Source organism: Podarcis muralis, chromosome 18 (assembly GCF_964188315.1).
Source record: "Podarcis muralis chromosome 18, rPodMur119.hap1.1, whole genome shotgun sequence".
Taxonomy (NCBI): Eukaryota; Metazoa; Chordata; class Lepidosauria; order Squamata; family Lacertidae; genus Podarcis; species Podarcis muralis.
Window position 1 is genome coordinate 12,968,978 of NC_135672.1, and position 134,613 is coordinate 13,103,590.

Below are 134,613 nucleotides of genomic sequence, written 5' to 3' on the forward strand. Positions count from 1 at the left end.
CAAGGAGTCACAAACTCAGGGGTCCCAGGATCAAGAAGCAAGGAGCCACGAAGTCAGGGGTCCGAGGGTCAGGAAGCAAGGAGTCACGAAGTCAGGGGTCCGAGGGTCAGGAAGCAAGGAGTCACGAAGTCAGGGGTCCCAGGATCAAGAAGCAAGGAGTCACAAACTCAGGGGTCCGAGGGTCAGGAAGCAAGGAGTCATGAAGTCAGGGGTCTGAGGATCAAGAAGCCAGGAGTCATGAAGTCAGGGGTCCGAGGATCGAGAAGCAAGGAGTCATGAAGTCAGGGGTCCCAGGGTCAAGAAGCAAGGAGTCATGAAGTCAGGGGTCCGAGGATCAAGAAGCAAGAAGCCCAAGGCAGGAAGCGTGTTGCTGTGGCAAAGAGCTGAAGGGAAAATGCTGACCTTCTATCCCTTCCCGGCTCTTGCCACCAGGTGCAGTGAGTTACCAATCAGCCTCACCTGTGCAGCTGCACCTTGCCTCTCCAGAACAAACTTAGGAAGGCCCCAGTCCTGCAGAGTCCTATTGGTCACAGGGCCTGGCTCCTGCACTCACTCCTGACACCCCAGACTCTACAATTCTTTGGCATAACACCCCGATATCGGTTCGTGCAAAGCCTGCGGGAAGATTAAATGTGGCGCCAGGCCTGCCCCCCTTTTCCAATGCCCTGTTTTTGCTGCCAAAAAAAGGGGTGCGCTTTTTGGGGAGGGAGAAGCGGCAAAAGGGTCTTGGGAGATTTTCACTTCGCTGGACAGCTTTTGCTCCTCCTCCTCCTGACGCTCTTCCGTTTCTCGATGATGAAGTCGATCTGATAGATGAGCAGCACGGCGAGAAAGAAGACGACCGCCTGGAACGAGGAAAGGAGGACAGGCGCGCTTGTGACTGCATTTAAGGACCTCAGGAGAATCTTGTAGCGGCCATTGCAGCTGGATCAGGCCCCTTGGGGCCCGTATAAGTCCTGCCCCCTGTCCTCGCAAAGGGAAGAAGCCCACAAGCGGGACCTGAGAGAAACAGCACCCCCCTCTGCTCTTGTTCTCCACTGTTCTAAGGTAGACTGGCTCTACGCGTGGAGGCTCCACTTCGGAATCGTAAAAGGAGCCACACGGCGGCAGCTGGATTAGGCCAAAGGGGGCCCATATAAGCCCAGCCAACCGGTTGCCCACAAGGGGAAGCCCCCAAGCAGGACTTATGGGTTTATCCTTGCAGAAGCCACGCTGGTTCTTGTTCCAGCAGGGCTTGTCCTTCTCTAGACGTGGTCATTTACCTTCAACAACCTGGATAGGCCTGTAATTTCCTGGATACTTCCCCTCCCTTTTTTCAACTGCCTTTGCGCCAGCCTCCTCCTTCTCTATTAAATACAGCCCTTGACTTATCCTCGCAGAAGCCACGCTGTTTCTTGCTCCAGCAGGGCTTGTCCTTCTCTAGACTTCTGCCTTCGACAACCTGGATAGGCCTGTGATTTACTGGATACCTCCCCACCTACCTTTTAAACTGCCTTTGCGCAGGGCCCTCCTTCTTGATTTGAAATACAGACTTATCCTTGCAGAAGCCATGCTGGTTCTTGCACCAGCAGGGCTTGTCCTTCTCTAGACTTGGCCATTCTGCCTTCCACATCCTGCAGAGGCCTGTAATTTCCTGGATTCCTCCCTTTTTAAAACCGCCTCTTTCTTCTCCTTGAATGCTTTCGCTGGAAGGGAGGCACGTTGGCCTGCAGCCCTGATTTTGGGAAGAGGGACAAGATTGGAGCCCCCCCTCCCCCGGCAGCCCCCTTGCTCACCTCCAGGACCAGCAGCCCAAAGGCCAGCCCGGCCACCAAGAAGAGGTTGCTGCGGCCCCAGCGGACCGTCTTCTCCAAACACCCCTCGGTGTACACCAAAAATTCGGCCTTCCATGGCTTCAGTTTCTGCGTCCCGTAGCCGCACATCGTGTTCAGAATGGCCTGCAATTAGCGGGCGAGAGAACAGGGTGGCCCATTAGGAAGGCCCCTTTGCGACAGCCCAAAGACACCGCCTTCCGTTTGCCCTCCGGGATACTGTTGGCGATTGGAGGTAGACTGCCTTGGGACAAGGAGGCTCTACTCCCAATAAGATGATCTGGGGAGCCCCAAAGCAGCCAAACCAAAGGGGCCCCGTCTCGTCCAGCAGCAGACACGAAAGCCGACGGCCTCCAACTCTTTGCCAGTGTTCGGGGCAGGTTGCCTCCGAATCCGTGCCTTGGGTGTCCTTGCGGGCTTCCCAGAAGAAGCTTCCGGCTGGCCAATGTGGGGACAGCTGGACCAGGTGGGCTCTGGCTGCAGCGCTCTTCTGGGGCATATGTGCATGTAGGGAGTGCCTAGCTACACACACACTGGATCGGGGCAAGGCCTCCCCAAGCCAGCTGGGAGTAAAGGCTCCCAAAGCCAATTAAGAGTGAGGGCTTCCCAACTGTCCAAAAGAAACTAAATGTGGAAAAAATGGGGTACCTATAGAGATTTGCTATCTTTTGAAAAGGATGGAACAGTATTAAGTTTACTAAAAATCAGCAAGGTTTCCTTCAAGCCAGCTGGGAGTAAGGGCTCCCGAAGCCAATTAAGAGCGAGGGCTTCCCAACTGTCCAAAAGAAATTAAATATGGAAAAAATGGGGCAGCTATAGAGATTTGTTATCTTTTGAAAAGGATGGTATTAAGTTAAAATAAATCAGCAAGGCCTCCCCAAGCCAGCTGGGAGTAAGGGCTCCCGAAGCCAGTTATGAGTGAGGGACTCCAATGCCAGTTAAGAGTAAGGGCTTAAGGTTAGGTTTCTACCAGTCAATGTCTGGTTCCGCTTGAGCATGCCCTGTCGGGCTGCCTCCTCACCTCTTTGCCTCGCACGCAGCAAGAGAACGGGACAGCGCAACGCTCCAGGCTGGGGTTCGAATCCCGGCAGTCGAAGTAAACGTTCTGGGACCAGTCTTTGTAGGAGTGGACCCCGCAGCACTCAAACTGGGGAGAGAAATAAACAGGAGCGAAGGGCGTTGAAGAACAGAAGGCTTTCCCCCCGGATTATTTAAAGGGTATGACGAACGCTTGAGCGGGATTTGAACTCGGAGCAACAGGACGACTCTCTTGTTCGGACACTGGCGGGCGAAGGGACCGGCTCAGTCCACCAGGGGGCGAAACAGCCGCCCTGCCCCGGGGCACCGGCAACCCACGCTATGCCCCTGCGAGAAAAGGAAACTTCGGCGTCTCTCAACTTTTTACCTTTTTTTGGATATAGTCGATGAGGTTTTGCAGGTCCAGGTTGTCGCGGTAACGGGAGATGGCTCGTCCCATCAGCAGGGTGGCTTTCTCCATCACCTGGGACACGGTGGAGGGAGGGGAGAGGAGAGAAAGAGAGTACAGGAGCAGTGAGAAATCTCCCCTGCGCCCGTCAAGAGTGCATCTCCAGCCGACAGCGAAAAGTTTGGAGAATATGGCGGATTTAATAAGCTCCCCCCCTTTGCAGCAAACCGAACGGACTTCCGGAATGGGTTAAATTAAGGTTACCGGATTTTTTCCAATGGATCCGGGGACACTTTTCAACTCCAATGGATTTTGTAGGGGGGCTGATTTGTATATCCGGGGACTGTCCCCGGGAAACAGGGACGTCTGGTAACCTTAATTTGAGAACCAAGGTACCACTGTACTGGTGAAATCAAATAAAAATAATTTTAAAAGAGAAAAAGAGTGAATCTGTATGCCCAAAAAGCCGCTCTAATTCTCACGGGGATTGGACCCGGGAGAGCTTTGGGGTGCAGAGCGGGCGCCCCAACTGTGCCCCACCTTGCCCCAAATGCCAAGCTACGCAGGTGCCAGTTTTGTTTTGTTTTGTTCATTTTCCACCTCTACATTTTGATTCTCTGGCCCCATATCTGCACAAACCTATTATCCCAAAATACAGATGTGCTTTTACACTTGCAAGACTGGATGTTTTGCATCTGCGGTACTCAAGGGTGAATTCCAAAAGATCCCACCTGAGAAATGTCTTTGCCCCTGTGGAGATGGTAGCACCGAAACAGCGGCACACGTCCTCCTGTCTTGCGCTCTCTACAAAGACCTGAGGAACGGGGTCATCACCCCACTCGTACTAACCATCCCAGGGCGCTCAGCCACTGCCACAATGTCCTTTCTTCTATCAGATCAAAATGAGCAGATAACAGCAAAGGTTGCTAGGTTCATAGAAGGAAATCAGAATAAGGGCCACTAACTGACGGCTGATTCAGGACTTTAAATTGTGCTCTTATATCAAATTCCCTTTTCTGCGTACAGTGGTACCTCTGGTTACAGGTGCTTCAGGTTACAGACTCCGCTAACCCAGAAATAGTGCTTCAGGTTAAGAACTTTGCTTCAGGATGAGAACAGAAATCATGCGGCAGCAGCAGGAGGCCCCATTAGCTAAAGTGGTGCTTCAGGTTAAGAACAGTTTCAGGTTAAGAACGGACCTCCGGAACGAATTAAGTACTTAACCCGAGGTACTACTGTATACTGTAATGTTTTGCTGTTGCTATGGCCATTGGCTAATGTGGATATCTATCTATCTCTATCATCTATCTATCTATCTATCTATCTATCTATCTATCTATCTATCTATCTATCTATCTATCATCATCTATCTATCATCATCTATCTATCATCTATCTATCTTTGTTTTGTTTTGTTTTCCTTACCATGCCAGAGAAGAGGAAGCCCAGAACAGCGGCCACCACCTGAAGGACGAAGATGACCAGCAAGAGCCAGGCAAACTGGGGAGAGGTGAGCAGAGAATCAGGACCGTGGAGTTGCGACGGGACACCCAAGGGTCATCTAGCCCAACCCCTCTGAAACGCAGGAATCTCAGTGAAAGCATCCCGGACATCCATCCATCCATCCATCCATCCATCCATCCATCCATCTCTGCTTAAAAACCTCCACCACTTCCCGAGCGAGGAGACGCTGCCGGAACATCTAGCTAAGATATCCCTAGGGCAGCTGTTCCGGCAGCAATATCGTAAAAGCCTATTTTTGCCAGGTTGCGAATATACGCCTCACTTTTCATGGTCGGAATTTGGGGGGGGGGTGTTAACGGAGAAATCTGAGGCTCCCTTGGACCAAAAAACAAGGACACCAGCCAGGAATCCCAGAGCAAAACAGCAGCCAGTAGGCTTGGTCTTTATTGAAGACTGTCGCGACAGGACTCCCACCTGCCACCAGGTGGAACAAGATGGAAGCCAAACTTTTATTAGCTGCTAATCCCCATGTTAAAGGTAAAGGGACCCCTGACCATTAGGTCCAGTCGTGGCCGACTCTGGGGTTGCGGCGCTCATCCCGCTTTACTGGCCGAGAGAGCCGGCGTACAGCTTCCGGGTCATGTGGCCAGCAAGACTAAGCCGCTTCTGGCGAACCAGAGCAGCGCACGGAAATGCCGTTTACCTTCCTGCCAGAGCGGTACCTATTTATCTACTTGCTCTTTGAGGTGCTGTCGAACTGTAGGTTGGCAGGAGCAGGGACTGAGCAACGGGAGCTCACCCCATCATTGCGGGGATTCGAACCGCCGACCTTCTGATCGGCAAGTCCTAGACTCTGTGGTTTAACCCACAGCACCACCCGCGTCCCAATCCCCATGTTACCCCCCCAAACTACATCACTCATACATCATGGTTACATCATGAAAGGGGAGGTCTGGTGGCAGTAATCTGAGCATCCTGGACTCTGCCCCATGGTTCCCCTTGCTTGCATTGGGCAAGACACCTGGAGATGTTGCCATGAGGGGTTTGAAGATGAGACGTTTTGCGTGCCAAGGAGGGGCCCTGCCGCTGAGTTATGCCCCCTCCCAAACGGGCACCCTGTGTCCCTGGCATCGGGTGGCTGGGCCACCCCTAAAATGCTCACAGGCACCCTCAAATCAAAGGACTGAGCAGAAGGCTTTGCCCATTGTTGAGGGGGTAGTGGAGGAGGGCAGCCGTACGTACCACCTTCAGAAGCAGAGTGATGTCACGCAAGGCCCCCAGGCAGCCGACGAAGGTGACGCTGAACACCAGGACGCCCACCGCCAGCAGGACGACGGAGGGGTCTGCCAGCAGGGAGTCCACAGCGCCTGGAGGGAGGCAGAGAGGAGAGGAGAGGGTGCCTACCCACCCAAGGGTGCCCACCCACCCACCTGCCAGGTGAGAGACCAGCCCAGAGGAAATGCCCACAGCCTTTCTCCACCTGTGGGTCCCCAGATGTTGTTGTACTACAACTCCCATCATCCCTAGCTCGCAGGACCAGTGGTCTTGGTGGATGAGAATTGTAGCCCCAAAACAGCCAGAGACCCAAGTTTGGGAAACAGCTGTAGGCTAAAAACCACTGTAAGCAATCAAGGAAAGGCACTCCACACATGCTCAGGAGCTATGCAATATTAGCCTCACATGCAGTTTTTTTCCTTTAAGGGCCAGCAGGGCTGCCTAGGCTTTACCTCTAAACTGCCCTCCCCAATCTAATGTTCCTAGACCCCTGAACCCCACTTCAAGTGAAGCCCATTGCCCCACTGAAGATGGAACACAAAGGAAATATTGCGGAGTTTTAAAAATCTGGTGCAACTTTAAAAAACCAGGGGAGAATAATTGGAGATGAGCAATCCAGTTTCTTACAGGGCAGACAGATCCAAAATAATACATGGATGGTCATAGATATTATAGAATGTTTAGAAATGAAACCAGGCAAAAAGGCTGCCCTAATGTTGGCAGATGCCGAGAAGGCGTTCGACAATGTATCCTGGAGATTGAATTTTCTGTGGGTCACGAAACCCCGGCGCCAAGCAGGGTGCCCCTGCCCCACTCACCCCCTTCCTTTGAAAGCCTGGCGTAGATCCCGACGGCTACCATCAGCCCACCGGCCACCTGGAGAGGGCAGAAGAACAAGCCGTTCGTGGCATCCTGCTTTTGCAAAAAGGGCGCCACACACTCATGCCCTGTCGCTTGCGGTGGGCAGGGCAGGTCGGGGATGTGCCAAAGGAGAGGAGCCGGCCCCGAACTCCCCGTGGCCCCGAGGGAGGCCTTGGCAAAGGCAGCCCAGCCTCTGAGAGCTAGAGAAAGCAGCCTCTGGGTGAACTCCTAAGCCCTCGGAGGCCCGCTGCCAACACAGGAGCCGGCGCCAGGCGTGCCAAGGCTCTCGACTCACCCAGAAGAGGTAGCAGGAGGCAAACAAGGTGTACTTGATTACTTGGTTGGTGCGCATGGTTCATGCCTGGCCCTCTGAGCCGGGGGCCACCCTCGGGCAAGGCCTGGTGGCATGCGGGGCAGCGGTGGGCAGAGATCACCAGCCCCCTGGCTGGGTTTGCATGCCAGGGGAGGAAGCTGGAGGGCGTGGAATGCATAGAGCAGGAAGGGAGAGGCGAGACAGTGCGCTGCCTGCATGTCAGAGGCAAGTGCCAGCGTGATCCCCTGCCTAGCTCAAAACAGCAAAGACCTGGTGAAGAGAGCACAGCAGAGGTTATATTTCCCGAGAATCCTCTGGAAAAACAATCTCTCAAAGGACCTGCTGATGGCATTTTACCATTGCACTGTGGAGAGCGTATTAACTTATGGTCTGTGTGTGTGGTTTGGGAGCTGCATGGTCAGGGAAAAAACAATGCTGTCCAGGGTTGTAAAGACTGTGGAGAGAATAATTGGGTGCACTCTTCCCACCTTGGATCAAATCTATGCTTCCAGGTGCCATAAGAAAGCGGCAGAGATAGTGCGCACCCTGGAAATGATCTCTTTCAGCTTCTGCCTTCTGGGTTATAAAGACTAGGACTAGCCGCCTGAGAAACAGTTTCTACCCAAATGCGATTTTGGTTTTAAACACAGTGTAAGGTAGTCTCTGGGACGCGGGTGGCACTGTGGGTTAAACCACAGAGCCTAGGACTTGCCGATCAGAAGGTCGGCGGTTCGAATCCCCGCAATGACGGGGTGAGCTCCCGTTGCTCGGTCCCTGCTCCTGCCAACCTAGCAGTTCAAAAGCACCTCAAAGTGCAAGTAGATAAATAGGCACTGCTCCGGTGGGAAGGTAAACGGCGTTTCCGTGCGCTGCTCTGGTTCGCCAGAAGCGGCTTAGTTCTGCTGGCCACATGACCCAGAAGCTGTACGCCGGCTCCCTCAGCCAATAAAACGAGATGAGCGCTGCAACCCCAGAGTCGGCCACGACTGGACCTAACAGTCAGGGGTCCCTTTACCTTTTAAGGTAGTCTCTATGGGAGTATATTGTATTTAAAAATGGGGTATCAGAGTTTTTAGGGGGCTAACTTGGTTGGGATAGCTGGGATAGCAGGCTTGTTGGGTTTTGAATGTCTGATGTCGATTTTTCAATTTCTTTGTTCTGTATGGGGCAATGACATTAAAGATTCTCGTATCGTATGGCATTCAGAGGCCCTAGGCATCTCCTTCAAGAGAGGAGGGCGGAGGCTCCATCTGGCCCTCAAAAGCCTCTCTTAACACCGACGTAAAACAGAACAGAGGCTGGGAAGTCGGGAAGCCTTTGGGACTCTGGATTTGTGCAGGGATTCAGCCGGTCGAAGGCGTTCCCGGCATCGGGGCTGCCACCACCACAGGCTGGCAGCTTCATTGAGAGCTGAGGGCCGGGAGGGGACCAAAGTTGGGCAAGTGGCCCCCAAGCAGAGGTCGCACCCCATAAGTGATGTTAATATTTATCGTTTGTAAGATTTAATAATATTTTCTTTATATCCCGCCCTCCCCAGCCGAAGCCGGGCTCAGATTTGTCTCGAAGTGCGGTGGAAATGTGGCCGACTCAACCGAAAACCCACCCACCTGCCTGTCAGAAGATGCCCCATCGAGGGGGGGTCTTTTCCCCCTCCCCAAATTGCAAACAGGAGAGAAACACACAACACACCAGACGGAGAATCGTTTCTCAAAGGCCCTTTATTCCCGGGTCGGCTGTGTCCCCCCCCACCTCAAATCTTGCACGGTGCCCACCGGGCATTTATTTGGGTGAGTGAGGGGTGTCGGGAAAAAGGCACTTTCTTGCGGGGAGAGCGGGGGTGCCTCCTTTTCACGCCATGGTGGGGGCCGAGGAAGGGGTCGGGGTCTTCCCCCCCAGGTCTTCCGTTTGGGGCCGGGGCAGCCAGTTCTCTTGCCAGATCTGAACTCACACCACCCAAGCCCAGGAAAACCCGGTTGGCGTCTTCCTGGGACCCAGCCGGCCCTCAGCCCTGCTCTCTTAAGCCCAGGGATGCAGGAAGGAGAGAAAAAGCACCCTGCATGCGCTCAGAGGCCCCTCGGGCCCAGGGTTTTCCACAGAAAAACCAGTGGGTTAGAGCGCGGTGCCGGTAACGCCAAGGTTGAGTGTCCGAGCCCCGCATGGGACAGCGGCGTATTCCTACGTTGCAGCGGGTTGGACTAGATGACCGCCGGGGTCCCTTCACACTCTGCAACTCTATGAAATCCACTCCGCTGAACACCCAGTGGGTGAGGCTGCCAAAGAGCACAGGGCCTTTTCGGTGGTGGCGCCCGCCCTGCATCCCATCAAATGTCAAGGAAATAAACAACTGTCTGACTTTTAGAAGACGTCTGAATGGAAGTTTTATAATGTTTGGTGTTTTATTCTGTTTTTCATCTGTTGGGAGCCACCCGGAGTGGCTGGGGAAACCCAGCCAGATGGGCACGGTAAAAATATATTATTATTATTATTATTATTATTATTATTATTATTATTATTATTATTTATTATTTATACCCCACCCATCTGGCTGGGCTTCCCCAGCTGCTCTGGGAGGCTTCCAACAAAATATTGAAATACCGTAATGCATCAAACATTAAAAGCTTCCCCAAACTTTTATTTTATTTAGGGAATAATCATTCCCTAATAATAATAATAATAATAATAATTCCTACTGGCGGCAAGGAGGGGCAACCGAGAGACGTGGAAAGGGCAGCTCTGAAATTCCCCGAGCAGCAAAAAATGTCAATAAATAGATAATTTAGGTGGGGTTTTGGGCTCAGGGCCCCAGAACCTTGCACGCTCCCCGCTGCTGCAATTGCAGCTGGCTCTGGGGAGGGACACAAACACACAAATACACACAGGCACAGCAATGGCACATGAGTAGAACGGTGGAAGCGCTTTGCCCAGCGATTCTCGCAGGAACCAGTCAGGAGGGGGCTGGAGACGAGTCACTGCCCCACGTAATAATGGTGGGGGTCCGGCTGGATTCCAGAGGCCCCCCAAGTGCAGCCGAATCTCTGTGCCAGGACAGCAGCTCTTCCATGGGGTCAAGAAGGGGGGAAGCGCGAGGGTGGTCTGGCTGTTGCAAAAAGGGGTCCTTGTTTTTTCTCGAGGTGGGGGTCCTGGAGCAGCTTCTGTGTCTTGAGGAGCCCCCTCCCCAAGATGGGCGAGAAAAGGTCACACCGGGAGTCAGCCGTGGGGTCGGGCAGGGTCCCCCGTCCCCCAGTCTCCTTCCTCCTGGGGGGGGGCTCACTCAGCCTTCTTGGCCTTTCTCTTCCTCGTCCCCTCGTTCAGCTCCTCCCGCGACTTGGCCGGCAGCTGGGGGGGCTGCGGAGGGGGCATTTCGTGCCCCCCTCCGCCGTGGTGGTGGTGGTGGTCGTCGTGGTGGCCAGAGGGGACGGAGCCGAAAAGGATGGGGCAGACGACCCCTTCGAAGGGGGCGAAGGGGGAGCCGTGGGAGTGGGTCGCCGTCATGAAGACCTGGGGGGGGGGGGAGTCGCCGTTAGTGATTCCACACCATTCACATCCCCTCCAACGTTTCTCCCCTGAAAATAGGGACGTCCTATTCCATCCCCTCCAACGTTTCTCCCCTGAAAATAGGGACGTCCTAAGGAAAAGCAGGATGTTCTGGGATCAATTCAGAAACCAGGGCAGCTTCTGTAGATCTGGGGCTGTCCCTGGAAAATGGTGGCACTTGGGGGTCTGCCCTCCCTTCTCTGGGGGTCCAGGGGACAATGCAACCCCCCCTGAGCTCAGCTGTAGGTGGGGGTCTAATGGTCCCTTTATTCCACCAAGGCCTGTTTTTTACCAAGATGGCGAAACAAATAACTTCTGTATTACCTCCAAGATTCGCCAATTACAGCCTCGCTTTTGCTAAACCCGGGTTCCAACCCTTCTATCCAGCGGAAAGATTTAATTTTTTTCCTCTTGGCCCCCCCTGCCCTGCCCCACGGCCGGTGGCTCACCTTGCAGACGATCATGAAGAGGGTGAAGAAAAATATCAGGGTGGCTTTGGAGACAGGAAGCCAGTGAGCTTGTTGCAGCGTGAAAAGCAGAGCCCCGTACAAGCTGGCTTTGGAAGGGCTGCAAAGGCAACAGAAATTGAATTTATTTTATTTTTTATACAGTTCCGAAGCCTTTTCCCCCACCGCCGAGGGCTACATTGCCTTCCGGGGGCCGCCCAGTGGTGGTGAGCAGGGCCAGAGGCAAAGGAAGGTGGTCTCCAAAGACTTTGGAACTCCCCGCCTCTTGACGGTCTCCCTCCCTGTGCTTTGTTTCGTACAAAGGTGCCTGCATCGAATCCCTCTGAGGTCTTTGCTCCGTCCCTACCATCCCAGGCAGGCAGCAGCCGCGCCCAACAGGCAGCAGAGCGCTTTACTCACAAGGTCATGTGCAAGAGCTCGTTTGTTTCCGGTTTCCAAATGCCTCGCAGGAGCTGCTCAAAGTTGGACATGAGAGCGACTCCAGATCCTGAGGAAGGAAGGAAGGAAGGAAGGGAGGGAGGGAGGGAGGGAGGGAGGGAAACAGAAAAGATGGGGTGAGAGAGAAGGAAGGAAGGAAGGAAGGAAGGAAGGAAGGAGAGAGAGAGAGAGAGAGAGAGAGAGAGAGAGAGAAAGGAGGAAGGGAGGGAGGGAGGATAGATAGATAGAAAGAGAGAAAGGAGGAAGGGAGGAAAGAAAGAAGGAAGTAAAGAAGTGAGGGAGAGAGGGAGGGAGGAAAGAAGGAAAGAAGGGAGGGAGGGAGGAAAGAAGGAAGACAGAAAAGATGGGGTGAGAGAAGGAAGGAAGGAAGGAAGGGAGGGAAGGACGGAAAGGAAGGAAGGAAGGAGGGAGGGAGGAAGTAAGGAAGGAAGGAAGGAAGGAGGAAGGAAGGAAGGGAGAAAAGAAAGAAGGGAGGGAGGGAGGGAGGGAGGGAGGAAGGAAGGAAGGAAGGAAGGAAGGAAGGAAGGAAGGAAGGAAGGAAGGAAGGAAGGAAGGAAGGAAGGAAAGAAGGGAGAGAGAGAGACACTTATTGTTTCATTAAATGTTTTTAAGCTAGAGGTTGCATAACTCTCTGCCAGGGATGCTTTGGTTGTGCTCCTCAGGAGTCCCTCCCAAATCTACAATTCTGCAATTTATTTATAAAGCCCACCTTTCAGCGGTTTCGGCGGAGGGAAAGGGGACTCTGCGGGCCGGACATCCGGCTAGGGGTGGTCCCACCTGCCTCTCCCCACCCCCTTCATGAGGGAGCTGTTTGCAGAGGGGAACGGGACTCCAGAGTTTCAGACCCTGCCCGGAGACACCGCAGGTGGAATCTATAGCATTCTGCACGCCAAGCAGGTGTTCCAGCCGTGAAACTACAACCTGCCCCCTAAGGTCAAAGTTTCCAGACCTCATGATCTGATTTAAAAAGGAATTCGCGCAGGGCGTGGCGTCCCACCTTTGACGAACCCAACAATGACCATGATGAGCCAGCCGTTGTGGTATGCGTGGTGAGCGTGGTGGACACCGGCAGCGATCTTGCGGACCCTGACCACCTCCTTCATCGCCACGAAGACCAGCTTGACCGGCAGGAAGCTGACGCACTTGTAGAAGATGTTCAGAGGGCAGTAGAAAGTCAAGTACCTTGGGAGAGGAAAGAGCGGGAGGTGAAGCCTGCGGGACTCCCTGCCACAAGGCGAGCGGGTGAGGTCAAAGGAGGTCAGGCCAAAAGCTCCTGGACCAGTTTCTACACCTGAGCCTCCTTCGACCATTCCTCATCAGGCTTGATTTCCGCACCCTTTATCATCTAAGTCAGTGTTCCCAACCTTGGGCCTCCACCTGTTTTTGGACTACAACTCCCATCATCCCTCGCTAGCAAGAGCAGTGGTCAAGGATGATGGGAATTGTAGTCCAAAAACAGCTGGAGGCCCAAGGTTGGGGAACACTGATCTAAGTCACCCTCCTCTGCCCACCTTCCAGCTTGTCCACCTCCTCCTTCAACTGTGCTGCCCAGAACCTCCCAGCAAGGCAGGACAGAATGGGGCACAAAATTGTTAAGGGTGCCAAATTTCAACACCCGGTGGCGCCTCAAGGAAGCGGTGCACTTCCATCTGTCGAAAGCGGCTTGCGAACCAGGAAGTGACCTCTCTCCTGACAACGGAGCGGCTCTTTATTTTCTTATCTCTGTGGCCGTCATCTCCTGGGCACAGGCAACCCTACGCTATGCCACTGCCCCCCCACCCTTTGTGTTTTTATGCAAGAGGGATTTTCTGCTTGGGGATAGAGAACTGTAGGACTGTGCAGCTGGAAGGGACCCCAGGGGGTCATCTAGCCCAACCCCCCGCAATGAGGAGGGGGAAGGGAGGCAGAGACGTGGCCTCACCAGACGGCCGTGGCCAGGAGGACGCTGGCGTTGTTGCTGAAGTAGTCGACGGGGGCCTCTCCCAGGAGCAGGTCGGCCAGGATGTAGCTGCCGAAACAGTAGAGCATGGCGCAGACCCAGGAAGCGAAAGGGCTCTGGCGGGACAGTTCCACGGCACCTGCGGCGGGGGGGGGGGAGGGAGAAAGAAGCGCGACCCTTTAAACACCTTCCCCTCTCTGGGCATCTTCCGCAGCGAGGAGCTATCGACCCCGAGGGGACGTTTATTTTCCTCCTCCTCTCCTAACGCTAGGAGCCTTGGGCATCGGATGAAGCTGAGCGTCAGAAGATCGGGGACAGAGTTCACCTGGGGAACTCCTTGCCACAGGAGGCGGCTACGTCCCCCCCCCCCCCGACTTGGGTGGCTATACAACCAAGAATAAATAGTTTAAGGTTGAATTCTGGACGTAAGGATTACAGTTGCACCTCGGTTTTCAAATGTCTCCGTTGATAGACATTTCGGTTTTCGAATGCCGTAAACCCGGAAGCGAATGCTTCGGTTTTCGAATGCGCCTCTCAAGTTGGACATGCCACGCAGCTTCCGCTGGGTGCAATCGATCTGTATCTTTGCAACCATTTTTTTTAATTTTTATTTTAATTTTTTTTGTGGCTGTCTGCACCTCAGTTTTCGAACGTTTCAGAACACCGGGACGCATTACGTTCGAGAACCGAGGTACCGCCGTATCATAAAGGATGCGGGAGGAAAGGATTAATAATAGGACCCACAAAGGGGGGGAGTCCTTGGGAAATTGTTTTTATGATTTATATGTGATATATCTCTGTAAAATTTTAATTTGAAAAACCAAATAGATTGTGTGTGTATGTGTGTGTGTATATATCTGTCTGTCTATCTATCTATCTATCTATCTATCTATCTATCTATCTATCTATCCCTTCTCACATGCATAGGCCAACTCCGGCCCTCCAGATGTTTGGAACTACAACTCCCATCATCCCTGACCATTGGTCCTGTTAGCTAGGGATGATGGGAATTGTAGTCCCAAACATCTGGAGGGCCGGAGTTGGCCTATGCCTGCCTTATCACCTCTCTATTCTGCGCAACACCTCTCGGCTCTGTCTCTAGTTTGATGCAAAAAAGAGATTTTATTGTTACTCCTGTGGGCCATTTATTGTGGGTTCGAATCCATGAATCAGGGCGGCACTTAGCGCCCGCGACCAGCTGCAAGGGAAGGAAGAGGCCCCCTCTCTCTGTGAACCGGATACCCCATCCGCTGTCTAAAAATAAAGCAGGCAGGGACCTGTGCCTCTGCTCTCCTCCATGGACGCCAGACCACCAAAGCCTGAACTATCCTTTTCCTGCTTGCAGAGACGATCCCAGGGTCCCCCATTTTACAGGGTGGGGCGGGAAATGCAGGCCTAGATGATGATGATGATGAGGTTTGAACCCGGATACTGTTATGAGATACTGTTATGTTCGAATCCCTGCGGCGGGGTGCGCTCCCGTAGTTCGGTCCCAGCGCCTGCCAACCTAGCAGTTCGAAAGCACCCCCGGGCGCAATTAGATAAATAGGGACCGCTTACTAGCGGGAGGGTAAACAGCGTTTCCGTGTGCGGCTCTGGCTCGCCAGATGCAGCTTGTCACGCTGGCCACGTGACCCGGAAGTGTCTTCGGACAGCGCTGGCCCCCGGCCTCTTGAGTGAGATGAGCGCACAACCCTAGAGTCTGGCAAGACTGGCCCGTACGGGCAGGGGTACCTTTACCTTTTACTGTTATGAGAATTATAAGGTCTAATATATAAAATAAATGGTCATAAACGTACAAGGCAAACACATACATAAGTATATCAACCACGTGTCTGAAATAGTACAGGAGAGCAATCCTGAAGCCATATGGACTCTCCCAAATTGACCTCAAACATTTCTCTGCAAGGAGGAAGGAAATGGGGAAAGCTTTCCAATGGTCTTTGGACTGTAGGGGCTCACACCTCCCTTTGCAAATACAGTCTGGCAAGTATCTGTTCAGCTGAGCACCCTCTCAATATGCGTAAGAGATTCAGGAACTAAGTGTTTACCATCTCCAAGGAATGGCCAGGCGATCCAGAAAAGGCAATTGATAAGGCATGATCAGGTATCCTGGCAGACAGGAGAGACGCAACACCCTCCCATTTCTGCTGGGGACCACCTCTTTCTGTGATGTATGTGTGATGTTTTGGGGGGGTGGTCTTGAGCTACAGGGGAGTCAATTTCAAAAGTCTATATATAGGGGTTTGTGCACCATTGTTCTGGGTTCCTCCAGAATGTGGGGAGTGAGGACCCTGTTGCAACAGCTTCAATAAAGATCAAGCTTACTGGCTGCTTTGCTTCTCAATATTCTCTGGTTGGCCTCTGTTATTTTCTCCTACCGATAGAGAACCTGCTTAAGGACTCTATATGGGCTCTTGGGTACCCCATAAGGGAAAGAGTATTTTTCTTCTAGCAGTATATGTTTGCTCGAACAGAGCAGGCCGCATTCTGCGCCAAACCCAGGACCCTCCTGCCTCTCCAAAACCCTCCTGTTCATTCCAGGCCGTAAGAAGCAAGCCGTCCACTGTTTCTGGGGGGAAATGCTCCGCTGGTGAGGGTTGTGCCCTAGAGAATCCCATCCTTACCCCCCGCCAGCCTTGCTGGGTCCTCAGTGCCCAAGCTAAGCAGCTGCAGAGCCTGCTTCTAATTTGGGAAAGGAATGAGGACCCAGGGAAGGGAAGCCGGCAAGAAACTGGATATCCCACAACGGCCAAGAGGCAAGGGCTTATTTTGCCGCCGAGAGAAAACGTCGGCGGCCCTCGCAAAGCCGTCCCTGACCAGAAGCGATTCTGCGCTGTTATAAGGGGGGGGGGCTGCTCCTTTCCCCGGATTATTGCTTTCACTTTATGGATCAATGGTCTCGTTAGGGAGTAAAATCCATTTTAAATTGCTGTTTTAGGGGTTGTTTTTAAAAGTCTGGAACAGATTAATCCGTTCTGCCCGGACGCTGAGGTCCAGCGCCGAGGGCCTTCTGGCGGTTCCCTCATTGCGAGAAGCAAAGCTACAGGGAACCAGGCAGAGGGCCTTTTCGGTAGTGGCGCCTGCCCTGTGGAACGCCCTCCCATCAGATGTCAAAACGATAAACAACTACCTGACATTCAGAAGACATCTTAAGTTCAGGGAAGTTTTTAATGTATGATATTTTAGTGTTTTTTGGTTTCTATGGAAACCGCCCAGAGTGGCTGGGGAAACCTAGCCAGATGGGCGGGGTACAAATAATAAATTATTATTATTATTACTATTATTATTATTATTATTATTATTATTCGTTTTGCATTCCTTTCTATGGGAAAGAAGCGCGCCTTGCTTTTGGGTCATGTTTCCTCCTCAAGAGGAGCTGGGTGTTAGCTGGGGATCGCCTCTCCCGCTCCGTCCCTGGGGCGTGCCTACACACTGCTGCTGACCCACACCCAGGACCCCTCTGGACACCTGGCCTGTCCTTTCAAGGAGAAAGAGCCCAACTGCCTCCATCCATCACACCCGAGGTCTCAGCCCGGAGGGTCTCAGGTTTCCCCAAGCCAAGGTTGTCTCTGGCTCCTTGGCGCTGCTGACCGTGTTTCTGTGGGACATTCCCACCCCACACGTCTTTATTTAGAAAGTGCCGAGCTTGGGGACGTGAAACCCAGCACAGCATCGCCGCCGCCACCCTAAATACACACCAACAACCCCCCACCCCAATACAGCAGCCCCTCCCCCATGACTGAAATACAGGCTAGACCCTTGGGGTCCCGTTGTATGGGTCTTCCCCCCCCCCACGAAGTCTGCCCCCTCCCCAACTGGGAACACATACAGGAATCAGCACAAAGCCAGAGGGAGGTGGGCGATTCAGTCTCCAAAAAAATCCATGGCAGGGAAGGAAGTACTTACTCCAGATAAATTACCCTGGGGTAACAGTGCTTGGGTGTGGGGGGGGTGAGTTTCCCTCCCCTCTTTTTTCACAGCCCCTGGGATTTATGTTAGCGGGCGCAGACCCTCAGTTAGTTAAGTATTTTAATCGATTTTTTATTTATTTATTGGGGAGCTGTCCCCGCCCCCGCTACGCCCATGCCCCCCTCCTCTTCCTTAAGCCCCCTTAATCCAGTGCAGCTCTGGAGGTTGCGGGGAGGGAAGGCTTTGCAGGAGGGTAACTTTAAATCCGCTTTGGGGCGCGGGGATTTGGCACGGGGAAAGATGGAGACAGATCCTTAATAAATCCTTAATAAATCACGCGACCACCCCCCACCCCCCAAAAAAGGATGAATGGGGATGTTCTGAGCCTATTGTCGGTGCGGGGGTGGGGGTGGCACCGGGAGGGTGGCCTAACCCCGTGGGAGGAAGGGGGGCGCGGGAGGGGACGCGCAATGGAGGAAGTGGTCTTGCCTTTCTCGTATTTTAGGTAGAGGATGGAGACGACGAAGTAGCCCAGGTCGAAGACCGGGAAGACGGGCAGGCGGGCGAAGGCGGCGGCTAGGTCGCCCACGTCCAGGGCCCCCACCAGGTCCATGGCGGAGGCGGCGGCGGCGGCAGGTGCAAGCGGGGGAAGCGGGCGAGGCCGGGAGCGCACGGGAGCGCAGGCGGAGAGGCCGGGAGCGCACAAGAGCGCACAAGAGCGCACGGAGGAGGAGGGGGGGACGCAGCGCCGGGGGGGGAGGGGGAGGGGAGGGTGACGCCCCCGCCCCTCCCCCGCAGCGCCGCCCCCTCACGGCGGACCTCCCTCCCTCGGTGGGGCGGGGGGGGGCACATAGGAAGCTACCACCTTGGACAGTGCCAAACCGCTTGGCGACCATCCAGGAGAGGCGCGCTTACTCCGGGCTGACAGCCAGCAGGTGAATCGGAGGATGCTGCGAATTGGGGGGGGGGGGGATGAACTTGGGGACTTCTGCCCTGGGAGCCCCCCACCCCACCCCACCCCACCCCACCCTTGACAGCCAAGAAACCAGAGCCACCACTCTCGGAAAGAAAGGAAGAAAAAGGAAAGGCCGAAAAAGAGGGGGTCGCTAAGTTCTCCAAAGTGCGAAGCCACAAATGCGCCGCCCCTCACTCCCACGGGAATAAGTGGCTTTGATTTTGATTTTAAATTTATGCTTTTCAAATATGTGCATTTCACCAGTTCGCTCATTTTGCACATTGCAATAATTTCGCATTCATTCTGACGTTTCAAAACCGGACTTCCTTCTTGCCCCGCTTTCTGCGGCTCCTGAAATTTAATTTTCATATCTTCTGCATGTCCTGATTAGCCTAATTTGCTCGTTTGTTCTTTAAATATGCTATTAAGGGATACGTGGCTTTGGTGGAGACTGGAGGCGACCAGAGGCGGCGCTCTCGCTCGTCCGATGATAACAACAACAACAACAACAACAACAACAACAACAACAACAACAACAACAACAACAACAACAATAATAATAATATATTATTTGTATGGGTAGGAGCCCCCAGGAGAGGGGAAGAAGGGGGCGCCTGGGAAGTTGGGGCGGCTAAAACTCAAATCTTAACACTAGACGAACATAATAATAATAATAATAATAATAATAATAATAATAAACATCTTAAGGCAGCCCTGTTCAGGGAAGGTTTTAATATTTAATGCTGTACTGTTTTTAACACTTGATTGGGAGCCGCTCAGAGTGGCTGGGGAAACTCAGCCAGATGGGCGGGGTATAAATAATATATTATTATTATTATTATTATTATTATTATTATTATTATTATTATTAGCTGATAGGGAGAAGGGACGGGCGATGGCTTTGCTGCCACAGGAGAAGAAAGAACTCTTCGGATCGGGTCCTCCTTGTTTCCCATAAAGGGGCAACTGGTTTGCCACCGTGAGAAGAGGACGCTGCTGGACTCTTTGGGACCCTTCCTTGTGAAACCTCCAGGCGCAGCGGCAGTCTACCTGGTTTCCTAGGGGTATTTGGCTACCCAGGGGATGCTGGACAGGATGGGTCCATTTAGGCCTGATCCTGTAGGCGCATCTGATGCTTGGACTTGAAGAAGGGGAGGCGCTTCGTGAGCGCGCCCGGCTTCTGGGTTTCCTGGAAGAAGCGTGTCGTTGGCCACCGTGAGAAACAGTTTCCCTGCTTTGGCCTGACTCAAGTGCACGGCTCTTCGGTTCGCATTCTGCAGGGGGAGTCCAGATCTTCACTTTGCTTAGTTAATCCGGATTAACTTTACCCCACCTCGGATGGCTATTCCACAACTCCGCTTTCGACCCCTGTCGCCGGTCGCGCGAGCCAGGATCCGAATGAAAGCGAGCTCGGGGCTTTTGAACGCGGGCAGAGGCTCCTCCTCGCATACCGGATGAACTCCGGCTAGAATTGCAGAGTTGGAAGGGACCCCAAGAGTCATCTAGTCTGACCCCGCCTCGCAATGCAGGCAGGTGCTTAGAAAGTTGATGCGGATCTTAATCCGTTTAAAGTACTGTGATTTTTTTAAAAAACGGATTTTACTGTTCTGCTTTTTTGTAAACCGTTTGCAGTGTTTTTTTAACTACTGTATCCAGCGGCGCGTGAATTTGATGAAATAAGTAAATTGTGAAAAATGGGTGCCGCTGGACAGGACGGGGAGGAGACCGTTAGTCATCTCACGGCTACCCGACCCTGGTTTGAGCTTTTCTCGTTCGTAGAATCATCTAAACGCCCAGCCATTCAAAACCCCCGGCGTGCATTGGCCACCACCTGGTAGCAGGGAGTTCCACAGGTTAACAGGAATGAACACAGACACCCAGCGCGATGGGGCTCTTTGCTCTGAGCCAGCTGCCCTTCTCCCCAGATGTGACCTTCCCGTCCCCCAGTTCCCCCTGAAACAAACTCCCTTCCTGATTCCCCCGTTTGCTGTTTCTCATCAGCAAAATCTGAGTTTCAGAAAGGGCATGTGGCTTCACAAGCTGCTACTGAGCGTGCGCGGGTTGCGAGGAGGCGCATGCTCAGTGGCAGGGAAGGCTCCGGCGGGTGGGCGGGGCCAAGGAGGGGGCGTTGCCTGGCGCGTCATCGGGGCTCCTTCCCGGAATGGGCGAGCGCCACCTGGCGGCCGAGGCGGGGAAATTTAAAAACAAGGGAGGGGGGATGCCGCTCGCTGATTGGCTGCGGCGCTGATTGACGTCACTGAGGCTGGGGGAGCCCTTCTACTTCCGGGTGGAGCCTGGCAGCAGCAGGATGCTGGGCGATTTGCTGCTCTTCGGGTAAGTGGGGGAGGGGAAGGAAGCAGGGTTGCTAAGCAACGCCTGGCCCAAAAGGAGGGGGCAGGGCAGGAGAGGAGGAGCCCCCCCTTGAAATTTGGGGGGTTAATAGGGCGCCCCTGCAGCAGGAGCTGCACCTGACGGATTCCTGCCTGTCGCGCAGATAGGAGGCTGGTGGTGGCGGCAGGGGAGGCCAGGAGGAGAGGCGATCTTCTTTGGCTTCATTCCCTCCCGACATCTGGCCCTCCAGATGTTGCTGCGCCCTCCCAGAAGCCAGCAGGACCAGTGGTTAGGGCTGGTGTGGCGATGGGAGGTGCTAATAATAATAATAATTTATTTATACCCCGCCCATCCGGCTGGGTTTCCCCAGCCACTCTGGGCGGCTTCCAACGGAATATTAAAATACAGTAGTCCATCAAACATTAAAAGCTTCACTAAACAGGGCTGCCTTCAGATGTCTTCTAAAAGCCTGGTAGTTGTTGTTCTCTTTGACATCTGATGGGAGGGCGTTCCACAGGGCAGGCGCCACCACCAAGAAGGCCCTCTGCCTGGTTCCCTGTAACTTGGCTTCTCACAGCGAGGGAACCGCCAGAAGGCCCTCGGAGTTGGACCTCAGTGTCCAGGCTGGACGATGGGGGTGGAGATGCTCCTTCAGGTATACAGGACCAAAGCCGCTGAGAAAAACCCCATCCATTGAAAGCTGCTCAGTTTCTCTTTTTCCTTCTCTCTCTCTCTCCCCCCCCCCCCCATGCAGGACACTGTTGGTCAACGCCGGAGCAGTGTTAAACTTCAGGCTGTAAGTGCTCAGAGGTGGGGGGAGCAGCTGGGCTGGGGAGGGAGGTGGGGTTCAGCTTGGACCACAGTTCTGGCTTGGAAGAAGGGGTTCAGGATTTGGGTGCTCAGGAGAAACCACCTTCCGGCCACTTGTTCTCGCAGAAAGCGCCGCGTTCAAGTCTCCAGTGGTTTGCCGCCGGGGGCGCACTCCATTGTCTTCCGAGATGGACAGATGTTGGGACGTAGGTGTTCCATTAAGCCAGAACTCATCGGTGGGGCTCTCGTCTTCTGTTCATTTGTCCAGATCCCTTTCAAAACGCTTTCAAAACACTTCCGTTTCCATCAAAGACCTGGAAACGATGCCTTATGAGGAACGGCTAAGGGAGCTGGGCCCTTGTGGTCTATTCCAACTCTATGATTCTATGCCAGTTGTGAGATGCTTTGGCTTGCTGTAAATCTTCCTCTCTCTTGCCTCTTAGGAAGAAGAGAGAGAGCCAGGGCTTTGGTGAGGAAGTGAGGGAACCCACCACAGGTAAGACCCTCCAGGCAGGCGTGGGGTTGTAGCTGAGGCCTCCATACTGCGCCCACCTTGGCATGCATTGTGACCCTCTAAAACCCCCACTGAGGTCGTGTGATTTCATAGCTTTGGGATACCCCCATGCTAACCATGGAGAAGGGTTTTGGGTGACTGGCGGAACGTGCAATTAGGCGCTGAAGCCTCCAGGTTCTGTCATCTCCAGGAAGAACTGGCAGAGGCTCTCTGGCCTGAAGCCCCGGACAGCTGCTGCCGGTCAGTGTAGGCTGTTCTGAGATCAGTGGCTAATGATCCGACAGCTTCTTCTGCAAGAGGGTCCTTGCATGGGATAGCTTTGCCCTCCCTTGAGTCAACAGGAAACCCGTCGCGAAACCACACCGCTGCCTGGTATTCCAGACCGCTTGGTTCCACGCGGGTACTGCAATTGCTTTATCTAATTCCTCAAGGACGGCTGCGAGTTCCAGACACTTAAGGATCCCGATTTATTCTTACGCTAGAGCCTGGACATTCACCATTAGCAGTGTCTGGCCTCTCCCTTGAGCCTGGTTTCATGGAGATCGTTCTTAAGAACAATCTTGCAAGAATGAATCCGTATTCAAACAACAAAAGATCTTCCCAGCTTCCAGGGGCTTCCCATTTTTCAAACGCAATTTCCTCCTGCGTTAACTGCGCCTCGTGGCGTTTCAAAAAAGTGCCTAGAATTGAACTCAGAAAGTCAGAAAAATGTTCTAGTACTACTTATAAATTGCATCTTGTTTAATAAACTGGAGAGTCACCCCACATAATTTTCTCTTGTAACTTCCCCTTACAGGATTCATATGATTGAATTACTTCTAAGGATTCCCACCAACGCATTACATCTATCGCCCACTGTTTCTTTTTTAGAAAAAGAACGAATTGCAAAGTGCCTTGCTCACCGCTTTAGTACTTAAAATTTAATGATTGCAAGCAGCCTCAAAGCTGGGGCTCAGGGTTTCTTCAAAACTTAAAAACCACTGCAGTTTTTAAAGGTTCGGTCTCCCCATCTTGATTTGAAATGGCGCCCCGTTGTACCCCAACGTCGGCAATAATCTGCTCCTTGATCTTTGCAACCGTTGTGCAAAATCTGGTTATGATCTTTAACAAGCAGAGAAACAAACAGCTTTCCAAAATACTTGTTAGTAGATTAATTAGTTTCCGTTATTGTGCATGGAAGCTTGAGAGGACTGGGGCAGCAATAGGGACACCTGCCATTTTATTTTATTTCCACCTAGGTGATAACATCAGGGAGTTTCTGCTGAGCCTGAGATACTTCCGGATTTTCATCGCCCTGTGGAATATCTTCATGATGATCTGTATGATTGTGTAAGTCAGTGGGGAAAAGGGGTGTCATCTCCCTGGTTGTGCGCCTCTTAAACTTGGTTTTTGGGCATTTTACGTTCATATTTATTACTTGCAGCCTCGTACCCGACGCTGCTCAGGAACCGAAGGGCTATTGGGAAGCGGGATTTGAGCCAGTAAGAGGTCCAGATTTCACCTCAGCCATTGGCACACCATGGATCTTTCTTTTGCGAATGGGGGACAATAACCTTGGGCCTGTTTATAACCGAAATAATCCGTTGTCCATTTTCTTCCTGCTTTTGTCTTCTAGGTTATTTGGATCTTAAAGCATCTTTGGTGGACTTTGCTGCTGGCTATAACAACCTGGGGCGTGACTTTCAGCTGGAAGTAATGTCTTGCCCATGAAGTTTAAAAAAAAACCCCATGTTTTTAAGCACTGCAAGTGTCTCGGTGTCTTATTTCTTCGAAAAAGAGAAATCTCATGAAATTGTGGCTTATTTTTGTGTCCAAGCATATATAAAGATGATTTATTTCGCCTGTGATGGGGGTTATTTAGTCCAGTTGTTAATCTGGTTTATTTGAACCATGGTCAGGCCTTAAATGTGTGAAACCTGCGCAGCGGCTTAGCCGTGGTAATTTTGCGGCCAAGAAACTGCAATCTGAAGCCATGGTTTGCTGTTTGCTTGGTTTTAACCGCGGTTTGGTGTGATGGGATTCCTCGGCCGTGATCGGTTCGGCTAGGGTAGCTGGACACGCAAACCGAACTCTGGAGAAGCCAAGCCATGGTTTGCCTGTCTCTGGAATGACCATGTTCAGCAAACCATGGTTCTGTCTTCTTCTTCTTCTTCTTCGATACCTCGTAGCCGAATGAGATTGTCTTCCATAAACACGGTTTGAACAATGAGTCCGTAAGTGACTGTGGAGGCCAGTTCTGGATCCACACGTCCTTCCACAGTGGGGACATTGGTTTCCGGGTGGGAGTTGATCCCGGTGAGGGTTTGCCAAGCGTGCCTTCCTCTTAACACATTTCTCCCTTGGGTCCTGAGTTCGGGTGTCTCCAAAGCCCACGACACCTTTGGGAAAGGCTGTTCTCCAACTGGAGCGCTTGCAGGCCAGTGTTTCCCAGTTGTCGGTGTTTATATTATATTTTTTTTAGATCTGCCTTGAGAGAGTCTTTGAACCTCTCTTGTTGACATTACACTTTCCATTTTTAAGTTCGGAATAGAGTAGTTGCTTTGGAAGACGATCATCAGGCATCCGCACAACATGACTAGTCCAACGAAGTTGATGTTGAAGAATCATCGCTTTGACACTCGTGATATTTGCTTCTTCCAGTACACTGGCATTAGTTCGCCTGTCTTCCCAAGTGGTGTGTAAAATATTTCGGAGACACCGTTGATGGAATCTTTCGAGGAGTTGGAGAGGAGTTGTTCGGCAAACCATGGTTCTGTATACATCATTTTGAAAAGGTTCCTTGTGGCAAGGGGAGCTCGCTTGTCAGAGACTCATACAGAAAGGAGGCAGCCATGACGGGTTCAAGGGAGCTGTCCGTAGCAAAGGTTCCCCATTCCACTTCCTTTAACGGCGGAGGAATAGGAAGGCTCTCTTATTAACGGTGCACCAGGAGCGATGGTTCGGCCATGATGGAAAACCCGCAGCTGCCCCACCTGGATTATTCCTTTGCCAAGTGACAACAATAACCGTCATTTTTAAAAGCAAACATGCCTGTGCAAATCACATATAATTTAATGATCCCAGTGCTTTTGGGGGATTCACAGAAGGGTTTTCCCTTTTTATTTTCAGTTCTGCTTGACTGCTAAAACTGGCCTCTGCTGTTGCACACATTTTTATTTTTTATTTTGAAAAAGAAGCCAGGCCTGCCTTGGTTTACCTCAGCGGCAAGGCCAGCGGTGGGGGACGTACTTTAGACATGCCCAGGAACACTACGGCCCCTTCTGAATGCTTTTTTTACCTATCATTGATCAATGGGGCACATGTATTTTAGTATCGGTTCTGCAGGATCAAAAAGTTTAAGATGCACCTGCAACATAATGGATTCATAGGTCTGAGGGAACGTCCTGAGGGGAATCGTGGCCAGGGGGCCAAATTTTTCAAAAACGTGGTTTGGCTGGGCCAACAATTAGGTGGTGTGTTGGAAGTCTAGATTTCTGTACCGTATTCCCCCCCCCCACCCAATTGATTTTTGAATTCTGAATTTATTGAATATATATTAATATTAATATATTGAATATATATTTAAATTCTTATAACATATGTAAAGGTAAAGGGACCCCTGACCATTAGCTCACCCCGTCATTGCGGGGATTCGAACCGCCGACCTTCCGATTGGCAAGCCTAAGAGGCTTGGTGGTTTAACCCACAGCGCCACCCGCGTCCCATATAACATATATACTGCTATGTATTAAGATTGGCTGCAGTTCTCACTCAGGTCCACCAGTATGCAAATGAAGGATTGAGAACTGCCGCTCCCTGATTGGTTAGTTAGCTGGAAGTTGTGAGTGCTAGAAGTTACCTGGTAGTATATAAAGCGGCAGGCTGAGACTGCAGTCAGTCTGACTCCAGGAGCTGCTGCAATAAAGAGCTGTGAATCTAAAAGAGCTGAGATCTTTGTCCGTCTTATTTAACACACACACACACACATATATATTACAAACTATTGAATATATTTCATAAATTTTAAACAGGTAAATCTGAAGGATGGGACGAACTATTGAATACATATTTATTTTATACATATATTTTATATCACGTTTTAACTGACATAAATCTGAGGGACGGGCTATTCAACATATATATATATATATATATACCTGATATCTTTCATGTTTAAACAGGTAAATCTGAAGGACGGGACAAACTATTGAATACATATTGCTTTTATACATGTATTTTATATCTTTCACGTTTAAACTGACATAAATCTGAGGGACAGGCTATTGAATATATATATATATATATATATATGGAGAGGGGTTCCTGTAACTCACTCTCTCTCTCTCTCTCTATATATATATATATATGATATATCACGTTTAAATAGGTAAATCTGAGGGACAGGATGAACTATTGAATATATTAGTAATACACACACACACATACAGTATATATATATATATACACACACACACACACTTAATAGCTGTCAACGTTTCCCTTTTTTAAAGGAAAATTCCCTTATTCCGAATAGGATTCCTCGCAAGAAAAGGGAAAAGTTGACAGCTATTATATACATATATATATACTATGTTACATCCTTCACGTTTAAACTGAGGTAAATCTGAGGGACGGGATGAACTATTGAATACATAGTGCTTTTATACATTTTATATCGTTCACGTTTAAACTGACATAAATCCGAGGGACGGGTTTTGAATACATATTACAATAGTGGTATATACACACACACATATATAATATATACATATATAGTATATATTTATATATATGTGTGTGTGTACTGTATTACTATTGAAATACGTATTCAATAGTTCGTCCCGTCCTTCAGATTTAGCTGTTTAAACGGGACATATCGTAGTTTTTTATATAAATATAGTTACAGAGTTACAGGAACCCCTCTGCATTAACTATATATATATATATATATATATTCAATAGCCTGTCCCTCAGAATTTTAAACGTGAAAGATATATGTATAAAAACATTATGTATTCAATAGTTCATCCCGTGAACTATACATATATATATACATATACATATATATATATACTGTTATATCTTTCATGTTTAAACTGAGGTAAATCTGAGGGACGGACTATTGAATACATATTACAATAGTAATATATTTACACACACATATATATACATATTATATATATATATATATATATATATATATATATATATATATATATATATATACACTATGTTATATCTTTCACGTTTAAACTGAGGTAAATCTGCGAGGCGGCCCCTTCGCGCCAAACGCCTCCCTCTCCTTTTTTCCCGCCCTTTCTCCCCCTCCCCCCCCGCCCCCTTTCCCGCCGCACTGCGCATGCGTGCCCGGCCGGCCTGCCTGCCGCTATCACAAACCCAGAGAGCGAAGAGAGAGAGAGAACCGCGCCTCCGCTCCCCCCCCCCCGCCCGTGCGGTTTGCGCCCCGACGTCACAGACGCGACGTTCCTCCTCCCGCCCTCCCCCCTCCCCCGTGCGTGCGTCGGCCTGCGCGCGGCGTCACGGCGTCGGGCGTGTCCCAGGGTGCACCGCGCGCGGCTGCTGGCTCTTGCCCACAGTTGAGCAGCTCGGCCTCCTCCTCCGCCGCTGCCGCCGCCGCCGCCTGGACGGAGGAGCCCCGAGGAGGACGGGCGGCCCGGAGGCAGGGGGGGGGGCGAGGCCGAGGAGGAGGAGGAGCCCGGGCCAGGCCCAGCCCCGGGAGGCGCCCCCCGAGGAACATGCGGCTCCGGCTGCCCCGCGGCGCGGCCGGCGAGTGAGCTGAGGAGGCGGCCCAGCGGCGGGGCAGGAGGAGGAGGAGGGAGGCCGGCGAGCCCAGCAGGAGGAGGAGGAGGAGGAAGAGGCCCGGCAGGAAGCGGGGGGAGGAGGGCGGGGGGGGCTCCTCCTCCTCCCGCCGCCGCCACCGCAGGGCTCGGGGTCGCCGCCTCGACGGGGGGGCAATGACAGCGGCTCCGGGACCCTCCCCGCAGCAGATCAGGGACCGGCTGCTGCAGGCCGTCGACCCCAACAGCAACGTGAGTCTGGGGAGAGGGAGAGGGAAGGGTTAATGGGAGGGAGAGGGTTAATTTTAGGGAAGCTCTGAAGGTTTAATAGGTGTTTTAGTGTTTCGTTGGAAGCCACCCAGAGTGGCTGGGGGGGGGGGAACCCAGCCAGTTGGGTGGGGTATAAATAATAAATTATCATTATTATTATTATTAATGGGAGGGAGAGACAGGGGAGGGTTAATAGGGAGAGACTGGGGAGGGAAGGGTTAATGTGTTCGTGGGGAGGGGGGGTGTAGCGTTCTTGCACGTGGGGATGCGAAGAGGGGGGAGAAGAAGAAGTAGTTTGTCATATACCATATATATATCTATCTATCTATCTATCTATCTATCTATCTATCTACCAGCCCATAATAATTGCTGCTGCCATCCCTGGGGAGGGTCTCTCACCTGCCTTTCCTTCCTGGTTTCTGGGCTTGGGCTTTTAAAGGAAGAGTTGTTCCTGAGGGGAAAAACCCACCCCACTCATACAATGATAACGATGTCCTCCAAATCTGGGGACTCCCAACTAATAATAAAGATGATAACCGTGTCCTTCAAACCTGGGGTCTCCAACTAATAATATTGATCTTAATGTCCTCTAAATTTGGGGTCTCCAACTAATAATAATGACGCTGATAGCGCCCTCCAAATCTGAGGTCTCCCAGCTGGTGTTTTGTGCCCCTGGTCATGGCCTGCTGCAAGGTGGGTCGCCCTGCAGGTCTGTGGTGAGAGAGTTGAGAAGTGGGTACCTGGATGCATGGTTTGGTGAATAGCAGGCCCTGGGTGCAGAGAGGTGGAAGATCCCTGCTGTGAGCGGGCAAGTTGCAAGAGAGGGGAGGGCTGGGGGTGGGTGGGGAAGGGCTCACTGGTACTGTGGATCACTTGCTTTGCATGCAGAAGGTCTCCGGCGAAGGCTGGGGAATTATTTCCTGGTCAGCTGCTCTGCTGCCGGTCAGTCTAGAGACAGTGCTTAGCTCTAGGGGCCCAGTGGCTTGACTCGGGAGGAGGTGAAGGACTGCAGCTCAGAGGGCCTGACTCGTATGCAGAATGATCTCCAGGTAGGACCCGTGAGCCCTAGGCCCTGCAGTCATCATAGGCAACGTCGAGTTGGCTGGAGCAATGGCGTGACACAGTGTGAGGCAGCAGCTTCCAGCTGAAATGAGAGCCACGAGGTCAGGAATCTTTTATTTCTAAGGAAAGGGCCATTGCTTAGTGGCAGGGTATCCCCTTTGCTTGCAGAAGACCGCCAGTCTCAACCACCGGCATCTCCAGGTGCGGGTTTGGGAGACCCCTGGGTTGGCACCCTGGAGAGCTGCTGCCAGTCTGTGCAGGGAGTGCCGAGCTGGGAGCACAACCTGGTCTGCACCAGCGCAAGGCGTTGCTCTGGGGCGTTGGGCTCTCCTTCAACGGGTTTCCTGCCGCCTCTGCCAGCTCCTCCTCCTCCCTGGGCTTCTCACCTGCTAACATAATTTCCTCTTTTCTTTCTTCCCATCTCATCCTGCAAAAGTAAAAAATCTCCCTTCTGCTGCTGAAATGCCAAGTCCGGTTTGTTTTCCCTTGGGCCTCCTTTTTCCCTCTCCACCCACTCGGGTCTGCAAAGAAGGGGAGTCAGGATGATGTATCCTCTGGGCTTGACCTTCCGCTTGCAGTTGCCCCCCCCCCAAAGCCCATTCCCGTTTTATTAGGCCAGCATGTGCTTCCCCCCCATCTCCTTGCCAGTGGGTCCTTTCCTGTGCTCCTCCTTCAGGCCCCAACACATGCCAGTCTGACGCTCTCTCTCCTCCCCTGACCCCCCTTTCCATGTTACTTGGGAGCAGCAGTACCCCCAAGCCCCGGTGGCTTAGACCCCAGCTGTAGACTGTGGCTCCTCCTTGCCATGTAATGCTGCACCCCCTTTCCCACATGCCCCCCGCCACCTGTCCGTGGTGGCACTTGTTCCGTGCCCTGCATTTATGGCGTTTACTTTGTGGAGTCTTGCTATCAGGGAGCACTACCTTGGGCTTGTATAGGAGGCCCTGTTTTCTGTAGGGTCGGGTAGACATGTCTCCTAATAGTATAAGGGGGGGGGGTTGCGCTCGCCTGCTGGTCTCATCACCCCTCTGCTTGCGCCTTGACGGCTGCTGGTCATTTGGAATGGGCACCACCACACTGGCCGCACTTGGCGCAGAGGGGCTTAACCCGGCCACTCCCTGGGGCTTGCGTCTTTCTAAACGGCTGCTCCTCTTGCGCCTTCCCCCCCTCGCCCTGCAGTCTCCCCCCTTCACGCTTTCTGTGCCTGCTGCCTGCGCTTTAAACCCCCCCCCCCCAATTCTCCTCATATCTTTCGCACGGGATGAAATCGTGCAAGATGCCCAGGGACACAGGAAGATGCATCGTGCGAAGTTAGGCCCTTGGTCTCTCTGTCCGTCTGTCTCTCTCTCTCTTTCTATTGTGCCTTCTGACTGGTAGTGGTCCTCCAGGGTTTCGGCCTCGGGGGGGGGGGGTCTTTGCTCCATCCCTGCACTGCAGTTGTTCCTTCAGTGAGTTGGGCCTTAACCTGAGCCCTCCTGCATGCAAAGCCCTTTTTGATGTGTCTTCGCGTGGTGACGCCTAAAAGAGCCCTGAGCGAAAGGGGGAAAGTTTTTCTCCAGGTGAACCTTCCTGGGGAGGCACCATGGAAGAGAAGGCCCTTCCTCTTCGGTGACCTTTAAGGAGGTTAAGGGCCGCAGAGGTCAGTTTTCGTACCTGGATGGGCTACGGCAAGAAGAGATGTTGACTTTTAGGGACTGGCAGAGTGTCTTCAGGGCCGATTTCTGCAGTTCTCGCTGTGACTTTATGATGTGTGGGGTGCCACTGCGAGCCTCTTAAGGGCCCCGACCCCGGCCAGTGAACGCCACTGGTGATTGAGGCACAAGTCCAGAAGCAAGGGGTGGTTGTCATTCGGCTTCTGACTCGCTGGGTGGCTGGACTTGCCTCTCAGCAGCGGAGGGAGTTGGGGCAGCCTTCAAAGTCAGCCGGATCCATTCATTTCAGCCGGTCTCCTAGCATCACAGGGCGCAGGGTGCGTGGTGTTTGGCGCACGCTCCCGCCCAAAGCCTCACGTTTAACTGTTCTCTTTCTCTTCCAGATTCGTAACATGGTGGCAGTACTGGAAGTGATCTCCAGCCTGGAGAGGTACCCCATCACCAAAGAAGCGCTCGAGGTGGGTCCTCATTCACCTCCTGATGGAAATAGCAAAAGCTGCACCGCGCTCATTTTTATTTCTTAAAATTTGTTCTCCGTTGATGGTAAAAACAAAAAGGAAACCGTCGAAGCGGTTTACAAAAGATAAAAGGGTGAAACCGAGAACAAAATGCACAACTGTGATTTAAAACGCATAACAGTTAAAGCGCTGAAATAGATTTAAATCATCTCAGCTTTCTAACCATCTGAGCGAGTATGGTGAAGGTGCCTGCTTGATCTCAATTGGCAGGGTTCTTTCGGATGCAGAACAGGCACCTGCAGCCGTGCCAATTCTGCCTATCAAGGCGTTCAAGTGGGACCACCTGTTGGGTAAGGTGATCTCACAGCTAAACTGGTCCCAAATTGATGTTGTTGTTCTAGTCGTTTAGTCATGTCCGCCTCTTGGTGGCCCCCTGGACCAGAGCACGCCAGGCCCTCCTGTCTTCCACTGCCTCCCGCAGTTTGGTCAAACTCATGCTGGTAGCTTCGAGAACACTGTCCCACCATCTCGCCCTCTGTCGTCCCCTTCTCCTTGCGCCCTCCATCTTTCCCAACACCAGGGTCTTTTCCAGGGAGTCTTCTCTTCTCATGAGGTGGCCAAAGTCTTGGAGCCTCAGCTTCAGGATCTGTCCTTCCAGTGAGCGCTCAGGGCTGATTTCCTTCCGAATGGATAGTTTTGATCTTCTTGCAGTCCATGGGACTCTCCAGAGTCTCCTCCAGCACCAGAATTCAAAAGCATCCATTCTTCGGCCATCAGCCTTCTTTATGGTCCAGCTCTCACTTCCGTAAATCACTACTGGGAAAACCATGGCTTTTACTATGCGGACCTTTGTTGGCAAGGTGATGTCTCTGCTTTTTAAGATGCTGTCCAGGTTTGTCATTGATAAAGGGCTCTAAATGCTAATAGCAGCGCCTTGAACTTGGCCCAGTTGCAAACGGGCAACCAGAGCAGATGTCTGGGCACAGGAGTTATACGCTGACAAGGCCTCGCTCACGTTCAGCAATCGTGCTGCAGCATCCTGCACCAACTGCAGCTTCTGGGTCAAGTTCAAGGGAAAACCCCTCAGAGAGCACATCGCAGTAACCCAGCCTTGAAGCAGCTTAGGGAAGTGACCTTGGGTAAGCACAAGGTTTATGGTCTGCAGGAGCTCCCGCCTGGCCTTGCTAGCAAACCGCAAAATTGTAGTTGCCAGGGCCTTTGCTGGTTTGGCTTCTGTCTGAAGGGTCGGCTGGTGCAAGACCTGCTTTCTCCCACCCACCCACCCCTCAAAAAAACACTTGACGCGTTGACCATTTTGCAACTTAAGCAAGTATGATGGGTCGCCGTATCCCGTGACGGCGGACTTGTACGGGCTGCGCCTTCTCGGCTGCCCTGGTCTTCCTCCTGGGTTTCCAAGCATCCTCACACAGCTCTTCAATTGTGTGGCACCCCCTTCCCCAGAACTGTGGGAGGTGAACAGCTGACTCAGCCTTGTGGGACTCCCTGGGAGGGTTGGCCGCTTGTCCGAACACGTTGCAGCCCACCTGCCTCCTCCAAACGGGGGAATTCCGTCGAAGCGTCCCCAGCACTCCCTGTGCCAGCGTCGGCCGGAGATACGGAGACTGATTTTCACAGCTGCCTGGCGTTGCTGCGATCCTTAGCCGCTCTGGTCGTTTCCGCAAATGCCAGATGGCTCGCAGTTCTCTTTCCAAGCCTCTCGCGGGCTTGCGATTGTCTCAGTCTTGAGAGGCCTGCTCTGTGTAGGTAGCTGAGGAGACATGCAGACTGGCAGGAGGGTTTTCTGGAGAACCTACCCACTGCCCTGATTTGGTGGGTTTGGTTTAGTTGGCTGAAATATTTAACAGGTCAAAGCGGAGAGTTTGTCTTCTTCGTTTTATGAGCTCAGTCCCCACGCTGCCCAGACGAACTGAAATGTTTGTTTCAGCAAAAAGACACTTGGTGTTGATACTGCAGTCAAACTGAAAGCTTTGTTTCTATTATTATTATTATTATTATTATTATTATTATTATTATTATTATTATTTAGTACAGTCATACCTTGGTTTGCGAACGCCACAAACTCGGAAGTGAGTGTTCCGGTTTGCGAACGTTCTTTGGAACCCGGACGTCCGACGCAGCTTCCGATTGGCTGCAGGAGCTTCCTCTTGCGGCCAGTCGGAAACTGCGCTTTGGTTTCCAAACGTTTTGGAAGCCGAGCGAACTTCCGGAACAGGTTCCGTTCGACTTCCGAGGTGCGACTGTATTAACGGTGCGTTTTAAGACAACACGGCGGCAGGTCTTTCCTTTACACTGCTTAGATTTTGGAAGTGCTGAAAGCTTTTAATTCTAGCATGGCTATATAAATAATCTGTGGGAAGAGGTGGCAGCAACTTGCATCCTGACTTATGATTGCTTCTGGTTGTCCATTTCTCCTTGCCATTCGTTACGTTATAGAGTAGTTTTCTCAACTGAGGCGCTCCTTAGGATTGTGGTGGGGGAGGAACCCACAGGGGAAATAAAGCAGCAGCTAATTTCTGGCAAAATCTCCACCGCACCAATGTGCATATCAACAGACTTGTGCAACCATTGACCCTTCTTGGTAGCGCGCCTCCCCGCTCATAGAGCAGCGGTTTTCAACCAGGGTGCTGTGGCCCCCCGGGGTGCCTCGAATTATGGTCAGGGGTGCCATGGGCAACACTGGCCTCTGTCCCTCTTTCCCTCACTCCTCGGATGCCCTCTCTGCCTTGAGGAGAGGAGGCAGAGGGAACACTCCCCAAGGGAGGGTGTTTGGAAAAGGGTGAGGCTGCCAGCTCTGCAGGCAAGGGGTGACATAACTGGGCTCCTGAGCCCCACCGCAGAAAGAATGTAGTTGCTCAAGGAGCCGTGGACTCAGAAAGGTTGGAAACCTCTGTCATAGGGTGCTGTGTCTCCGTGTGTGTCACAGGTACCCACCCACTCAGACCCCAAATTCCTCTTCTTGGAGGGAGACCTTCCTGGGACAGGAGAAGCTGCCTCCTGCTGCTTTTGACAGGTTCACGGGACCCTCTGCCAGCCCAGCACCTCCCTTGTGTTTTGGACTACAACTCCCATCAGCCCCGGTTCCATTTGGCCACACCAGCTGGGGACGATGGGACCTGTAGTCCGAAACATCTGGCCGCTGAAGGTGGGGTGATGCGGTATGCAGATATCTTGCAAACTAACATTCCCTCCCCACTTTTCTCTCTTGTTCCTTTCCCCCCAAAAAACTCCACAGGAGACGCGGCTGGGGAAACTCATCAACGACGTGAGGAAGAAAACCGAGAATGTGGAGCTGGCCAAGCGGGCGAAGAAGCTGCTGCGGAACTGGCAGAAGCTTATCGAGCCGGGGGCGCCCAGCGAGGGGGCCGCCAGGGGGCCGCCCAACCCACCAGGGTCTGCCAACGGCGGCGGAGCCCACAACTGCCGGGTAGAGACTCCTCCGGCGGCGGTGGGGCCGAAGCCCGCGCAAGATGCGAAGGTCCGGAACGACGTCCAGAAGCTGCACTCTCCGAAGCAGTTGGTGGAGAAGCCGGCGGCCCGGAAGAGGCGGGGGGAGCCGCGCGATGGTCTGGCGGGGGCGCCTCTCCTGCCTCTGCCGAAGGCCTCCAAGGCCTGCTTCGAAGTGTTACAGAACTCCTCGCCGCCCCCGACGAACGGGATCGGGGGCAGCAGCCCGGACAGCTTCCCCAGCCCGCCGGAGGCCGGCCTGCCCGCCGAGCTGGTCGAGGGCGACAAGCTCAGCAAGATCCCCATCAACGCGGTGCGCCCCCACACCAGCTCCCCGGGTCTCTTCAAGCCCTCTGCTTCGTCCCTGCTGAAGGTGGCGCTGCTGGTCCAGCAGGAGAAGGAGGAGGCGCCCGCAGCCGGCCAGCCCAAGAGCCCTCGCTGCTCCTCTTTCAGCCCCAGGCACGTCCGGGCGGAGACGTTTTCCCGGCAGCACACCACCTACTCGCCCAAGGGCTCGCCGCCTGCCCCTTCCCCGACGAGGCCGCCCCCCGCCCCGGACACTCCCGCCGGGGCTCCCTTGTCGCCCCCTGCCCTCGTGCAGCCGGCGCTGGAGAAGCGGCTGGAGGCTCATCCGCAGGCGGGGCTGGAGACGCCCCTGCACGGCATCCAGGAGGCGCCGGCGGGCCGGCTGATGGCGGGCCCCCCTCTGAGCAGCGGGGCGGGCCCCCTCCTTGCGGAGCCCTTGCTGGCGGGCTTCTCGCCGGACCCGTGCCGGGCGGACAGCGACGGCGCCGCCTCGGGGTCGGACAGCAAGAAGAAGAAGAAGTACCGGCCCAAGGACTACGTGGTCAACTTGGACGGGCAGGCGCTGGAAGGGGGGGTCAAGCCGGTGCGGTTAAAAAAGGAGCGGCGGCTGACCTTTGACCCCATGACGGGCGAGATCAAGCCCCTGGCGCAGAGGGACTCCTTGCCCTCGGCGGCCCACCCGCCCGCTCTCCCCGAGCAGCAGCACAGGACAGGCGCAGGGGAAGCCGCGGATCCCAAGCCCCCCCTGCAAAGCCCCTTTGAGCAGACCAACTGGAAGGAGCTGTCCCGGAACGAGATCATCCAGTCCTATTTGAACCGGCAGAGCAGCTTGCTCTCCTCTTCCGGGGTACAGACTCCGGGCGCTCACTACTTCATGTCCGAGTACCTGAAGCAGGAGGAGAGCACCCGCCGGGACGCCCGCAAGACCCACGTCCTGGCGCCCCACAGCAAGCCCACGGACTTGCCCGGGGTGACCCGGGAGGTGACGCGGGGCGACCTCGACAGGATTTGCGGCCACCACTGGCCGGGCGTGAATGGTTGCTACGACACACAGGGTAACTGGTATGATTGGACGCAGGGAATATCCCTCGACCCGCACGGGGACGACGGGCGCCTCAACGTCCTGCCTTACGTCTGCCTGGACTGAGCGCCGGGATGCTTCTGACGCAAGGGGCAGTTCGGTGCCAGCAGGCGGGTGCAGCGGCAACGGCTGCCCCCCCCCTCCGCCCCCCCGTTGTGCTGAATAAAAGGCTCACCCAGCAGAGAGAGGGAGGGAGGGAGAGAGAGAGAGCTGGACCCCGGCAGTTCCTTCTTCCCTAGGTTTCTTTCTAATTATTCTTTTTTTTTTTTTTTGTGAAGTGCTGCTACCAGTCTACTAACAAAATTGCAAAGCGGGAGGAGGCGCAGAACGGAGGTTTGATTTATACGGCGGCAACGGAAAGAGTTCCAAACTCTTAGCCAGCCAGCTCTGAAAAAAACACAAAAACAAGAAAAAAAAGTGTTAGGGTTTTTATTTTATTTTATTTTACTTTCGAAAGGTGAAGATTCTTTCCAGTGATTGGCGGGTGCCGAAATCTGAGGGCAGGCAGGGAGGAGGCGGGGAGAGGAATGGCGGGAGGCAGGACGTTTTAACCAAGAGTAGCCGTAGCCTATTTATTTTTGTCCCCGATTTTGTTTGTTTTTTCTTGGAAAGGGAGTAAGGATGATAGTAACAGCCGTGAGATGGTTTGAGATGAAACTGTGCAAAAATCCTGTGGTCAGTAGTTCTTCCTGGCGTCACACCTGTCTCCAGAAAAAGGCGTGTGGCTTGCGGTGAGGGGTGCCAGTCTGCCAGGGTGGGCAGGAGGTAGTGCCCACCTTCAGGTTAGCATTCCACAAATATCCCTCCCTTCTTCCTTTCTTGGTGGGGTCTAATCAGATTTTTGTCTTCAGCCTAAGAAATGCTGCACCACGACCCTTCGCCAGCCTGAGTGTGTCTTCCCGGAATTCTTTCTGCACATTTTTTAGGGAGAGGCAAGGGAGGGGGTAGAGCCCTCTCTCCTCCGCTGCCCCCCCCCCCAACGTTAAAAAAGGCAAAACCCAAACCGTACAGAGGGTGCTACTTTTGTCCTGTGAAAGGAGGGGGGAGAGAGAGATTGGGGAAGCCTGTTCTGCAATGCTGGAAAATACACTTGTTACCATTCCTTTTTAGATAATTTGTTTGCCTTACGGAGATCCATCACAAAAATTTAATAAAAAAAGAGAGAGAGAGGGAGAAGAAGAAAAAGAAGAAGCGCGACTTGCAAAAGCGAAACAGAGCCTTAGTGAATGTACAGTAACTATCCTAGACTTCTGCGTTCCTGGGACGCAGAAGGGAGCAACTTTGCTATTGGTCCTTTAAGTGGACACGTTGTGATATACATGTGGAAATAAAACAAAAATTTGCACAAAAGCACGGGCTGTCGTTTCTTAAAAAAAGGGAAGTTCCCGGAAAGTTGGCCGACTTGAGAAAGGCAGCTTCCTGTAGCCGCAGGACTTGAGTCTCCAGCTGATTCTGGACTACAGTCCCCATCATCCCTGAGTGCCGGTCCTGGGAGTTGTAGTATTCCCACAACCCCGCTGTAGCGTGTGCTTGCTCTCTAGCTCTCCTGGCTGCTGGGAGCTGTAGTCTAAAGCGCCTGGGGAGGGCGGTACAGAAAGAACAAGGAGGTGGGCGTTTCTCACCCTGACGCTCCTGGGCCTACAGCGCGGTGTCAGTGGGCTACAGCTCCCTCCCACTCTTACTGGCTGGGGGTGCTGGGAGTTGTAGTCCAATAACCTCCAGAGAGGGGGACCTACGATCTATAGAACTGGGATGGGTCGGAGCCTGTGGCCCTTCTGATGTCGGTCCAGGAACATCATAATCCCTGACCGCTGGCCCTTCTGGCTGGAAGAGATGGCAGTCCCAATGGTAACATCCTGAAGGTCACTTGCTTCGCCTACCCACTTCCCTTGCTATTTGTCTGCTTTTAGAAATACAGTGGTGCCTTGGAAGTCGGACGGAATCCGTTCCGGAAGTCCATTCGACTTCTGAAAACTTTTGGGAACCAAGGCGCGGCTTCCGATTGGCTGCAGGAAGCCGGAAGCCGTGTCGGACGTTCCAAAGAACGTTTGAAAACCAGAACAATCGCTTCCGGTTTTCGATCGTCCGGGAGCCTAAACGTTCGACTCCCAAGGCGTTTGAAAACCAAGGTACGGCACTTATCTGCTTTGAGCAAGTTTGTGAAGATGGGAGGTGTGCAAATTTGTTTTTGGACTTCAGTGCCAAAGGAATAATCAATAATCAAAAGGGGTTTGCGATTAACAAGGCAGCTGGTTTCCAAGTAAGTGATTTATTTATTTTTAATTCAAGTGCACCTCACCACCTCCAAGTTTTGTTAGGGGGGGGGGACATGCTTTGCTTGGGACCAGTTTCTGTGCACAAATCCAGCAACTGAAGCTTCAAACCCCCCCCCCCCCAATTTTTACCTCCCCGGCAAATTACGTTTTTTCTCTGTCGAACTTCTGCATATTCTCAGTTGTTAAAACTACTGCGTCAGGACAAGGAAAGCAAAGAGAGGAGAGCCCCCGCCCCTCTTTTTCACCACTGGGGGGGGGGCATTTACCTTGCATTGTTGTGGTACCCAATTCAGGGAGCAGAATCAAGAAGGGCCAGTGGCTTTATTTTTGCCCCTTGTGGTCTCTGGCTAATTTAAATTGAACACTGCATGCCTTGAATCCATTTTTTGTGTGTGGGGGGGCTCTTTGCACTGCAATGAAGAATGTGCATGATCCAAAAAACAGCTGGAGACCCAAGTTTGGGAAACACAGTGGAAGGTCCCAGGGCTTACGTGCTGAACCGCCCCGAGACCTGCGGATATATAGTACTGTATACACATAAGAATAAGAATAATACTTGTCTAAGGAGACGGGACTAATAAAGATAAATGTAAGTAGTATATATCAAAATATTGAAAATGCCTAAATGATAATAATAACACTCGCCCTGGGAAATGGGACTAATATAGATAAATGTAAGTCGTATATCTTCTTTGGCGATCACTCGTACCTGAGCAAGATTGTCTCCACCCCTGTCGTCCATCCCAGATACGGAGGTCCAGGCAGAGGGCCTTCTCGGTGGTGGCGCCCTGTGGAACGCCCATCAGATGACAAGGAAATAAACAACAATCTGACTTTTAGAAGACATCTGAAGGCAGCCCTGTTTAGGGAAGTTTTTAATGTCTGATGCTTTGTCGTGTTTTTAATATTCTGTTGGGAGCCTCCCAGAGTGGCTGGGGAAACCCAGCCAGATGGACGGGGTATAAATAATAGGTACATAGGACCCTCGTACCTACGGACCCACCTCTCCTGGTATGCCCCACAGAGGACCTTAAGGTCCACAAATGACAACACTTTGGAGGTCGCAAGGTGGTTAGATTGGTCTCAACTGGGGCCAGGGCCTTTTCAGCACTGGCCCCGACGTGGTGGAACGCTCTGTCCCAAGAGACCAGGGCCCTGCGGGACTCGACATCTTTCCGCAGGGCCTGCAAGACGGAGCTGTTCCGCCTGGCCTTTGGTTTGGACTCAGTCTGACCCTTCCGTTTCCCTCCCCTTATGGTCTTGATCTATGGGCTACTATTAAAATGAGGCTGCATTTTAAATTGCATTTTAATCTGTATTTTAAATTGGGGTTTTTTTCCCCCTTTTCCTATAATGTTTTTACTTGTAATTTTACTGGCGTTAGCTGCCCTGAGCCTGGGGAGGGCGGGGTATACATAAAATATTATTATTATTATTATTATTATTATTATTATTATTATTATTATTTTATTTTGAAAATGCATGACCAAATAATACTGATAATAATAATAGTAAGTAAATTTATTATTTATTTATTTTTATTATGCTGATAAGAATCCTCGCCCAGGGAGACAGGACTAATAAAGATTAAATGTAGGTTATATATCTATCAAAATATTGAAAATGCATCAAATAATAATAGCAGGAAGAGGAACTGATGACCCTCCCAGGCCCCGCCCTCTCTCCCCAGGCCCCGCCCCCTTTGTGGGCGCGTCCCCTGACGCAACAACGTCCCTCCTCCAGTCTCCGCCCCCTTTGTGGGCGTGTCCCTCCGCCTCTTCCGGCCGCTTGTCCCCGCTCGGCTCCCGTAGCCACGTCCGCTTCCGTCGCCGGGCGGAAGTGACGCGGCGGAGAGCGCGCCGGGGAGCGAGCGGCGGCCGAGAGGGGCCGGATCCGGCTCGGGATGGCGTCGTCCTCCTCGTCGCCGCTGCTGCCTCCGCCGGCCCTGCTTCCCCCGTCGCCCCCCCTCCCTCCCGGCGCGTCCCCGCCGCCCCCGGGCGCGCCCCCGCCGCCCCGCCCCCGAGGAGGAGGAGGCGCGCCCCCGCCGCCGGGGGTCTTCCGCGTGCCCGCGCTGTGCCTGGCCTGGTACGCGCTGAGCGCGGGCGGCAACGTGGTGAACAAGGTGCTGCTGGGCGCCTTCCCGAGGCCCGTCACCGTCTCCCTCTGCCACGTGCTGGGGCTGGTGGCGCTGCTGCCCCCCCTGCTGCGCGCCTGGCGCGTGCCCGCCGCCAGCCCCGCCCAGCTGCCCCCGCGCGCGTACCCCAGGCTCATCCTCCCGCTCGCCTTCGGGAAGTACCTGGCCTCCGTCTCCGCCCACGTCTCCCTCTGGAGGGTGCCCGTCTCCTACGCCCACACCGGTACGGGGGCGGGGCTCCGGGGCATGGGCAGAGGGCCTGGGGAGGGAGGGAGGGAGAAGGTGATGCTAGAATGGCAGAATCGGGAGGGCACCCCCCACGGTCATCTAGTCCAGCCTATAAAGGGGGCAGGTCCTCTGCTGCTGGGAATGTGCAGAGTGCCTGGAAAGAAAGAAAGAAAGAAAGAAAGAAAGAAAGAAAGAAAGAAAGAAGTTGGTCGTAGAATGGCAGAATTGGGAGGGCACCCCCACGATCATTTATTCCAGCTCTATAAGGGGCGGCAGGTCTTCTGCACCATGCTTCTCCTGGGAATGTGCAGAGTGCCTGGAAAGAAAGAAGTTGATCCTAGAATTGCAGGATTGGGAGGGCACCCCCACAGGGGTCTCGCGCCCCCACAAAGGGGGCTGGCCCTCCACGTTCCTCCTCCCCAGTCTTCTCTTCCGGCTTCTCTTCTGCCTCTCTAACCTCCTTCTCCTTTCAGTCAAAGCGACGATGCCGATCTGGGTGGTGCTGCTGTCGAGAATCATCATGAAGGAGAAGCAGACAACCAAGGTAAGAGGGAGGAGGAGGGAGGAGGAGCGGTGGGCGAGACGTCACCCTTCTTTCTGCAGACAAACTCCCTGGCCCTGAATGGGGTGACTGTGCCCCTGAAGGACCAGGTGCGCAGCCTGGGGGTCATTTCAGACTCACGGCTGTCCATGGAGTCACAGGTCAATTCTGCCTCCAGGGCGGTTGTCTAACTCACCAGAGTGGTGCATGCTCTGGTTATCTCCCACTTGGGACTGCTGCAATGTGCTCTCTGGGGGGTCTCCTGTTGACGGTGACTCGGAAACTACCAACTAATCTAGAAGGCACCTCCCAGATTGGTGACGGTGGCGGCCGCTGGGACCATATTACCCCAGACCTGAAAAATCAACATTGGCTCACAGTACGTTTCCGAGCACAATTCATAGGGTTATTGCTGACTGTTAAAGCCCTAATCGGCCCAGTATACCTGAAGGAGTGTCTCCACCCCGGACACCGGGGTCCATCTCCCAAGGGCCTTCTGGCGGTTTCCTCCCTGCAAGAATTGAGGTTACGGGGAACCAGGCAGAGGGCCTTCTCAGTGGTGGCACCCTCCCATCAGATGTCAAGGAGATAAACAACTATCTGACTTTTAGAAGACATCTGAAGGCAGCCCTGTATCAGGAAGTTTTTAATGTTTGATGTTTCATCGTCTTTTTAATATTCTGTTGAGAGCTGCCCAGAGTGGCTGGGGAAACCGTGTCAGGTGGGCGGGGTACAACAAACAAGTTATTATTATCTTTGGGGTGGCGACTTCAAGGCGCTTCTTTCCCACCTGAAGTGCTTTTCCCCTCCTTCCTCCTCCCAGGTGTACTTATCCCTCATCCCCATCATCGGGGGCGTCCTGCTGGCCACGGTCACGGAGCTGTCCTTCGACACGTGGGGGCTCATCAGTGCCCTGGCTGCCACGCTATGCTTCTCCCTCCAGAACATTTTCTCCAAAAAGGTACCGTCCACGTTGCCCCTTGCGTTCTGCTCAGCAGGGACAGCTGTGCCACGGGCCTCAGGGACAGAAACCGGAATGGGTGCCTTGGGCCTGGGAATCTTTTGCCAGCCCAAAATCAGCCCCTGCCCATTCCAGCTAAATCACACTGGCGCTTGGGGTGCAGAAGAACCAGTGGTGCCCTGGTGGTGGTGGTAATTTGTGGAAGATAATAGGCATTGTATCCTAGAGTCTAGAGCGTTACCATCCTTGCACCCCTCCATTTTTGAGCATGTAAGATCCAAGATGCCCCTAATACAGTGGAACTTCGGTTTTCAAGCGTCGCGGGAGCCGAACGATTCGGAACTTGGACGCAGAAAACCCGGCCATAGTTGCTTCCGTTTTTGAACTCGCCTCGGAGGTCGAACTGGTTCCGAGGCGCGTTTGCTTCCGAGGCGCGTTGGAATTGCCGCCTGCCAGTTGTGCCTCGGTTGCCAAACGTTTATTGGAAATCAAACGGTCTTCCGGAACAGATTACGTTGGACGCCTGACTCCGTTATTCCTAGGAGAAATGCCCCTGGTCCTTTTGGGGGAAATGATCTGTTAGAACACGTTCGTTACAAGCCATCTCCCACAACCTCCCCATCATTTTCCCAGTGGAAGCGAGTGAGGCAGTGCTCTGTGTTGAAACAGAGACCGGCCTCTTTTTCCCTGTGGGTGCTGAGCAGGAGGGGGAAGGAAGTCGAAAGCGCCTGTCCCTGATCTCTTTCTCCGTCCTTGCAGGTGCTGAGGGACTCCCGGATCCACCACCTGCGCTTGCTGAACATTCTGGGCTGCCACGCGGTCTTCTTCATGATCCCCACCTGGGTCCTGGTCGATCTCTCCGCCTTCCTGGTCGAGAACGACTTGGTGAGTTCCCGGGGCGGGGAGCTCCTTTCCCTTCCTCTACGCGGGGCTCCCTTTGAAGGTGACCTGGAAACTACAACTAATCCAGAATGCAGCAGCCAGACTGGGGACTGGGAATGGAGACCATATAACACTGGTCCTGAAAGACCCACATTGGCTCCCAGGACGTCTCCGAGCACAATTCAAAGGGTTGGTGCTGACCTTGAAAGCCCTAAATGGCCCAGTAGACCTGAAGAAGCATCTCCACCCCAGACACCGGGGTCCATCTCCCAAGGGCCTTCTGGCGGTTCCCTCCCTGCGAAAAGTGAGGGTGCAGGGAACCAGGCAGAGGGCCTTCTCGGTGGTGGCACCCGCCTATCGGATGTCAGGGAAATAAACAACTACCAGACTTTTAGGAGACTTCTGAAGGCAACCTTGTTTAGGGATGTTTTTAATGTTTTATCGTGTTTTAAATATATTCTGTTGGAAGCCGCCCAGAGTGGCTGGGGAAGCCCAGCCGGATAGGCAGGGTATAAGTACAGTAGTACCTCGTTTTGCGACCGAGATCCATTCTGGAGCCCCAGTCACTGGCAAACCCCAGGATGCTGGACAAAATGTTGCGCATGCGTGAGCAGCGAACCCGGAAGTAACCCGTTCCGGTACTTCTGGCTTTGCCACGGACGTCCGACGGAATGGGCGCTCGATGGGGTGGAGGTGCCACTGTAATAAATTATTACTATTATGTTTATTATTTCTGCCGGAGTCTCGACAGCCCCCGGGAGTGACCGCGGGGCTGGCGGGGAAACTCCCCGCTGTCCCTTGAACCCTGCCTCCCTTGCAGAGCTCGATGGCCCACTGGCCGTGGACCCTGCTCCTGCTCACCATCAGCGGCTTCTGCAACTTCGCCCAGAACGTCATCGCCTTCAGCATCCTCAACCTCATCAGCCCCCTGAGCTACTCGGTCGCCAACGCCACCAAGAGGATCACGGTCATCAGCGTCTCTCTGCTCATGCTCAGGAACCCCGTCACCTCCACCAACGTTCTGGGAATGATGACCGCCATCCTGGGAGTCTTCTTGTACAACAAGGTAGGCCTCGGCGGAGAACCAAACGGGCTCCTCTTTTTTTGGGGTGGGGAAGGCGGCACTCCCTGCTCGTGGTTCCCCAGTATACTGTCTCCGACAGTGGAGGGAGGGAGAGCGTTGCCTTCGTAGCCGATTGCCGTCAGTGATCTTCCCTTTCCATTCATCTAATCCCCCTTATTCTTGTTTTTATTTTGATTGTGTATTTCACGTTTTTGTCTTTGCCGTCCTCTTTTAAAATATAGAATATATATTAATATAGAGGGTTGGGCTGGATGACCTTTGGGGGAAACCTCCCGGTTCTCCGAAAGGGAGCCTGACGGGAGCGCTGTTCTCCCCGCAGACCAAATACGACGCCAACCAGGAGAGGAAGAAGCAGCTGCTGCCCGTCACGACGGGAGACCTCCCCGGCGGCCTGGAGCGCCACAGGAGCCCCCCGGAGAAGAGCCAGAACGGACTTTCCTCCTTCCTGCACCACCACGGCGGGGACTTCCAGTACGGCAACCGGGGAGGGGGAGGCGGCGGCGTCCTGGCCGACCACTTCCAGTACAGCCGGCAGAGCTACCCCGCGATGTACAGCTCCAGCCGCTACGACATCTAGCGAGAGGCTGGGTCCCGGCCGGCAGAACCCGGGACTCTCCGAGGACGGAGAAGGTTCCTCAAGCACCTGGGAGTGTATGTTTGTGGGCCGGGACTCCCCGTTTGCAGGAGGAGAGGAGGACCGTGTGTGCACTTGGAACAGGAGGAGGAGGAGGAGGGCAGCTGCATGCTGATCAACTTTCTGCCCAGGGACACGGGTGCGGATCGCGGCAGAGCCCCCCGAGCCCAGCCTGGGCCTTTGCGGTTGCCCCTGAACCCGATGGGGGCAGCAGAAAGATGGCCAGTATTCTATTTTTCCTTTCCCCAATTACGGATTTTTGTTTTGTTTTCATTTGGGTTGCACTCGATGACTTTTTTATTGTTTCGGTTGCTTTGTCTGGCAGCCGCGCTGGCCTTTGCCAACCTGGTGCCCTCGGGGCGCTTCAGACACCCGTCAGCACCCGCAAGGCCCCTTGCGAGGCTCCGGGTCGGCCGAGGCTGAGCTCTGCTGCTGTTTTCAAAGTGCAATTTGCAAGAAGCGTCTTCCTCTCCTCCCGGCGGAGGAGCAGGCCGCTTCTTGTATCCCGCAGCCGTTGCGAGGTTTTGTGTGTGTGTGTGTGTGTGTGTGTGTGTGTGTGTGCAGTCGAGTTTGTAGCCGCCTTCTGCTCCGGCTTGTGCCCGTCGCAAAGAGATACAGAGAGAGAGCGGCCATCTGTTTTAAAATAATAATCATGTTCCGCCGAGCGACGTGTGACAAATTTAGAGATGCGCTTCTTAAACGTTCCCTCTCCCTTCTCACGCCCCGATCCTGTTTTTTAAATCATGATGACGTCCCTGCCTGCAGCAAAACTGCTCATTTAGGAAAGGGCTCCTCTTTGGGGTTGCAAAACTACATTTCACCCCTTAAAAATGAATGGATTTGCCGGGCCCGTTAACTCTCAGTTAAGGCTGGCCTTGTGTCTGCGAAGTAGCACTGGGCAACTGGGAAGATTTAGAGCCAGCTTGGTTTCTTCCTCCCTGGAAGGAAAGGGGGTCCACTGCGGGTGGGGCCGTTAAGACGTCCAAGCCAGAAACCCCTTTTGTAATAAATCCGTGCGTAATTCTCTGCACGGTTCCATCCCATTTGCACCTTCGCTGTCCGACACAGACCCCTCCTCTGCCTTCTCCTGCGTCCTGGAGCTGTTTTTCCCATCGGGGCTTTGTCTGAAATGAGTAGGTCTCTTCATCTGAGTTTTGTAATCATGTTTCTGGCTTGGCCAAAGGGAAAGAGGGGGGGGAAGCTTCGGAGACCCCGAGACAGGAGGTCTCAAGAGACCAGCCCTCTTCCTCTGCCTTGGACACAAGCAGGGGAACAGTTTCACGCCTGTCCTCTCTGTTTTGCTTTCTACTTTCTAATACGTACACACCCAAAAAATGAGAGTCTCATTTCGGCAAGCAGCCTGGAGAGGAGAGGGAGCAAGCCGTAGGTGGGGAGTAGCTGCTTGCCGAGGCAGCAGAGGGTTCCGATGTGGGCAAACTTTGTGCCTTTCCCCTCAGATAACATCCTCTCGCTTCATCTGGTGGGTTTCTTCTCCTCTCTCGGCGATGGCGAGATCCCTTCTTGGGAGAGCAGGACACCAGACATGGCGCCGAGCTTTTCCCATTCAGAGCTCGCCTCTCCCCAAGGCGAGCAACTCTTCAAGAACGGCTTGTCTGCCCCAGTTGCCCCCCGAAGTCTCCTCTAGCCCCAGATCCAGCTGTCAAAGCCCACGTCATTGCCCCGTCCGGAACGACAGGGTTTTCCCCAGCCTTGTGGCAGTTCCGGTTCTTTTGCCGCCCCTCGTCCCGTTTGCCAGGGAGCAGCGTGTTTGCGTGTTGAGTGTGTTATATCTATAAGGGGAGGGAAGGCAGAGTGCTTGAGTCCTCCTGTATATATATATTCCGCCCGGATGTTGCCGTTTTATTTGGTTTGGAGCGTGTCGTGAAACCTCTGCCCCTTCCCTGAAGAAGCAGAACCACCGCCTGGGGTGAAGGGTCTTGTTCAGAGAAGAATCGTCAATCAATAATCTGCTTTTCAAAATCTCCGCGTCGACGGAGCATCGTGTTTTATTTTTGCGAAATTAACCGAAGTTTGATTCCCCACTCTTATTTCCTTTCCCTGCCGACCTGGCTGCGAAATGCAAACACTTCCTTTGCGGCCAGTTGGAGGTGTGGCCGGTGGTTCTTTCATGGCCAAAGCCCCCCCGTGGTCTCAGGTGACCTGGGAGAAAGCGATGGGCGAGGTGTAATGGGGTGTGTGGAGGCTGCGAGGTCCAGGACTTGGCCTGGGGAGGGCGGGGGGGATTCCCTCTTGCCTAAAATCAGCATCTTCAGGAGGGATATGGCAGAGCAGTTTATTAGTTGACTCTGCCCCCAAAACGAATACTCCAATCCGTCTCCTGCCTCTCCAGAGACAACCTGGTGCCTTGCAGCTGTTTTCCGAAGAGACTACAACTCCCATCATCCATAGCTAGCAGGACCAGTGGTCAGGGACGATGGGAGTTGTAGTCCAACCACAGCCGGGGAACGACCCAAGTTTGAGAAACTCCGGACCGGAGCCTCGGGTCATTTGTAAATTACGCGGGCGATTTCCGGAGGAAAGTTTCTTAATCGATAGGTGCAGGTGTACATGTTTTTAGCAACAGCGTCCCCTCCTGGCTCTTAAGTACGAGGAACTTCTTACAAGTTTGTTTCTTCTGATGTACAGGAACCGTGGTTCGTCTTTTTCTTTTTTAAGCCCCTGCAAACTTAAAAAAGGAAAGAAAGAAAAGTTAATGGTTTTCTTTTTTAAGCCTGCAAACTTAAAAAAAAAAGTTAAAATGGAAAAAAGGGTGTGTTGTAATTATGCTTTTAAAATATCAAAAATGTAAATAAACCCGAATTCTGCAAGAATCGAAACTTTCCCGCGTGGAGTCTTCTTGGCTACGCCTATGGTCCAAACACCTGCATGGGAGACCAGGGCCGGATTTAGGTTTGATGAGGCCCCCAAGCTACTGGAGGTAATGGGGCCCTTTCTATGTCCAGCTGTCCTTTGTCAACAACAAATCGTCACTCTTTCTTGTGTTGAATAGATGCTATATCATAATTTATGGACCTAACAGGTATCTGCACCCATTTGCACATAACAAAATAGGAGGCCACATAACACAAAACACTGTTGCTGTATGTAGGTTTTATTTTATTTGTTTTTTATATTTTGGAAATGTACATCCAGGTTGTTTTTTCCCCTTTAATTTTTTGGGGGTCCCAAGAGAGTGGGGCCCTAAGCTAGAGATTGTTGAGCTTAGACGTAAATCCAACACTGGCATAGATGGATAGATAGATAGATAGATAGATAATATTTTGGAAATGTACATCCAGGTTGGTTTTTTTCCCTTTAATTTTTTGGGGGCCCCTAATTTTTTTGGTGGAGCCCTAAGGTAGAGCTAGTTTAGCTTATGCGTAAATCCGGCACTGGCATAAATAGATAGAAAGAAAGAAATATAGATCATTATTTTTTGGCAATGTACATCCAGTGTTTTTTTCCCTTTAATTTTTTGGGGGGCTCCCAAGAGAGAGGGGCCCTAAGCTAGAGCTAGTTTAAGGTAAAGGTAAAGGGACCCCTGACCATTAGGTCCAGTCGTGGCCGACTCTGGGGTTGCGGCGCTCATCCCGCTTTATTGGCCGAGGGAGCCGGCGTACAGCTTCCGGGTCATGTGGCCAGCAGGACTAAGCCGCTTCTATCGAACCAGAGCAGCGCACGGAAACGCCGTTTACCTTCCCGCCGGAGTGGTACCTATTGATCTACTTGCACTTTGACGTGCTTTTGAACTGCTAGGTTGGCAGGAGCTGGGACTGAGCAACGGGAGCTCACCCCGTTATTGCGGGGATTCGAACCGCCGACTTTCTGATCGGCAAGTCCTAGGCTCTGTGGTTTAACCCACAGCACCACCTGTGTCCCAGTAGAGCTAGTTTAGCTTATACTTAAATCCAACACTGGCAAAGAAAGAAAGAAAGAGAAAGAAAGAAAAAGGAAGGAAGGAAGGGAGGATTGGAAATGTCCATCCAGGTTGTTTCCCCCCCTTTAATTTTTTTGGGGGGCTGGTTAGCTTATTCCTAAATCCGGCAGGGCACCCTTGCCTCTATCAAACCTCCGCGGAGCTTACGAGGACTCCCCTCGCAGCCTGATGAATGAGGCGCCGCTTCCTTATGAATGGGGCTGCGCGCGCAACTTCCCCTACTTCCCTCCCTCCCTCCCTCGGAATGGAACGCGGCGGGTGGGTGGGCGTGGCTCCGGTCTCCACGGCAACCGCGCTTGGCGGCGGGCACCGCCCCCTTTTTCAGCAGCCGCCGCGCTTGACGGCCGCCCAGGGCCTAGCCAGCCATTCGGAGGCGCCGCTCGAGTCGCCGCCGCCGCCATGGAGATGCCGCCGCCGCTGCCGCCGCCGCCCGAAGGTGAGTCCCCCCCCACACACGCGGGGTGGGGGTGGGGGTCACGTGAGGGGGAGGGTGGGGGGTCTCCCTCTCCGGCACTCTGCGTATGCTCAGAGGTCCGCTTGGGGCAGGAGCACGAGGAGCCCCCCCCATTTCCCGACCCCCCCCTCGCCTCTTCTTGTGAGAGACCCCGAGGGGGGGGGAGAGGGGAAATAAAGGGGGGTCCCCTCCTTAAGCCACGCCCCCTACTCGGAGTAGACCCCCCCCAAAAAAAATAACAACCCCCCCCCCGCGCCCGAACTTGCATGTCAATAGGTCTACTCTGAGTAGGGGAGACAGGTCGCGGGTGGGACCCGCAGGAACAGAGAGGGGTGGAAAGATAAGGGAATTGTAAAATCCGTTAAATTCAATGTTCTGTAGAAGGAACTGAGTTGGAGAGACGAAACGATGAAATAGAACAAGTTAAGGGGGTGAGATCAACTGACCGTGGGCGGGAGGGGGGGACGGAGGGAGGAAAAGCGAAATGAAGTAGATATTAAATCAAATTAATAAAATAAAATAGTACAATACAGAAGAAGAAAAAAAGGATCGAAATCTTGCGCTTGGATGGGTGGGGGGGCAAGAGGAATTAGCCTTTGGCAGGTGCATTGGGGTCACACCGAGGGAGGGGCTGTGGGATTGAGACTCTATCTACCTACCTACCTATTTGTTGATAGCCCTTATCTATCTATCTATCTATCTATCTATCTATCTATCTATCTATCTATCATCTATCTATCTATCTATCTATCTATCTATTCTCATCCATCTCTCTATCATCTATCTATCTGTCGATCTCTCTCTCATCTATCTATCTATCTATCTATCTATCTATCATCTATCTATCTATTCTCATCCATCTATCATCTATCTGTCGATCTCTCTCTCATCTATCTATCTATCTATCATCTATCTATCTATTCTCATCCATCTATCATCTATCTGTCGATCTCTCTCTCATCTATCTATCTATCTATCTATCTATCTATCTCTGCCTGTCTTTCTGTCTTTCTTTCTATCTACTGATAGCCCCATATCTATCTATTTATCTATCTATTGATAGCCCCATATCTCTCTCATCTGTCTGTCTGTCTATCTATCTATCTATTGATAGCCCCATATCTATCTATCTATCTATCTATCTATCTATCTATCTATCTATCATCTACAATGGTACCTTGGTTTATGAACTTAATCCGTTCTGGAATTCCATTCTTGAACCAAAACTGTTCTTCCACCAAGGCGTGCTTTCCCATAGCAGCGGGGGACTCAATTTACACTCAGCAGGAAGCGGAACGTGTTCTGCTTCCAAGGCAAAGCTCACAAACCAAAACACCTACTTCCGGGTTTGCAGCGTTCTTAATCCAAGTTGTTCATAAACTAAGCTGTTCTTAAACCGAGGCACCACTGGGGCTACCAATAACACTTTGGAAGGTGTTACTGCACGGTTGCAGGAAGGCTCCTGAGGCTTTTGTGCTAGTTTGCTCCCTGTGACCCAGCAAAGAGCTGAAAGTCAGGACCTTTTCTTTGACACAAGCCTTGACTGGTCCCCCCCAATTTCCTTCCCACCCCCTGGAACCCCAGACCAGGAGCTCCGCAATGTCATCGACAAGCTGGCTCAGTTTGTGGCGCGGAACGGCCCCGAGTTCGAGAAGATGACCATGGAGAAGCAGAAGGAGAACCCCAAGTTCTCTTTCCTCTTTGGGGGCGACTTCTACGGCTACTACAAGTACAAGCTGGCTCTGGAACAGCAGCAGCGTGAGTTTGGGGGGCCGGGGGGGTCGCTAGCGGGAGACTTTTTACTAGCCACAACTCTGTAGAACATTTTGAAATATCGGTATGGTGCGTATCAGTTTTCGAAGGGTGTGCCCTTGGCGGGGTGGAGAGAGGGGCTTCATGGGAATCCTTGGTTCTCTTCTGACCTTTTTTTGGGAAATAATTTCCTTCCCTTCCCTTTGAAAACCCCCCCCCCCCTTGCAAATTCTGGCCGGCCCTCCTTTTGGCCAACCTTTGCCCATGCAAATGTGAGTTTTGCTGCAGGGGCTCACGACCCGGCTCATCGCGTAGCAGTGGAGTTGTTTTGCCACCTTTTTTTTTTATAAAAAAAAGGGTTGGGACTGACCTTGAAAGCCCTAAATGGCCTCAAAGGCCCAGTAGACCTGAAGGAGCGCCTCCACCCCCATCGTTCAGCCCGGACACCGGGGTCCATCTCCCGAGGGCCTTCTGGCAGTTCCCTCCCTGCGAGAAGCGAGGTTACAGGGAACCAGGCAGAGGGCCTTCTTGGTGGTGGCCCCCACCCTGTGGAACGCCCTCCCATCAGATGTCAAGGAAATAACAACTACCTGACTTTTAGAAGGCATCTGAAGGCAGCCCTGTTTAGGGAGGTTTTTTAATCGCATTATTATTATTATTATTATTATTATTATTATTATTATTATTATTATTTCAGTTGGGAGCGCCCCGAGTGGGCAGGGTATAAATAAATTATTATTATTATTACTATTATTAGTATTGGAAGGGGCACCCGCAGCCCAGGCAACACCCCCGAGTTGGAGCAGGGTTTGGAACTGTGTCTGGCCTCTCTCCTTGACGGGCTCCTATCTCCCTCCCCTCTCTTTCAGTGCTGTGCAAGCAGAGCCAAGATCTGGAGCCCACCCCACAGATCCAGCCGCTGCCCCAGCCCGCCCTGGCCGCGGCGGCCGCCCCCATCGCCACACCGCAGGGCACCCCCTCCATGGAGGAGCTGATCCAGCAGAGCCTGTGGAACCTCCAGCAGCAGGAGCAGCACCTCCTGGCTCTGAGACAGGTGAGGGCAGGCGGGTGGAGATGCAAGCAAGCAAGGGCTCTTGGCTCAAGATATATACGTATTCTTCTTCTGTTTTGTTTTCTACATGAGTACCATTTCTCGTTTCTTCTCTTTTTTTTGCATTTTATCTTACTCTGCACACTTGTATTTTTGCATTTTTTCTTTAAATTTCTATTTGGTTTGTTTTTTTAAAAATATAAACTTATATAAAAGCCAATTCAAAATCAACTTCCCCCCATCCCCTCCAGGGGTCCCAATGTCAGTATTTACAACTGCATCCCAGTCCGTTAAGGGACGCGGTAGCCCTCAAGGGGCAGCAAGGTGCCCGGGCCTCGCCTGGAGGTGGGTGTGGGTGGGTGGGCTTTCTCGCCACCCAGCTCTGCCTTCAAGACCCTTGTCGCTCCCCCACCCCACCCCCAGGAGCAAATCACTTCCGCCATCGCGCTGGCCCTGGAACAGCAGATGCAGAAAGTCCTGGAGGAGACCCAGCTGGACATGAACGAGTTTGACAACTTGCTCCAGCCCATCATCGACACCTGCACCAAAGACGCCATCTCGGTAGGCGGGGCTCGGGGGGTGTGTGATTGCATTCTGGTGTCGTGGGGGGCTGCCCCCAAAAGGCGTCGAAGGCCACATGTCGTAGCACTCTGCCCCAGAGGGCGCGCTCTTGGGTCCGGCTGTGGATTCTCCCTAAAGACCAGTGCCAGATTTATGTAGAAGCTAAGCAAGCTCTAGCTTAGGGGCCCACACTCTTGCGGGCCCCCAAAAAATGTAAAGGGAAAAAAAACAACAACTGAATGTACATCATGTATTTATCTATCTATCTGTCTCTTCTCTATCAATTAATCTCTCCCTCTCCCTCTCCCTCTCCCACCCACCCACCCATATATCTATGCCAGTGCCAGATTTACGTATCAGCTAAGCAAGTTCTAGCTTAGGGTCCCACTCTCTTGGGGGCCCCCAAAAAATGTAAAGGGAAAAAAACACTCAATGTACATTTCCAAAATATTATCTATCTATCTCTCAATCTCTCATGTATCAGTCCTCTCTCTCTCTCTCATCTATCTATGCCAGTGGCGGCTTTACGTATAAGCTAAGCAAGCTCTAGCTTAGGGCCCCACTCTCTTGGGCCCCCCCAAAAAAAATTAAAGGGAAAATAAAACAAGGGAATATAAAATGAAAAACCTAACCTCTCCCCAGAGGCATTGCTGCCCCAGGGAACCTCCCTTCTTGACTTTGTGGGGGACTTTCTCCCCTTGGCTGCCTCTGACTGTTCCCTTTTGTTATCCTCAGGCCGGCAAGAACTGGATGTTCAGCAACGCCAAGTCCCCGCAGCACTGCGAGCTGATGGCCGGGCACCTGCGCAACCGCATCACCGCCGAGGGGGCGCATTTCGAGTTGCGCCTCCACTTGATCTACCTGATCAACGACGTCCTCCACCACTGGTGAGATTCTGCCTCTTCTGGGTCTACTAGGTCATTTAGGGCTTTCAGAGTCAGCACCAAAACTCTGAATTGTGCGCAGAAACGTCCTGGGAGCCAATGTAGGTCTTTCAGGATCGGAGTTATATGGTCTCGGCGGCCGCTCCCAGTCCCCAGTCTGGCTGCCGCATTCTGGATTAGTTGTAGTTTCCTGGTCACCTTCAAAGGCAGCCCCACGTAGAGTGCATGGCAGTAGTCCAAGCGGGAGAAAACCAGAGATATCTGCAGGCAAGGTGGAGCCAGTCTGTTTCCTGCTGCTCCAGAGGGCAGGATCCCAAACCCCCAGAGGGCAACTAGCTGAACCTCAGGCCGAACTTTTTGAAGCTCCCCTTCTTCTTCCTCCCTCTTCTCTCTCCCTTCCCAGCCAGCGGAAGCAACAGCGGGACCTCCTGGCCGCCTTGCAGAAAGTGGTGGTCCCCATCTACTGCACCAGCTTCCTGGCCGTGGAGGAGGACAAGCAGCAGAAGATTGCCCGGGTGAGCCGCCCTGGCGTGGCCTCGGGGGTGCCCAGAGCCCTGCCTGGAGCCCCAGAGCCCAATAACAGCCCCTCTCTCCCTCTTGGTTTCCCACAGCTCCTTCAGCTGTGGGAGAAGAACGGCTACTTCGACGAGGCCATAATCCAGCAGCTCCAGAGCCCGGCCCTCGGACTGGGCCAGTACCAGGTGAGGAGGGGAGCAGGAGGAGGAGGCCGGGGGGGGGCGGCGGCAAGAGCAAACGGCCAGGTCTTCCCCCAAAACGGCTCCCTTCTTCAGGAAGAGATTTTGGAGAATAATTTATTATTTCTACCCTGCCCATCTGGCTGGGTTTCCCCAGCCACTCTGGGCAACTTCCAATTTTTTTTTTAAAGAATACAATAATTCACTAAATATTGAAAGTTTCCCTAAACAGGGCTGCCTTCAGCAGTCTTCTGAAAGTCAGATACCAGATACCTCTGGATACGAACCGGATCTGCTTGGCTTTCAATTTGAACTTAGCCCGATCTTTTTATTCCCCTTCCTTCCCTCCCCTTCCCCTTTTTTATGAAGATTACCTGCTCTGGGATCCCACAGCTAATTCTCCCCTGGTCTCCTCGCTGGCCCCAAACAGGACTAATTTAGCCAGCTAGCCCTGGTGATCATCTAACGTTTACTGGATGGATTCCCCCCCCCCCCCCAAATTGATTTTTGAATTTATTGTTAATCACATTTCATACTGTATTTTAAGCTGTTTTTTGTTGCATCAGTTAAGTATTTTAAATTTGTTGTTGGCCGCCCTGAGGCCGGTTTTCTGAACCGGGAAGGGCGGGGTATAAATAAAAATGTATTATTTTTTATTATTCTCTATCCTCTCCCCCCCCCCCCCCCCCCGCTCTCTCTGCAAATGCCACCCCCTTCTGCGTGGTCCCGGCAGGCCACCCTGATCATGGAGTTTGGCAGCGTGGTCCAGCCTGTCCAAGTGGCCTTCCAGCAACAGATCCAGACCCTCAAAACTCAGCACGAGGAGTTTGTCAGCAGCCTCAGCCAGCAGCAGCAACAACAACAGCAGCCGCAGCCGCAACTGCAGATCCCACCTCCAGAAAGCGAAGTGAAGGCCACCCCCGCCCCCCCTCCACCGGCCGCCCCCATCACCCCCACAGGTAATGTTGGGGTCCCCCTTCGTGGTGGGGGTGTACCCTGTCCTATTTCTGAGCCACAACCCCCCCCCCCCAGGAGCTTGGCTCTCACGTCCGCCTTTATTTCAGACGAAGGGAAGCCGCAGCTGCCTCTGCCGGACTCCGCCGAGTACGAGGCCACGGGGGCCGGGGCCGCCGACCCGGCCACGCCTGGACCCCGGGGGCCCGGCCCCCACGACCACATCCCCCCCAACAAGCCGCCCTGGTTCGAGCAGCCGCACCCGGTCACCCCCTGGGCGCAGCAGCAGGTACTATGGGCGGGCAGCAGGAGGGGAGGGCTTGGGTGTGGCCTTGGTAATAAGGATAATAATTTTATTATTTATATCGTGCCCATCTGGGTTTCCCCAGCCACTCTGGGTGGCTCCCAATAGAATATTAAAAACAGGATAAAACATCAAACATTAACAGCTTCCCTAAACAGGGCTGCCTTCAGATGTCTTCTAAAAGTCAGACAGTTGTTGATTTCCTTGGCATCTGACGGGAGGGCGTTCCACAGGGTGGGTGCCACCACCGAGAAGGGCCTCTGCCCGGTTCCCTGCAACCTTGCTTCTCACAGGGAGGGAACTGCCAGAAGGCCCTAGGGTGGAGGAATCCCGGTGTCCGGGGTGGGGTGGAGACCCTCTTCAGGGATACTGGACTTTTGAGGCCATTTAGGGCTTTCAAGGTCAGCACCAACCCTTTGAATTGTGCTCGGAAACGTCCTGGGAGCCAATGTAGGTTTTTCAGGACCGGTGTTATATGGTGTCAACTCCCAGTGGCCAGTCTGGCTGCCACATTCTGGATTAGTTGCAGTTTCTGGGTCACCTTCCAAGGTAGCCCCACGTAGAGCGCATGGCAGTAGTCCAAGCGGGAGATAACCAGAGCATGCACCACTCTGGCCAGACAGTCTGCGGGCAGGGAGGGTCTTATTCCGCCCGCCAGCCCGCTAACCAAGGCCTTTTGTCTCCTGCAGCCTCCTGAGCAGCCCCCCTTCCCCCACCACCAGGGCCCCCCGCACTGCCCCCCCTGGAACAGCAACCACGAGGGGATGTGGAGCGAGCAGCGGGAGCCCGGCTGGAGCAACCAGCGCGACGCCCCTTGGAACAGCCAGCCGGAACCCGCCTGGAACAGCCAGTTTGAGGCGCCCTGGAACAACCAGCACGAGCAGCCGCCCTGGGGAGGGGGCCAGAGGGAGCCGCCCTTCCGCATGCAGAGGCCCCCCCACTTCCGGGGGCCCTTCCCGCCCCACCAGCAGCACCCCCAGTTCAACCAGCCGCCCCACCCGCACAACTTCAACCGCTTCCCCCCGCGATTCATGCAGGACGACTTCCCGCCGCGCCACCCCTTCGAGCGGCCCCCCTACCCGCACCGATTCGACTACCCCCAAGGCGACTTCCCCCAGGGTGAGTGGGGGGGCAGAAGGCTGGCTGGGAGGGGCTAAGGCGGGGGGGGGTCCCGGGAGCAAGGGGGTCATTTGCTAGGCCTGGGCGATAATCTGGTTTTCGCGTTGATGATATATCAGCCGCTAAACATCACGATACAGTGGTACCTTGGTTTTCAAACGTAATCCGTTCCGGAAGACCGTTTCGGTTCCGAAATGTTCGAAAACAGAAGCGTTTACTTCTGGGAAAACTCTGTTCGGAAGCCGTGCTTTGGCACATTTGACTTCCGAAAGGCATTCTAAAACCGAAGCGTTTGCTCCCGGGTTTACGGCGTTCAAGTTCTGAAACTTTTGTCAACGGAGACTTTCAGAAACCGCCGTGCCGCTGTATACCAGTATATTGCAGTTTTTGAAATGAGGATGGGAGCTACAGACGACATGATTCGCGATGTATTTCCAGGTCAAAAATTGCGAAACGACATGTCACATGGTATGAACCTCAAAGCAGTTTTGAACGATGATACTGATATGTCACTCAGCCCTGGTCCTTGCCCAGTTGAAAGAAGTTTTGCTCAGGGGAGGTTAATTCCCGTGGGACCCTCTGATCCGAAACCTCCGCTGCCTTATGGGATATCTTCGGGAGGAGAAAAGGCTAAGACAGGCTTCCTCAACCTTGGCCCTCCAGATGTTTGGAAACTACAGTTCCCATCATCCCTGACGACTGGTCCTGCTAGCTAGGGATCATGGGAGTTGTAGGCTAAAAACATCTGTAGGGCCGAGGTTGAGGAAGCCTGGGCTAAGGCATGAGTAGGCAAACTAAGGCAGGCTGGATCCGGCCCAATCGCCTGCGGACGGTCTGGGAATCAGCGTGTTTTTACATGAGTAGAATGTGTCCTTTTATTGAAAATGCATCTCTGGGTGACTTGTGGGGCATAGGAATTTGTTCATTTTTTCCCTCCAAAATATAGTCCAGCCCCTCACAAGGTCTGAGGGACAGTGGACTGAAAAAGTTTGCAGACCCCTGGGCTAAGGGGTAAACCCTGCACAAATCCAACGCGGAGTCCCTAAGGCGGTTGGATGGCGCCGTGTCTGCCTCCTTCCGCCAAGCTGGTGCCAAACTTCCTTCCTTTGGACCCCCGTCAGCGAGGCGGGGGGGGGGGGTGCCTTGTCATCTGGGCAGTCCAGGACCCCCAGAGACACTGCCCAGGCTTATACCCCAAGGAGCTCGCTCCAACGCATTGACCCGTGCTCAGATCCTGCAGCTACTTGGGCTGTTCTGAAGCTTCTTCCTTCCTTTTCAGAAATCGGGCCCCCACACCACCACCCGGGCCACCGCATGCCGCACCCGGGGATCAGCGAGCACCCTCCCTGGGGGGGCCCCCAGCACCCTGACTTCGGCCCCCCGCCCCACGGGTTCAACGGGCAGCCGCCCCACATGCGCCGGCAGGGGCCTCCCCACGTCAACCACGACGACCCCAGCCTCGTGCCCAACGTCCCCTACTTCGACCTCCCCGCCGGACTGATGGCCCCCCTGGTCAAAGTAAGTGGCCTGAGGGGGGAGCTGCCCCCCCCACAACTCCAGAAGGGCAGGAGGAGGCCTCTCCCGACCCCCGTGGCCTCTCCTTCGTGGTCCCAGGGGTGCAGGGAGTTATTTCCCAGCCGGACTGTGTGCCATGACGGCTCCTCTCCCCCTCCTCTCCTAGCTGGAGGATCATGACTACAAGCCTCTGGACCCCAAGGATATCCGCCTGCCGCCCCCCATGCCCCCCAGCGAGAGGCTCCTGGCAGCCGTGGAGGCTTTCTACAGCCCCCCTTCGCACGACCGGCCAAGGAACAGGTGAGAGGCGAGGCCCAGAAAGGGCTCCTTCGGCTGGCTTGTTTTTTTGGTTCAGTTGGGCCGGAGATAGCGAAAATGATGATAAAATTGTTCATGCGTGCAACAGCAGCAGCAAGGTTTTTTTATATATGAGCAGAAGTGGAAGGAAGCAGCAATCGCCACAAAAGAAGAACGGATTAACAAACTGATGGATTGTGCCAAAATGGCAAAATTAACTGCTAGAGTTAAGAGACTCGAAAGATGGTTTTCTGACTTTTGGAAGACATCTGAAGGCAGTCCTGTTTAGGGAAGCTTTTAATATTTGATTATTGTATTTTAATATTTTGTTGGAAGCCGCCCAGAGTGGCTGGGGAAACCCAGCTGGATGGGTGGGGTATAAATAATAAATTATCATTATTTTATATTATTTTTTCTTCAATATAAGATGGATTTATGTCTTGAGCAACGGAAGAACGATAATACATTATTTTCAGTTTTTCATCTTATACTTTGTGTAACGTTAGAAACAAATGGGCAGTTTGGGGAGTGGAGACAGAACATCGAGTGATATGGGATGAGAAAAATAAGAATAGTAACCTACGATGATGGTGATGGGTTGTTGTTTTTTATTATGTCTTTTGTGGTTTTAATATCTTGATTTTATTCTGCCAACCGCCCAGAGACCCTCCAAGTATAGGGCCATATATAAATTCAATAAATAATAAGTAATACATCACGTGAAAACCTAATGATATATTTTTTTAATGGCCGCCCTTCTTTTTCCTACAGCGAGGGCTGGGAGCAGAACGGTCTGTACGAGTTCTTCCGGGCGAAGATGAGGGCCCGGCGGCGCAAGGGGCAGGAGAAGAGGAACAGGTGGGCACAGGGCTCCGGGGAGCGTGCAGAGTGCCACCAGCAGGGGGAGTGGGGAGGTGCAGAGGGACCCCCTCCCTGTATCCAAACCGAGCACGGCCCTCACCTGGAGGGAAGGGGATCCTGCCCTCTGGGCTGGAGGGGGTCTCCTGGCTCGGCTGATGTCCGGCGGCCGCAGGGCCAGCCGAGGTTCCCGGGTGCTTTGGCTGCAGGAGTCCAGGGCGATGGCACAGCACCACTCAGACGCCCCCCCCCCCCCACTTTTCTCCCTGCCCAGCGGCCCCTCGCCATCGCGCAGTAGCCGGTCCAAGAGCCGTGGCCGCTCCTCTTCGCGCTCCAACTCGAGGTCGTCCAAGTCCTCCGGCTCCTACTCCCGGTCGCGGTCACGATCCTGCTCCCGCTCGCGGTCCTACTCTCGCTCCCAGTCCAGGTGAGGAGGAAGGGCAGGGCAGGGGGGCCTGGGTCTCGCTTGCTGGCACGGGGGCAGCTTGGCAAGACTGGGGGGGGGGGGCTGCGGACGTTGCCTTTCTGGCTGGCCGGCTTCTTCTTCAGCCCACTTGCCTTTGAAGCTTTTGCCCCTCTGGCCACTGCAGCCCTTCGGCACATGGAGAAGGTTGTGCGTTCTCTACCTGGCAGCCTCTCCAGATAAGAGCTATAAACCTTGCCACCTTTGCTGTCACCTGCTCATCTGGATCTGCCAAGAGAAAGGACTCGGGCAGTGGCTGGGCGACCCGGGATGGACGATAAAAGAGGGCTGATAATCTCATTCCTCAAGTCTTTTTCAAGAGCGCAAGCCAGAAGGGCGTGCGCCGCCGATTCGGGACTGCCGTCTCCACAGGGACATTTTTCGTGTGGCATCTGTTGGAATCGTCCCTCAAGTCCAGCCGTGGGCAAGACATTCAATCTCACGAGAGTCAAAGCATGTCTATAGGGTGCCAGAGAGTCAAAATGGGAAGGTGGAAAATAGCCATACCATGGGCAAAATTTCCTTATTGTGGCCAAGCTGTTCTGACGCTCAATATCATTTAGGCGCTGACAAATTAAGATGGTTTGCTTTACTAAAACCCAAAGTGAGTAGCTGTCGCCGTGATAAAACACAAGAGTGAAGTTTTCGATAGACAATTTTAGGGCGGTCTCTTCCCGAGAGAGAGAGGGGCTGACTTTCCTTCTTCCCCCATCTGTCTTCCCAGGAGCAGAAGCGGCTCTCGGTCCTCTCAGAGCCGCTCTCGGTCCAGGTCCCGGTCGAAATCCTACTCCCCCGGAAGGCGGCACCGGTCCCGATCCCGCAGCCAGACGCCTCCGTAAGATTTGACTCTGCGAAGGGGCTTGGGAGGGGCAGGGTTGGGGTTGGGGGTTGAGGGATCGACACGATAATCCTCACTTCTCCTCGGTTTCTCCCGCCCCGTCTGTAGCTCCTCGGCCGGATTGGGATCCAGTTCGGGGCCCCCCATCCCCGAATCGAGACTCGGAGAAGAGAACAAGGGGCACCAGATGCTGGTGAAGATGGGTAAGGCAGCCTGGTGCCCGGTGGCTCTGTCCGTCAGGGGTGGGGTCCGTCTGGGGGGCCTGTTCCACTCCTCCCCTGGTTAGAGGGTGGGTGTCCGGCTAGGAGGACTTGGGTTCAGATTCCCACTCGGCCAGGAATTGGGCGGCTCCAAGGCTGGTCGTTGACTCCCTGCCCTAATGCCTACCCTGCAGGCTCGTTGTGAGGGTCATATGGGGAAAGGGAGAACTGTGTAGGCCCCCCCCTGGGAGGAAAGGGGGGTGGAGATACAAAGGTCCTAAGAATGTGGAATTAAAAGCCTTCCAGAGGAATCGCCTTCTCTCTCTGGGGTAGCTCAGTTGGTAGAGCACGGGCCTCAATCTCAGGGTTCTGGGTTCAAACCTCACGTTGAGTTTAACATCCCTGCATTGTCAGGGATTGGACTGGATGCCCGACTCGACAATTCTGTGGGTCTGCCTGCCAACGTAGAGCGTTTGACGGCTGGGCAGAGAGAGCTGCAACCCGCCAGCCACAGCTGGGGCCAGTCGCTGCTGTGGTGCCTGGGTCCAGCTTTCAGGTTTGGGGGCACTTGGTTGGCCCCCGCCGGGTCAGGACCCTTTGGGTCCAATTCTGCTGCTGCTGGGCTCCTCCGCCATGGGGTCAGAGGTTTCCGGGGAGAGGTGCCTTGACGCCACCTCTCTGCCTCCTCCTGCCAACCGCCTGCTTTTCCCTTTCCCCAGGGTGGAGCGGCTCCGGGGGCCTGGGGGCCAAGGAGCAGGGGATCCAGGACCCCATTAAAGGCGGCGACATCCGAGACAAGTGGGACCAGTACAAGGGCGTGGGGGTGGCCCTGGACGACCCCTACGAGAACTACCGGAGGAACAAGAGCTACTCCTTCATTGCCCGCATGAAGGCCAGGGACGAAAGTAAGTGGGCAAGCCGCCGGGCCTGGCCCCTGGCTGCGGCGAGGAGGAAGCCCCTCGTTTCCGGCTCGCTTTCAATCTGTAGGATGGCGTTACTGCCCCCTTGGCGGTGGGCTGCCAGCGACCGCCTGGCGAGGACGGCAAGGCACTGGCTCTGTCAGTCTCCCTGAGACGCTGAGGCAGAAGGGCTTCCATGAGCCTTGGGGCAAACGTGTGGGGAGGTGGCAGGCTGCTAGGCACCAGGGCTTTAGCCAAACCCTTCCCTTTGGCATGGGGGAAGCTAGAAAGGGGGAAGGGTCTCTTGAGGTTGCCAGGCCAGTGCGAAGGAGGGCAGGAACTGGGGCAGCCTCTCGTTCAGGTGGGCGTCTTCATGGGGGCACCTAAGGGTACCCGCCTCCCCGCTGGCTGCAGGAAGGGCCTGCTTCCTCTGTCATTTCATTAAGTGTGGCATGGGAAACCCCCCCCCCCCCGCTAGCCCAGGATCGTGGACTTCTGCCCCCCTGCATCCCACCTGACCCTTCTTTTTTCCTCCCGAAGCTTAACGCCGCTCAGAGCCAAGGGAGCCCAGCCGGTCGTCCATCAGCATCCGAGCCCTGGCCTGGCCACGCAAATTGAGGCTCTCTACTGTACCTCTTGAACGCCACCCCCCTGCCCCAGACGACACCCCCCTTCTGCCCATCAGGGTGCAGAGGGCTAACCTGCTCCCGAGAGTGTTCTTTCCAGGCATTGCGAGAAGAGAAATTATTTGGGCCTTTTCTATTTTTGTACATACCTTTCGGGCAAGACTGAGGAGCCGGGTAGGCAGATTCTTCCATGGTGTCACCCTCACACCCCTTGCCCAACCCACCTGTTTCAAAACACGAAGCCGCCCTCCTTTCCTGCCCAAACGCCCCAAGAGGGGGGTACCCAGAGACCACCAGCGCCCTGAGGGGGGACACAGCCCCCTCCCTGTACAGTAGACCCCTTTCGCAACCGCCCACGCCCAACATGATGTAGCGACTGTTGAAGATCGACTTCTGTACCTGTGAGACTTCTCGGCCGCCTCTCAGGTTGCTCCGGGTCAGCTACCCGCCTCGTTCTTACTGTTGCCTTCCAATAAAGAAAGTTTTTCCCCCTCCCTCTATACAGTTTGTGCGATTTATTTGGGTGGGGAGGCCCCTCTCCGCATTCATCCACGTACAAGTGGTCTCATCCCAGGCACAACTGGATTTTGCACGCTCAAAAACACAGCAGGGTGTCCTCCCCAATTCGATCTCCGCTGAGGTTTCTCTTCAATGCTCTGGGTTGGTGCTGTATGGTCCTGGGGGCTGTGCAGGAGTCGGTGGGGCAATGAATGGCCTCTCCCCCCCCCCCCCTGTGATTTGTAGGGCCTCTGCTTTTCTTGTTCCTAAAGAGCCCAGCTCTTCATTCCGGTAAAAGTGCTGGCCGGTTCCCGAGCGGTTTCTTTCTCATTCCGGAGGGCCAGCTCTTGACGCTCCCCCTGCGTGCTTCTCAAAAGGCAGGTTGCCCTCGGCGCTCCAGTTCTCGCAAAGCTTCCTCCACCGTCAGAGGTGGGGGCTTGTGGCGCTCGATGTACTGCAAAGGGACAGAGCAGGTTGAGACCCACAGGGATTTAAAGTACAGGTTAAAATGCAATTTAAAGTGCAGCCTCATTTTAAAAGTCAAAACCATAAGGGGAGGGAAACATAAGGGTCAGACTGAGTCCAAGCCAAAGGCCAGGCGGAACAGCTCTGTCTTGCAGGCCCTGCGGAAAGACGTCAAGTCCCGCAGGGCCCTGGTCTCTTGTGGCAGGGCGTTCCACCAAGTTGGGGCCAGAACTGAAAAGGCCCTGGCCCTAGTTGAGACCAATCTAACCACCTTGCGACTTGGGACCTCCAAAGTGTTGTCGTTTGTGGACCTTAAGGTCCTCCGCGGGGAATACCAGGAGAGGCGGTCCCGTAGGTACGTTCTGGACTGCATTTCCCACCCTCCCCCAGCCAGCACGGCCACTGCGGCCCCAAACGCCTGCCGGGTGCCAGGCTGGCCACAGCTGCTCTAAGGAGGGCCTGTGAGCGAGCAAGAGTTACCTCCTTGGCTTCTTCCAGGGTGTGGTAGTGGAAGCCCCTCTGTTCCTCCAGGGACGCCACCCAGGAGGCGTGGAGCTGGCGGGTGGTGTCTGCAAACTGCCGGATGAGCAGCACGTTCTGCTTCAGCAGCTCGTTCAGGGCGAAGACGGCCGGGCTGTAGGTGGTCAGCGCTGCGGGAGGGAGAAGGGGAGGTGGGTGTGGGGAGGAAAAGAGGCCTGGCAGCACCCGTAGGTCCCCAGACTCTGCTCAGGCCCCATAGGGAAGAGACCTCTCTTCTGGACCCCCAGCACTTTCTCTCAAGGGGGACAGAGGCAACGCCGTTGACCGGCAGCAATGGCTGCCTGGGGTTTCAGAGCCAGAGGTCTCTGCCGCCCGTTCCTGCGCCCTTCTGTGTGCCACGCAGCTGAGGTGCAGGCAAAGGCTGGGTTCAGCTGGCGCTTGGCTCAAGGACCGAGGGAGGAGAGGGCTACCTTCCAGCGTCTCCAAGCTCACGACGTGGCTGGCGATGGGCGGGGTCTCCAGAAGGCTCCCGGCTTCTCCAAGAGCTGCAGGAGCGTCGCCTGGAGGAGGGGAAGGAGGAGACGCTCTTGGGAGACCGGCAGGCGCACCTGAGGCACCTGGGTCAGGCCTAGAAGGACGTCAGAGCTTTGCACGGACCTCGCCCAGCCTCAGCCGGGAGCGGCTTACCTTGCAGCCAGCAATAGGCCAGAGAGGAGCGGCCTGTCTGCACGGCAGCATCCTTCACGAGGACCCTCGCTGGCAGGCAGGTGGCCCTGGCGCCCCCTGGAGGGCAGGTGAGGGAGGACGAGGCAGGATGCTCAGAAGGCGCCCCGGCACCTAAGGGGTCCCTGGAGGAGGGTTGCTCCCCGGATGCTGCCGAGGACTCAAAGTCCTCCGAATACTCTGCGCTGGTGGGATTCTCTTCTTCCTCCTCCTCCTCCTCGTCTTCCTCCTCGGGATGGGAGCTCCCAGCAGAAGTGCTGTTTAGCCGCTCGGAAATCTCAGTGTCTCCTGGATCATCATCTTCCCTCTCCTCCTCCTCCTCCTCCTCCTCCTCCAGGGAAGCAGCTTCTCTCCTGGGGGGGCTCTGGGCTTTGAAGGGGCTTTGGCTGACGGCAGCAAAGGCTCCCAGATCCTCCTTTGACTCCGTAGGCATCGCAGGTGCCTAGAAAGGACGTCTTTCTGTGAGTATAATGTGAGACACGGAGGTGACGAGGGTCTCTGAAAAACAGCCCTCCCCCCAAACCGCCAACCTTGGAATGGCAAACTCCATGCTAGCAACTCGAGTCACAACCCACCCCTCACCCCCAGGCAGGCTGCTCCACGCTCATCTCCAAGCTAGTCTCTTGAAGCTCCAACAAATGAGCTTTCCCTGAAAAGGAAGAGGAGCTCAGTTCCATCAGGGCTGACTTCTGCTCCCCCAGGCAAGTTTTTTTTTGGGGGGGCGCCTCTATTTGCCTTTGCATAGGAAGAAAATGGGCACATTTGGCTCTTTTAGTCTTTTCTGAAAGGTTACGTTGTCTTTACATTTTTCTAAGTTGCATTTTTTCTTTCGTAATTTGGATGTTCATTTTTTGAGCCCCCTCGCGACGGACCTCTTTTGGCCAGAAGCTGGCAGAGGGGGGAAAAACCTGACAGCAATAATAATAATAATAATAATAATAATAGTTATTAAGGCTCTTGGTTGTGGTTTCCTCGCAATGCTCACACCACCAGAAATGAACAAACGTGGCAAACGTTTGGCTCCTGCTGAAGACGGGGCAAAATAACAGCAATATTAATAATAATATATGACTTATACTCCGCCCATCTGGCTGGGCCTCCCCAGCCACCTTGGGCGGCTCCCAACAGAATTAAAAGCACAATAAAAAATCAGACATTGAAAACTTCCCTCAACTTACGTCTCCTGACACTTCGGTCTGGCTGGCTGCAGCAGGGGCCAAGTCGTCCAGGCTCAACACGTTCACTCTGAAATCTGCAGCAAGGAACGAGACGGACATTCAGCGGCGGGGAGAGAGTCTCCCTCCACCTCCCAGGGTCCAGGGGTTGCTCCCCTTTTCCCTGCAATTCCCCACAGGAAGTGTATGGCCTCAGAGGCTGCTCTTCTCACCTCTGCAGCCTCCACACCCCAGCTGAAGGTTCGTTTGCCAGCCAAGGAGTGCCCAGGCCAGGGCAAGGACCCGGCTCACCTCATTCTCACCCTTCACCAGCCCCTCACATGTGGCTTCTGCCCACAGAGCTCCCTTCACTTGCTTCCTGCTCCCTTTCAACTTGGCTCTCCCTTTGCCAGAGACACGGATTCCTCTGCTGGCGCATCTCTCGCAGAGGCCCCCACAGAGGTGACTCACCGCTGCTGCTGCTGCTGGAGTCGTCGTCGCTGGGCCCGCCACCCGCCGCTAAGAAGAGCTCGTCGAGGGACCGCACCACGCTTCGCTCGGAGAGAGACGCCTCCCTCGGGGGCACGGAGCTCGCGTCGGGGGAAGAGGAGCCTGCAGGGGTCGAGGAACGAAGTGCTCCCCTGCTCGGCCGTGCCGGGGGGTGCTTGCCGGGTGGGGAAGGACTCCTGGGCGTAGGCCTCTTCAGGAAGGTTTTGCCGGGCAAAGGAGACCTCGAGCGGGAAGAAGGTGGGGTTGGTGGGGACCGGATCCATTTCTTAAGAAAGCAAAGGGGAGGGAAAGGGTTAGGTCGTCGCAGCTCTGAGCATCCCCAAACGATCACTACCACCACCTCCTCCTCCTCCTGCAGATGAATGGAACCAGCCACAGATGCTGTCCTTTGTAGAGGCCAAGTTGGCCTCTGGTCTTCTTGCCCCAATCTGAGCAGGAGCAGGGTCTGCTCTTCTCATCTGAGTTAGGATCTGGAGAAGCCAACAGCTGAGGGGCCACTGCCTCGCGGGCCAAGCGGAAAGTCGCTGAGCACCCCCCACCCTGCCTTTTCCACGAACACTTTTTCACTTTTTCAGACAGAAGCGCTGTTGGGTAAATGTTGGGGTTCAAAGCCCAACAGGTTGTGGGCTCAGCCTGGACTGCCATTGTCAGTAAAACAGGACCTTATTTTCCCCAGCAATGCTGTGAAGCAGCCTAGGCATGGCCCCCGAATTACCTTCCTGCCCAGCAGGTCCTCCTGCTCCCCTGATTCCTTGGGAGGGGCCTGCCTGCGTCCCTCTGTGCCACCCTCACTGCTGCCTCGGATGGGGGCCGCGGTCTCCTTCAGCCCCGTGGCTTTTCCCAGGCTCCCTCGTCCTCCTGCCCTCGGCTCAGGGCTGCGGCTGAAGTCGCTCAGGGAAATCTCCTCGTCTGTCATGGGCGCTCGGCCGACGTCCCGCCCGGCCTTCCGGCTGCGGATCTTGCTCTCGATCTGCGCCAGCTTCCTCAGGACGGCACTTGAGCTCTCCCCTCCGGAGGCAGCGGCAACCCCCGTCCTTGTGGCAGGACTGGGCCTTGCCTGCTGCGTGTCTAGGGCCACCTCCTGCGGTTTCTGCTTGACAAACCGGCGGCGGGGTCCAGTCTGCGGCGGTGTTGGGGTCTCGGCCAAGCTGGCCCCCTCCAGCTCCCTCCTTCCCAGGTCGGAGAGGTCGCTCAGGTCACTGGCCATGTGGACGGCAGAAAGGCCAGGGCTTCTGCTGGGCTCCAAGGCTGCCAATCTGTCCCTGGGAGCCCCAACCAGCTCCTCCTGCAGGGAGAAGGACAGAGGGTTAAGAGGTGTCATATTAGGAAGACGGTTGGGGGGACGACAGGAGAGCCAGGGTGGCATAGTGGTTAGGGTCAAACAAGGACCTGGGAGAAGAAGAAAAAGAAAAAGAAGAAGAAGAAGAAGAAGAAGAAGAAGAGGAGGAGGAGGAGGAGGAGGAGGAGGAGGAGGAGGAGTTTGGATTTGATATCCCGCCTTTCACACCCCTTCAGGAGTCTCCAAGCAGCTAACATTCTCCTTTCCCTTCCTCCCCCACAACAAACACTCTGTGAGGTGAGTGGGGCTGAGAGACTTCAGAGAAGTGTGACTGGCCCAAGGTCACCCAGCAGCTGCAGGTGGAGGAGCGGAGGCGCGAACCCGGTTCCCCAGATTACGAGTCCACCGCTCTTAACCACTACACCACACTGGTTTCAAATTTCCACTTGGCCATGATGCTCAATGGGTGACCTTTGGGGCCAGACACCGGCTCTCAGCCTAATCAAGCTCTTTTTTCCTCTTTAGGCTGGGTTATAAATGCAATAAATAAAAAGTGAGTAAGAGGGTTCACCTGGGTAGGGTTGACACCTGTCCTGTATAATACAAGATTGTCCCATATTTCATCCTGTTTTGATATAGTCTGGTCCTGTATTTCAGGTCTTCTCTCGCTCTCTCTCTGCCAAGTTAGGGATCCTCTCTAAATGCACGTGTTTGAATGGCTGTATGAAATGTCATGTATTTAAGCTCTAGGTAGCCAAGCACAGACAGATTTACAAATTCATGTGTGTATGTTTACATGTGTTACAAATTCCAGAGGGGCCATCCTGCTGGGCTACAAGAGATTGGAATGGATTGCTCTGAAGTCGCTTCAACACCACATGGAAATAAAAATAAAAATCGCCCCACCCCACCCTGTCCTGTATTTTGCCAGAACAAAGGTGGCAACCCTGCCTGGGTGTGTCTTTCTCATCACTACTAATTTCAGCTCCTTTCTCTGAGGCTTCCTGAAGTGACTTGCAATAACAAACATGTGCAAAAGAATTGCCCATATAGAGTTTTTGAAACAATTGCATGTACAATCCCGCGCTCTAACTACAGCCCTGCTTTCAAAGCCAAAGCAGCGCATCTCCTCCAGGCTCCATGCGAGAGGACAGTCTCCTACAAGTCCCTAAAAGCTGCATTTGCAAAAAACCAGGTTTATGATTTAAAATGTTTATGTTTTTATAAAAGTTGAAAGCCGCCCAAGAGTGGGTAGGGGAACCCAGTCACATGGGCGGGCTACAAATAATAACAGTTGTTGTATATCATATATTATTGTTGCTATTATTATTATTATTACATATTATTATACTTGTTATTATTGCTGCTCTCCGTGCGGGGCGCAGAGTAGCGACGCTTAACACTCTTCACATGCTCAGGGACACCCTCCACCCTCGGAAACCCCTTGGGGTGGCGCCCGTGACGTCACGCTGCTGTTTCCCCCTCTGACGTCACAGCAGCAGCGACGTGTGACGTCAGCGCGCCGGCACCTTCATTTTTAAAAAACGAACCCTTTACCCTCCCAGTGAGGCGCCTCCCCGTCAGCTGGGCCTGAGCCCGGGCGAGCGCCGCGCTCCTGCCCTCCGCCCTCCGCACCGCCATGGCCGCCGCCGCCGGAAGGCCCTTTCCCCGTTGCCCGCAGCCCGTCGCCTAGCAACCGCCCCGACGTGTCAATATCCGCCACCCGGATTGGCCCGGAGTCGCCGCCCGGAGCCTCTCTCTCATTGGCGAGACGCGGCAGCCAATCAGCGAGCTCGAGGGCGGCGGCGCGTGAGGCGGCGAGGGGGGGAAGAGAGAAAGCCCCAATCGGAGCGCAGCGGGAGTGGGACGCGGACCAATGGGGCGCGAGGCGGGAAAGCGGGCAGCCAATAGGGAGCGTCCGTGCCGGCGGCGCCGGCAGCTTCTCCCCTCAGTGGCCGTTGCGCCTCCGCCTCGCCATGGGCCGCCTCGCCCGGCTGCTGCTGGCTGCCCTGGCCGTGGCGCTGGCCCGGCCCGCCCGAGGCACCGTCTACTTCCGGGAGCAGTTCCTGGACGGAGGTGGAGGAGGCAGGGGCGGGGCCTCCCTCTTGACACGCGTCTGGGGGTCCATTCACACGTGCACTCGCGAGTTCATCCCCTTCCGTCCTTTTCCCCAGGCTCTGCTTGGAGGGAGGAGGAAGTAGGAAGCCTGGCACGGCGAGGGCGGTGTTCTTCCCATTGACACGCATCTGGGGGGCCGTTCACACGTACACTTGCGAGTTCAGCCCCTTCCAGCCTTTCCCCCAGGCTGTGCTTGGAGGGCGGAGGGATGGGTGGTGTTCCCCCCCTTGACCCGTGTCTGGGGCCCGTTCACACGTGCATTCACAAGTCCAGCCTCTTCCCCACGGACCCCCTAGGGCCGTCTACTCCAACCCCCCACAATGCAGGAATCCTTTTGCCCAACATGGGGCTCGAACCCACAGCCCAGAGACCACGAGTCCCATGCTCCGCCAGCCGAGCTACCAAGAAGCGTTGTTACTTGGGGAAAGAGCTTTCAAAAGTGCGAGGTGCTGCACAAAAATGAAAGAGGCCTTAAAATAACCCATTCGGAGATTAGAAAAGATGGAGAGGGCAATAAAACTTTGTGTTTCTTTAAAATCTACCAAATTTAGAAAACAACAGCCACACCGTTTATTTAATTAACTTGTCACCTTTATACCCCGCTCCTTTCCTCCAAGGGAGCTGAGGGCGGCCTGCCTGGTTCTCCTTGCATCCCCCCATTTTATCCTCACAACACCCCTTTGAGGTAGGCTGAGAGTCAGGGACTGGCCCCGAACATTGCCCAGTAAGCTTCACGGCCGGCTGGATTTGAGCCCAGGTTCTCCAGGTCCTTGTTGAAACCCAGAGCTTCCCACACTTTTCATGTTGGGGACACACTTTTTAGACGTGCGTCGTTTCGCAACACGGATTCAGTCATTTGCTCTCCAAAAAACAGTAAAAACTCAATATGACATCACTTGAAAAACTTCCCTGAATAGGGCTGCCTTCAGGAGGGCATTCCACAGGGCAGGTGCGACAGCCAGAAAGGCGCTCTGCCTGGCTCCCCGTAACTTCACCCCTTGTTATTATTATTATTATTATTGTTATTATTATTATTATTATTATTAATTACTTATATACTGCCCATCTGGCTGGGTTTCCCCAGCCACTTTGGCCAGCTCCCAGCATAATATTATTATTAATAATAACACCACCAGTGTGTTGTGCAACCGATACACAAATACAGACACACAGGTACAATTCAAGTGCATTGCATGAGTGCCCAGGTGTGTTTCGCTTTCCGGCTTCCTGACGTGTGTCACTGAACACCTGGGCTTTGGGGGGGGTTGTGTTTTTCCAAGGGTTTTAAGGCTTTGCTTGCGTTTCCACCTGTCGTGACGAGTCTCCCCTTCTCTCTCAACAGCAAAATGGAAAGAGAGGTGGGTGCTCTCTCAGCACAAATCCAACTACGGGAAGTTCCGGCTGACGGCCGGGAGCTTTTACGGAGACCGCGAAACGGACAAAGGTTTGGGAACGTCCTCCAAGGACGCATTAGCAGCACGACATCAGCTTTGACTTATCCCCTGCTGTTAAGCTTTTTAAAGTCGAGGGCCACATTAGCTTCTAAGCCATTTTCCAGGGGCCACATACCCGTGTGGGGTTGGACCAGAGGCAAACATGGGGTGGGGCAGTTACTGTTAGTTTTATTGTTTTTAAGTTGGTTTGTTTCTACATACGCCAGGCATAGGCAAACTCGGCCCTCCAGATGTTTTTGGGACTACAACTCCCACCATCCCTAGCTAACAGGACCCATGGTCAGGGATGGTGGGAATTGTAGTCCCAAAATATACGCTGAAACATTTCTCTTTATTCTGCGTCTAGGCAAAGGAGAGGCATTTTCAGAGTCCAACGACACATTCCCAGCCAGACAAAACTGAATACGCACGAATTAGTTTCAAAAATGCGGCTTCGAATCACAGATAACTGACAATAAGCACTGTGTTCTCCATTCTCATTATAGTCCCCACAAAATCAGAGCTGTGCTCATTATTGGGAAGAGGGAATAAAGTATCATGGATTCTCGGTTTTCGAACGTAATCCGTTCTGGAAGTCTGTTCGACTTCTGATATGTGCGGAAACCAAGGATCAAAGGGCTGGCTGCAAAATCAATGGGAGGGGTGGGAATGAAAAACATGCCTCAAAATCCGTTTGACTTCCGAGGCGTGTTCGAAAACGGAAGTATTCACGTCTGAGTTTCCGGCGTTTGGCTTCTGAAACATTTGGCAGCCGAAACGTCGGGAAACCAAGGTTTGACTGTACTGGTAAGGCTTCACATTTATCGCCGGTGGGTCTGAGACGTTGCCTCGTGCGTTGCAGGTCTGCAGACGACGGAGAACGTCAGGTTCTATGCCATTTCGTCGCGGTTCAAGCCCTTCAGCAACAGAGGAAAGCCCTTGGTCATTCAGTACACGGTCAAGCACGAGCAGAAGATGGACTGCGGTGGCGGATATGTGAAAATCTTCCCCTCCGACCTGGACCAGAAGAATATGAGCGGGGAATCCTTGTATTATGTCATGTTCGGTGAGATGGCTGGGGTGCTTAAAAAAAACAGAGCCAGATAAAAATGGCACCGGGTGTCAATTTGATCTCAGGTCTTGTCAGCATCGCCCTTGAGCCAGTGCCACCAACTGGACTCATCCACTTCAACCCCGACTGGGCCAGGCGAGCTGGGTAGCACTTCCAGAGACCACCTTCTGCACAGGAACAGGTCAAAGTGCTGTGGACTCACAGCTTAGAGTTGTGAGCACCGGATTCACTTCCACAAGAAGACAGCAGTCGCACAGCAGAGTATAAACGACTCAGAGAGCAGCTCTGTAGAATATCTTTATTCTATCTACAACTATAATACACAACTATATACAGAGCTAAATGAGGTCTAAACGAAAATGCTGAACTGCACTTAGTGTCTGTGGCTGCTCTTAGCAGCAACCTTATCTATACACACGATCTCTCTCTAACACTCAGTCTCTCTCTCTCTCTCTTTGATGTGAGGCTGGAGCGGAATAAGTAGAGAGCAGAAACCGCCCCTCCTCTCTGAAGAATCAGCAGAGAACATCAGCAGATTCTTGGATATGGGAGGGGTGAAATCTCCTCAGGTCTGTCCCAGATTTCTGCATTGGGTGCCCTCAAAACATATTCAAAACCTCTCAAGAGCCCCTTCGCATTCTGTGATTTCATTAGGGATACCCCCCCCTTCCCACTTCTGCAAAGCTCCTGTAACCTGCTGTGTTTTGGCGTCGGTGCTCAGAACGGCTAGGAAACCGTTCCTTAAAATACCCAGCATCTTATCCGATGTGTTTCGGGAGGGGATCCAATTTCTGAAAGCTTCAAGTAGCGCCCGAGAGGCAAAACCCGACTCTTTCTCTTTTAAGGGCCTGACATCTGCGGCTCCGACATCAAGAAGGTCCACGTCATTTTAAACCACAAGAACAAACTCTATCCCATTAAGAGGCAGATCCGCTGCAAAGTAAGTGCGGGAAGCGTTTTCGAGTTCCGTTTTGAAACATCCTTCTTGGCAGTCCATCGGGGAGCGGCTTGTGGAGAACGGGGGCATGTCCTTGGAAGGGTGATAGGGAGCCCTGAGAGGAAAGTGACGTTGTGGCTACCTTTCGCTGCCCGTCACTTCCCCCTGCCTTTACCTGAAGAAGAGCCTTTCCTACGGCAGGGAAAAGGGCAGCTTCTCATACGTTTGCAGCTCTGCTGGCCAGTTTTGAGCTTCCAGAACTAGCCAGGACCCCCGAAAGCCTTACCCACACATATGGGCACACGTGACCCTTGTTGGGTCCAGAGAGTTCATTAATTATAACAATAACAATTTATTATTTATACCCTGCCCACCTGGCTGGGTTTCCCCAGCCACTCTGGGCGGCTCCCCATCAAATATTAAAAACACAATACAGCATTAAATATTTAAACCTTCCCTAAACAGCATTAAGGTAAAGGGACCCCTGACCATTAGGTCCTGTCGTGACCGACTGGGGTTGCGGCGCTCATCTCGCTTTATTGCCCGAGGGAGCCAGCGTACAGCTTCCGGGTCATGTGGCCAGCAGGACTAAGCCGCTTCTGGCGAACCCGAGCAGCGCACGGAAACGCCACTTACCTTCCCGCTGGAGAGGTGCCTATTTATCTACTTGCACTTTGACGTGCGACTGAGCAACGGGAGCTTACCCCGTTGCGGGGATTCGAACCGCCGACCTTCTGATTGGCAAGTCCTAGGCTCTGTGGTTTAACCCACAGCGCCACCCACCTCCCTTATTAAGCATTAAAACCTTCCCTAAGGAGGGCTGCCTTCAGATGTCAAACAGCGACAATTTGTTGTTGACAAAAAGACAGCTGGACATATAAAGGGCCCTGTTACCTTCAGTAACTGAGGGCCTCATCAAACCTAAATGCGGCCCTGAGTCCAGCTACACAGCTGGAATGCATTTTAGCGACGTCAACTGTGATAGAAAACCGCGTTTCTCTTCCCCTCTCGTTTGGGTTCAGGTGGACGGATTCACTCACCTGTACACACTGGTTCTAAGACCCAACCTCACGTACGAAGTGAAAATCGATAACAAGAGGGTAGCGTCCGGCGACTTGGAAGACGACTGGGATTTCTTGCCCCCGCGGAAGATAAACGACCCGACGGTGAGGAAGCCGGAGGACTGGGATGACGTTGCCGAAATCGACGACCCAGAGGACACCAAGCCGGAGGTGATTATTACCGCCCTGCTCTGGTGTGGGGGGTGAGCTGTGCCCTAGAGCTGCTGGCTTTAAGGCCTCAGAAGCAGGAAGCCCAGAGAGCCCACCCCCCCAGGCAGAACAGGTGTGTCTTTACAGCTTCTGATCCCGCTTTGGGCTGAAGGTGGGGGCAGAGGAGGAGCTGGGCCTCTCAATCCTCCCCTTTGACACCTGCTAGCATTTCAGTCACCTTAATGAACAGCTGAGTCGCATCCCTTGTGGCTTTCCCTGAGACCTGGGCAGTGTTTGCTAATTTTGCTTATTTTCTCTCTCCCCCTCTTTCTCCCTCTGCAATAGGACTGGGACGTCCCCGAGTACATTGTAGACAACAGCGCAGAGAAACCCAAGGACTGGGACGTCGTGGCGCAAGGCCCCTGGGAGCCCCCCCAGCTCAAGAATCCACTTTACCGGGTAGGGCAGCTCCTTTTCCAGTCACGGGGGGGGGGGGGCCCTGGGAGATGGAAGCTGGGTGGCTCTTTGCATTTGTCTAGCTGTTGGTTTAGCTTTTAAACTCGCTTTCTGCATAACTGCCTTTCGTTTCTAAATCGCAGTTGTTTCCACTGCGCCGCAAGACGTTTTGAGATGCCTCATAAGTGAAATTGAATTGCGAGAAGAAATGGCTGGCTTGGTCCACAAGCGCTGAGGCCCTGTAATAATGATAATTAATAATTAATAATAATTTATTTATTTATACCCCACCCATCTGGCTGGGTTTCCCCAGCCACTCTGGGCGGCTTTCAACAGAGCATTAAGAGCAGAATAATACTTCAAACATTAAAAGCTTCCCTAAACAGGGCTGCCTTCAGGTGTCTTCTAAAAGTCAGATAGTTGTTTATTTCCTTGGAATCTGATGGGAGGGTGCCACCACCGAGAAGGCCCTCTGCCTGGTTCCCCGTAACTTCGCTTCTCGCAGGGAGGGAACCGCCAGAAGGCCCTCGGGAGATGGACCCCGGGGTCCGGGCTGGACGATGGGGTTCTCTAACATCCTGTGGCTTCTTCCAGGGGGAATGGCAGCCCCGGAAGATCCCCAACCCCAAGTTCAAAGGCATCTGGCCTCACCCGCAAATCGCTAATCCGGAGTACGTGCCGGACGCCACCATTTCCATCTACGAGAACATCAGCGTCATCGGCCTGGACCTGTGGCAGGTCAGTGGGGTTTCCCATTTTCTGTTCCCCACAAGGGCCAGGGGGGGGGGGGGACTAGCCTCCAGCCTCTGCTCAGCTCCTCTCCCTCCTTTGCCCCAGAGGCCATCTGCAGTGGGCTCTGCGGCCCAGAAGGGCTGGAGAGCCAGGATGAGGGCAGGCCAGGCCGCCAGGGCAACCCCACAATCGAACGTGGTTTTTTGTTCTGGTGGCCTTTCGAAATGGGGCATGAACGTCCCCAAAAAATGGGAACCTTTGGCTGGGAGCAAGGTGTGCAGCGTCTAACAAGGGACACTCTCTCGCAGGTGCGATCGGGAACCATTTTCGACAACTTCTTGATCACCGATGACGAAGGATACGCGGAAGAATTTGGGGACGAGACCTGGGGGGAAACAAAGGTATCAGAGGTCCTGCCCGACCCAGCAGGGCCCAGGGAAAAAAGGGGGCAGCTTCCTCTCCTGGGTTTATTTACATCTATCTCCGGGCATCGCCCGCTCTCTGAGACGGGTCGCTGGCCCTGGCGTGGGCACCAGTTGCCCCAGCCTCTCTAGTCCCTGACTGGGGGGTTCTCTGCCTCCTGAAACGAGGCTCTTTCCAGCTCAGTGGAGACTGGAGGGCCGTGTTTGGGGGGCTTGGGCCGGCCGGTTCCCCCAGGTGCCCAGTTTCCTCCAGGTGAGGTGGGCAGCGGAGAGGATTCTCCCTCGAACTTGTTTGCTGGGCGGAAAACTCTGCAGGTTCTGATCCGCAATCCCCCTTCCAGGAACCCGAGGAGAAAATGAGTAAGCAGCAGATTGAGGAGGAAAAGCAGCGGGAGCGAAGGGAAGCCGAGGAGGAGGCCAAAAGGAAGAAGAAGAAAAAGAAGGAGAAGAAAAAGAAGAAGAAGGAGAAAAAGAAGAAGAGGGAAACCGTCCCAGAGACGAGGATTGTGGCACAGAAGGAGGAGCTCTGAATCTCCTTCTCAGGCCTGGACTGGGAAATTTGGGGCTGGGGGAGGGAAGGGGCAGGAAAGGGTTGTATTTATTTTTACGATGTTCAAATGTTCCTGGGAAAGCCTTATTGCGAAGAGAGGGGTGCAGAGAGGGAGGGGGGGCCTTTTCAGTGAATGTAGCTCTGGAAAAGTTCAATAAACAGGCAAAGTTCCTCTGCCCCGTTCAAATGTTCTTTGCTTTCCTGGGCGAAAAGGGTGTGTATTTGGGGAGGGGGGGCCAAACTAACCAAAACCAGGGAGCTGCTGCCTCCGGGCTCCCCTCTAGCGGCCCCCTCCTCTCTCCCACCCCACTCCCACCTGCCATGTGGCCCAAAGAAATCAGGTTTCTTTTGGGGGGAGAATCCCACTCCTGCCTTCATGTGTCCAGGGAAAGGGCATCCTTTATCTTTACATTATCCTGGGCTGATGGCAGCTGCGGCCCAAAACACAGCTTGCTAGTAGAATAGCAGAATCCTAGATTTGGAAGTGGGACACCAAGGGTCATCCAGCCCAACCCCCTGAAAAGGCAGGAATATTTTTGCCCAACGTGGGGCTCGAAGCCACAACATGGGCGTAGACAGGGGGGGGGGGTTTGGTAGGCAGGTTTTGCGGGGGGGGGGGGCAGAACCTCAGATTTGTATTGATTTTGATTGATTACCAGGGGGCAGCTGTCCCCAAGGGCTCCTGTATTTCAATCCCAGATTTAGAGAAGCCGTCCTGGTTTCTGATTTGATCCTAGAATGTGCTGCTTTTCCTTGGGACATCCCTATTTTCAGGGGAGAAACCTTGGAGGGCATTGCATCCCCTGCCTCTGAGCATGTGCAAAGAGCGCCTCCTGGAGGGGATGGAATGTTGTTGTTATTGTTGAGTCGTTTAGTCGTGTCCGCCTCTTCGTGACCCCCTGGACCAGAGCACGCCAGGCCCTCCTGTCTGCCTCCTGCAGTTTGGTCAAACTCATGTTCATAGCTTCGAGAACACCACCCCACCATCTCGTCCTCTGTCGTCCCCTTATCCTTGTGCCCTCCATCTTTCCCAACATCAGGGTCTTTTCCAGGGAGTCTTCTCTTCTCATGAGGTGGCCAAAGTCTTGGAGCCTCAGGTTCAGGATCTGTCCTTCCAGTGAGCACTCAGGGCTGATTTCCTTCAGGATGGAGAGGTTTGATCTTCTTGCAGTCCATGGGACTCTCAATAGTGTCCTCCAGCACCAGAATTCAAAAGCATCCATTCTTCGGCCATCAGCCTTCTTTATGGTCCAGCTCTCACTTCCATACATCACTACTGGGAAAACCATGGCTTGAACTATACGGACCTTTGTCGGCAAGGTGATGTCTCTGCTTTTTAAGATGCTGTCTAGGTTTGCCATCGCCTTTCTCCCAAGGAGCAGGCGTCTTTTAATTTCGTGGCTGCTGTCACCATCTGCAGTGATCATGGAGCCCAAGAAAATAAAATCTCTCACTGCCTCCATTTCTTCCCCTCCTGTTTGCCAGGGGGTGATGGGACCAGTGGCCACGATCTTCGTGTTTTGGATGTTGAGCTTCAGACCACATTTTGGATGGAATAGGCTGTCCCTATTTTCAGGGCAGAAACGTTGGAGGGGGTGCCATCCCCTGCCTCTGAGCATGTGCCAAGAGTTTCTCGGCAATGCAAAGAGCGCCTCTGAGCCTGGGTTGGGCAGGGGGAGAGGAGCGGGTGGCGACGGCCCCTGAGCATGTGCAAAGAGCGCCTCCTCTTGCGGCGGCTGCGGCGTCGCCGCTTCCCATCCCGGCCGGCAGGTGTCGCTGCTCCGCCTCCCTCCTGACTCCGCCCCCTGGTGGCCCCGCCCCCGCCCCGCCCCCGAGGAGGAGGAGGAGGAGGAAGATGGCGGCGCTTGGCCCCCTCGGCGGAGGAAGCGGCAGCGGCGGGGCGCAGGTAGCCGGCGGGGAGGGGAGGGGGTGTCCCCTTGGGGGCCAGGAGGGGCCCTTGTGGGGGGGGCGAGGGCATGGAGACCCCTCCCCACCGGAGGGGAGGGGGCAGCAGCTGGGGGGCGCCCCCACCCCACATTGCAGGGGGGGGGCTGAGCCAGGCAGGGAGACCCTCACCCCACCCCCCCAAATTGGAAGATCGCCTCATTTCCCCCCCCCCGCAATGATATGCATTGGAGGGTTTGCTGGGAGGAGGAGGGGCGCCCCCTCCCCCACCTCTCCTCCTCCCCCCACCAGAGGGGCTGAAAGGGCTGAGCCCCCCCTTTCCCCCCATAGGTCCCCCTCCCACATCCCTGGGGAGGTAGGGGGGTTTCAAACCATTCCCCCTTTCTCCCCCCCCCACAAGAGGGGCTGAGCCCCCCATAGGTCCCCCTCCCGCATCCCAAGGGCCTGGGGAGGGATGGGGGCTTCAAAGCTTCCCCCCTTCCTCCCCCCACCCCCCACAAGAGGGGCTGAGCCCCCCCATAGGTCCCCCTCCCACATCCTAAGTGGGGAGGGAGGGGGGCTTCAAAGCTTTCCCCCTTCCTCCCCCCTCAGCAGAGGGGTCTGAGCCCCCCACCCTCTCTCCCCCACCCCACCCAATGGACCCCCCAGGCAACAGCCCCCCCCCTCCCACACCCCAAGTGCCTGGGGAGGGAGAGAGGGCTTCAAACCTTTTCCCCTCCCCTCTGATTGCCCCTCCCTCCCTCTCTCTCTCACCTCCCCACTGGGCCTGGGGAAGAGGCCCCCTCCCGTGTCTTGGGGTGGGGGGGGAAAGGGGAGTCTGGAAGGCCCCCAGGGTCAAGCAGGCAGGTCCAAGACCGCCACCCCAACCCCATCTTGCACGCCCCCCCCAGGGGTGACTCAGGCCAGCCTCCCTCGCAGGGCTGTCCCGGGGGGGGGGGGAGAGGGGGGGGAGGTGGGCCCAAGACCCTCCCGGCTCTGGGGGGGGGTCACCCTCAGCCAGCCCAGGGCTCGGCCGCCCGGATTTGGCTCCCCGTCCATCTGGCGACATGGGGTGGAGTGGGGGTCATTCACCAGATGGGCTCCATCTGCCGCAGGGGGTGGGTGGTGTATTGGCAGGGTCTCCCCCAGCAGAAGCCCCCCCCCCCCCCCGCTACCAAGAAAGTCCTGGCTGTTTGTGTGAGAGAGAGAGAAGGATGGAGGCAGGACCCCCCCCCCTTCCAGAGGGCCTGACCCAGGGCCTTTCTTAGGAAGATGCAGAATACCTCCCCCCCAAATAATAATAATTGCACCCCCCAAAAATAATAATTGGACCCCCTCTTGAGAAATAAGGGCTGGAGAGGAGTCAGACCTCTGGCTGGGGGGAGACCTCAAGCCGTGCACCTGACCCTGTGCGCCCCCCCCCCAAGCCAATAATAATAGTACCCCACTCATCTGACGGATTTGCCCTACAGGAGTTGAACCAGCCAGAAGCAGGAGAGGGTGGGGCATGCGCACACCCCACAGCCCCCCCGCCTGAATCCTGGGAATTGTAGTTCTGGGAGGGGTGAACTATAGTTCCCTGTATTCTCTGAGGGTGGGGTATTTCAAAAGCTGAGAGTCCTGCGTCGTGGGGGGTCGGACTCTGTGGCCATCGGGGAGGGGGGGTCCCGGTTCCACGGCACGTCCCCACGCGACGCCAGGCCCGCTGGCGCAGGGAACCAGAGCGCCTCTGAGCGGGCGCAGAGACCCACCTCTCCTCGGGCGACAGTGTGGCTTGAGTCTCCCGGACCCCCGTTGGGAAGGGGGTCCTATTCCCCAGGTACCTGCAGGGGCACGAGGGTCGAAGGGGGCTCAGAGAAGGCGCCCAGGAGCCCTCGGGGGACGTCGGGCACGCTTAGTGCCGCCCACACAGGCCGGCAGCAACTCTCAGGAGCCTTTTGCCTGGCGATGCTGTTGAGGACGGAGCCAGGAGCCTTCTATAGGCCAAGCAGGTGCCCTTTCCTTAAAAATAAACCAGGATTCTAGTCCTCAAGATTCTGCATTTAGCAGAAGCCCCCTTATTTCCCAGCGCTACCAGGCGACGCCGTCGCAGGATTGAACCCGGAGCCTTCTGCAGGCCAAGCAGGCGCCCTGCCTCATGCTTCCTGCCCCGCCTGTCGGATGTGTTGTGTCACCAGCGGGGCGGGGTATTGCGCAATCTCTCGTGTCACAACTCCCCAAAGGGCCGGGTGCGAGTGCCGGGTTCACGAAGGCCAGAGGAGCTTCCTCAGCCTCTCTCCACTGAGCCCAGAACCTGCTTGCTGGTCTTGGGGTTGTGGGTTCAAGTCCTGCATCAGCCCCCTGCGTCGAAGGGGATTGGACTAGATGACTCGTGGGGTCCCTCGCGGCGCGGTGGTCCTGTGGCCCCCCCTGTTATGTGACTTGAAGGGATCCGTCTCTCCTGTGATCTGTCGGGGGGAACTGGAGCGGATTGCTGTTGGCCGAGCGTCGGGAATGGGCGCAGGGATCTCCCTCGAGGGATTTTGGACCCGAGTGCGAGAGCACCCACCCAACCTCCCCTGTTGGTTCTAGCGAAGTCCTTAATTTTCAGTGTTTTTGTACGCTTTTACATTTGTCGGAAGCCGCTCCGAATTGCTGTGGCGCCCAGCCAGATGGGCAGGGTACAATTATTATTATTATTATTATTATTATTATTATTATTAATTATTATTCTAGTGTTCTGGAGTGTGGCAGGTCTGTTTGGCTAGAGAGCAAAGCTTTGGGCATGTTCAGGGAGGAGAGAAACTGGCGACTTTCCTTGCGACATTTGCATGCATTCCCTTCGCCTAGGTTTTGGCCACTTTTGGACGAACCGGCAGAACCTGCATATTGCATGCTTTTATTTCCGGTATTTTGATGTTCCAAGTGCTCTCTGGAAGCCGATCTGGGCCGCTGCGGCGACCCGGGGGCCTGACTCTGCAGAAGGCAAGCTCCCTGCTCGTCTCCTCGCGGGCGCTGCAGCCGGGAGGGAGCTCTTTTGCCTCCTGGGGGTGGGGGCACCTGCCGTCCAGACCCGCCGGGCGCCGAGAGCCGCTCTCCAGGCCTCTCCCTCCTTGGACGCCGACCCAAATCTCGAGAGCCCCGTCTGCCGGGGGCTGATTTGTATTCCTGCAGAGCGGCCGGCCTGCTGTTGACGGAGAGAAAAGGCCTTGCAGTTGGCAAGGGGAAAGCCTACCCAGATGGTTCTCAGGAGCGCATGGTCTTAAGAGGAGGGATGTGGGGATGATGCGGGGAAGGGGTGGGGCGAGGCAAGGGGGGCACGGAGCTCTGCGTGCGTGTGGGGAGGGGGGGTTGTGCCTGTCCCCCTCGTGCTGGCAAAGTCCTGGCGCCGCCGAGCGAAAGGTGGGCAAGGCTGGAGCTGCCCAACTTGTGTGCCCAAAAAACACAGCTTTCGGTCCTTCGCGCAAAGGGACGTTTGAAAGGTGGGCAGGCAGGATCTGCCAAACTTTTGTGCCCACAAAAGCACAGCTTTCGGTCCTTCGCACAAAGGGACGTTTGAAAGGTGGGCAGGCAGGATCTGCCAAATTTTTGTGCCCACAAAAGCACAGCTTTCGGTCCGTTGCGCAAAGTTTGCCCCCTTTCCCATTTTAAGCTGCACGCCTGGTCCTTCAGGGGCACAATTGGGGTTGGCTGCCGGGCAGGCGGTGTTTTCCGTGAGGGAGATGCGCGCCCTCGAATGCTCTCCCCGCCACGAGATTGCAAAGGATCTGGTTGTGCAATTCGGCTGCGGGGAGAAGGCAGCCCAGGCTGTGGAAGGAAGTTCCTGGCTGCGTCGGTGGAGCTTGCCCAACTTCTCCAGCCAGCCTTCTGCTGTTTCATAAAACTGTACAGCCGGAAGGGGTCCCTCCGAAGGTCATCCAGCCCAACCCGCCAGCAAGGCAGGAATCTCGGCCACAGCACCCAACAGCTGGTCTTCAGAATCGTTTCTGCTTTGTCTTTGAAATATAAAGCGGCATGGAAATGAAAGAATAGTAAGAATCGGTGCCGGATTTATGTATAGTAAGCTAAACAACCTCTAGTTTAGGGCCCCACTCTCTTGGGGGCCCCAAAAAAAATTAAAGGGGAAAAAAAAACCTGGATGTACATTTCCAAAATATAAGATAAAAAGCAAATAAAATAAAACCTACATCCAGCAACAGTGTTTTGTGTTGTGTAGGCTCCTCGGGTGGTAGGTCACGGGCCCCGCCTGCTCCCTAAAATATCCCTGGTTTGCTCCTTTCTATATATAGGGTGCCGACATTCTGCATGGACTGGTTGCACGGCAAGATGCGCAAATGGCTTGAGATACCAGTTAGGTCCATCAATGACCATATAGCAGGCATGGTCAAACTTGGCCCTCCAGATGTTTTGGGACTACAACTCCCACCATCCCTAGCTAACAGGACCAGTGGCCAGGGATGATGGGAACTGTAGTCCCAAAACATCTGGAGGGCCAAGTTTGGCCATGCCTGCCATATAGCATATATTCAGCACAAAGAAACAGCGAAAATTTGTTGTGGACAAAGGACAGATGGACATAGAAAGGGCCCCGTTACCTTCAGGAGCGGAGGGCCACATCAGACCTCAATCTGGCCCTCCTAAGAATGATAAACATCACTGGGGTGGGAGGAGAAGGAAGAATGGCTCCTGGTCGTTCCGTTGTGGCGATTTCAGAGTTGGACCCGAGGATTGCTTCCGTCCTTGCATTGCAGGTGTATGCAGCTGTTGGGGACTGAACCTGCAACCTGTTTCACCATGTTTTTAATATTTGGAGCTGACTAGACCGGCTGCGGCAACCCAGTCTGCTGGGCGGCGTGCAAATAATAATTACCATTATTGTTGTTGTTATTATCGCCGTGCTCTATTGGCAGTTAGCTTATCTATCCGAGTTTCTGTTCCCATCAGATACACCCTTTCGCTTCCGATATACAGTCGTACCTCAGGTTACAGACGCTTCAGGTTGCGTTTCTTTCGGGTTACGGACCGCCAAAACCCAGAAATACTGGAATGGGTTACTTCCAGGTTTCAGCAGTCGCGCACACGCAGAAACCCTAAATCTCGCTTTGCACATGGGCAGAAGCACTGAATCGCAACCCGCAGATGTGCCGCACGGATCACATTCGCAACCTGAACGTCCACTGTACTCCGAGCTCCTTGCCTGCTTGGAATTCGGACGTTTCCAACATGAAATCCTTTTGCTTCCCGGGGTCTCTTATTTTGGGGTGGCTGCATTTGACCTGCTTTTTTGGGGGGGGGGAAGGTTATGTTCCCCCTTCCCTTTGGAAGCCAAGCTTTCCCAGGAACTGGGGGCCGACTCGCCTTGGTTCCGCAGGCGGATATTGTTCCGAAACGGAGCGTGCAGCCTTTGGGTTGGGCCAGCCTGACCTTCGGCGTCGTGGAGGGCAGGGAGCGGCTATTGATTGAGCCGCCTGTCCTTGAGGCCGAGGAACCGGGGAACAGGCTCCTTCTGTTGACAATAGCCCAGGGAGGGCGGCAGAAAGACGAGCGGGGAGCTCAGCATTCTTTGCCATGAGGACCTGGGATCGCACGTCCGTAAAAACAGGAAAAAACGCAGCGAGGCAAAATAGTCAAAATCAATAAATGCATTGCAGAGGCCACGTCCGAAAGAGGGGGGCAGGGAGAACAAGCCTAATAATTTCGTCATTTGCACCCCGCCCATCTGGGCTGGGATGCCGGAATCCCTGCTTCCGCCTACAGTGGCAGGGAGTTCCCCAGGCACACCCGTCCCTAGGAAGGGCGGGCAGGACCTCGGAAGTGTGGGGGCGAGTTTCCTGCCCTCGATCTGGAGAGATCTGACGGACCTGACTTTGCCCAACGGCTGGAGCCGTTGAGGGTCTTAATCCCAAATTATATTGGGGGGGGACGGACTTTCTCTGCTTCGGGGCTTGCCTGCCCTCTGTGGCCCCGATCCCCCTTCCCACAAACCCATCCCTCTGCTTTCAGATGAGCGTGGAGGGAGGGTCCTTTCTTGGGGGTCTCAATAGGGACTGGATCCGCTGAAAGGGGGGTATTTGTATCTGAATACGTGTTTCACCTTGTTTCTCTCCCACGTCTCTTTTCCCCTCTCCTGTCTAGCTCTCCGCCGGGACCCCACTCTACGAGACGTATTACAAGCAGGCAAGTGCCGGGGCTCCCTTCGCCCCGTTCCCCTGGAAACCCCCAGGGAGGAGGCAACAGTCGGGGTCTCCAGCACAGGCCGGCAGCAGCAGCTCTCCCGGGCCTCTCCCAGCCCTGCCTGGGTTGGGAGAACCTCGCCAAGTAGGCAGGGCAGGTGGGACCCCAGGCGCCTTGGGGCCCCCAATCGGGCCCCGTCAGAAAGACCCGGGGCAAGACGTTGAGCGGAGGAGCTTGCTTGGCACCCCAACAGCCCCCCAAAACCTGGGGGGTTGCCGATGCCTTGTGGAGGGCGCTGTCCCTTTTTAGGAATGTTTTAAATGATGTTTTATCGTGTCTTTTAATATTCTGTTGGGAGCCAGCCAGGTGGGCGGGGCATAAATAAATCTATTATTGTTATTATTTATTATACCTCAGCTCAGGTGTGGCTGTTTGTTCTCCACAGGTGGACCCAGCCTGCACGGGCCGGATCGGGGCCGGCGAAGCCGCCCTCTTCCTCAAGAAGTCGGGTCTCGCCGACATCATTCTGGGGAAGGTAAGTTCTGCTCAGCCCGGGATTTCGGGGAGAAGGAGTTTGGGGGGGCGGCGTCCCAGCCTCCTCCTTCCCCCTTTTAGTCGCAGGGGCCGCAAAGCCATTCCCCGCTCTGGAAAATGCCGTGGGAGCAATCGGCCCGCAAGCCCATTTCACAGAAGCGTAGAATTGCTGGAAGGGACCCCGTGGGTCATCCAGCCCAACCCCAAGGCGGGGATCGAACCGGCAGTTTTGGCGATCTCGCCAAGTCTCCGGAATTCAAGGCTCCAGCAGCACATCTGAGAAAAGCAATAGTGCTGTCCGTGTAGAAAGACTGAGCCATTATAAAGTGAATTAGTGGGGATTTTCGGTAGTGCTATATTGTATTATTTATGCAAATTGATTGTCTCTGGAGTCAAAGATCTGACTGGGACAAACCTTGTTATGTTGAGCTCGTATTTTGCACAATTTGTATATGGTGTCTATTTGATAATGTGCCTAATAAAGGATCTTGATTTAATAGCTCTGGATCGGGGTGTGGTTTTTATTTTCCTTCTCTTTGTGTTTTTTTTAGATCTGGGATCTGGCTGACCCAGAGGGCAAAGGCTTCCTGGACAAACAGGTACGTGGCGATGCCCAGCCGAGGAGTTTAAAGATCCCTACAGCTCTTTAGGCTTGGAAGAGGGACCCCAGACTCATCTAGCCAGTTCGCCTCCAATGCAAGGACCCGGATGTTGTTGTTGTTTAGTCATTTAGTCGTGTCCGCCTCTTCGTGACCCCCTGGACCAGAGCACGCCAGGCCCTCCTGTCTTCCACTGCCTCCCCCAGTTTGGTCAAACCTTCGAGAACACCGTCCCACCATCTCGTCCTCTGTCGTCCCCTTCTCCTTGTGCCCTCCATCTTTCCCAAAACCAGGGTCTTTTCCAGGGAGTCTTCTCTTCTCCTGAGGTGGCCAAAGTCTTGGAGCCTCAGCTTCAGGATCTGTCCTTCCAGTGAGCACTCAGGGCTGATTTCCTTCAGAACGGAGAGGTTTGATCTTCTTGCAGTCCATGGGACTCTCAAGGGTCTCCTCCAGCACCAGAATTCAAAAGCATCAATTCTTTGGCGATCAGCCTTCTTGATGGTCCAGCTCTCACTTCCATACATCACGACTGGGAAAACCAGAGCTTGAACTATAAGGACCCAGATATGTAGGTTATAATGCCGTTGGTTTAATTAAATACATTATTTACTCTGTTGCATGTGAACCAGGGCTTCTTCGTGGCGCTGCGGCTGGTGGCCTGCGCGCAGAACGGGCACGACGTCGCCCTCACCAACCTCACCCTGCCGCTGCCTCCGCCAAAATTCGTAAGTGCGCCATGCGTTTTACCTGTTCGCTTTCCGAGACCTTCCTCCAGGGGGGAATGGCAACCCCTTTCTCCTGGATCCCCGGCTTCCGAATATTCGGATTTGGGGTGCCGGAACGGGCCGGCGGAGACGTTATGGGGAAGGGGTCTTGACGGCGCGCCGTTTCTCCTTCGTTCCAGCCCGACAGCACCAGCCCCCTGCTGATCTCCTCCTCCTCGGACGCTCACTGGGCCGTCAGGGTGAGTCTCCCATTGGGGCATGGGGAGGGAAACGAAGGCCCGGGGGCCGGATCCGGCCCAATCGCCTTCTCAATCCAGCCCGCAGATGGCCCGGAATCAGCATGTTTTTACATGAGTAGAATGTGTCCTTTTATTTAAAATGCATCTCTGGGTTATTTGTGGGGCATAGGAATTCGTTCATTATTATTTTTTGAAAATATAGTCCGGCCCCTCACAAGTTCTGAGGGACAGGGGACCGGCCCCCTGCTGGAAAAGGTTGCTGACCCCTGCATTGGGGGGGGGGGGGTTCCCCCTTGGGCGAAAGGGGGTCCTCTTCCTCCTCCTCCTCCTCCCGCAGTGGGGCCGCCTTTTCCCAGAGCTCCCTTTATATTTCCAGATGGAGGAAAAGGCCAAGTTTGACGGCATCTTTGAGAGCCTCCTGCCCGTCAACGGCTTGCTCTCGGGGGACAAAGTGAAGCCGGTCCTCATGAACTCCAAGCTGCCTCTCGATATCCTGGGAAGGGTGAGCGGACCTCTCTTTCTTTCTTTCTTTCTTTCTTTCTTTTTCTCTCTCTCTTTTCTCTCTTTCCTTTTTTTCTCTCTCTCTCTCTCTTTTCTTTCTTTCTCTTTCTCCCTCTCTCTTTTTTCTTTCTTTCTTTCTCTCTCTCTCTCTCTCTTTCTTTTTTTCTTTCTCTCTTTCTCTTTCTCTCTTTTTTCTTTCTATTTTCTTTATCTCTCTCTTTTCTTTTCTTTTCTTTTCTTTTCTTTCTTTCTCTTTCTCCCTCCCTCCCTCTGTTTTCTTTCTCTCTCTCTCTCTTTCTCTCTCTCTCTCTCTCTCTCTCTCTCTCTCTCTCTCTCATATCCTCCCCAGTTTTTAATTTCCTGCTCCGAACAGCGGAATTTGCCCCAGCACAGGAGCATAATTAAGATTACAGCGGTACCTCGGTTTACGAACTTCATCCGTTCCGGAAGACCGTTCTTAAACCAAAACCATTCTTAAACCGAGGTGCGCTTTCCCTAATGAGGCCTCCTGCCGCCGGTGCCCTTCCACCGTTCAGCTTCCGTTCGTAGACCGAGGCAAAGTTTGCAAACCGGGACACTACTTCCGGTTTTGCGGAGTTCGTAAACCGAATAGTTTGTTAACAGGGCTGTTCGTAAACCAAGCTACCACTGTACTGCGACGCGTTCTACATAGGGCTGCCTCTGAAGACGATTTGGAGACTTCAGCCGGTACAGAATTCAGCTAGACCAGGTTGTCTGTGACTGGACCTAATGGTCAGGGGTCCCTTTGCCTTTATACCTGCAGGTCTCCGGGCACTTATCAAAAAGACACGATCAAAACAAAAAGGGAAGTTTAGAGGTTTAAAGCTGTGTTGTGTTTTTAATAATCAGTTGGGAGCCGCCCAGAGTGGCTGGGGAAACCCAGCCAGGTGGGCAGGGTATAAATAATATTTATAATTATAATTATTTTTAAAAATCAACAATATGGGATAGATTTTTTTGGATGTTCTGACGTCTTTCTGTTCTCTCTCTCCCTCTCTCCTTCCCTCTGTCTCCTCTAACGGCTGCGAAGGTCTGGGATCTCAGCGACATCGACAAGGACGGCCACCTCGACCGAGACGAGTTTGCCGTGGTATGTTTATCCGGCGCTTGGTCGCCGGGTCCGTGCTCTCTCCAATGGAACCTCCAGCTGCAGGCGCAGTCTATCTCAGTTGCCGGGTTCTCATTTGCCCACGGTGGAGGGGAAAGTGCCAAGCTTTCCCACGGCGCCCCCCCCCCCATTTTGGCACAGCCCTTGTGTCCCCCCCCCCCCCCCGCAGACATCTTTTCCCTCTCTGGGCCCTTTGAGGATTTAACTTTCAGGATTTAACCTCCTTCCATCGGTCCGGTAAGACAGAACTATTCTGCCTGGCCTTTAATTTGAATTTAGCTTTTATTTCCCTTTAATTTGAATTCAGCTTTTATTTCCCTTCCCTTCCCTCACTCGCTCTGAGACCCCACAGCTAATTCTCCCCTGGCCTCCTCGCTGGCCCAAGTAGGACCAATTCAGCCAGCCAGCCCTGGCGATTATCTAATTTATTTTTGAATTTTATTGTTATTCTTGTGTTTATACCGTATTTTATACTGCTTTTATAATTAAAGTGTTTTAAATTTGTTGTTGTTGTTGTTTTCCCCCCAGATTTTTTTATTAGTTTTCCAAATGTATAACAAACAAATAGAAAAAAAGAAAATCAAAAAACAAACCAACAAACATTTATCCACTTTTGTTAACATTGTCAGGTGACTTCCTCGAGTCCCCCTGGCTGAGTTTCCATATAAATCATTATAACAGTTTTCCAAAACTATTTCCACATAAAATTTACCTGGTCTTTCTCTCTTTCGTTTTCAACTTTAACATAGTATTTTACACATCACGTTTTCAAATCCTAGGCCCATTTGGTACTCGCGAGTAATTCTGTTTATATTACCTTAACATATTTAGCTAAATAGGCTTTGAATTTCTTCCACTCCTCTTGGTCCTCCCTCTGGTCATGGACTCTTCCGGTCAGTTCGGATAGCTCCCAAAAATCCATCATTTTCATCTGCCTAAAGTGTTTTAAATTTGTTGTTAGCTGCCCTGAGCCTGGTTTTTGAACCGGGAAGGGCAGGGTATAAATAAAAAATTATTATTTCAGGCGATGCACTTGGTCTACCGTGCGCTGGAGAAGGAGCCCGTTCCGCCCTCCTTGCCCCCGCCCCTGGTGCCCCCCTCCAAGCGGAAGAAGGCGCCCTCCCTCCCCGGGGCCGTGCCTGTCCTGCCGGCCAGCCCCCCGCCCAAAGACAGCCTGCGCTCCACCCCTTCGCACGGCAGCGTCACCAGCCTCAACAGCACCGGCAGCCTCTCGCCCAAGCACAGCCTCAAGCAGGTGCAACAGGTAGGGATCGGGGCCTCCCCACACCCCAGGGGGGCGGAGGGCGGATCCGGTCCTCGAAGCTGGAGGGGGGCGGCCGCTCGCATGATGAGAACTTCGGTGCGGTTGGACTGCGGAACTCACTTCCACTTGAAGCGGCAGCGGCAGCAGCTTCCCCGCTGAATTCTTTCGTGAGATTTGCACGCTTTTTTAGGGCGCCTGGGGGTCCCACGCCTAAGTCCGATTTTCTCGTTCCAGCCGCCCGCGTCCTGGGTGGTCCCCCTGACCGACAAGCTCCGCTACGACGAGATCTTCCTGAAGACAGACCTGGACTTGGACGGCTTCGTCAGCGGCCTGGAGGTTAAGGACATCTTTATGCACTCGGGGCTGTCTCAGAACATCCTGGCGCACATCTGGTAATAATAATTAATAATAATAATAATTTACTTACTCCTAGCCCATCTGGCTGAGTTTCCCCAGCGGCTCCCAATCGAGTGTTAAAAACAATACAGCCTTAAATATCCTTGGAGGGGGGAGCAAAGAGGTGTGGGATAAATATAATAATGAAGGGTGATTGACGGCTCCTCGCTTCCAGGGCCTTGGCGGACACGAGGCAGATGGGGAAACTGAACAAGGACCAGTTTGCCCTGGCCATGCACCTCATCCAGCAGAAAGTGAGCAAGGGCATCGACCCCCCGCAGGTCCTGCTGCCGGACATGATCCCCCCGTCGGAGAGGACCGCACCTGTCCAGGTGAGCTCCTCCAGGATGGATCAACGAAACCGCAGGCCCCTCCCGCGTTCCTGGCCCCAGCCGGGCTCCGACAGAGCAGGACGGGGCTCCCTTCCTAACCCCCTTCTCTCCGTCCCGACGCCCCCCACACCGCCCACCTTCTTGCCCGGTCCTCCCTACTCCGGCGCTGACTCTTTCCCCCCCCTCCGCTGCCCCCCCTTTGCCGCCCTCTCCAGACCATCCCCGGCTACTTGGCTTCCGTGGGAACCGAGGTCTCGACGCTGGTGGAAATGCGTCGTGTGAGTAGGACCGTGGGGATCCCCGGAACGCGGCGCTCCCCCCCCCCCCATTTTCCTTTTTTGCCTGCTCCGTGAAGCATGAAGGACCCTCTGGATGTAGGGCAGGGGAAAACCTCTGAATCGCTCCTTATCCATCTATCTATTGATCTATCTATATCTATCATCTATCTTTCTATATATCATGTCTGTCTGTCTGTCCTCTTTCTATCTCTATCATCTGTGTATTTATATCTATCTATCTATCATAGCTATTTGTCTATCATCTGTCTATCTATCATCTACCTATCTGTCATCTATCATATCTATCTGTCTATCATCTATCATCTATCTATCTATTATGTCTGTCTGTCTGTCATCTATCTACCGTATTTTTCGCCCTATATGACGCACCGTCCCATAAGGCGCACCTAGTTTTTTTGGGGGGAAATAAAGGGTGAAAAATTATTTTTCCCCCAGACGTGGGGCTGGGGCGGGGGAAGCCCGAGCTTCCCCCAACCGCAGTCCCCAAACAGGCAGCTCTCTGCAAGCCGTGGGAGCCCAGCGCTGGCTCCCGCTGCTTGCTGAGAGGTCCGCGAAGCCTGGAGAGCGAGAGGGGTCGGTGCGCACCGACGCCTCTCGCTCTCCAGGCTTCAGCGAAAGCCTGCATTCGCCCCATAGGACGCACACACATTTCCCCTTCATTTTTGGAGGGGAAAAAGTGCGTCCTATAGGGCGAAAAATACGGTATCTATTTTTATCATCTCTCTATCCAGATCTATCTATCATATCTATCTGTCTGTCTGTCTTATCTATCTATCATCTATCTATCTATCTATCATCTATCTATCTATCATATCTGTCTGTCTGTCATCTATCATCTGTCTATCTGTCTATCTGCTTTCTCTCTCTCTCTGTTTCTTCTAAACGCATGTTCTTCTTGCTCTCTTATTCTCTACCAGGCTTCCTCAACCTCAGCCCTCCAGATGTTTTTGGCCCACAACTCCCATGACCCCTAGCTAGCAGGACCAGTGGTCGGGGATGATGGGAATTGTAGCCTCAAAACATCTGGAGGGCCGAGGTTCTATACGTTAAGTCTGCAAGCTGCGCATATTCCGCTGGCTTAAGCCAGGCTTCCTCAACCTCGACCCTCCAGATGTCTTGGACTACAGTTCCCATCATCCCTGACCACTTGTCCTGCTAGCTAGGGATCATGGGAGTTGTAGGCCAAAAACATCTGGAGGGCCGAGGTTGAGGAAGCCTGGCTTAAGTCACCCTTAGGCTTTTTAATTTCTGCATTGACACTGTGTTTTGCACCCCAGTTTGCATGCGCCTTGCCCCCCTTTCCTGGCCCTATTTTTTGGGGGGAGGGGTCTGTGCGCTCCCCAATTTTCCCGGCTGGGGTGCAGCCTGACTTGTTTGGGCTCCTTAACAGGACAGCTCCAGTTCCGTCGGCTCCGGGGGCGAATTCACCGGCATGAAGGAGCTGGATGACATCGGCCAGGAGATTGCCCAGTTGCAGAGGTGGGTGGCGTTCGGGGCCCTGGGGGGGGGTCCTGGGAGAGGTGCAGAACGCATGAGAACCCCCCAAAAAGCGCTGCTGACCAGGATGGATTTAATTTAAGTCCAACCCCCAAAGGCAGAGAATCGTTTGAGACTGATTTTACTCACACGACCTTTCTCCCTTTTTTTGCAGAGAGAAGTATTCCCTCGAGCAAGAGATCCGAGAGAGGGAAGGAGCGATTCGGCAGAAGACCAACGAAGTACAGGTAAATGGGTTTGGGGTTTTTTCCCCGCCCAGCGATATTGCGCTCTCAGAGTAGGCCTGTTGGGGGACCCTGAGGGTCGTCCAGCCCAACCCGCTGCAACGTGGGAAAATCCTTTGCCCAACGTGGAACTCGAACCCACGACCCAAGATCAAAGAGTTTCAGGCTCTACCTATCGAGCTTATCCCAGCCGTTAAACCCCAAGAGAGTGGGGCCCTAAGCTATAGCCTGTTTAGCTTATACGTAAATCTGGCACTGGCATAGGTAGGTAGATAGATGGATAGATGATAGATAAATCATCATCATCAATCTTTATTACGGTCCAGAGACCCAACAAATCATTACAAAGCAATAAATTGATACAGCCTACCTCCAGGTTAAACAAGCATTTTGTTCAGAATATAGGGATCATTGGTTCTTGCAACCACCAATAAGATAAATAGAGAGAGAGAGAGAGAGAGAGAGGGAGAGAGACAGATAGATAGATAGATAGATAGATAGATAGATAGATAGATAGATAGCTGGATAGATAGATAGCTGGATAGATAGATGGATGGATAGATAGATAGATAGATAGATAGATAGATAGATAGATAGATAGCTGGATAGAGAGAGAGAGAGATAGATGATAGATAGATAGATAGATAGATAGATAGATAGATAGATAGATAGTATTTTGGAAATGTACATCCAGTGGTTTTTTCCCCCCTTTCAATTTTTTGGGGGCCCCCAAGAGGGTGGGGCCCTAAGCTAGAGCTTGCTGAGCTTCTACGTAAATCCAGCGCTACCCGCCCCCCTAAGCCGCCTTCTCTTCCTCCTCCGCAGGAGCTTCAGAACGACCTGGACCGGGAGACCAGCAGCCTGCAGGAGCTGGAGGCGCAGAAGCAGGAGGCTCAGGGCCGCTTGGACGAGATGGAGCAGCAGAAGGCCAAGCTGAAGGACATGCTGAGCGACGTCCGGCAGAAGTGCCAGGAGGAGACCCACGTGGTGAGTTGGGGGGCCGGGAATTGCCCACGCTCCTTGTGCCGTGGGAAACCGGCGGAACTCCCTGCCACAGGATTCCACCACCCCCCCTTTCCCCTTCTGTTTCTAAGAGTTGGGTTTTTTCCCTCGCCGTGGTTTTGTTTTCCCAACTCCGTTTCTGTTTTTGTTTTATTTATTGAAGTTGTATAATCCGTCTTGTTTATGATTTATCAGTTCAGTCAATAAAGCGGATAAAATATAAGCAGATAAGTTACAAATCCATTCAATAAAGTAAATTATAAACAGATAAATTATAAATTCAATAAATAAAATAGATAAATTATAAACAGATAATTTATTTATTTATTCATACATGCATACATACCGTGCTCCGTACAGAGATTTTACCGGTCAGGGTTTGTGTGCACTTGCCTTGCAGAACGGCTGCCTATCCATAATTTTGGGGGGAGCCTTGCGTCACCTGTTAAAGCGTATTCTCTTTCCCAACCCCATGATGTTTATTAAATTTTCTGTTTGACGTTTTGGAATGTTCATTCGCACAACCTTAAAGCTCCAACGGCTTCCCCTCTTCTCTTGTTCGTTTGGCAAAATGCAAATCCCTGCGTATTTTATGTAAGTTTAATAATAATAATAATAATAATAATTTATTAATTCATACCCTGCCCATCTGGCTGGGTTTCCCCAGCCACTCTGGGCAGCTTCCAAGAAGAGATTAAAAATACATTAAAACATCAGTCATTAAAATCTGCCTTCAGATGTCTTCTAAAAGTCAGAGAGTTGCTTCTTTCCTTGACATCTGACGGGAGGGCGGGTGCCACCACCGAGAAGGCCCTGGAACGCGTGTACATTCTCCGCCCTCCTCCTCTTCTCGCGAACCGGGTCTCTCCCCCCCCCCCTCAAGACCGCCTTTGCCCTTCCAGATCTCGTCGCTGAAGATGCAGATCCAGTCTCAGGAGTCGGACCTGAGATCCCAGGAGGACGACATCAGCCGGGCGAAGTCTGAGCTCAGCCGGCTGCAGCAGGAGGAGTCTCAGCTGGAGCAGAGCATTCAGGCCGGAAAAGTCCAGCTGGAAACCATCATCAAGTCTCTGAAGTCCACCCAGGAGGAAATCAACCAGGTGGGACCCCAAACGGGGGCAGCCTTCGGGTGACACCCCCTTTCCCCCCCAGGGCCAAGACCTTGCGCCCAAATTTCCGCAGGTGTTTCCTCGAACGGTGGCCATGCCTGGGATGGGGGGCAGAGACACGGGTCTCTGTGCGCATGGGTCTTTCCTGTGTTATATATTTTTAAAAGCTACACCCTTTTCCCTTATGGGGTATCCAAGAGCCCGTCTAGAGTCCATAAATGGGTATGGGGTATTCCGGAGCCCCTATAAAGTCCTTAAGTGGGTTCCCCGTCAGTAGGAGGAAACGACAGAGGCGAAGGAGACAACACAAAAGGAAAGAGGGATGGGGAGGGAAGAGGAAACCAAGCGAGCTCAGACTCCAAAACTTTTCAACTTGTAGTTTCTGCAATCTCCAGGTGTAATATCTGGTTATGCAATGTGAGAAACGTGAGGCTGGACCAGGCAGATCTTTCCTACGAGTTATTTAGGAAATAGAGGCCATCTTTGCGTGTTCTTTGCTATAAGAATAAATCTTCTCCTAGAGTCCTTAAGTGGGTTCCCTATCGGTAGGAGGAAATAGCAGAGGCCGAGCAGACAGCACAAAAGGGAATTCAAACCGCTTTATACGTTACACACCTATGCTTACAGACCACCCTATTTTCCCGTGCATAAGACTATATTCCCCCCCCAAATTTTTTTCAAGTTTATCATTGATTTTTCTCCGCCCTGTCCCCCCGCAGGCGAGGAGCAAGCTGTCCCGCTTGCAAGAGAGCCAGCAGGAAGCCCACCGCGGCATCGACCAGTACAACGAAGCCCTGAACGGGGTGCTTGGCGGCAGCATGACCAACCTGGCGGATCTGAACGAGGGGAACCCCCAGAAGGAGCGGGGCGGCAGGTTCGGGACCCTGGTGAGGCGCCGGGCCGATTCCTCGCGGGAGCAGGCTTTGCTCAACAACGACAATGATTTTATTATTTGTATCTCAACCACCCGGCCACTCTGGGCAGCTTCCAGCACATATAAAAAGCTTAACACCAAGCACTGAAAACCTCCCTGTACAAGGTTGCCTTCGGATGTCTTCTTAAAAGTCAGATGTTTTAAAATTTCCTTGGCATCTTGTGGGAGGGAGTTCCACAGGGCAGGGGCCACCACCGAGAAGGCCCTGTGCCTGGCTCCCTGTAGCTTCACTTCCTGCCCCGAGGGAACCGCCAGAAGGCCCTCGGGAAACGGACCCCGGCGTCCGGGCTGGACGATGGGGTTGGAGGCGCTGTGTGGGGCTTTCAAGATTGGCACTGACGCTTTGAATTGCGCTCAGAAACGTACACTGGGAGCCAAGGTAGACCTATCGAGGGAAGTTTTGAATGTTTGATGTTTTATGGTGTTTTTAATAGTCTGTTGGGAGCCGCCCAGAGAGGCTGGGGTAGTAGTAATAATAATAATAATAATAATAATAATAATAATAATAATAATAATAACCCAGCTAGGTGGGCAGGGGATAGATAATAAATTATTATTTATATAAATTACTATTTTAAGGCTGAAGCAGGGAGGGCATCCCTGGATCCGAGAATATTATAATCATCACCATTATTATTAAGTCTTCTCTCCGGCCCTTCACCACGACTTCCGTGGCGATTTAGAAACACGAAGCCAGTTAAGCAAATCAGCTGCCATTGCTGCCTTGCAGGGGTTGGGCTACAGGACCTCAAGAGGGCCCTCCCGGCTCTGCGCACCTGCAATTCCATGATTCTTTGGGGGTTTCTCAGCAGAGGTCATCAGGATCCTTTAGCCGGGGGTCCCGTCCAACTCCGACGACTCCGACGTGAACCTGGGGGGGGGTCTTTGGGGGTCTGTTTTGTGTCTGACTCCCTTCTCTCTCCCCCCTCCCCTCGGCAGGACGACCCGTTCAAGAACAAGGCCCTCCTCTTCAGCGGCCACACGCAGGAGCTTCCCGCGGACCCTTTCCAGGCGGAAGACCCCTTTAGGACGGACCCCTTCAAGGGCGCAGACCCCTTCAGAGGCAGTGAGTGGCGACGGGGGGCAGCGGGCCCTGAACCGTCTCCCGCCACAATCCTGGCCTGGTTCCTCCTCTTAACCGCGCCCTCTCTCTCTTCCTCCCTCGCCCAGGTGACCCCTTTCAGAACGACCCCTTTGCGGAGCAGGCCCCCGTGGTTGCGGCGGCGGTGGTGCCAGGTGAGATAATAATCAGAATAATTTATTATTTATACCCCGCCCATCTGTCTAGGTCTCTCCAGCCACTCTGGGCGGCTCCCAACAAAAGAGTAAAAAGACATTAAGTCATTAAAAGCTTCCCTAAACAGGGCTGCCTTCAGGTGTCTTCTAAAAGTCAGAGAGTTGTTTATTTCCTTGACATCTGGCGGGAGGGTGCCACCAACGAGAAGGCCCTCTGCCTGGTTCCCTGTAACCTCACTAGGTCAGGCGGAGAGGCAGCGACTGGCCCAAAGTCACAGCCAGTGAGTTTCAGGGCCAAGCGGAGATTTGAAGTAGATAAATAGGTACCGCTCCGGCGGGAAGGTAAGCGGTGTTTCCATGCGCTCTGCTTTCCGCCGTGCGCCAGAAGTGTTTTAGTCCTGCTGGCCACACGACCCGGAAAGCTGTCTGTGGACAAACGCTGGCTCCCTCGGCCTGAAAGCGAGATGAGCGCCGCAACCCCAGTGTTGCCTTAACTGTCCAGGGGTCCTTATAATTTAACCCCCTTAGCAAAATTGATGCTGATACGTGTGCCGGTCCTCGAATCGCTGCTCCGGCGTCGCCTTTGCTCCCCCTGCTCTTGCGCAGGAACCCCAAATTTAGTCTTTCACCCCGGAATCCCAAAAGGCCTCTGCAGCGGTGTGGGGACAGGTGTCAGTCTCTCGCCTCCCGGAGAGGCCATCTGCCTCCCTCCCTCCCTCTTCACTCTCCGGTGAACGATTCGCCCTCTCCCCGCAGATCCCTTCGGCGGAGATCCGTTTAAGGAAAGCGATCCCTTCCGTGCCGCAGCGGCGCCCGACGATTTCTTCAGGAAGCCCGAGGAGAGCGATCCGTTCACCGCCGACCCCTTCTCCAAAAACCCCACGCTGCCCTCCAAGGTGAGGACGTTTCCGGTGGGGGGGGCTTTTCTCTTGACGGCTTTGTTTCGTTCAGGGGGGTCCCTCGGTTCCGTTCGGGGCCGCAGGATCCTAAGCCCAGCTTGCTTGAGGGGCCCTGCCGTGAAACCCTCGTTCTTCTGCCCCTTTAGGTGAACCTATTTGAAAACAGCGACCCCTTCCAGTCTCCGAGTGTCGTCGCCACCGCTCTGAAAGGGCCAGGTAAGCCCATGGCATCGGGTGTCCGTCCACCCCTCTGTCCCCGCCCTCCAAGGATTCAAACTCGGGTCCGATGCTTCGGTTAAGCTGCCCGGCGTTCATTTCTTGCAGAAGAAACACCAGTGGGGTGTGAATTCTGGAAGGGGGCAGCCCTGTGCAGGAGGGCGGTTGTTTGGTTCAGGGGTTGGGGAGGGGGACGGCTTGCAAGTTACTGGGGGGTGGAGAACAAGGGCTGCCTACCCGAGGGTCCCAATAGGGACGCCCTCCAGCCTGCGTCTTTAGAACCAGCAAAGTCTAGGAACGGGAATCCACTGACCTCCCCCCCTCCTTTGATTTCAGATCCTTTTGGAACGCTAGATCCCTTTGGGAGCAGCAGTTTCAACAGCGGTGGCAGCAGCACCGAAGGGTTCGCCGATTTCAGCCGGATGTCGAAGGTAAACCCTCCTCCCTCCCCAGATTTGGGGCGGCCGCTTAGCCCCCCTGACTTTACAAATCCCCAAATTCCCTCCTCTTGAGTTCCCTCCGCAGGGGCACGATGCCACCCCCCAAGCAAATCTTGCCCAGCCTGTGACCCGCTTCCTGTCGGGTCCTGTAACCCTGGGGGTTTTTTAAGGGGTGGGGTGAAAATAAAACACTACAAAACTACTCGCAAAAGAAAAAGGAGGTCAGCAACGCCGATGCGTTTCCCCTCCTATCTCTGGTTCTGCAAATAGCTCAGAAGTCGAGCGGAAAGCCCGTCCGACTTCCGAAAACGTTCGGGAACTGAGGCGCGGCTTCCGATTGGCCGCGGCGAGCTCCTGCGGCCAATCGGAAGCCGCGTCTGGCGTTCGGGTTCTGAAAAACATTCACTTCCGGGTTTGCAGCGTTCGGGAACCAAGGCGTTTGACAACCAAGGTGCAGTTGTACTGGAAACTTGATTTTTTTGGGGGGTTTTTTAAGCTGGGGGGTAGGGTTCATTGGGATGGGGGGGCGCAGCTTTGGCCCCCTCCTCCCCACAGCTCCAGCCTTGCATGCTTAGGTGGCGAAGGCTCCCTTGAACCTGGCCGCTTCCTCAATTCCATCTAGGAATTAATGGCGCCCCCTCCTCTCCCTCAGCCCAGCCCTGCCTCGCAGGGATGTTGTATGTGTCTGTGAGAGAGAGAGGAGAGGCGGATCTAGCAAATGTTTTCAGCAGGGGGCTGGTCCACTGTCCCTAAGACCTTGTGGGGGACCGGACGATATTTTAAAAATAAAAATGAACGAATTCCTTAGCCGCCACACAAGAGATGCATTTTAAATAAAAGCACACATTCTACTCATGTAAAAACACGCTGATTGCCAGACCGTCCACAGGCCAGATTGAGAAGGCAATTGGGCCGGATCCGGCCCCCGGGCCTTAGTTTGCCTACCCATGATCTAGCAGAAGGGAATCTCCAGTCTTAGCGGCTGAAACGCTTTTCTGCCACAGGGTGGCGTGAGAGAACCTTCCCCGCAGCCCCGTTCCATTTAAATTAAAAACGTTAAACGTCTGCTTTTCGTTCAGAAATCCAGCCAAAAATAAACACACAGTGGTCCCTTGGTTCTCAGGCTTAATCCCTTCCAAAACCAAAGCGTTCCAAAACCAAGGCGCTCTTTCCCGTAGAAAGTCATGCGAAACAGATCAATCCGTTCCAGACTATCAGTAGCTGAACTGAGTTCTGCACAGTCACAAAAACAAATGAAACGAAAAAGCCTCAAAATACAAAACCACAAAATAAATAGCAAAAGCGCCAGACTTAATCCCTTCCGGAAGTCCGTTTGACTTCAGAAATGTTCGGAAACCAAGGCGCAGGCGCCCCGGAAACAATAGCCGACAGCTGCGTTGGACATTCGGCTTCTGAAAAACGTCCAAAAACCGAAACATTAATTTTGGGTTTTTGGCGATTGGTTATTATGGAAGAAGATGCGCTGAAACAAATTGGCCCAAGATCCGTTCTTTGTTCGCATTTCGTGAAATCCATGCACATCGCCTTGTTGCAAAAACAACCGAAAAACACCTTAAAGTGGTTTGCGAAAGGATGAGGCGATAAAAACCAAGGAATGTTTCGCAGCAGCGCTTTAGAAACGTACAAAATTCAAAACAATGAGACGGATTGAAATTGCGCCAACTTTTTAAAGGACGTTAGAGGGGGTTTTAGCGACAGGTGAGAATTTGAGAGTAGAAAAGAGCGGAGGTGGGAAGCCAGTACGGGAAAAGACTTAGCTATTTGATTTGTGGAAAAAATGGAAATTCGGTAAAAATTATATTGGGGTGGGGGAAACCATTCAAAAGTTGAAATATTAAAACAGATTAAAATTGCGCCAACTTTCTTAACGTCCTGGGGGGCTTGTCTGAACGAGAACGCCTTTAGGCAGGCTCCGGAAAGAGTCTGTGTCATGAGGCAGGGAGTTCCAAAGGGCTCATGCTGGCGCAGTCCTTAAAAAAGCAGGACTGGAGGGGGGGTTTTTGTAAAAGAAAATTGGAAATCCAGTAAACAGTTTTAAAGAATTTAAACCCGTTTCAGCGGGTCTACTACTCGCGAGCCGGTGCCGAGTTTGGGGGCGGCCCGTGGAAGCGGATGTCCGCCGGGTCTCCTCTGCTTGCGACTGGCCTGTGTCGGAGTCAGCCTGCGCCCCCAATGTCAGGCGATTGACGGGCGGGGGGGGGGTTAGCCGAGGACCCGAAACACCACCCCCATTTCCTCGTGCTTTTGTTCCGTTTTGGGGGGCAGCCCTGGAGCCCTTTTCCAGCTGTCGCAAAGCTTGGCTCCTCGCTTGCTCTCTTGCTTGCAAACCAGCGCCTCTCTGGGTCTCCCTCTGCGCCCCCCCCCCTCCGCCACTCCAGAGCCCCCCCCCCACTTCCTCCTTCCTGCCCCCCTCTCTCTGCAAGCCCCCTTTCCGCTTCTGCCTCTCTCTGTCTCTCTTTGCAGCCGCCGGCTTCCGACCCGTTCTCGGCCTCCTCTTTCGGGGGCTTCCCGGACGACCCCTTTAAGGGCAAGCTAGACACCCCCGCCCTCCCTCCGAAGAAAGGCTTGCCTCCCAGGCCCAAACCGCCCAGTGGTGAGTCTTCTCTGCGGTCCTCCTCCTCCCCACCCCCACTCCGCGCCGGGGAAGGGGTGGCCGGCCGTCACGGAGGGCGGGGTGGGGGCTGCCTTCGTCTTGGACTTTCCATGGTGGGGGGGTTGGCCTCTCTCCCTCCCTCTCTCTTTCTCTCAGACATGCACTTGCCCCCCATTGCACTCTTCCCCCCCCCTGCTTTTTACTAGAATGCTTGCTGGTCCGCAGCCAAACTCTGGGGCGCAGTGTGTTGGGGGTTTTTTGGGGGGGATATCGGGCCAGGGTGGGTTTGATTTAAATCAAATCGGTTTAAATCATGGTTTAAATCAAATCGGTTTAAATCAAAGCGGTTTAAATCAAAGCGGTTTAAATCAAAGCGGTTTAAATCAAAGCGGTTTGAATCACAGTTTAAATCAAATCGGTTTAAATAACGGTTTAAATCAAATCAACTTAGGTAAAGGTAAAGGGACCCCTGACCATTAGGTCCAGTCGTGGCCGACTCTGGGGTTGTGGCGCTCATCTCGCTTTACTGGCCGAGGGAGCCGGCGTACAGCTTCCAGGTCATGTGGCCAGCAGGACTAAGCCGCTTCTGGCAAACCAGAGCAGCACACGGAAACGCCGTTTACCTTCCCGCTGGAGCGGTACCTATTTATCTATTTGCACTTTGACGTGCTTTCGAACTGCTAGGTTGGCAGGAGCAGGGACTGAGCAATGGGAGCTCACCCTGTCGCGGGGATTCGAACCCCCAGCCTTCTGATCGGCAAGTCCTAGGCTCTGTGGTTTAACCCACAGCGCCACCCGCGTCCCTTTCAATTTGACTTAAATCATGATTTAAATCAAATCGGTTTACATTACCGACAATTATACGAAACATATAAAGAAGACAACAAGAAAGGGTTTAGCTACACGACTTCCAGATTTCGAAAAGAAGTGGTAGAAGGGAAAGCTAAATTGCCGAAAGAGGCATACAGTATCTTGTTAGAATGGGAGACGAAAGATGAAGAGGTGAAAGCGGTAATGATTAAATGGGCGCAAGACGTAGGCCATAACATTACGCTGGAAGATTGGGAAAGGTTCTGGAAAATAGACTTAAATTTTAGAGACTGTTCTTTACTGAAAGAAAATGACATGGAAGATGATGTATAGATGGAATGTAAAAAACTGGCTCAAATTTGTGTTGGAAATGTAAGGAAAAGGAAGGGACTGACCTTCAGTTATCCAATAGATCATTAAACATTAAGAACTTCCCTAAACAGGGAATCTGCCTTCAGATGTCTCGTAAAAGTCAGGTAGTTGTTTATTTCCTTGACATCTGATGGGAGGGCGTTCCACAGGGTGGGTGCCACCACCGAGAAGGCCCTCTGCCTGGTTCCCTGTAACCTCACTTCTCGCAGGGAGGGAACCACCAGGAGGCCCTCGGGAGAGGGACCCCGGTGTCCGGGGTGGAGACGCTCCTTCAGGGATACTGGGCCTTTGAGGCCGTTTAGGGCTTTCAAGGTCAGCACCAACCCTTTGAATTGTCCTCAGAAAGCCCCCAGGCAGTATCTGAGCATCATAACAGGTATTTCCCACACCTGTGGTTCCCGGTTCTCAGGAGCCTCACGGCTTCCCTGGCCAGTAGCCATCGATGGCTTTCTCCTCCGTAAATTTGCCGGATCCCCGTTTAAAATTTGTGGCCGCTAGGGTTGTAACTTACTTCCTTTTTCTTTTTCAAAACAATTTTCCTGCATCCTAAAGTGACAAATCTTTGCTCAGAAAAACAAAATAATTCTTCGCTGTTGCGGGGAGGGGAAAAGCCGTCCTGAAAGTTGGAATCGCCATGACGTAACGTCACGACTCCTCTAAGTATTAGCGCTTTTTTAAAAAGCTTTGTGGAGCTTTTACAGCTGCCTGGGGACTTCTTAAAACGGTCCGAGAATGTCCTAGAAGAATCCAAAATATTGGTCTTTAGGAAAGAACACGCAATACAAGGAATTTACTATTAATATTATGTTTTTAGATATGCTGTAAGCCGCCCAGAGCGGCTGGGGAAAGCCAGCCAGATGGGTGGGGTATAAATGATAAAAGTATTATTTTTATTTTATTTTATAATTGATTGATTGATTGATTCTGCTTGCGGCAGAAACAAAGGCAAGCTGCAACCTCAGTTTATTCTAAGGGATGTACAATCGACAAAATGCCGGACAAGTCTTAGAAAACCTACAAGCTCAAATGTTTTTCCTGTGTCGTGCAATATTCGCTCTGTGTACGACATTATACAGTTCCATTGACAAAAATCGATTGATTTCGGGGTGACCTTCCCTCCCCCCCCAGAAGGTTTGGGAAATGGCAGTTCATGCCTTTGCTTTTAGGCAGAAGTTCATCTGGCTAAGCTATAGGAATGGGAGGTGTGAAAAAATAGCGTATTTTTGCTCTACAAGACTCACTTTTCCCCTCCTAAAAAGGGAGTCTTATGGAGCGAATGCAGGCTGTGCAGCTATCCCAGAAGCCAGAACAGCAAGAGGGATCGTTGCTTTCACTGCACAGCGATCCCTCTTGCTGTTCTGGCTTCTGGGATTCAGAATATTTTTTTCCTTGTTTTCCTCCTCCAAAAACTAGGTGCGTCTTGTGGTCTGGTGCGTCTTATAGAGCGAAAAATACTGTGGCTTTAACTAGTGTCCAGACCCTGCGGGGCACAGAATTGCACCAATCCTGGCTCCCCTGTCGGAGGCAGGAAACCCCAGCCGCTGAAGACAGCAAGGGGGGGCAGTTGGTGCTGCACTTGGGGGTCACCTGGCCAGCTGTGGGGCCCCAGGGACCCGATCCAATTGCTGCTGCAGCGCTGGCGAGGAAGTTGCACCGGGGCTGGACCCTTCCCCGGCCAAGCCCAGAGAGTTCAAAAGCAGTTATTAGGAGTTGCCTCCTCCTCCTCCACCTCCTCTGTTCTTTCGTTCCTGTCTTCCCTCCATTTCATCTGCTTTTTTGCACCGGCTGCTGATAAGAGATCTCCGTCCTCGCCGCTAACTAGCTTCTAGGTAAAGGCTGTTGAGCGTCAAAAAGAGAAAAACAGATTTTATTTTTCCCCTCCTCTCTCCCTCTCTCTCTCTCTGGTGTGTGTGTGTGTGTGTGTATTATTCTGGTTCTTTAAAGGGGCAGGAAGTCTCTGTGTGGGTGTCAGTGATTGCGAAGCCTCCCTGGGGCTGCTGCCGCCACCATCGTGGGACCATCTGCAGCCGCCCCACCCTCAGCCACTTCCTCTCTCTGCGGTCGGCGCTCACCAGCAATATCGGGGCCCCGGCCTGCACCATCAACCAGGCACAGCCGCCGCTGCCTTGGGGGGTGGGGGTGGCGGCCGCCTCCTGCGGCCCCGGACGGGGCAAGGGGCTGCCAGTCCTGCAAAGGACCCCTGCCCCGAGAAAGGAGACCGTCGGGGTTGGGGAAAAGGGAACGAGAAAAGCACGTGGCGTTTGGGGCTTCTTAGTATCGGGAAGAGAGGAGACGGGATAGAGATTTGTAGAATGACGCACAGCCTTCGCTCCTGGCGCTAGAACTCCCGCTATGCTGAATATTGAGGGGCTCAGGGTGGATAAAGCGCCGGGTTGTGATTTTCTTTGAGGATTTGTGTGTGAGAGAGAGAGCGATACGAAGCAAACGAGCGAGGGAAGGCGCATACGGCGTCTCCCTTTTCGATTCGTAAGAGTCCTTTTCGCAGTTTGCATTCGGTACGAGACACTTTCGTAAAGAAGGTGTAGGGCTGGACTGTGGGACTCCCTGCCACAGGAAGCGGGGCGGCTGCCACCTGGGTTAGACTGTTGCGAGGAGGAGGCTCCTAGGTAGAATGGCTTGGCCTTCACAGTCGAAACGCCAGTCACCGGAAACATCAGGAGGGGAGTGGGCTGCTGTTCAAGACCCCGGGGCCGGGGCGTAGAGCACGGCGTTTGTGCTTGGGATTGGGGCCTTGCTGCAGCCCTGAATGTGCTCTGCAGCTCAGGCCCACTCTCCGTTTGACGGACCCCCTTCCTCCTGTGGGCCAGAGAGTCTGGCCGGAGGCGCTTTGACCGCTGCTGAACTGCAATCGCGGCAGGCAAATTTGCTCCCGGCTGGCGGGTCGCTCGGCCCAGGCGCCATGGAAAGGGGGTCTCAGAAGGTGCTGCTGGTTCCGGGAGACTTTGACGGGTAGTTCCGTAAGCTGCTTGCTTGCGGGGGTCTTTCGCTCGGCCAGTTTTCAGAAGCCGGCCTCCGGGGTTCGCGAGTTTGCTTTGTTGTGGTCAGCGTTCGAAACCCGCCAGCCGCGTTTTGCATCCGTCGCCCACCGAGTAAAGATGCCTGGGTGCCGAGACAGCGCCTGACGTCCCTGCCATCTGGGGGGGTCCTTCGATCTGGACCCTTTTCACACCCTTAAGACCCCACCTTGTAGCATTCCATCTGATATTTTATCCGCACAACCGGAATGGATTTCGGGGACCAAAAAATGCTTTCCCCGACGTTGCAGCGAATTGTCTCTTGTCTTCGCTTTCCCCTTCTCACCGTTGGGGAGAGTATTCCTACGTTATGAATGGTCTGTATCACCATTCAGAAAAAGGCAGGAATAAGCCAATATCTAGGCAGACTGTCCCTGGATAAAGTGACTTTCCTTATTTTAAGTTCTCAAAGCTCAGCTCAAGGTTGTTCTCTGAACTAGCCAGATGTTTAGCTGAGAATCCATCCCGGTCCATCCTTTGGAAAATAAGATTTCGGAGCCGTCTTGCCCCCCAAAAAAATGGCAACTGGATGTTCCATTTTGGCGTTTGCAACCCTGGTTTAAGGCTCTAACGCTGTGATCTGGGGCAGAACCCATGGAGTTCACCCTTGTTCTGTGCTGGTCAGGCTGAGTCCAGTTTTGGTTGTGCCCCATTTAAAGCAGGGTGGGCCAGGATGGCGGGTGGGGGGCTGGAAGCCAAGCCTGTGTACACCCCTTCCATTTAAAGTACACCCCTTCCAAGGGGGGGGGGAATAGAATCCTGGAAACTGTAGTTAGGTAAGGGTGCTGGGAATTGTAGCTCTGCGAGGGGCGAACTACAGTTCTCCTCTGAGGAGGGGGTGAAAGAGGGAGGGGGTGATATAATTTGGAGCAGGGAAGGCTAAAGGGCCCAGGGAGCAACGAAGGTGGTCTGCCAAGGGATTCTGCCGTTGTAAGATCAGCACAGATTGGAGGGTTGGGCTGGATGGCCTCTGGGGTCCCCTGTGCATGGACAAGCAGCTTCCAGAACCCCCCCTTTTTTTTTTGGTCTGCCGTTGGAAGCTTGAAGCCGGCCGACGTCCATTTTCACCGCAGCGCAAGGATGTTCTGTGAAACACGACGCTTGGTGAATGAATGAACGGATCTTTATTTGCGTCGGCCGCCAGCCATCGCAATAAAACAACAACGCAATATACAAAGAACAGAAATAAAAAGTCAATTATATAAAATACATTTTAGGGCTTTGAATCAATGGTCAAATGGTGGATCTGATTTTGATTGCCCCGGCTAAAAGCCTTGCCACCTTTGCCATCACCTGCTCATTTTGATCGGCCGAGAGGAAGGACCCTGGGGCAGTGGCTGGGCGATAAAAGAGGGGTGATAATCTCATTCCTCAAGCCTTTATAAAGAGGGCAAGCCAGAAGGGCATGCGCCACCGATTCAGGGCTGCCATCTCCGCAGGGACGTTTTCTGTGTGGCATCTGTTGGCATCGTCCAGCCAGGGCAAGACATTCAATCTCTCACGAGGCTAAAAGCTCGGTGGCTTTCCACCAAAGGTCCAAGCAAGAGGCGTGCCTTGCATTTGAGTTTCCGTCAGCCGCGAGGAGGCCGTGCGGCCAAAATCGAGGCCCGGGGGCGACGCGCTCACAGTCTTGTTTTCTTGCGTAGGGTGTGTGTGTGCTGCTGATCTCGAGGCTTTTTCGCTCGGGAGGCATTGCTGAAAAGGCACCCTTTTGCAAAGTTGGCATATCGTCTGTTTCTCGGTGGTTAACACCTCTTCTGCGAAGGACCGGGTACCTGGTTCCCACACCCGCCGGCGAAGCTGGTTCTCAGGGGCTGAAATATTAACAGTGGAGGCAGAAGAAGTTTGCTTGGGGCAGGGGAAAAACAGAGAACTGTTGTCGGTTTTTTTGCGCCCGAGCCTCGCGTCCGGTGGGGGGGGGGCGTCCGGTGGGGGGGGACACACAAGGCTGGACTAAACGGGTCCCCTTTTGGCCCAATAATCGGGCAGAGCCCTTCTTTTTCACGACTCCCAAGCGGAACCTCCATGGACAGAGCCAGTCTATCTTAGAACAAGGAGGTTTTCCTCCGGGCGAATATGGTTTGGCCGCTGCCTGGGGACAGGACTTAAGAGCGGACCTCCTTGGGCCTGATCCGACACCGCTGCAGGGCTCCCCCCCTTTTGGGTGGCATCACGGCTGGGTTGGAGAAACCTAGCTCAGGCTGGGTTTCCTCTCCACCCCAAACCGGTGCTGCGCTGCGGATCAGGCCGGCGGCTCCCAGTCGCTTAGAACCTGCACCGCAACCATCCAGCTGTGTTTCACGACCAGTGCATTTTTTCCCTTTTAAAAAATGTTATGGGGTACTCTCATTTTGACTCCAGAAAATCACCCTTTTTATCGTTTCATTTGGGACAAATAAATTCGACAAAAGGAAAAAGATTCGCAAAATGTTTAGGGGTATGTGCACCCCTGCGTCGTCGTCGTCCCCAAGAAAAGCACTGTTTGTGGGTCCCCTTGCGGCCCCCGTGGAGATCTCTGGGCGCCGGGGCCGAGGCTGGGGGAAGCAGAACGCCCCTGTAGTATATTGTATTTTAAAATGGGGTTTCAGAGTTTTTAGGGGGTTTTGAATGTTTTATGTAGATTTTCAATTTCATTGTTCTGTAGGGGACAATTACAATAAAGCTATCGTATATCGTATCGTATATCTTGGAGAAAAGGACCTGGAATGTTTTCCCGCAGAGCTTTTTTCGTTTTATTCCGGGTGGTTTCTGACGTGCTTGCAAACTGCTTTTGAGATCTGTTCTTTGCGGTATAGAAACGGAAATAATAATAATAATAATAATAATAATAATAATAATAATAATGTCCTGTCGTGGGGAGAGGATAGCGCCTGGACATTGCGTTGCGCCCAGGTTTAAGGCGATGAGATTATATATCTGGGTTTCTAACACCGCCCTGGACTCTTCCCTGCTCCGAATTAATCTGCTAATTTTGGCGGTAGGGGGGCCACCATCACCGCGGGTGTTTCGCCGGGGGGGCTGAGGGGGAGCCCCTTTTCCCGCAGCCGAAAAGAGGGCGAAGGAAAAACTGCCCGATGGAGGAAAGGGAACCAGAGCGGCTGCTTTTTTTGTGCGAAACCTCAGCCTCTCCCGGTTCCTCTCTGCCAGCCTGGCACCAGTCTCGCTTCAAGAAAGGGAAGTGGGGAAGAAATCGTCGCCTGGCCAAGTTCCAGGCTTGCGGCTGCCTACCGGGTCGGAGTGGCAGAGAGAGAACCAGGGACGGCTGCGGGCAGGACCCCTCCCTCCAAGGGGGTTGGGCTGGATGACCTTTAGAGGGCCCTTCGAACTCTGCGATTCTAGGGTGCCACCCTCGTGCCCGGGCCCGCAAGTCGCTAGTCCTCAACCGCTGCCGAAACCCTCATGTGGGTCCTCTGGGCTTTTCGGGGAGCGAGAGGCAGTGAGAATCCCGTCTCCCCCTCCCCAGAAAAAACCCCAAAGCTGTCAAACACTGAAATACGCCTATCGCTAGCTGCAGAACTGACCCACCCCCTTAAAAACCCCACTTTCTTTTTGTGGGGTGGGTGAGTCCGAGGCATGTCCTTGGGGGGTCTGGGGGAGGCAGGGGAGACGACGGGACGCATTTGAGCAGGCTTGGTGCCTCAATTTCAGGATTTTTTGGCCGGGAAAAGAGGGGGGCATTGTTGCGGATTTGGCTGTGCGAAGCAGAATTCTAGGCAAAAGCTGGAGAGGGGGGGTTCCTGAGCTGCCAATTTAGGGTTAGGTGGGCTTCCCTAGACACCCCCCCTTCCAACCACTGCCCCCCCTTGCCCCTTATGGTAAGTAACCTCTCCCTTTCTTCCTCTCGTTTCTCCCTTCTCCCCAACCCCTCCCTCTCCTTTTCTTCCTCGGTTCCCCCCCCCCCCCATTTTTTCCCCTTTTCTCTCTCTCTTTCCTTCTCTCGTTCCCTCTCTCTCTCTCTCTCTCGACCTTTTCCAGGTAAATCTCCTCCTGTCATCCATGTCGGCTCTTCCGATTTTGACAAGCCCCCCGACCTGTTTCGGCCGTTCGGGGCTGACACCAGCGACCCCTTTCACAGTAGAAAGGGGTTTGGGGACCTTTTTAGGGGGAGAGACGGATTTTCTCCCCCCTCGGCAGGCAAAGCTCCCAAGAACCCTTCCTCCACGGGATTTGCTGACTTCACCTCTGTAAGTTGACGTTCCTTCGATCTGGATGGAAAAAGGGAAAAAAAACGGGGCGGGGGGCTTTTTTGGGGTCGTTTCCCCCTCCTCATCCTCTTCCTCCTCCCCCCCTCCTCCTCCTCTCCCTTCCCTCTCCCCCCTCTGGCAGTTTCTATCTCTTAGTTCCCCCCCAAATCCCTCTCTCCTCTCATAGAACTGTAGTTAGACGGGACCCCCAAAACTCATCTAGACCAACCCACTTCCTCCGTAGTTCTGCATTAGTCCCTCTGTATGTCCCCAGGGTTTTGATTCGCTGGAAGCCGCCCAGAGTGGCTGGGGCAACCTAGTCAGGTGGGCGGCATATATTATTATTATTATTATTATTATTATTATTATTATTATTATTATTGCAGTGGTACCTTGGTTCTCAAACGCCTTGGTTCCCAAACGCCGCAAACCCAGAAGTGAGTGTTCCGGTTTTCGAATGTTTTTCGGAAGCCGGACATCCGACGCGGCTGTCAGCTATTGTTTCCGGGGCACCTTGGTTTCCAAACATTTCAGAAGTAAAACGGACTTCTGGAACGGATTAAGTTTGGCGCTTTGGTTTTCGCTCTTTATTTTGCATTTTTGAGGCTTTTTCGGTTCATTTGTTTTTGTGACTGTGTGGAACCCAGTTCAGCTACTGATTGATTGATTGATTGATTGATTGATTGTGTGACTGCGGAAATGGATAAAAGCCCCCCATCCAAACAATGAACTCTCACCAGTGCAGGTAATTTTAATTTTTATCATCTACAATAATGCCTTGCTTATTTTATAGCACAGCACATTGATTCTTGCTTTCGTTTTATGGACCGATGGTCTCGTTAGATAGTAAAATCCACGTTAAATTGCCGTTTTAGGGGTTGTTTTTAAAAGTCTGCAACGGATTGATCAGTTTTGCATTCCTTTCTATGGGAAAGCAAGAGCGCCTTGGTTTTGGAACGCTTTGGTTTTGGAACGGATTAAGTCTGAGAGCCAAGGGACCACCACTGTATTAAGCTTTGAGTCTGGTGCTGTTCGCTTGGGGACGTTGGTCGTGGAGAGTGCTCTCCCTTTCTCTCCTGAGTTGGGAATATTTTGGGGGGGGGGATCCTCTTCCTGGAAATGTTTGGGGCATAGGAAAACCTCCTTATAGCATTGCTCCGTAAGCTAAGACTCTAGTCCTCAAGGTTTTGCAATAAAGGGCTGGTTTCAGTAGGGACTGAAATGTGTGGATCTCCTTCCTTGCAGCGAGTGATGCCTGGCTAGCGTCTTAATTATTTCGTTCAGCTTATTAGTCTTGGAGGAGTGTGTGTGTGTGTTAGCAAAAGGAACTCAAAGCCACGTTGTGGATCTTTATTCTAACGGCAGGTTTGGCGCTGAGCGTTTGACACAGAGAGAAAGAGAGAGAAGCGTTCAGCTGATAAACAGGAAAACCTGCGATGGTTTTATTTTTAATTCTTTTTTCTTCTTCTTTTTTAATTTCCGAGGCACCTTCAAACTTTCTCACCTTCCTGGCTTGAGTTTTGGGGGTTTTTTTGCTGAGCCTTCCCATCCATTTCCCCAGCGAAAAACCAGACTTTGCAAAAGGAGGAGGAGGCCGGTGAAATCGCCGCTGCAGTTTTCGGTTTATTACGGTCGCGGGCCGGCGTTTTAAAAATAGCTAAAATACAATGGTGAAAGCAAGATGCAATGATTTGTTTTGCTTTATTTTTAAAAAACCGAGCCAGAATAAGATCAGGGAGACGAGAGTCGCTGAGCAGGAGGTTAAAACAACTAAAAGAATCGCAAGGTTTCGTAAATAGCCTTATTGTGCTGCTATAGGGCTGGGTGTCCTTTAGGGAAGATTTAAATGTTTTATTGCCTTATTATTATTATTATTATTATTATTATTATGGCTACGATGCGTCCAGAATTTCCCAGGCGTAGCTGGGATTCACCCGTCAAATATAGCGGAATTTTGTAAAATGGGTAAAACCTCCGTTGCTTTTTTTGCTGAATTTTCTATTATTTTTTTAAAGTCAAAAGCTTTCTTTGGAGATTTTGCAAAGAAAGCTCAACGATATTTTTTCTCTGGACTGTCACCGTTTGAAACAGGGCAAACCGTCCTCTTATGTCCTTGATTTTTGTGTGGGTCCTGCCCCCTTTTATCGGGGGAACTGCCAGCCGCCTTCCCTTCAGGAATGGGGAAAGGGTTTGCAGCCAGTGGCGGGCAGTTCCCCTGGCTCTTAGCCCTGTGTATGTGTGTGAGAGAGACAGAGAGACCGTATGTGGTACAAATAGGAGTCGATAGTCTGATTCCCACGCCCTTCGTGGCTTTTTGGGGAGGAGGGTTGAAGGAAAACATGGGGTCTCCCTGCAGTGTGAGCTGCCCTCAAAGTTCTGGCTAGAGCACTAAGCATCGGACTGGGACACCAGTGGGTCATCTAGACCAACCCCCGCGAGGCAGGATTTAAACGGGGCAAAGAGAGCCCAGTCAAACTGAAGGGGGGCCAGTCCAGTCCTGACAGGGGTCCCCCAGATGCAGCCTCCGTGGGGAACCCCAAACTCGCTCTAGGCGTGCGACGGGACCGGGAGGGGGCCCTTCCCCGATAGAACCGGGTGCTGCTTTTTTCGGAGGGGGGGGAGGAAGGAAGGGAAAGCGGGAGCGGGGCCCCCACCATCCCTTCCCATGATGGAGGTATGGTGGCCCCTAGGGAGAGATTTGGAAAGGGGGCCCTCCAGCGGTCATCCATCCCAACCCTCTCTTTCTCTTTCTCCAGCTTGGCAATGAGGAGCAGCAACTCGCCTGGGCGAAGCGAGAGAGCGAGAAGGCGGAGGAGGAGCGCCTGGCGCGGCTGAGGCGGCAAGAGCAGGAGGACCTCGAGCTGGCCATCGCCCTCAGCAAAGCGGACATGCCCGCCTCCTAGGGGGCTCCGGGGGGGGCGCTTCCCTCTCCTCCCCTTCCGCCGCTCCCTAGACCACCGTCTCCGATCCGCCGACCCCGGTCTCCGTTCTTTCGACGTGGCGAAGCGAACCGCCTCTCCGTGGCGCCGCATCCGGCGCAGGGAATCCCCTCTCTGCGGGGAAAAGGACGCGGGACTCGCACGGGGATGCCGTCTCCTTGCACAGACGGACAGGTGGGGGGCTGCCCCCCTGAGAAGCTGCTCCCCCACCCCATGGTGAACTCAGCCGGCCGTTCCCCCCCATTCCTTTTAATTTTTGCCCTCTGCCCGCCGGAAAAGACCCTGGACCTCTCGCTCTTCGAAACCTCCCATGGGGGGGGCTTGGGTGTTGGTCAGCTGTGCCAGCCTTGGGGTGGGCATAGGGCAGGGAGGTGGGGAAAGAAGGGGGTCCCACCCAGGCCTTCCCCCCACGGCGGGTCCCCAGGAAGACGGCCCCCTCTGCCTTTTTCCCCCTTTCTTTGCAGCGCTCTCAACGTGGATTCCTTTGCACCCCCCTTTTCTCTCCACCCCACCCAAAACCCCCCAGGCGCCCCGATTCCTAACGCTCTCTTTGATCGCCCAGGAAAACCCCCGCTGCTAACGGCCCCCGCCCCCCCGGCAGCCTCGAACGTTCGGTTAACCAGCGCCGATTCATACCGAAACCGGGGGAACTTAAAATACGTTGCAGCCTCGAAGGGCAGGTCGGTGTGTTTATCTCTCTCTTTCTCTGTATTTCTGCCTGAAAAACATCCTGGAAAGTCTCGAGAAAAATCACTGGGGGGCCAAGCAGCGTCTTCTGAGCCGTGGGGCAAGAGGGGGGTCTCCGTTCCAGAGTGAGGGGGGCAACGCCGGTGAGAGCAGGGGGCAAATTCAGGACTGCAAGCGGGTTCCTTTTGGGCACGTGGTTGGGGGTCCGAGTGGCGCGTTGGGGGGCCTTGTGCGCCCCCCTGAGACGGCTGCTCCTCCTGCAATAGGGGCAGCTCCCCCTCTAAGGGGTTCCCTCTCCCCCAGGCCAGAAAAACCTCCGGATTCCCAGCCTCTGCGCAGAGATGGGACCCCCTAAATTCTGCCCCCTTGCCCTCCCCAGAACAGCTTTTCCTCCTTCCATCTTCCCCAGGCGCCTCTTGACCCCGGTGCCTTTGCCCTGGGGGGGCTGAGGGCTCCCCACCACCCTTCCCCACCCATTGCGGGTGGGGTGGGGGCTTCTCTTGCCCTCCCACCCCCTCTCCGAGGCGCCCGTTCCCCCTACGGCTGTGGGATCCGAGACCGGCTCCGTCCTTCCCTCCCAGCTCCGGTGGAGAATCGGGGCCTCCCCCGGGGGTCCGCTCCCCCCCCAGGCAGGAAGATCCCATTGGCCCACAGAAGCACCCAGAGACACCAGCCCCCTTTGTGTGGGGAGGGGTTTGGCCAACCGCTTAGTAGCTCCAAACGGATGGGACAGATTCGGGCGCCAAGGCTTCAGGAGAGAGTCGGGTCCTCGGCCGGTTCTTCTTTGGAGGAGGAGGAGGACCCAAAGGAGAGCCCCCTGTCCCTCCCCCCCCACACACACACCCCAAGAAGGACCAGATCCGCGCCTTCCTTTGGGGTCCCCATCCGCCTCCATCTTGCGGGCTGAGAAGCTGGGGAAATGTGCCGCCGCAGCCTCCAGATCTATTACAGTTTTTTGTATTTTTAATTTTCGCCGCCCCCCCCCATATTGTCCCCATCTGCTGTCTCCTCAGCAGCCCCCCACCCCTCCGGGACGCGACCCACCCCCTTGTGATATAGAGAAATGTAGATATATATAGGAGATTTTATATATGTATATATCTGGGGGTGAACGTGCCGAAGGACCTTGCCTCTGAGCGCTGCCCACTGCGAAAACGTAAATCCGCCGGCCTCGTGTGTCGCTCTTGTGTGTGTGTGTTTGTGTGTGTATATATATATATTTACTCCCTAAGATCTGGAAATGAAAGAGCGATTCTTGTGGTTAGAATCTCAAGCTTCTGCCAAACAAGAAAGAAAGAGGTTAAAAAGTCTGTTTCTCTCTCGCTCTCGCTGCAAATTCTTGCTTCTCAAATATAGGGGGCACGGGTAAATGCAATTCGCTTCTAGAGTGTGGCGTTTTGGGGCTGCAAGAAATACGTGTGCAGGCACCCCCCCCCCAAAAAAAAACCAACACTCCCAGGGGTGGGGTCTTAATCCTGCACCCATTTCTCTGTGTGTTTGTGTGCGAATGAGAGAGAGAGAGTTTTCTTCAGTTTCCTTTCCTGTTGGCAGAATCAGCCACGGTTTTTGGTTGACCCCGGAGGGGGAGCGTGGGGCTCCCTTTTAGCACCCCAAAACTACTCCTAGCCCCCCCCCCCCGGGGAGAGGGATGGGCAAGGCTGCCGCTTGTGGGGAGGGGCGGCCAAACCCAGACAGGGCTTCCTCCGTCTTGGGGGGGGGGGGCACGGCGCAAAATGTGCCAGAATGTGCATTTAGAGTGGGGGGCATATAGAGCTATCCTGCACCCCTCTTTACAACCCATGGGGAATCCTGGGAACTGCAGTTCGTGGGGGGCGCTTTGCAAGGGTGGGTGCTTGCGTCCGTCAGTCCTTCAATTCGGGTCCCCCACCTAGGAGCTTTCTTCGGTCATGGGGGACCCTCCAAATCGCCCCCCCCCCGGCTCCCAATCCGGTTGTCGCAGGGTTTTGGTATTAAATGGACGCCCCCCCCCCTTCCCAGTTTCTCCTCTTGTGTTTTCCACACTCTCGCACCCCCCTGCCACCCCAAGGCACTCATCTTGTGGCTCTTAATATCCACGCCGTCGTACCCCCCCCCCCACTTCATTTCATGTGGGACGCAAACCGGCTGCTATCTCTCTTCTCCTCTGCCTGCCCCCCTCCGCCAGGAACTCTTCTCGGCTGCTTCCAAGTCCTCCTTAGAGTAGACCCATTGGCTCAAGCGGTCTCTTGCTTGCAGAGCTCCCTTCTTAAACAAAGTTTAAAGTCTTTACATTTTTTGGTGGAGGAGAAATCGTTCTCTTTCATTTCCTCTCCTCCCTTGGTTGCTTCTCTCTGTTTTTTTTTGGGGGGGGGGGTTGAGCAACTGTGCCCCCCCCCCGGACCTCAGGCACCAGAAAAGTCACTCCTGTGCATCAAATTGAGCTTAGGGGTCTCTCCAAGGGGGCAGAGGGATTTGGAACAGTGGGGAGGGAGAGAGGGGTTTTTTTTGGGGGGGGGAGAGATGTGTGTGTGTGTGTTGCTGCTGCTGCAAGGGGAACCAAGAAGCCCCCCCACCCCGTCACCCGGCACATCCTTTGGACCTCGGCCACGCTGCCCCCCCCCACTCCCCCCCCACCAGGAGATCGGCTGATGATGTATTATATATCCAGACATGTACATGACTGTATCTATGCTCTTGGAATTACCCTATAGCAAAGGGGGTGGGGGGGGCAGCGGGGAGGAGAGAAGGTTTGCCGGGAGGGAGGGGAGGGAATGTTTGAATTTTAACCCATGCTCTGTGTTTTATTGTTTAATATAAGAGAAATGTTATTGTTTAATATAATAAATGAAAAAGTTACTTATTTTGGAGCATCCGAGACTCTGGGATGGCTCTCTCTCTCTCTTTCCCTTCTTTTTTTGGGGGGTGGGGGGGTCGGGAGCTGAGTGGGTCGGACCTGCTCATATTTCTGCCCCCCTATGTTTGGGGTCTTCCTCCCGGCGGTTCCGGGGTCCTATACGGCCACAGAGAGTCTCCCCTCTCCTGTCTCTAGTCCTCCTCTGTTACAGGGAGGGGGGGCATGGAAAATGGTCCTCCATGCAGAGGCACACGCCCCCCCCCACCTGCTCCTCCTCTGGGGGTGACCTGGACCCCTTGACCTCTGCCCCACCGGCTTTCCTGGCTCTTTCCAGTTGCCCACAAGTGGGGCTGACTTCAGAGGAGCTCCCTGTTCCCCATCTCCAGCTACACTGGAGGAAAGAGGCTGGTGGGAACTTCGCAGGAAGCACTGGGGAGGGCTGGCTGCCACCCCCACCCCACCCCACTTAACTCCAGCCCCCTTGGACATTGTACACCAGCGGCCCACCACATTTTCCAGACACCTTCGTGGTGAGGTTTGGGCAGCCGTGAGGGCAGGGAGAAAGCCATCGGGGAAACCCCTGGGGTTGTAAACAGCCGAGTTACGTCGGCGCTTATAGAATCGCCAAATGGCATAGTTGATAAGGGACCCCCAGGGGTCATCCATTCCAACCCCCCTGCAATGCAGGAATGTTGTGCGGATGCCCGATGGTCGCCTTCCAAAGCAGCAACTCTATTCCGAACTTTAAAATGGAAAGTGTAATGCTGGTGGTCAACCAAGAAGGTTCAAAGACTCTCAAGGAAAATCTTTTAAAATGTAGTATAAACACCGACAAAAGGGACGCGGGTGGCGCTGTGGGTTAAAGCCTCAGCGCCTAGGACTTGCCGATCGAAAGGTCGGCGGTTCGAATCCCCGCGGCGGGGTGCGCTCCCGTCGTTCGGTCCCAGCGCCTGCCAACCTAGCAGTTCGAAAGCACCCCCGGGTGCAAGTAGATAAATAGGGACCGCTTACTAGCGGGAAGGTAAACGGCGTTTCCGTGTGCTGTGCTGGCTCGCCAGATGCAGCGATGTCACACTGGCCACGTGGCCCGGAAGTGTCTCCGGACAGCGCTGGCCCCTGGCCTCTTGAGTGAGATGGGCGCACAACCCTAGAGTCTGGCAAGACTGGCCCGTACGGGCAGGGGTACCTTTACCTTTATAAACACCGACAACTGGGAAATGCTGGCCTGTGAGCGCTCCAGTTGGAGAACAGCCTTGACCAAAGGTGTCCTGGGCTTTGAAGACACTCGAACTCAGGACACAAGGGAGAAACGTGCTAAGAGGAAGGCGCGCTTGGCAAATCCACACCGGGATCAACTCCCGCCCGGAAACCTATGTCCTCACTGTGGAAGGACGTGTGGATCCCGAATTGGCCTCCACAGTCACTTAGGGACTCATTGTTAAAATCGTGTTTATGGAAGACAATCTCACTCGGCTACGAGGGATCGCTGAAGAAGAAGAATGCAGGAATCTCAGCTAAAGCAGTTGGTTGGAGCATGGTGCCAAGGAACCAGCCAAGGCTGCAGGTTCGATACCCGCATGGGGGCAGCTGCATTGCAGGGGTTTGGACTAGATGATGCTGTGGGGTCCCTTCCAACTCAACAGTTCTGTCCCTGAGAGGTGACTGTCTGACCTCTGCTTAAAAACCAGAAACCTCCAAGGAACGGAGACCACTTTCGGAGGGAGTTCGATGCACCTTGCAGGAGGTCGAGGGCGCACCTTGAAGCCAGCGGCATTTGAAGAAGGCGGGGAGGGCAAATGATGGTGTGTGTTTGTGTGTCCCCAAGTCTCCCGGTCCCTGAGCCGCCCCCTTCCACCCCCAGGCCTGCCCCTTTGGGGTTTGGCCTCTCCGCTTGCTGTTGAACCTGTGCGCTGCGGTCGGAACGGGAGCCGGAAAGGGCCGAGGCCATTGCAACAACAATCGGAGCCCATCATCGCCGCCGCGCTTCCTGCGCCCGCGCTCGGAGCTGCAACCAAGTTGCGCAACCTCGGCTTTCTGCAGAATCTGGAGCCGCGGGGTTGCTTCCTCCACGGCTCTCCTCTTCTTCCTCCTCCTCCTCCTCCTCCTGCTGGCCAACTTTGCAGGACTGCCCTCCTGCCCCCTTTCCAGAAATGACAGCGTTTCGCTTTTTTCGTTGCTTATTTCGGCAACGGCCTTTAAATAGCTCCCCAGTCATTTTCTGCAAAGCGGTCTCTCATTGCGGGGAGAGCTAATTCGGGCAAACCTTTTTTTGGTGAACAACAACCGACACCCCCCCCCCCCCCCGCCGCTCCATGCAAATAGCGAGAGCCTGTTTTTTCCTTTCTCCGCGCTGCCCGGTTAACCCGTGAACCTTCCTGGGCTCACCTTCCTGGGCTCACCAGGAAAGAATTTGCGGGGCGCTTCTGCCTGTGCGCAATGCGCTTCCAGAAAGAACCCTTTGCGGAGCTGGAAGAGGTCTAGAAATGGCGAGAGTCCGGAGCGACTCCCAGAGTGGGGTTGCGGGGAGGGGAGAGATTTGGAAGAACAGCGTGCGTAAAGGCGCGAGTTTAGAAGTTTTTATTCCTCTTGAGAATACTTAGAAACGCCGCCGGCTATCCAAAGGCAGGCGCAAGGAAGGGGTACCCTGTGGCATTCACTGCCCCAAACTGAAAAGGAGAATCGGATAAATTCAGGGCTGCCAATGGCTGCGATCCTCTTCGGGCAACGCGCAGCCTGTGATGCTCTGCGCACTTGCAAGAGGTGCCCGTTCCAGTTTGCAGCAGGGTCAATTTTATTCCACCTCCCACAACCTGGGGCGCGTCAGGTGGTTTTAAACTATAGCTCCTTTCCTAAACCCAAGCCTGCGCTTGCTGTTAATAGTCGAAATAATTCAGAGACAACCTGTGTGTGAGAGAGCGCGCAGCAAAGGGATCTAAATTCTTTCCAAAGTGCCGCAGTTTTGCTGACTCTCTCAATAAGCTATATTGGGTAAGCGGCTTTGTGAGCACCTCCGAGGGCACAATCCTGCGCCTTTTGCACACACCCATTTCCCCTCTCCTCCCCCTCCCCCACCCCTGAGAAACAGAAACGAACTGCAACCTCGCTCTGCTTCTGCGCGGTTTGCTTTGCGGGAGGAGACGTTGGTTTCTTGCAAAAAGGGTTTGGTGGCGGTGGTTGTTGTTGTTTTTGCAAAAAATCTCTGCAGCCCCGCCGCGTCACCCCCTTTTTGTCTTTTTTTTTATGGCGCCGTGGAAACTGCGAGCCCAGCAATCACAAAGTGTCCAGATACAAACCCCTGGAAGGGAAATGGCGGGGGCTGATTTGCAGAGATGCGATAAAGAGGGTCAGAAAACGACTCTCTGGAGCGTGGAGGAAGATGCGCGCCTCTCACGCAGTTTGTACGCACCGCAAGCGGGTGGCGGGCGCATTTAGGGATCTAGTTAGCGAATAAACTAACTTGTTCTGTTCCAGCGTCTCCATCCGCCACCCCCAGGTTTCGGGGAACAGCAGCAGCAGTCCTGAATCCCCCCCCCCCCTTCAAAAAAGGACTCTGCAATTACTGACATGCCGTGTTTACGTTTCACATTAAAATACCCACACGCGCGCAAAACCAGCTTGCCCACAGAGCCCGGCCGCGGGCACAGCTGCCGCAGCATCTGGAAGAGATTTCAGGGCGCTCCCGAAATAGCTGTCGAGTAAACTAAAAATGAGACTCAGATTATAGCCTTGGGTTGTTTTTGAACTGGAGAGCCGTTTCTGGGGCAAAGCATTCGCCCTGCTGCGGTCCGTGCCCGGGTCTATTTCTTGCGCGCTGAGGGCGTGGGGGGGGGGCAGGCGTAGGATTTTGGGGGAGCTGGGAGGGGGTAGGTTATGGGCACCTATCGGTCCAAGGAATAACAACAGCAACAACAACCATCTTTTTGGGCCGGGGGCTTGCACCTGCCCTCCCCCCATCCCCTCCAGGCCAAAGGATTGCTAGACAAAGAATCAGGCTTATTTTAGAAAAAAGAATCTTTAATATATATATTTTATAAAAGTTTTCATTTTTCCCCCCAAAAAAGTGGACATGGGCAAGAAACGTGCCCATTTCGTCTTTCGCTTGAATCCTCCCAACACTTGTGTATAAAACTATGTACATTATTTATGTATATATTCTTTTCTTTTCTTTTTAAAAAAAGGTCGTTTCTTCACAAGACCTCAAGCCTTGTTAAGGAGCTCTAGTGTAGGTTAAGGCAGCTGGGAGCGTTTTGCGCGAGGCGTCTCCTGCCTCCGGCGCGATCCTTCCGCGCGATCCTCAAGCCAAGCCTTCCGTTCCAGCTGATCTTCTGGGCGGTCGCAGATCGACTATTTACACCCGGACAGCCCTTTCGTCTCAAGAGCCCTATAAATTAAAACCCAGATTCTCCCTCCCGGGGTTAGGGGCAGAGAGCAGCCCGTCAGGTTTCCGCGCAGCCTCCTGGAGAGAGGCGCTGGCCGCAGCCCCCCCGTCTCCTGCTCGCTACTACGGGGGCCAGCGCAAGCCTTTCCCTCCCCGCTCATCCCAGGCGCAGGCGGACGTAGTACCAGCTACAGGATCCCGACTAAGTCCTGGAGAGTCCCCCCCTCTCTCTCTACATGTGCCTCTTCATGTGCAGCGCCAGGTGGTCGGAGCGAGAGAAGGCGCGGTCGCAGAGGTGGCACTGGAAAGGCCGGTGCCCGGTGTGTTTGCGGTAGTGGCGCGTCAGCTCGTCGGAACGCGCAAACTTCCAGCCGCAGCCGTCCCAGTTGCAATGATAGGGCTTCTCGCCTGTGGAGGGAAGGAAGCGGGGTAAGTGTCGATTGATTGATTGGAGGAATACCTGGGATAGAAATGCAATCAAAGAGGCGCTGTGCATGGTCCCCCCTCTTCCTGCAGCGCAGCGGGTTGGGCTGGATGACCTTTGGGGGTCCCTCGCAACTACGATTCTAGCGTTTGATCCCCACGACAACCCTGCGAGGCTGGTTATGTACAGAGGCAGTGGCCCAAGGTCACCCAGAGAGCTTCGAAGCTGAGTGGGGGGGGAGGATTTGAACCCAGCACTCCCCAAATTTAGGAGTTTTTTTTCCCGGACTACAATTGCTATCATCCCTGACCGCTAGCTACAGATGATGGGAGTTGTAGTCCGGAAAAAACAGCCGGAGATCCAAGTTGGGGAAACGCGGTTCTAACACAGCTGGGCTTGGAGACGCCCTTTGTGTGCGGATAATAATAATAATAGCAATAATAATAATGTTTATACCCCGCCCATCTGGCACCTTGTTCCCCCTAAGACGCAGCCTGCCTCTGTCACTTGGCAGCGCATCTTGGGAGCAGCTGCGCCCCCAAGCCCAGAGCCCCCCAGCGCTCAACCCCACCTTAAACATTGCCAAGCTCTCACGAGCCACTGTGCGCAATTTCACGCCGGGATGTTGCTGCACTGCCAGCCAGCGTGACCAATGGTCACATACCTAGAGGACCAGCACCTACAAGGGCACCGATGTCCCCCCTCCCCACACCCTAATGCCACAAGGCGAGGTGGGTCGGCCAGCCAATCTGGAGAGCCCACAGCTCTCGGGTTAGAGAGTTTTAGTGGTGGCATCGAGGGTGGTTTAGCAACAGCCAACGCCCGCCTGCCAGATTTTCAGAGAACTGGGGCCAGGCTACAGGAAACCTCTTTCTCTGCTGTTTTGGAAGACTTAACGGGCGCAGAGAAGAAAGAAAAAAAATCTGCTTTTCCCTCCATGCACCTCAGCTTCGCCTCCACCAGGGGCTGCAGAACTGCGGTGGTCCACAAACTCCACCCTGCGCCCCTCAATATTTGCAATGGCTTTCAATTGTATTATTGCTTGCTCAACTTTGCTGGGTTTTTTTTATGATTCTGCGGACTCCGCATCGGAATGCAATAGGTTAGCAGCAAATAACGGAACGCAATTGAAAAGTATCCAGCGCGTAGGGTCCTCCTCCCCCCACAATAAAATATTAGAGCCCCCCCCCCAATATAATATATATATTAATGGGCATTGCCATTCCAATTGTGTGTAGTGCCATGTGATCGATTATGTGGGGCGGGGCTTACCTGGGGAACTCCCCCCCCCCATTTAAAAAATTCAAATTGGCACCCCGATCCAGTGCATGCAAGTTGCCACAGCAGGGGGCGGGGGGATCGCATGTTAATTTTTTTTAAATTTGTTGCACTGATTTGTAAAAAAGAAAACCAATAAAGATGATTTTTTTTGGGGGGGGAGTTGCTAGGTGGCCTGTCCAGACCCTCAGGTGGGGGCGGGGAGGGGTCCAGACCTCTCTGGTGGGGTCCTTAGCGCCACCTGGCGCGGGCAAGCCTGCGCTTACCTGTGTGAGTGCGCAGGTGAGCCTTCAGGTGGGAGCTTTTGGTGTAAGTCTTTCCGCAGCCGGCGTAGGTGCAGGTGTGGGTAGCAGTCCGTTTGCGCGGCCAGGAGCGGCGTCCGCGCTTGGGTTTGGCTTCCAGCAGCTCCAGCGGCGACGAGGGAGGCGTGAGGAGCCCCCTCGGGGCAGAGGCCGGGCAAGGCAGGCTGTCGTCGAAGAAGGCGAAGGCGGGCGGCGCGCTCTGCTGCTGCGATGGGTGCTGGCGGTAGTGGAGAGGGTGGGCGAAGGGCGCCGGGTAGGGGGGCTGCGCGTGGCGCCCGAGGGGGGCTTGGCACTCGGCGGCGGCGGCTGCCAAGAGGTCGTCGGGGCTGAGCGGAGGGGTCTCTGCCCCCGGGAGCGGCGGAGACGCAGCCAGCATGCAGGGCGTGGGGCTTGCGCCCTCCTGCTTGATCTGCGCGCAGGATTGGGGCCACGACATCTCCGGCTTGGGCCCCTCCGCGAACGCCGACGTGACGAAGAAGCGGCCCTGGATGAAACCACCGTTGGTCCCCGGGAAAGGCACATAAGGGGCAGCTTCCAGTTCGGGCAGGAGGGCAGCGGTGGCGCCGTAGGGCGGTGGGCTGCCCCGCTCCATCTGCTCGTAGCCGCCACTGCAGCCGTCGGGCGAAGGGCTGAGCTCGTAGAAGGGCTCCCGTCCGGCGCCGTAATCCCCGCGGGGCGCGCCGTTGTCAGGGCCGAAAGACCCTCCGTCTGCGCCGCTGCCCATGGAGAGAATCAAGTCCAGGACGTGGTTGAGGTCCTCGTCGTCCTTCGACGGCGCGCAGAGCCCGTCCAGGCCCGGCCCGGGAGGGCAGCAGAGGTCTCCGCCGCAGGGCAGCTTCTCCGCTGGCAGCCCGCAACTCCAGCGCTGCAAGAAGGGGAGAAAGGGGCCGTGAGCGAAGGGCGCGCGGAGTCCGCATCCCGCCCGCCCCGTCGGAGAAAAGCAGCCGGCGCGCCCTCTCCCTTCCTGACCCCTGGAGAAGTCCCCGCAGCACCCCCAAAGTCTAGACCCCACGTCCCCAAAGCCCCTCTCTTCAGTGCCCAGCGCGGTGCCTCTGACCATGTGCAGAGAGCCGGGTGGGCGAGCGAGCGAGCTACTTACTTGGTGGGCCGGTCGGCTGTCCCTGCAGAAGGAGGCGAAGGAGGGCAGGCTAGGCGCGGACAGGAGCGCCATGATCTCGGAGGCTTTTGGATGTGTCTGCCCGGCGCGGCCGGCGCCTTCCTTTTAAGCCGCGCCGTCGAGCGAGCAGGCCAATGGCGGGGGCGCAGGAAGCGCGTCCCGGGAAGGCAGGCGGCGGAGGGACCCGGCGCTGCTGCCTGGAGGGGGCTGGAACTGCCGCTTGGCCCGGCCCCGGGCCGGCCTAAATTTAGCCCCGCTATAAAAGGAAGGCGGTCAGCGCAGGAGAAGCAGCAGCGGTGGCGCGCAGAGAGAGAGGCCGAGCCTCCTCTCCTCCTCCTCCTCCTCCTCCTCCGGCATCGGACCTTCCCTGCTCGGCTGCAGATCCCACAGCCCCCCCCCCGGCACTCTTCACATGCTCGGGGTACCCCTCGCTTAGCCAGCTGGCTCCTTGCGCGCTCTGCGCGTAAAGGCATTCGCTGGTCGTCTTGCGCGCCTGAGCCCCGGCACCTCTTTGGCCGGCTCCCCCCTCGCCAATAAGTCTGGGTGGCGGGCAGCACCCCCCCCGTGGGGGCTCTTGAAGCGGGTGGCCCGTTTGTTCAAGATCGGTGGGTGCGGAGCGACAAAGCGGACCCGCTGCTAATCCGGTTCCCCCGCTGACCGCGCGCCTTGCTGGTGCCTCTGAGCATGTTCAGGGTGCCTTTCCCGGGTGTACAGAGCAAAGAAAACAGCGTTTTGTTTTGTTTTAGCAGAGGGGGGTTATTATGGGATGAATGCTCCCCATGCAAGGCCGTTTTTTCCACAGCATGCAAGTCTCTCTCTCTTACACACACAACCTATTTATTTACGCATTTATTTTCTTCCGTTTCGTATGAAACATCGCTCAGCAATTATGCAACAACATAAAACCACTTCAACGAGAATGGCACGCCGTATAGAATACGGCTTCATAAATCATAACCATCCTGATTTACTCCTTTCCAGGAGGTGGCAGCCCCCTGACCCACTAGTGCTAATTGAGTTTGCAGTCCTCATCTGGAAGAACTGCTATTGGATTTTCCGTGGAAAAAGCCTTCCCAGATTCCATGGGGAAAATAATATGGGCCCCAGAGGACGTGGTGAATGAGGGGGAGGAGCCCCCAGCCCCACACAAACCCTGGGTGCACCCCCAGGGTCAGAAGGGCCTGTGGCTGGGAGGCGGAGGCTTATAACAACAGCCCTGCAATACAGTTCACACTCTTGAGTGGTTAACAACAGCCCTGCTGTGTTGTCCAGAGCTATTAGACTTCATTTACAGGCTGGAACTGAGAGCAACAACTTAGCAAGAAGCCTGTATGATCATCAACAACAACAACAATTTAATTATCTGCCACCCATCTGTCTGTGTTGCCCCAGTCACACTGGACAGCTCCCAATGGAATATTAAAAACACGATATGAGGTCAAAGAGTCATACAGGGCTGTCTTCTAAAAGCCATATACAGTGGTATCTCGGGTTATGAACAGCCCTGTTAATGAACTATTTGGTTTACGTACTCCGCAAAACCGGAAGTAGTGTCCCGGTTTGCAAACTTTGCCTCGGTCTACGAACTGAATCTGAATGGTGGAAGGGCACTGGCAGCGGGAGGTCTTGTTAGGGAAAGCACACCACGGTTTAAGAACGGTTTTGGTTTAAGAACGGACTTCAGGAACAGATTTGGTTCGTAAACCGAGGTACCACTGTAGTCGTTTATCTTCTTGACATCTGGTGGGAGGGCGTTACACAAGCCGGGCGCCACCACCGAGAAGGCCCTCTGCCTGGTTCCCTGTAACCTCGCTTCTCGCAGGGAGGGAACCGCCAGAAGGCCCTTGGAGCTGGACCTCTGTGTCTGGGCAGAATGATGGGGGTGGAGACGCACCTTCAGGGATATAGGACCCAGGCCATTTAGGGCTTTAAAGGTCAGCCCCAACACTCTCTCTTTCACTCTGTTTCTTTATTAATGCTTTATACGTTTAGTGCGTTTCCGAGCACAATTCAAAGGGTTGGTTCTGACCTTGAAAGCCCTAAATGGCCCTGTATCCCTGAAGGAGCGTCTCCACCCCGGACACCGGGGTCTATCTCCCAAGGGCCTTCTGGCGGTTCCCTCCCTGTGAGAAGAGAACAGGGAACCAGACAGAAGGCCTTCTTGGTGGTGGCGCCCTCCCTGTGGAACTCCCTCCCGTCAGGTGTCAAGGAAATAAACAACTGACTTTTAGAAGACGTCTGAAGGCAGCCGTGTTTAGGGAAGCTTTTCATGTTTGATGTTTTACCCTGTTTTTAATATTTTATTGGGAGCCGCCCAGAGTGGCTGGGGAGGCCCGGCCAGGTGAGCGGGGTATAAGTAATAAGTTGTTGTTGTTAATGCATTTCAAAAAACCATCCCGTCTCACTGCTTCCCAGTAACATAAGCTTAAAACACACACACAGAGAGAATGTTTTCTTATATTTTGACTTTGCTCTGGCCTGTTTAAATACGGCCTTAAAGGTAAAGGTAAAGGTAAAGGTACCCCTGCCCGTACGGGCCAGTCTTGACAGACTCTAGGGTTGTGCGCCCATCTCACTTAAGAGGCCGGGGGCCAGCGCTGTCCGCAGACACTTCCGGGTCACGTGGCCAGCGTGACGAAGCTGCATCTGGCGAGCCAGTGCAGCACATGGAAACGCCGTTTACCTTCCCGCTAGTAAGCGGTCCCTATTTATCTACTTGCACTTAAGGGTGCTTTCGAACTGCTAGGTTGGCAGGCACTGGGACCAAGCAACGGGAGCGCACCCCGCTGCGGGGATTTGAACCACCGACCTTTTGATCGGCAAGCCCTAGGCGCTGAGGCTTTTACCCACAGGGCCCCCGCATCCCTAATACAGCCTTACCTGGACCCTATTTCCCTGGTCGCTCTGCCCCAAAGGAGCTTCCCTGCCCTGCCCTACCGCTTCCCTTTCAGAGGACAGGTAAAACCTCAGTAATATATGGTATATATATTTGGAGGGGGCAGATGGGGGCTGGCAATGAATCTGACGAGTTCTCTCCTTCTGTGCTGTTTTGGGCTGTTGCAACATTATTCCGGTGTGGTGGGTTTTTTTGCTACGTATATGCTTGTTTTATCTCTGGACGCACCCCCTGTGAGGGCATGTTCCATCTCAGTAACACAACATTTTAACCCCTGTGTTGCAAACAATAGCCAGTAATATCCAAGGCAACACAATGACCAAATACAGTGGTACCTCGGGTTAAGAACTTAATTCATTCCAGAGGTCTGCACTTAACCTGAAACTGTGCTGAACGTGAAGCACCACTTTAGCTAATGGGGCCTCCCGCTGCTGCTGCTGCGCGATTTCTGTTCTCATCCTGAAGCAAAGTTCTTAACCCGAGGTAATATTTCTGGGTTAGCGGAGTCTCTAACCTGAAGCATATGTAACCTGAAGCGTATGTAACCCGAGGTACCACTGTACAATGATACAATATCAATATACACTCTTGAAAACATAAAACATAAAACCAAACAAACCTTATAAATCTCTGAAAGTCTTTGAAACATAAGAATTATGTTTACAGTGGTACCTCTGGTTGCAAACGGGATCCGTTCCAGAGGCCTGTTTGCAACCTGAAAGGAACGCAACCTGCATCTGCGCGTGCGGCGATGATTCGCTGCTTCTGCGCATGCGCGTGATGTCATTTTGTGTGTCTGTGCATGCGCAAGAGGCGAAACCCGGAAGTAACCCTTTCTGGTACTTCCGGGTCACTGTGGGACGCGACCTGCAAACACTCAAACTGAAGCAAATGTAACATGAGGTATGATTGTGTTTGGTTTTATGTTTTCAAGAGAATCTATTAAGAGTGCATATTTTGTGACTTTCAGAGATTCCTAAGTTTTCTGTTTAGGTGATTTCATATATTTCGTATTATATCAAGAGTGTATATTGATATCGTGTCGTTGTATTTGGTCGTCGTGTTGCCGTACATGTTCCATCTCAGTGACATGAAGAATCGGCGGCGCATTACTCGAGAGGAGAAGACAATCCTCTCCCAGCCACTGACAGCTGAGCTTCCCCGCTGCAAAGCGCTTGAAAGCAGTGATGCACACTTCAGAGGTTTTTGTCTTCCAGAGTTCAGAGAGAGGAGAAGGAGGGCTCCCTGCTTAACCGGCAACCCCCACGTGAGTCATGCCTTTGCAATGTCACACTTGTGCAATGCCGCCTCTTGTCAGTCGCTGCTGTGGGTGGAAAACTTCCCTTCACCAAGGAAACCTAGCTGACGCCCCTCCTGGGCGCAAGAAGGCAAGCGCCTGTGGGTGTCTTTGCGTGACGCACCAGGCCTTCTTGGGGAAGGAGAGAAAGTGTGTGCATGCTCTCCGCTTCGTGGCTACGGGTAAATATTGTGATCCTCATCATGTGCAATCTAGGGGAACCACCAGGGACTCCCAGCCTTGGTGGGGATGCGCTGTGTCCCCAGCATGACTCTGAATAATAATAATAATAATAATAATAATAATAATAATAATAATAATATATTACTTATACCCTGCCCATCTGGCTGTTACCCCAGCCACTCTGAGTGGCTCTCAATAAAATATTAAAAACACCAAACATTAAAAACTTCCCTAAATAGGGCTGCCTTCAGATGTCTTATAAAAGTCAGATAGTTGTTTATCTCCTTGACATCTGGCGGGAGGGCGTTCCATGGGGCGGGCACCACCACCGAGAAGGCCCTCTGCCTGCTTCTCTGTAACCTCGCTTCTCGCAGGGAGGGAACCGCTAGAAGACCCTCGGGAGAGGAACCCCGGTGTCCGGGGTGGAGACACTCCCTCAGGGATACTGGGCCATTTAGGGCTTTCAAGGTCAGCACCAACACTTTTAATTGTGCCTGGAAATGTCCTGGGAGCCAATGCAGGTCTTTCAGGACCGGTGTTACATGGTCTCCACTCCCAGTCCCCAGTCTAGCTGCCGCATTCTGGATGAGTTACAGTCCGTCCAAATTACAGTCCTCCCTTGTTTCCAAAGTCTTTGTAACATTGCAAGAGTTATTCAAAGCCTGAAGTCGCCCCCCCACCCTCTTTTAAAATAATGTACACAGTATCTTTTTGTTGTTGTGTTTTGTTTTCTACGTGGGTGCTACTTATTGTTTCCTCTTCTTCTTTTTGTGTGTCTTACTCTGTGCACTTGTAATTTTGTACTTTTTTATTTTTCTATAACGGATATGACAAGAACAAAACCACGAAGTTCCAGATTCAGTGTAGCGATTTATAGGAGATACTTTACACACACAAAAACCCCAAACCCCACAAAAACAAAGAAGGGCTACATTCAGATTGCGGGTGTAAAGCGGGAACCCTATCAAAGGAAAGGAAAGACGTGCCTAGCCTCCCTCATTGAAAATTTGGCGGTGCGTCGGCTCCCACAGCCTGGCAGAGATAGCACCCCTGTTTAGGACATTTAGCCGAGATTTTCTAAAGTCAAATTATAACTGCTTAATTTCATTCAACGGTGGCTATTGAGTCTTATTTAATGTTTAATTTTTTAAAATTATTTCTTTCTCCTTTATGATTTCGTTGTCTAAATTATGCCCAATAAAGGCTGAATGAATGAAAGACAAAGGCTTGTTCTCTTGTGCTCAAATCCTAAATCCACTGCCTGCCTGAGAGCATAGTATTATGGGATGGCCTAGAAAGCTCGGGTATCAAAAATGGCAGGCCGGTGTTGTTAATCCGAGGAACTAAATTCCAAAGGAAGGAGTCAGTCCTGTGGCGGCAGCATCAGCGCCGGATTTTTTGAGGGCAGCGTCCGAAAAGTGGGTTCCTCTGAGCATGTGCAGAATGCTCTCCGGGTCGAGGGAGAAGGCGAACTGAGATATTGCATAGTTCGCCCTGGGATCGTTCCGTGTGGAAGAAGCGCCCATGGCGGCTGAGTCAGGGACCCCTTTTTGCTGGCAGCACCTGCCCAGGCCGTCCTGTTCCCAACTTGAATTCGTGGAAGTGTGATTCAGAGGCTGGCTGGGGGCAGCAGGAGGAAGGAGGGCGATGACCGCATCGCATGGCCTCCAACATTCCTCCGATGAATATAGGGACGTCCCATTCCACAACGATGATTTTTACTATTTATATACCATCTGATTGCCCCAGCCCACTCTGGGCAGCTTCCAACATATAGAAAAACAGAATACAACATTAAACATTTTTTAAAAACTTGCCTATAGAGGATTGCCTTTGCCTTTGGACGGCTTGGGGGGTCAGATAACTCCATCCCCTCCAACGTTTCTCCCCTGAAAATAGGGACGTCCTATTCCATCCCCTCCAACGTTTCTCCCCTGAAAAGAGGGACGTCCTATTCCATCCCTTTGTGTTTTTGTGTTGAATATATGCTATATGGTCATCGATGGACCTAACAGGTATCGAAAGCCATTTGCACATAACAAAATACGTATTTTTATCAAAGTCGTTGTTGAACTGAAATACAATTAAGAAATGTATTAATAGTGAAATACAATTAAGAAGTGTATGAATAGTGAAAGAACAATTAAGCTCTAACTTACAATGGTTTTTGATTCATAAACTTAATAATGCAAACATATTGGCATTGGGCAAGGAGACAAAAGTTCCTTCGGAAGCATAATTTACAAAGACTCATCATCTAGTCTCTAGAAACTTGCTATAGCATGAATTAATAACAGGTGCAAATATATGATGCAAACTACTAATAATGATAAATAGCAGAATGTAGGCACCCTGTATAAGGGTTAAACCACAGAGCCTAGGACTTGCCGATCAGAAGGTCGGCAGTTCGAATCCCCACGATGACGGGGTGAGCTCCCGTTGCTCGGTCCCTGCTCCTGCCCACCTAGCAGTTTGAAAGCACGTCAGAGTGCAAGTAGATAAATAGGTACCGCTCCAGCGGGAAGGTAAACGGCGTTTCCGTGCGCTGCTCTGGTTTGCCAGAAGCGGCTTAGTCCTGCTGGCCACATGACCCGGAAGCTGTACACCGGCTCCCTCGGCCAATAAAGCGAGATGAGTGCCGCAACCTCAGAGTCAGTCACGACTGGACCTAATGGTCAGGGGTCCCTTTAGACACCCTGTATATAGAAAGTAGCAAGGCAGTGATATTTTTGGGTGCAGGCTAGCAGACGGGGCCCATGACTTACACCATAAGAGCCTACACAACACAAAACACTGTTGCTGGATGAAGGTTTTATTCTGTTTGTTTTTTCTCTTATATTTTGGAAATGTACATACAGTTGTTTTTTTCCTTTACATTTTTTTGGGGCCCCCAAGAGAGTGGGGCCCTAAGCTAGAGATTGTTTAGCTTATACGTAAATCCGGCACTGGTCCCCAGGACGCCTCTCTCCCAATGGACAGGAGGCGGGGAAAGTGGGTGATGGTTTGTGGGGTGTGTGTGTACGTCTTCTGGGCTGGAGGGAACATTTTGCTGCCCTTTCCCCGGAGGGGAAACTGAGGCAGGCCGGCCTGGGCTGCCCAAAAGGCCCCCTTGCCAGGAGTCGGCTGCAGCCCGGAGGCTGTTGCTGCTGCAGCAAGGAGCGGCTGCAAGAGAGAGAGAGGGGATCCTCAGCAGCCTTTATATACCCAAGTTATTTTTAACCGCCTGCCTCCCCTTTGCTGATGATGCCTTTGTTTCCTCTCCCAGGCGTTCGTTCAGGAAGCCCTGCTTGGCTCCCCTTCCTGCGAACACGCGGCCCAAAGCACAACAACTGGGGGGGCTGGTGGAAAGAAACCTGGCACCCTCCTCCAGCCCCAAACAGAAATCCTTTGAAAGCTTTGGAGGGCGGCCAGGGAACCAGGCAAGGCAGGCCGCAGCGCGCAGGCGAGAGGCTGGACCACAGCAAAGGCTTGCAGGATCCCCGACCGACAGGCTTGGGGGAAAAAGGCCCTATTGAAGGTGAGGGGAAAGGGGGCAGCTGGCTGGCTCCCCCCCGCCTCCTGGCCTCAGGTTCCTTTCCATGCTCGCGAGTGCCGGGCGCATACCTTCCAGCCTTTCTCCAGTGAAAATAGGGGCGTCCCATTCCATAATAATAATAATAATAATAATTAATGTGATTGATGCTGAGCTCCATCTGACTTGGGTTTTCCGGCTTCCAATGTACATAAAAATGTAAGAAAACATTAACTGTTTCAAAAAATTAAATGACTTCGCTATACAGGGCTGCCTTCAGATGAGTTTTTTAAGGTTGGATAGTTGGTTGGCTCAGGGCTCGGGTAACTTCGGACTCTGCAACATTTCTCTGGTGAAAATAGGGATGTCCTATTCAATAATAATAATAAACAACTTCCCTATACATAAGAGACATAATAAAACTAGACAGGGCTGCTTTCAGATATCTTCTAAAGGTTGTATTGTTACTTATATCCTTGGCTCAGGGGTCGCGTAACTCCATCCCCTCCAACGTTTCTCCCCTGAAAATAAAGGTAAAGGTAAAGGGACCCCTGACCATTAGGTCCAGTCGTGGCCGACTCTGGGGTTGCAGCGTTCACCTCGCTTTAGTGGCCAAGGGAGCCGGAGTACAGCTTCCGGGTCGTGTGGCCAGCATGACTGAGCCGCTTCTGGTGAACCAGAGCAGCGCACGGAAACGCCATTTACCTTCCCGCCATTTACCTTCCCCCTATTTACCTACTTGTACTTTTGACATGCTTTTGAACTGCTAGGTTGGCAGGAACAGGGACCGAACAACGGGAGCTCACCCCGTCATTGCGGGGATTCGAACCACTGACCTTCTGATTGGCAAGTCCTAGGCTCTGTGGTTTAAACCAAAGCGCCACCCGTGTCCTTCTCCCCTGAAAATAGGGACGTCCTATTCCATCCCCTCCAACATTTCTCCCATGAAAAGAGGGACGTCCTAAGGAAAAGTGGGACGTTCCAGGATCAAATCAGAAACCGGGACGGCTTGGACTAGACAACCCTTTTGATCCCTTCCAACTTTATGATTCTAGGATTTTATTGCTCTTGCTGTTAAGCCAAGAGCTCTCTGCAGAGAAGGCCGGCCTGCGTTGTGAACAAACTACGGCAGAGTCCGAGACGGCGGCGGAAACGATTCCTTCTCTCTTTTTCCCCCTCGAGGTCCAGCGGACATCAAAGCCTTTGGATGGGGAAAGGGGCCAAGTCAAATCGAGGCACCGTCAGCCCGGAGCTTGCACAAACAGAGCCGGTTCCCCACATGCCGCCGTTTCAGCCGAACATGCGCCCAACCTCCTCTGGCCAAAACTAAGTGCTTGCAGGTGTTCTTGCAAGAAGGCCGAGATTCTTCTGGGCTCCCACAATGACAGACTCCAGCTACAAACCGCAAAAACCGGGCTGGGGAAGAGAGGATGGAGGGGGCCGCATTCCAAGGGCCTGGACAGAAATAGTTTGTCCTTTTATTTGGAGAGAGAATTACAGAGGGACTTGTGGGGCAGGCGGCTCTATTTCTGAACATGGGCAATGCCAGCTGGGTCAACGGCTGGTTCCCCAAAGGGTCTCTCATCTTCTGCAACCAAAACACACCAGGAGGAGGGCCAGAGCAGGGGGAAGAGAGATTTTTTGGCTGTGCCGGGAGAGGGAGGGGCGTCCCAGACTTTAATGGGGCATAATATTTTGCTTTGCTGTGCGCAGTGATTATTTTAACATTGCGGAGCAAAGGCTGCTTTTGCTTTCCTTGGCAGGGGAACTTTACGAGTGGAATCTGGCAGGCTGGGCTCTTGTTGTGATCCGAGCGCGAGGCAGAGGCACGCAGAGGCCCGGGAACTGGCTCCCAGCAGCCCCTGCCATGCTTAGGCCAGCGCTTCTGACTCGGGCTGGCAGCAGCAGACCCTCCAACGTTTCTCCGATGAAATTAGGGACGTCCTATTCCATGCCCTCCAATGTTTCTCCTGTGAAAATGTTGTTGTTGTTTAGTCGTTTAGTCGTGTCCGCCTCTTCGTGACCCCCTGGACCAGAGCACGCCAGGCCCTCCTGTCTTCCACTGCCTCCCACAGTTTGGTCAAACTCATGCTGGTAGCTTCGAGAACACTGTCCAACCATCTTGTCCTCCGTCGTCCCCTTCTCCTTGTGCCCTCCATCTTTCCCAACATCAGTGTCTTTTCCAGGGAGTCTTCTCTTCTCATGAGGTGGCCAAAGTCTTGGAGCCTCAACTTCAGGATCTGTCCTTCCAGTGAGCACTCAGGGCTGGTTTCCTTCAGAATGGAGAGGTTTGATCTTCTTGCAGTCCATGGGACTCTCCAGAGTCTCCTCCAGCACCAGAATTCAAAAGCATCCATTCTCCGGCCATCAGCCTTCTTGATGGTCCAGCTCTCACTTCCATACATCACCCGTGAAAATAAGGATGTCCTATTCCATCCCCTCCAACATTTCTCCTCTGGAAATAGGGACGTCCTATTCCATCCCCTCCAACGTTTCTCCCGTGAAAATAGGGGCGCCCTAAGGAAAAGTGGGACATTCTGGGATCAAATCAGAAACCGGAACAGCTTCTGCAAATCTCTGAGAAACGGGGACCCTCGGAGGGTCTGGGCTTTATGGCCCCAGCAATGCCATTGAGAGACTAAAGGTTTTCCTCCCCAAAACGGAAGCAAAGCCCCTCTCGGTTTCTCTTACTCCCCTCTCCTCAACCGCGGCGGCTGGTATGTGGGCCCACCGCCCTGCATATTTTGGAAAACGAAAGAGCGCCGAGCTGGGAGCAGATTTGGGGCGTTCCTGTTGATTTGTGCAGCGGGTGGAATCTCTTGTATATTTTGCAAGTTTCCCTGGCGCAGCCGAGAAGCCGTTCTAGAAAACCTGGTGGAAAAGAGCCGAAAGAACAAGCGTCTTTTAATGTGAGTAGTTTCAGGAGCCAATTGGCACAGCCGCGGCCTGATTGCGCACCAGCTAAAGTTATTGTTCACCGGGTTTCTACATTTTCAGTTTTCCACTGAAACCTCCCACAGGCAAAGAGGGGGGAAAAGGAGGAGAATGAACACAAGGAACGCTTGCGATGCTCTCCTTGTTGGAGAATCCAAAAAATTAATCTGCCAAAAGACCAGCAACATTCAATCCTTCTCTCTCAGGTTCACCAGACTTGGAGGCGGGGAGAGGGCCTCTCCAAAGCCTAGCAAATTTTGGCTCCTCCTTCCCCAAATCTTTCCGTTCCAGTTAAGCGACAGGGCACAAGAGGAGAAGGGTTTGGGGAGGGAGGAGGAAAAACAAACACGTGCCCTCGTTACATTGCAAAGTGCCCTGCATAGGGCGGTATAGAAATTCAGTTGGTTAATTGATTGATCATTGTTCTTACAGAAGAGACCCTTCTCTGAGCCACAGCTGCTCATCGGCGTCAACAGCCTGACTTGATATGTGGCGGTTTCTTATGTTTCTAGCATGCTATCAGCCCAGTATACCTGAAGGAGTGTCTCCACCCCCATCTGAGGTCCAGCTCCAAGGGCCTTCTGGCGGTTTCCTCCCTGCGAGAAGTGAGGTTACAGGGAACCAGGCACAGGGCCTTCTCGGTGGTGGCACCTGCCCATCAGATGTCAAGGAAATAAACAACTATCTGACTTTTAGAAGAAACCTGAAGGCAGCCCTGTTTAGGGACGCTTTCAATGTTTGATTATGTTTTTGCATGCGCTGGAAGCCGCCCAGAGTGGCTGGGGGAACCCAGACAGATGAGTGGGGTATAAATAATGAAATTATGATGTCTTTCCCTGGTGTAGCATGGGGAAGACAAAGGGGTGCCCGAGAATCGCCCCGCAGGGGTTTCGGTGACGA

General features: G+C 53.6%; 10 protein-coding genes across 18 annotated transcripts; 6 read left to right on the forward strand and 4 right to left on the reverse strand.

Annotated features, from left to right (window-relative positions):
- Positions 1-357: 357 nt before the first annotated feature.
- Positions 358-7,298, reverse strand: LOC114588685 (tetraspanin-33-like). Its single transcript, XM_077921976.1, has 8 exons — positions 7,132-7,298; positions 6,794-6,851; positions 5,943-6,067; positions 4,662-4,736; positions 3,217-3,312; positions 2,833-2,958; positions 1,776-1,937; positions 358-845 (listed from the first exon to the last, which is right to left on the reverse strand). Exons 1-8 carry the CDS (start codon positions 7,186-7,188, stop codon positions 738-740), a joined length of 807 nt encoding a protein of 268 aa, XP_077778102.1. The 5' UTR covers positions 7,189-7,298; the 3' UTR covers positions 358-737.
- Positions 7,299-8,849: 1,551 nt separating this feature from the next.
- Positions 8,850-18,161, reverse strand: TMEM38A (transmembrane protein 38A). The gene is made up of 6 exons (XM_028713850.2): positions 17,929-18,161; positions 13,510-13,666; positions 12,586-12,770; positions 11,550-11,637; positions 11,133-11,250; positions 8,850-10,647 (listed from the first exon to the last, which is right to left on the reverse strand). The coding sequence occupies exons 1-6, from the start codon at positions 18,050-18,052 to the stop codon at positions 10,417-10,419; spliced, it is 903 nt and encodes a 300-aa protein (XP_028569683.2). The 5' UTR covers positions 18,053-18,161; the 3' UTR covers positions 8,850-10,416.
- A 2,449-nt stretch (positions 18,162-20,610) lies between these two features.
- SMIM7 (small integral membrane protein 7) lies at positions 20,611-23,790 on the forward strand. The gene is made up of 5 exons (XM_028713992.2): positions 20,611-20,728; positions 21,480-21,521; positions 21,979-22,031; positions 23,288-23,378; positions 23,665-23,790. The coding sequence occupies exons 1-5, from the start codon at positions 20,703-20,705 to the stop codon at positions 23,678-23,680; spliced, it is 228 nt and encodes a 75-aa protein (XP_028569825.2). The 5' UTR covers positions 20,611-20,702; the 3' UTR covers positions 23,681-23,790.
- A 3,811-nt stretch (positions 23,791-27,601) lies between these two features.
- On the forward strand, positions 27,602-37,470 carry MED26 (mediator complex subunit 26). Its single transcript, XM_028713344.2, has 3 exons — positions 27,602-28,078; positions 31,194-31,268; positions 34,522-37,470. Exons 1-3 carry the CDS (start codon positions 28,004-28,006, stop codon positions 36,184-36,186), a joined length of 1,815 nt encoding a protein of 604 aa, XP_028569177.2. The 5' UTR covers positions 27,602-28,003; the 3' UTR covers positions 36,187-37,470.
- Positions 37,471-40,232: 2,762 nt separating this feature from the next.
- On the forward strand, positions 40,233-44,940 carry SLC35E1 (solute carrier family 35 member E1). The gene is made up of 6 exons (XM_028713345.2): positions 40,233-40,753; positions 41,232-41,302; positions 42,123-42,260; positions 43,020-43,145; positions 43,963-44,208; positions 44,546-44,940. The coding sequence occupies exons 1-6, from the start codon at positions 40,300-40,302 to the stop codon at positions 44,801-44,803; spliced, it is 1,293 nt and encodes a 430-aa protein (XP_028569178.2). The 5' UTR covers positions 40,233-40,299; the 3' UTR covers positions 44,804-44,940.
- Positions 44,941-49,104: 4,164 nt separating this feature from the next.
- Positions 49,105-62,767, forward strand: CHERP (calcium homeostasis endoplasmic reticulum protein). Of its 2 annotated transcripts, XM_028713756.2 has the most exons (18): positions 49,105-49,233; positions 50,836-51,009; positions 51,873-52,057; positions 52,478-52,615; positions 53,351-53,502; positions 53,903-54,014; positions 54,111-54,200; positions 54,928-55,153; positions 55,259-55,437; positions 56,142-56,571; positions 57,851-58,089; positions 58,253-58,386; positions 59,155-59,241; positions 59,516-59,668; positions 60,429-60,539; positions 60,651-60,745; positions 61,462-61,647; positions 62,182-62,767. In XM_028713756.2, the coding sequence occupies exons 1-18, from the start codon at positions 49,197-49,199 to the stop codon at positions 62,184-62,186; spliced, it is 2,733 nt and encodes a 910-aa protein (XP_028569589.2). In that variant the 5' UTR covers positions 49,105-49,196; the 3' UTR covers positions 62,187-62,767. The 2 variants fall into 2 exon arrangements, with proteins under 2 accessions (XP_028569589.2, XP_077778086.1); XM_077921960.1 differs by having other exon boundaries at positions 54,928-55,437.
- Positions 62,768-69,063, reverse strand: C18H19orf44 (chromosome 18 C19orf44 homolog). 3 transcript variants are annotated; one of them, XM_028713764.2, is made up of 8 exons: positions 68,934-69,063; positions 66,813-67,382; positions 66,059-66,362; positions 65,612-65,685; positions 64,398-64,875; positions 64,181-64,270; positions 63,711-63,880; positions 62,768-63,219 (listed from the first exon to the last, which is right to left on the reverse strand). In XM_028713764.2, exons 1-8 carry the CDS (start codon positions 69,015-69,017, stop codon positions 63,136-63,138), a joined length of 1,854 nt encoding a protein of 617 aa, XP_028569597.2. In that variant the 5' UTR covers positions 69,018-69,063; the 3' UTR covers positions 62,768-63,135. The 3 variants fall into 3 exon arrangements, with proteins under 3 accessions (XP_028569597.2, XP_028569599.2, XP_028569598.2); XM_028713766.2 differs by having other exon boundaries at positions 68,927-69,015; XM_028713765.2 differs by lacking the exon at positions 64,181-64,270.
- A 233-nt stretch (positions 69,064-69,296) lies between these two features.
- Positions 69,297-76,303, forward strand: CALR3 (calreticulin 3). Its single transcript, XM_028713767.2, has 9 exons — positions 69,297-69,452; positions 70,837-70,938; positions 71,790-71,993; positions 72,845-72,939; positions 73,959-74,168; positions 74,493-74,606; positions 75,198-75,341; positions 75,644-75,736; positions 76,099-76,303. The coding sequence occupies exons 1-9, from the start codon at positions 69,353-69,355 to the stop codon at positions 76,285-76,287; spliced, it is 1,251 nt and encodes a 416-aa protein (XP_028569600.2). The 5' UTR covers positions 69,297-69,352; the 3' UTR covers positions 76,288-76,303.
- A 1,829-nt stretch (positions 76,304-78,132) lies between these two features.
- On the forward strand, positions 78,133-115,399 carry EPS15L1 (epidermal growth factor receptor pathway substrate 15 like 1). Of its 6 annotated transcripts, XM_077921954.1 has the most exons (25): positions 78,133-78,213; positions 84,306-84,347; positions 84,790-84,879; positions 85,430-85,477; positions 86,107-86,202; positions 86,382-86,441; positions 86,818-86,943; positions 87,994-88,053; positions 89,096-89,335; positions 89,570-89,727; positions 89,907-90,063; positions 90,279-90,341; positions 91,753-91,841; positions 92,014-92,086; positions 92,909-93,070; positions 93,988-94,185; positions 94,914-95,081; positions 96,068-96,194; positions 96,299-96,364; positions 97,121-97,260; positions 97,410-97,479; positions 97,816-97,910; positions 100,404-100,533; positions 108,726-108,934; positions 111,691-115,399. In XM_077921954.1, exons 1-25 carry the CDS (start codon positions 78,163-78,165, stop codon positions 111,835-111,837), a joined length of 2,865 nt encoding a protein of 954 aa, XP_077778080.1. In that variant the 5' UTR covers positions 78,133-78,162; the 3' UTR covers positions 111,838-115,399. The 6 variants fall into 6 exon arrangements, with proteins under 6 accessions (XP_077778080.1, XP_077778082.1, XP_077778081.1 ...); XM_077921956.1 differs by lacking the exon at positions 100,404-100,533; XM_077921955.1 differs by lacking the exon at positions 90,279-90,341.
- A 3,987-nt stretch (positions 115,400-119,386) lies between these two features.
- On the reverse strand, positions 119,387-123,025 carry KLF2 (KLF transcription factor 2). The gene is made up of 3 exons (XM_028713768.2): positions 122,875-123,025; positions 121,740-122,640; positions 119,387-120,179 (listed from the first exon to the last, which is right to left on the reverse strand). The coding sequence occupies exons 1-3, from the start codon at positions 122,944-122,946 to the stop codon at positions 120,004-120,006; spliced, it is 1,149 nt and encodes a 382-aa protein (XP_028569601.2). The 5' UTR covers positions 122,947-123,025; the 3' UTR covers positions 119,387-120,003.
- Positions 123,026-134,613: the final 11,588 nt, after the last annotated feature.

What these genes read in the sequence shown, in the direction of transcription:
- LOC114588685 (XM_077921976.1), bottom strand. Translation starts at nt 7,188, where the DNA reads ATGCGCACCAACCAAGTAATCAAGTACACCTTGTTTGCCTCCTGCTAC. An exon ending in CAGGCTTTCAAAGGAAGGGG is followed by an intron (nt 6,068 to 6,793) that starts GTGAGTGGGGCA and finishes GCCTCCCTCCAG; the next exon opens with GCGCTGTGGACTCCCTGCTG. An exon ending in GCTTCCTCTTCTCTGGCATG is followed by an intron (nt 3,313 to 4,661) that starts GTAAGGAAAACA and finishes ACCGTGTCCCAG; the next exon opens with GTGATGGAGAAAGCCACCCT.
- TMEM38A (XM_028713850.2), bottom strand. Translation starts at nt 18,052, where the DNA reads ATGGACCTGGTGGGGGCCCTGGACGTGGGCGACCTAGCCGCCGCCTTC. An exon ending in GAGCTCTTGCACATGACCTT is followed by an intron (nt 11,251 to 11,549) that starts GTGAGTAAAGCG and finishes TTGCCTTTGCAG; the next exon opens with CCCTTCCAAAGCCAGCTTGT. An exon ending in TCTTCATGATCGTCTGCAAG is followed by an intron (nt 10,648 to 11,132) that starts GTGAGCCACCGG and finishes CCCCCCCCCCAG; the next exon opens with GTCTTCATGACGGCGACCCA.
- SMIM7 (XM_028713992.2), top strand. Translation starts at nt 20,703, where the DNA reads ATGCTGGGCGATTTGCTGCTCTTCGG. An exon ending in GGCGATTTGCTGCTCTTCGG is followed by an intron (nt 20,729 to 21,479) that starts GTAAGTGGGGGA and finishes CCCCCCATGCAG; the next exon opens with GACACTGTTGGTCAACGCCG. An exon ending in AGTGAGGGAACCCACCACAG is followed by an intron (nt 22,032 to 23,287) that starts GTAAGACCCTCC and finishes ATTTCCACCTAG; the next exon opens with GTGATAACATCAGGGAGTTT.
- MED26 (XM_028713344.2), top strand. Translation starts at nt 28,004, where the DNA reads ATGACAGCGGCTCCGGGACCCTCCCCGCAGCAGATCAGGGACCGGCTG. An exon ending in CCGTCGACCCCAACAGCAAC is followed by an intron (nt 28,079 to 31,193) that starts GTGAGTCTGGGG and finishes TTTCTCTTCCAG; the next exon opens with ATTCGTAACATGGTGGCAGT. An exon ending in TCACCAAAGAAGCGCTCGAG is followed by an intron (nt 31,269 to 34,521) that starts GTGGGTCCTCAT and finishes AAAACTCCACAG; the next exon opens with GAGACGCGGCTGGGGAAACT.
- SLC35E1 (XM_028713345.2), top strand. Translation starts at nt 40,300, where the DNA reads ATGGCGTCGTCCTCCTCGTCGCCGCTGCTGCCTCCGCCGGCCCTGCTT. An exon ending in TCCTGGTCGAGAACGACTTG is followed by an intron (nt 43,146 to 43,962) that starts GTGAGTTCCCGG and finishes CCTCCCTTGCAG; the next exon opens with AGCTCGATGGCCCACTGGCC. An exon ending in GAGTCTTCTTGTACAACAAG is followed by an intron (nt 44,209 to 44,545) that starts GTAGGCCTCGGC and finishes TTCTCCCCGCAG; the next exon opens with ACCAAATACGACGCCAACCA.
- CHERP (XM_077921960.1), top strand. Translation starts at nt 49,197, where the DNA reads ATGGAGATGCCGCCGCCGCTGCCGCCGCCGCCCGAAG. An exon ending in AGCAGCAGAAGATTGCCCGG is followed by an intron (nt 54,015 to 54,110) that starts GTGAGCCGCCCT and finishes GGTTTCCCACAG; the next exon opens with CTCCTTCAGCTGTGGGAGAA. An exon ending in TGATGGCCCCCCTGGTCAAA is followed by an intron (nt 58,090 to 58,252) that starts GTAAGTGGCCTG and finishes CTCCTCTCCTAG; the next exon opens with CTGGAGGATCATGACTACAA.
- C18H19orf44 (XM_028713764.2), bottom strand. Translation starts at nt 69,017, where the DNA reads ATGGCGGTGCGGAGGGCGGAGGGCAGGAGCGCGGCGCTCGCCCGGGCT. An exon ending in GGAGGCGCCTCACTGGGAGG is followed by an intron (nt 67,383 to 68,933) that starts GTAAAGGGTTCG and finishes TTCTCCCTGCAG; the next exon opens with GAGGAGCTGGTTGGGGCTCC. An exon ending in GGCCTATTGCTGGCTGCAAG is followed by an intron (nt 64,271 to 64,397) that starts GTAAGCCGCTCC and finishes CCCCTCCTCCAG; the next exon opens with GCGACGCTCCTGCAGCTCTT.
- CALR3 (XM_028713767.2), top strand. Translation starts at nt 69,353, where the DNA reads ATGGGCCGCCTCGCCCGGCTGCTGCTGGCTGCCCTGGCCGTGGCGCTG. An exon ending in GGAGCAGTTCCTGGACGGAG is followed by an intron (nt 69,453 to 70,836) that starts GTGGAGGAGGCA and finishes CTCTCTCAACAG; the next exon opens with CAAAATGGAAAGAGAGGTGG. An exon ending in AGACCTGGGGGGAAACAAAG is followed by an intron (nt 75,737 to 76,098) that starts GTATCAGAGGTC and finishes TCCCCCTTCCAG; the next exon opens with GAACCCGAGGAGAAAATGAG.
- EPS15L1 (XM_077921954.1), top strand. Translation starts at nt 78,163, where the DNA reads ATGGCGGCGCTTGGCCCCCTCGGCGGAGGAAGCGGCAGCGGCGGGGCG. An exon ending in CCCAGGAGGAAATCAACCAG is followed by an intron (nt 94,186 to 94,913) that starts GTGGGACCCCAA and finishes GTCCCCCCGCAG; the next exon opens with GCGAGGAGCAAGCTGTCCCG. An exon ending in CGCAGACCCCTTCAGAGGCA is followed by an intron (nt 96,195 to 96,298) that starts GTGAGTGGCGAC and finishes TCCCTCGCCCAG; the next exon opens with GTGACCCCTTTCAGAACGAC.
- KLF2 (XM_028713768.2), bottom strand. Translation starts at nt 122,946, where the DNA reads ATGGCGCTCCTGTCCGCGCCTAGCCTGCCCTCCTTCGCCTCCTTCTGC. An exon ending in ACAGCCGACCGGCCCACCAA is followed by an intron (nt 122,641 to 122,874) that starts GTAAGTAGCTCG and finishes CCCTTCTTGCAG; the next exon opens with CGCTGGAGTTGCGGGCTGCC. An exon ending in TCACCTGCGCACTCACACAG is followed by an intron (nt 120,180 to 121,739) that starts GTAAGCGCAGGC and finishes TTCCCTCCACAG; the next exon opens with GCGAGAAGCCCTATCATTGC.